The sequence below is a fragment of the Hetaerina americana genome, unplaced genomic scaffold (genome assembly GCF_022747635.1).
Source record: "Hetaerina americana unplaced genomic scaffold, ioHetAmer1.1.p SCAF_2, whole genome shotgun sequence".
NCBI classification, from domain to species: Eukaryota; Metazoa; Arthropoda; class Insecta; order Odonata; family Calopterygidae; genus Hetaerina; species Hetaerina americana.
This window is the reverse complement of record NW_027286763.1, coordinates 84,535,194-84,679,372: the sequence shown is the minus strand read 5'-3', so window position 1 is coordinate 84,679,372 and position 144,179 is coordinate 84,535,194. Positions and strand designations below refer to the sequence as shown.

General features: G+C 36.1%; 6 protein-coding genes and 1 long non-coding RNA gene across 8 annotated transcripts; 5 read left to right on the top strand and 2 right to left on the bottom strand.

The window, feature by feature from the left end:
• Nucleotides 1–31,847: 31,847 nt before the first annotated feature.
• On the top strand, nucleotides 31,848–36,839 carry LOC139688251 (golgin subfamily A member 7). The gene is made up of 5 exons (XM_071585710.1): nucleotides 31,848–32,021; nucleotides 32,189–32,332; nucleotides 32,763–32,915; nucleotides 32,995–33,096; nucleotides 35,826–36,839. The coding sequence occupies exons 1-5, from the start codon at nucleotides 32,013–32,015 to the stop codon at nucleotides 35,871–35,873; spliced, it is 456 nt and encodes a 151-aa protein (XP_071441811.1). The 5' UTR covers nucleotides 31,848–32,012; the 3' UTR covers nucleotides 35,874–36,839.
• Nucleotides 36,840–37,568: 729 nt separating this feature from the next.
• On the top strand, nucleotides 37,569–50,519 carry LOC139688162 (amine oxidase [flavin-containing]-like). Its single transcript, XM_071585588.1, has 8 exons — nucleotides 37,569–37,698; nucleotides 38,685–39,118; nucleotides 39,201–39,279; nucleotides 41,209–41,328; nucleotides 42,550–42,722; nucleotides 42,827–43,039; nucleotides 44,882–45,069; nucleotides 50,372–50,519. The coding sequence occupies exons 1-8, from the start codon at nucleotides 37,569–37,571 to the stop codon at nucleotides 50,517–50,519; spliced, it is 1,485 nt and encodes a 494-aa protein (XP_071441689.1).
• A 4,836-nt stretch (nucleotides 50,520–55,355) lies between these two features.
• On the bottom strand, nucleotides 55,356–72,972 carry Polr2B (RNA polymerase II subunit RpII140). The gene is made up of 18 exons (XM_071585708.1): nucleotides 72,755–72,972; nucleotides 72,404–72,627; nucleotides 72,059–72,263; nucleotides 71,112–71,239; nucleotides 70,183–70,341; nucleotides 69,580–69,744; nucleotides 68,581–68,777; nucleotides 68,307–68,426; nucleotides 67,736–67,922; nucleotides 64,806–65,356; nucleotides 63,354–63,576; nucleotides 59,842–60,086; nucleotides 58,765–58,981; nucleotides 58,455–58,673; nucleotides 58,023–58,130; nucleotides 57,548–57,822; nucleotides 55,695–55,890; nucleotides 55,356–55,520 (listed from the first exon to the last, which is right to left on the bottom strand). Exons 1-18 carry the CDS (start codon nucleotides 72,771–72,773, stop codon nucleotides 55,431–55,433), a joined length of 3,528 nt encoding a protein of 1,175 aa, XP_071441809.1. The 5' UTR covers nucleotides 72,774–72,972; the 3' UTR covers nucleotides 55,356–55,430.
• A 75-nt stretch (nucleotides 72,973–73,047) lies between these two features.
• On the top strand, nucleotides 73,048–74,895 carry LOC139687571 (uncharacterized). The gene is made up of 2 exons (XR_011700647.1): nucleotides 73,048–73,829; nucleotides 74,697–74,895. It is a non-coding gene; the product is annotated as an uncharacterized lncRNA (long non-coding RNA).
• Nucleotides 74,896–76,291: 1,396 nt separating this feature from the next.
• Nucleotides 76,292–98,615, top strand: NSD (Nuclear receptor binding SET domain protein). Of its 2 annotated transcripts, none has more exons than XM_071585707.1 (13): nucleotides 76,292–76,372; nucleotides 76,963–78,512; nucleotides 78,691–78,827; nucleotides 79,104–79,195; nucleotides 79,312–80,098; nucleotides 80,554–80,791; nucleotides 81,749–82,028; nucleotides 83,674–83,830; nucleotides 84,668–84,960; nucleotides 87,499–87,807; nucleotides 88,336–88,543; nucleotides 93,394–93,610; nucleotides 95,152–98,615. In XM_071585707.1, exons 2-13 carry the CDS (start codon nucleotides 77,018–77,020, stop codon nucleotides 95,475–95,477), a joined length of 4,539 nt encoding a protein of 1,512 aa, XP_071441808.1. In that variant the 5' UTR covers nucleotides 76,292–76,372; nucleotides 76,963–77,017; the 3' UTR covers nucleotides 95,478–98,615. The 2 variants fall into 2 exon arrangements, with proteins under 2 accessions (XP_071441808.1, XP_071441807.1); XM_071585706.1 differs by having other exon boundaries at nucleotides 76,963–78,518.
• Nucleotides 98,616–101,314: 2,699 nt separating this feature from the next.
• Nucleotides 101,315–133,068, bottom strand: Ddx1 (ATP-dependent RNA helicase Ddx1). Its single transcript, XM_071585705.1, has 15 exons — nucleotides 132,934–133,068; nucleotides 131,077–131,128; nucleotides 128,522–128,703; nucleotides 126,465–126,664; nucleotides 124,391–124,633; nucleotides 121,993–122,169; nucleotides 118,852–118,989; nucleotides 117,756–117,917; nucleotides 117,455–117,532; nucleotides 113,799–113,985; nucleotides 109,117–109,257; nucleotides 108,084–108,248; nucleotides 105,512–105,729; nucleotides 104,786–104,906; nucleotides 101,315–101,811 (listed from the first exon to the last, which is right to left on the bottom strand). Exons 1-15 carry the CDS (start codon nucleotides 132,947–132,949, stop codon nucleotides 101,693–101,695), a joined length of 2,199 nt encoding a protein of 732 aa, XP_071441806.1. The 5' UTR covers nucleotides 132,950–133,068; the 3' UTR covers nucleotides 101,315–101,692.
• A 431-nt stretch (nucleotides 133,069–133,499) lies between these two features.
• Nucleotides 133,500–141,161, top strand: LOC139687812 (translocator protein-like). The gene is made up of 4 exons (XM_071585124.1): nucleotides 133,500–133,770; nucleotides 140,166–140,286; nucleotides 140,369–140,463; nucleotides 140,708–141,161. Exons 1-4 carry the CDS (start codon nucleotides 133,678–133,680, stop codon nucleotides 140,888–140,890), a joined length of 492 nt encoding a protein of 163 aa, XP_071441225.1. The 5' UTR covers nucleotides 133,500–133,677; the 3' UTR covers nucleotides 140,891–141,161.
• Nucleotides 141,162–144,179: the final 3,018 nt, after the last annotated feature.

The window sequence follows — 144,179 nt, the reverse complement described above, 5'->3', positions numbered from 1 at the left end:
TGCAATGTTTAGACACATTTGTAAAAATCCTTTCCACCATTGATGGCTAGCTCCCACCCGCTCGATCGATGAATGCACGTTGGCCCCAATAGTGCTAATTATACGCAATAGCCTCCACCATTAGAACCTTAGAGGTCATTGGAACGCGCATACCCTTCTACCATGCTAGGATTTAGTCCGCGGAAGGAGACGTAATTCATTAGGTACCAATAGATAAAAACGAGCATAAGATCCGAATAAAGGGAGAGAGATAATAGAAAGGAAAATAGCAGGTGGTGGATTTTATAACGGTATAACTGTATGACTCACCTCGTGAACACAGCGGAGGGTATAACAAGAGCCCTTTTCGCCGAATGAGACGTTGAAATCCCTTCTCTCAAGAACGGCGTCACCTCCAACTGCACCTCCATTCTCTATTCCTCCACCCACCTCCATAATACCTACACTTCAAAACGATTAGTGAATATAATACAATGGGTAAGGATAAGGGCCTGAATGATCACGAACTTCCAACATCAACTGCCATGCCACAAATGTCACATCATGTCACAAATCACTTATTGTTTTACCTGCTGGGTCTTACATTTGATATTTATCCACCCGCAGGTACGATAGAGAAATGTGGCAACATCAAAGCGCCGGCATGAAAACTACACCATTTAAGTTGTTCCAACTATCGGCTCCGGATGCAAATACAACTTACCAAGACCAAAGGGAGCAACGATCCATAATTGGAACGTCAACGCTGAGAAAAAGGTAAGTGGCCAGGCCTCGTAAATCTAGAATTCAGATTGAAACATATAATAATCGACTTTTAGTTTAGAATACTGTATGTTGACGTTAAATCATAATTTCTAATCCTAAACAATACTGTGTTAGAAAAACTGATTCTAGATAGAAAAACCGATTCTAATATCCCTTTCTAGGAGCGAAACTTTCAATCTTAAACTTAAATGAACATTCGTTGTGTTGATCTAGCGTAGAGTTTACTCAATGGCAATTAAAGCAAAAGTATTCCCCAACTTGGATTTGTACATTTTTATATTTGTTTATTCCCAATATAATTTTGCTACAAGGTCCACTTAAACGTGTATTTTATTTAAGTTCTCCTCAATCTCAGCTGTTTTGGTAATTGTTGGCATTAAATACAGTATACTTGACATGTAACTGACAAATACTTAACCTGTTTATCCAAATTTACCCCTTTTATAATTTATTTTAAATTCCAGAGACCGGCTATTACTTAAAATTCTCATTTATTACTACCTTTGTAAACACGGCAAGCAATTCCGATTTTACTGTATTCAAATAGGCAATTTTATTCCAAAGTTCACACGTTTTCATTAAAATGTCTGAATAAGAAGTTACTAACAAAGTACAGGTAATTTTGCATCGACCATCTCTAACAAATACCACTATCCAATTCTATTATTAATCCTGCATTGGCTAGCCGACTGATTAAAAATGAGGCCCTGGCCAAAATTTAAAAGTCTTCTTCTTTATTTTATTCCATAGGCGTTGCGTGTGCAGGGTGTGACAAATTGATCGCCGTGCAATGATAGATTTTCATAAATACTGTAGCTTACCAAACTACAGATAGCATTCCTTGTATTTTCACGATTACTCGCACAAGCCCCTTTAGTTTACCTGATCTCCATCATAAGAGGACGATTCTTTTCTTCAGATAACATAGTTTTCTTCAACGGAATATCCCTCTTTTCCTTATTTTTCGGAAATCGCGAAATATACCATATTAATGAGAAATTTTTAAAAAATGGCCGCAATTCATTTACCAACAATTTTTGACAATTTGTGGGAATTAACCGTGGCCGTAGTCTAGCGATGAGTCTATTGTAAAGAATCGTCGCTAAGTAATACTTATGGTGCCTACCGTGGCGTGACATATAACGTCCAATTAGGTTTATACACAAAATAGCGTATCTTAGGTCAACTTCTTTTTATTAACTTGAAGTACGGTTAACAAAGGTAAAGGTGGACCCTGGATGCACCTTAGTTTTAGAAAAACTTATTGCACAAAATTCCTGATGTCGCAAAGTGTGCATAATTTTGGCGCCAAAAATAAAATTCATGACGGATATTTTTATATTACTAATGCACAAAATAACCTCACTTATTGAGGTGAAATGTCATCATTTTCAAAGGCAGCACTGATGCTTCAAGTTGAACCAACTTTAATCCAAGTTAGCAGTGGAATATCATCCAGTTAGGTAGCTGTTGCCTTTGTCTCAAAGTTTGTGTTTAACCACTATGTCTCAAGTTGGCTCGGAAACTATTTCAATCCAGAACTATTTGAAACTCATCGCCCATCACAATTTGCCGAAGAGAATAAACGGAGTGGTCAGCCTGCAAATAGTTTTGAGCGGTGATGTACGTATATAGCTTTCATGAATCTGCTAAAACGAGCAGGCAAAAGGCCGATGGACCCTCATGGTTAAAATCCCTCGACAGATTCTCTATTCGTAACGTAATAGTCTCATAGATCCATCACAAATGGTTCCAGATGTACTTGAAATTTTACGAACGAAACAAAAACATGATGAAAGGTACTTCCCCGACTTATGGATGAAATATTCCCGGAATTTTCACCAGGTGTGGAAATCTGTAACCGCCGACTTTTCCATGGAAGATATATAGCGCCTATTAACGTAGTAAGTATATACGAGGCGCCAGGTATTCCATAGTTTCGAATAGAACTTGGACGGAAGAATTTCATACATCTCCCGTCAGTCCCAAACGCGAGATTGGGTGTCAGTCCTAAACTTTAAGACGTTCAATTTCGCCGTAAACTCTCCATCACTGGATGAATAATTCCGTCAAAAAGTATCCGCAGAGTCAACATATCGTCAAATCAGCGAACATACTTAATAACGCATAGGATTTCACGCGAATAACTGTTGTCATGAAATTAGAGCAAGTTTTACGTATTTTTACCGCCAAATCTATATAATTTATTCTGGATCCAAACAGATAGATAATTCCTTTATTTGCGGCGAGATTGAAACTTTTTAGTCCTCCTCTTACGCTTAACCCCTTGTCTCAGCGAGGAACATATTACAATTAATTGCGATTAATGCGCAATAAAATTAAAACTTAAAATACTATAATAAGAATGAAATAAATGCATTGGATTCAAGAGTTAAGTGTTTTGTCCAGGCTATAAATACTTGGAAGACGAATAATGAAAGGGATGAGGTACAACACGTATTTGAAAGTACACTAATAATTACTTAATAGCCCAAGATACGGGGAAAAGATGAAGGATTCAAAGCTTCCTCGAAGCAAAGAAAAAATCTAAAATGGTTGTGAAGTGAAAAGAAGTTAACAATGGGCGAGATAAAGGTGCGACACATGGCTTAGAATAGTCTAGTTGGCAAAGCGTACAGCTGCTAATTTGAAGGCTAACGTTCGAATCCGGGGGAGTCCTTTGGACAACCCCAACTTCACCTGAGCTTTGCAATATTTCGTGAGCCAGATCTTTCTGAGAAACTACAGGCGGTACAACGAACGAAACTTACTGATGAGTGAATGCCATACGAAGCAGCGATTGGTAAGAAATGAGGTCAAAGCCCTCACCTTCTAAAACGACCTCCGGGTTGTTTACGGAGGCGCGGCTAGCGTCACGTAAAGTTAACTAATTTCGATCGCCGCTCTCCTCCACCCGCCCACGCACAATATGAAGCGACCCACGGGCAACCCAAGCCATGGACCAGCTCCATACCCGGAACCACCACGTTCGTACGGCGGCCAGGGCCCGCTCTGCCCAAGACAACGCAAGCGACTCTGAGGTCGTCGGACTGCGTCTGCGCACTCACCACCGTCGCCCGCGCTCTGCGGCATCCAAGGCGCAGGTTAAGGTGGGAGGAAAGCCGCGACGCATCAGGCGCTCGGCGTCCGCCACCACGACCTACTCCGACACCATGGAGCCCAGAATTCGGTTGACTGAGAAACAGGTGAGTAATCCCGATGACGATATGTTAATATATCGAAGCCTCGTACTTTGTTTCTTTCGTGCAATGACCAGTGTGTTGGCTCCTCACCCCGAGGGCCGAGTTCGGACCCGGCGGGAGCAGAATTTTTCAGTCGTGTCCCGATCCCTACTTGGGTGCTATGTGGATAAAACTTCAAGTGAAGTACGCCATCCTTAGGGTGGAACGTTAAATTGTGTATCTTTTGGCGGTTTTCGTTAAATGTAGGCTTATGTCGACGTTTCCCCCAATCCCAAAATGTTCTATCTCCACCACATTCCCCACCTCTTCAATTGTGCAAGTATATCAACTGCCAGTCGCATACATTAATAAGTACCACATCTACTACCCGTAGAGGTCTTGAGTCAGCCAGTCAGCCAAATACGTTGAAAATCATAAACTGCCTGAATAATGCCATCGAGCTCTTATTTATTAATTTAATATAGTGTACCTGCAAGTATATCCCTGGTATACAGTGAACCGATCAGTACAATCTATCCACAGTATATGCTATGTATATTCACCATGATATTCACAGAATGTACAGATTTGTCAATGTGTACCCAATACAGTGGCAGAGATGGGTTTTTTACCGGAGGGATCGATCGACATTTCTAAAGGGGGAAGTAAAGACTGTGTCAAACCAATATAAAAGTATTATAAATTCGGACCGGAAAGTATTTTTTATAAATTTGGATATCATTGGTTTCTTATCATCATGTATATAATAAGAATTAATGGCAGGTCCCAAATAAAGTTAGTCCATTTCACAGTAGACCAGGCTAAAAAACGCCCACTAATTGCGGTTTTCACTGCATTATAGGTTCAAATGACGCATTGGTTAAAATGAAACTGAGTGCAATGAGAATGAAATATATGAAAAACATTAAAATTGCGAACAAGAGGGTTCCATAATTAAAATAGTAGTCCGTTGTGTTTCTTAGCTAAATCATCAAGAACTCCGCTACGTTTACCAAGGATTTTTTTAATTAATCCTGAAGGTTGATGGTTGAGTCATTTTGAGAAATAACAATTAAAAATAATTAGTAGCATATTGAAAATTTGAGGGGGATCGAGATAGTGCGGGGGCTAACGTACTGGCTTCCCACCCCGAGGGCCTGGGTTCAAATCCCGGTGGTGTTGAATATTTTCAGAGGTATCTCGATCCCTACTTGAGGTGCTATGTGGAGGGCACTTTGAGTGAGTACGCCGTCCGTCGGATGGGACGTTAAGCTGCGGACCCCTTGGCGCCTTTCGTAAAGAGCAGGCTAATGCCGACGCCAGGTTTCTCTCCACCCTTCATCCTTTCCTATCCATCCCCTATGGCGCAAATGACCTCAGCTGTCGGTCGCCTCCCCTCAAAACTACTACTACTTGAAAATTTGAATTAAACACATGGAAAAACTCAAAGAAATTGATAAGTTTTTTTAACGAACATAAGTTGCTAATCGCACGTGAAATCTTATTTTCAAATAGGACTTCACTATTTTAATCCTATGAAAGTTTTCTCAAGCATTACAATAGAAACAGGTAAAGCACAAAGAATTCTCAGTAATGTATGAATAATGGGATAAAGTTCACTACCATACTCTTGCAAAGCATGGGGGACATTTTTTGCCGACTCGCTTGCTGGTGCCCGCTAATTTTCTTTACTCATTTTTAGTACCGACAATGTTATTCTTGATGATACCGACAATGTTATTCTTGACCCTCTAGTGTTATTACTCCAAAGCAATATTTCAGCAAACTGCTAAACGATTTGTTTCCATTCAAATTAACATAATCCGTTAGCAAGCACGTGGATTCCTCAAAAATATCCTTATGTTTGGCAAGCGGTTCCCTTAATTGATTTATAAAACAAATCAATGAAATGAATCCTCGTGGGAAATTACAAATGCGTGTTCTAACGATACGTTTGTGACCAGGAATCAGTAATGTGAGGCTAAATTATTTTTAACTGAGAGAGAATGTTTTTATATTAGATAGCGGGAGAATAATAACCGAGACGACGAAACAGCACAGTGTGTTGTTATAATATTGGGCACACAGGAGCAAAAACGGCTCGTGGCGTGGCGAAGATGGCATCGTCGTTAAGAATAATTGTCGCCTTTTAACTTTTCTATTTTATTGCCGAGGTAAACAGAAAGAAAACTAATTGTGAATTCCATTGCATAAGATATCAAAGAGTCTTCCTTTCCTCTATAAAATGAATAAATTCCACTTAAGTCACGAGTGAATTTCATTTATGTTGTAATGACTGGCCCAAAACGGGAAAACTTTCGGGAGTACGTTAAGACCATTCGATAGTGATCTCTTGTGCCCGTATCTCCCTTTGCGCACCCCGTGCCAAACACCCACAATCACTAGACACTTCGCCCCTACCACCTCTCCTCAAAATGAAACCTCATATGTCAAACCACCTCCTCCCCGAACCTCCATTCGGTTAAACAAAGCACTGCGCCGCAGCGACCTTGTAAGCACCATCAACAACATAGGTGGGGATCATACACTGATTCCATAGTCGACCGATTCGTAGCACTCGTCCAGTTATAAATAAATGGGGGAAATGCCTAAACAATCTGGGTTAAATCAAACGCATCAAACGGCGACGAAAATACAGCCAGTAAGTAAAAAGCTTTCATTATTTCTCTGTCCATATTTTCTCAGGTAAAACTCAGTGTCGCCGCGAAAGAGCTGTTGGAAAGGAGTTTTTATTCAGAGGTCGTCGCTCCAGTTATTGCTAGATGAGAGAACAATGAGAGAAGCGAAACCCAGGCGAGAATGTGTGTACACTGAAGGTCGGACTCACAACGCCTCTTAAGGCTCTCTAGGCGGAAATCGCCAAAGAGACTAGGAAAAGAACATAATTAAATATTTCCTCCTCCTTGGCAACGTAATGTTAAAAATTGCCACGAGAAGAGAGTGACAGGTATGCTGGATGAATTAGGTTGGAGTCTCTTGGTTCTCGAAGATAGCAGGCAAGACTTAGGCTCGGAGAAAGGCACAGGTTACCTGAGTCTTCTTTCTAAAGCGAAGGAATTATTTTGGCACCACATATTATGGGTAGATTAGATTCAACCACTTGGAGAAAAAATGAGAAATAGACACCGTCACAGACATATTCAAGCACTCGCTCTTCCCTCCCACGATACGCAATCATAGCAAAATCAAACCCAAGCGCCTGAATATATCACTTTATCGATTAAAATTTAACGATTGAGTCGAACATAACAATTATTGCATGATTTATATAAGCATTTATTTATTATGCGCACGAGTGTTTTTGTATCTGAGCTATCATATATTCAAGTGAATATATAGACTAATATTTATGCATGTATGGCTGGTGCTCCAACACCCCACCCTTACATTGGTTTGCTGGGTATTGTGTGGATTTAGAAGTAAATGAAAAACGTATATCATAGCCCGCATCGCGTTTCCCAATTAGAATTGCAAGACTACGTCGTACATCGCAGCAAAAAGTACTTGGAGACTCGCTTGGAGACACGAGATCCATTAGGGTTCGGGCTACTGAACGCCTTAGTTAACTTCACTTTCGACCACTCCAATAGCTGGTGATTCTTGTGCCCTCTAGTACCTAACAATGCATAACTGCGGTGTAAAGTAATGGTTTCCACCGAATTTTTTTCAATTTTTCCGCAATATACCATCTTATGCCTCTGTGAAAACCTTTTTAATATGCGTCTCTACTGAGTTACTGAAAGTGCTGTCGCGACGACATAACATTTTTGTGGTTGAGTAATCAACAAGTCACACCTCACACTGTGAATCACTCTCTTTCTCTGTTAACACACTAAGGCCTGGTTTTATAATGCTTCATTGAATTAAATATTTAGTTAATGTGAGTGCTAATGTTGAGATAACGACAAATCCAATTTAAAAAGAACTAAGATCGATCATTAGTGAATGTGAACATTGCAATCGTAGTAACATCATGTTATTTATTGAGCTTATTAATGGTCGGTTTTGAAGTTAACTAGCGGTCATTAAACTAAGTTTGAACCTTAACCGGTGGTTAAAGGTCACCTTTAGTTTAACGAGACGTTATAAAACCTGGTCCGATGGTAACAATCACGGACTTAAGACCATATGATCGCAGAATAGGTTCGTCTATTACAATTTACTGGCGTCTTTGAATAAAATGTTTCCCATATTTCAATTTGTTATTTGGTTTCTGAGTTACAGGCTAAAAAGGTTCGAAGCGCTTAAATATCCCACAGAAATAAGCAGACCGGTGCTTATTACGTCGTAAGCACCTTTCATCTCTATGGCACAGCGTCGTTTTTTGCAGCATGACCCCGAAAGACGAGATATCTTTCCTTTCACTTTCACCCAAAGTAACCTCTCGCCCATGCCCGCGACGCCAGCCAAGATAATCTCAGGGGATGTGGCACTCATTTTCAGATGGCATGATTTTTCGAGATGTTCTTACTTATTCCATGTATATTTTCCATATTTGCTTGTTAAATTACACGGTTAATTAAGTATTTAAAACGTCCATTGCCATAAATGAAAGTACTACTCTTCGTTGACACATTTATTTACGACTAGAGGAGTTTTCTCTATTTTCTTAAATTTGCAAATGGCAATAGCTCATCACTTTATATTCATTTATTACGGAATAGTATTATTTAAAATGTCATTAATAGATATAAACTGCCTGATATTTCTCGCCAGTCTGAAGCACCGAAGTCCAGCGCTCACTTAGATGTTTTGCATTATTACAAGGTCTTCAGATGATTTATTTATTTTATACGTTATCGAATGAAATAAATTGACTGACGAATAAAATTCTTCGAAATAATTATTTTGCGGACAAGTAGATAAGAGTACGCTGTGCCCGATGAGCTATTACAGCCTATTGAAAACCTGGATGCGTCACTGGTTAGTTTGATAAAAGGGGACCAAGAAAAACCGTGAGTGAATGTTTACGCAGCGCATGCAAAAAATCTTATGTTTACTCGCCAGTGGGGCAGCAGCCAGCTATCTCGCCTTCTTTTTCCATGTCTAGCCATAGTCATAAATTTCAACCTATTACTCCAATTTCCCCATTTCCACTACAAAATCGATCAATATTGTCCGTTACTGCTAGGGAGTAAAAATTTTCTTGGCTTCCTTCTCGGCATCATCGAATTCCTCATGTGCGCATACAAAACTAAATAAAATATTTGAAAACTAATACAAATACGTCCTCGAATTACAAGTATAAAAGTTAAGTTTCAAGGTCGAAGATAAAATTTCCGCTTATGGGTGATTACAACCTTCCGCTTGTTGGAGCATAAAGCTTCTGCTTTTAACCATAACCACGCCTGCCATAAACTCCAATGTCGATTTTCCAGTTGAGACGTAGAAAAATAATTCACAAAACTTTTCTGCATTCATAATTGGTTAATATATCATTTAGTTATTTGAATTACACATCTTTTAGAAATTAATCCTAAAGTTACATAATGAAATAAGCAGGCCTGAAATGTTTCTTCTGAGAATACGGCTCCTCCCATACTAGTAAGATGGAATCAATGAGTAACTACTCAGGTCATAGAGTTTGTGAACGAGTTTTGGTATCCTCGATTTTTTCGAGAGGTTAATTCACAACTTTTTCTCAAGTAGCGGAAAATATCCAAAGCCAACTGCTGCGGGATTATACAACGCGGCGTAAATTTTAGTTAGGCAAGGCTAGTTCCAAAATAATAGGCAACGAGCAATACTCCTGATAATCAAATTCTAAAAACGTTTTCGTCAAATTAATAAACACATATTAAAGAATTTAAATGAAATAACCAGTTTTTCAACATATTTAAAATATTTAAGGGTTTATATTTTTTTGGGGCAAAACACCGGAAAAAGTACTGCTCAAAATTTGAAAAATACACGCGAGTTTTCAAAAACATTTCACATTATGCTCGAGATAATACGGTCTAATTCATCGTGTCCTTTCTATGATGCTACCCACTTAGAAGGGAATGCCAAAAAGACGGCTTACAGCGATCTAACAGAAACGTAATACAACGTATACTTTCGTTTCAGAAAACCAGGAGGCGCGGAGGAGGACACGGCCGGATGAGGAAACCGGAAGCGACATCTGGTAGAATAGGAATAGGAGAGAGCGAATATGGATTGTGTTGGAGCGAAGGGACAGCGGAGGAGTCGGAGGGAGCCATGCCGACACCATCTTCCAGGGGTAGACCGTCCCGGAGGGAGCCGACGTTGAAGCCTAGCCGAGAAGACGAAAGAATCCCTGTGCGAGAGAGAGAATCCTCAGGTGGGATTGGCTCGAGATCGGCGGCGAATGGTGGGCCGCCGCCGCTATCCGGGAACCCCTCGGCGAGCAAAGACACGCCCGGACCTGCCGAGAATCTGAATGTGGAAAGAATGAAAGATGTGGCCGTCAGAGACGACGGACGCCGCGCGCAAGGACTCCCGGTCGCTTCCCCGACCCCAAAGGAGGAAAAGTACGCCCACTCCCGTTCCCCGCAAACTCACCACGGTGGCGTGGCGTTAATGGACACGTTGACTTTTTCTCATACTGAGATCAAAAGGCTTAATTGTAGCTGTTAAGAGTCTCGCAACTAAAATGGAAGCTAATATAGTAGTTCGAAGAATTAAAATAATTACACTGAAAAATAAATTAATTCCAATTGAGGGACGAAGGCCAAAGGGGTGGTCAGCAACTAAATTGTTTCAGATTCCAGGCGATTGGCTTGTTTTTAAAGACAAAAATTCACTTGCACTACCATTTTTACTACCTCGTTTCCCAAATGTAACCCAGCAGACGATGCTGATTTTCAATGCAAAAATATTTAAGAATTTTTTCATGTAGCATAGGCTTCCATTGGTGTATAATGAATCAATAAAAATAGTTTTAATGACTTGATGGCTAATTTAAATAAAAACCCCGCTTCCAGTTGAGAGATTACCACGGCTGTAACTTTGGGGTCCGACCTAGGCGTTTTTTTGTACTATTTTAGAGCATCGAGATTAATGATAATCGTTTCATGACACCTTTTTTGCATTTTAATTGCTAAGAGCATTCATAATGTTGCTCGTAACATTCAGGAAATACAAAAACCATCAACGAATATCGATTCAATCTCACTACGACAATGGATATTGAGACCATTATCCTACCAGGAATCTATTTTTCTTTTCAGCTGTTAAAAAAAGATACAAAAAATTCAAATGCTTTCAATAAATCGGGAAATATTCTATACCATTTGATAACGCAGAATTATATCAGCAGGCACCTCGAGTCAGCATAAAAAATCATTCCTCTCATGGATAATACATTTACCGTGGTATTTTCACTCAAATAAGTAAATATCAAACGATTACTACTCAATCGTAGTAGAGTAGCCAGTAGTAGGCAGGCGTATAGTAGTAGGTTTTGTAGGTGGACATAATGTTAGGCCGAATAACTGCACCAATTTTCCTTGAGAGTAAAACTGATGCAGAATTCTTGACCCTCTAGCAGAATGCGTAGTGCATTGAAAAGCGCTGATTGTAAAAAAATAGCTACACGACTTATCTATATGAAATTAGAGTAAATAAAATGTGTAAGTAATTTTTCTTTAAACTGTCCACCATGCCCTGCCGGTAAAAAAAAACGATTTCTCCAAAATCCCAGTTTTTACCATCAATTCCAGGATTTTGTTTAAGTTTTGCATGGTATTTCTTGTTCGAAGGTTTTCAAGAATGGCTGAACACCTAGTAACAGAATTTTCCGTCTTTATCTTTGAATCCAAATTCACCATTCTGCTGTTCTTATTTAGAAAATAGCAATAATACTCTTATATCACTAAATTACACAGCCATCATAGCACAAGTATGGTACGGTAAACTTACGACAGGAGGAGAGGAAAATTCAGATAGAGTGATAAGGAGTTCAAATAAGCTAAAGTCTTTCGTATTAATAGTGAGTATATTTACCTCTACAAATAAAGTGTAGTAAAACGAGGGGAAAATCAAGTCTTACGTATGACGGTTGATAACGTTTCTTAAAGTGAGTCATAAAAACGACTCATCCCATGCTTACGAAAATGGTGGTATTTAAGTCTTTAAACAATTCATAATGTTGACTAGTCTTATTATTAAAGTTTCACATGCTCAGTTCTCATGTGCAAAGGGAATTCATGTCCATTCGTTCCGCATTGGGGCGATCTTCAGCCTAAGTTATGTGGGTTGCATTAGTCACAGGATAATTAATATTACTCCTAATTTATATTTTGGCAATAATATATTTTAACGTTAACTCGTTTGAACATTTAAATAGGAGACATTTTAGTGGAATCATTTCAAAATAGCTAAGTGCATTAAAAATAATGCTTTTAAAATGTCCAATTTCAATCTAAAGTGTTATCACACACCAATTTCAATTTTTTTTGTTTCAAATTTTAACAATTAAAAGTAGCATTATTGATAGCCATAAAAATATAATGACTATGATGAAATATAATATAATAATGCTAATAATATAATGCAAGTTTCTTCTAATGTCCCTCGAAAAACTGACATCTCACTGTAATGGATAACACTTTTTAACATAAGTCAGTTCTGACAAAATTATCTAATATACAGGTAACCGGCTGCTACGTTAACCTTAAATTCAGGGAAGTTAGCTTATCTGAAATTCAAAAACTCCACAACATTGACTGGGTAATCAATTAAAAGGATTTATTATTAATTAAACACCATTATTAATTAATCTTGTCTGACTAATAATAGTTTTCCACCTCGTGTTCTGTTCTTAAATTTTTATCAACAGACATCTTCATGCGTTCCTAAAGCTACCCTGACTCCTCATTTTGATGCGATTCTCTGTATTTAATTTGAATCCAATATCATGCTTACTGTGTCCGGCATAAGAAACTCGGTCAGCATTAATTACATGACGCTAATGATAGCAAAATTAAACACTATGATATTAATTTAGAGGGCATATTTGGCAAAATATGGAAAATATCGCGTTAAACAAGCTCAATGGTTCGTATCAGAAAAATACTGCATTCTGCGAATACATTACAGTGAAATATATTTCCAACACCCAAAATGGTTACCTCCACTGATTGATTCCATTTATTTTCACCCTACTGTATAATTCCCTTGCCTTTTCCTTCTGTAACATCTTTGATTTTAGGACTCCTCAGCATCCGTCCCACTTAAATCGCTTTTCGTCCTCCCCTTAACACCAGGACTTCTCTCATTTTTTTCCTATTCCATTCAAAGTTTTCCCGCTCAGTGCATTCCGATTCTTGCATTATTTTTTTTATTCTTTACCAATGCCGTATATCTAACTGTGATTATTCCATTTATCATTGCTGTACACCATCAATGGGAAATTAACTCATATTTACTCACTCTATTCATCGATAATTTTATTTAATTCACTGATTAATAATGTAATTCACTATATTTGAAGTACATTAAACTTTGTATACCAAGAATATATCCTATGGAATACTTGGCCCCTTTATTTTCATATTAAAACCATTTTAACATATTGCATGTCTGTAAATAATGAATACAAGAGTCGGGGACAAAGAATGTAACGCCTGACACTACAGTACATGATATTACAAGCTATTCGAAACCACTCAATTTTAACCGGACTAATCATACAGATATACCTTAAAGTGACCGTCGGCTATCGTCTTAGTAATAGAAATAAAAACTGTATTTATTTTTTATTAATTCTTGGATGAAGTTTTTGGCTTTGTCTCCTTTATTATTTTTTCATCTAATCTGTTGATATATGGATCAAAAAATTTGTCACTCGCTAAGAGATTTAAAATAATTCACTCTTAAAGTTATAGTTTTTTTTCCTTTCTTTCATTTTTTTAGGTCTTTCCAGTCGCCTTTTCATTTTTTTTCAATCAATTGGTCAGTAGATTTCCTACGTGCCTGAGCTATTCGGATTCCCGTGATGGGAAATGATCAATATTTTTCATGCTTTCACAATCTAGGCCGAGGCGGTGCGAAGACGTCACCAATCTAGAGAAGCGTCCCGACCTCCGTCCCACCATCGAGGACTGCAGTGACAGTGAGGAGAGTACACGAGTCGCGATCAAAAAAGAGATATCCGTTTACAGCCTGGAGGAGAAGTTCCCGGAGTCGAGGGACGCCGATCCGTCCGAGGCCGAAGGCGAGACGTCTCGCGAGAACGATAAGCATCGCAGCCCGCCCCGAGCCGCAGCTGGGCCGACCGAGGGGGTAGGGAAGGCCGCCGTCCGCCAGACTGACCTCGACGGGGACGGAGACTACAACCTGGGTACACACAAGGGCCTGGATGCGATCCTCAAGCTGTCGTCCCGGGACCAGAAACACCGCGGGGACGACTTCTCGAGCGCCGAATCAAAAACCGCGGTTGGTCCCTTAGAAAGAGTCTTGATCCTCTCGAATAATCAGCGTTCGTTCCGCTGCTACACCCTGATGACCCCAGTTTCAAATCCGGGTGACATCCACCTCTTAAATCCCTCTACATCTGCATAATATCCCATAAGATGCAACAAGGGCGTGTGGCTTGCAAAATAGCGGATCTAGAAAACCTCTAATGAAGGGACGGAAGCGAGCGAAGAGTACGAGTAGCGTGGAGGTTGGCAGTGGGGGTGAGGATGTAGCGTGGGTACAGTAGCGTTCTTGATGGCGTGCGAATTGAATTATGAATCAACTCGAGGATTGAAATGAGTGTTCCAGGACAGAAACTGAGAATTCAAATTCTTGCCAAATTTAACAATACATTTTCACTATAAATATTTACCCTTCCACTACTCAACCAAAAACTTTAATAACACGCTAAAATAATTCTCATTACAACTTCAAATGTCGAGACTTTCATGATACATAGGATATGTAGGATAATATGTATTTTTCTATATTAATATATCATTAAACATCAGTGCAAGACCATACGACCGTCAAAAATATAAATAAAAGCGTCAAAAACAAAGATAACAAGTAAGCATCTTGCCTGCGCGAGCGCCTATATTAGACAATACTCCTTAGAATGAAATTAAATGATTTGTTTTTAAATGGGATATCCAGCAATTGCAGACCGAATACATTTTAAATCAAAGACTCAATTTTGTAAAGTTCTCCAAAATTAATTAGATATCTCCAATGATAGCAATGACGTATTGAACGTCACTCCTAGCAATATCCCGCAAGACTAATGATCCACTTTCACCCGTCCGTTCCGGTCTAGGAAAAGAACGGGATGGTGCAAGACGGAGACGAATCCTCTGGCATCTCCAAGAAGGTGGACCGGAGCAAGAAAAAGTTGGCAGCAGAGGTGACAGAGCAGTTGGTCCGAGCCCCCGATGCGGAGCCCCTCGCCACTCACACCCCCGATTTAACGCACGACCTCACGTCCGACTTGTCCCTCTCGACCGCGTCCTCTTCCGACGCCACCCTGTCGAGCACGGTCAACAGCTCTTCAAAGGGCGCTAAGGACTCTAGGGAGAAAAGGCGCGGTCGCAGCATATCCAAAGGTATTCCAAATGATTAGGAAAAGGCCTACAAATGTACGGGCTGCGTCATACCATTCTCGGGTTTCTATTCATTATATTTGCTGCGGTTACCTTTGACACACTGGTAATAAAAGACAGCTAGAACTTCTTATGACTCTCTTGAGAAGCCATATAAATTGCCAATAAATCGCGCAATCTCAAGGGGGGAAACAATTGACCCACTTTTCGGCATCAGAAAACCTGTTATCTACAATGAATATCAATTGAACCAATCAGGGATCAATCGTATATAAATCAATGGATTATATATCAACCAATCATTGGCACGATGGGTTTCAACTAGATTTAACCCTAAATCGTTTTCCCCTCTTTAGATACGTATAACTTACACACTACATTACTAGTGATTGAATATGGCAATGTTGACAATAAATATTATCAGTGAACTATGTATTGCCACTTCTTATGAATATCATTAAATGTTCAATTTCCTAAGTATAAAAAAGTGGTTATATTGGGTAGAATAACAAACTGCATTTAAAGTGGGTAAAGTGAGTGATTTCCTCTACCATAAAAATAAAATGACTTTCAGAAAAGGTAAAAAACAGAATCTATAAATCTATGTGACCAACACAAGGCAATCAATTAGCTCAAGATATGTGTTTAAGACCCATTAGCTTTGAAGCTTGTGCCCTTGATCCATTCACAAGCCCAAAAACATAAGGTTCTTAAAACTTATATACTACCTTGATCAAAAAGTTCCCGGAATAACCACCGTGTGGCGCTCCCATCGTTCCGATTTGAGTTCTGTTTTTTTTTTTGTTAAATTGGTACATCTATTGTTGATATTCCCTTTAAATCTTAGTGTCATAACTTGACATTTGCTAAAGTTACGTAGCCAAGAGTACATCTATCTCTGTGTGTGTTGGCGATTTTTTACAATTGCAGAAATGGATTTAAATTTGCAACAACGAACTTGTATTAAATTTTGCGTAAAAAACGGATTTAGTGGCGCACGGACGTTGGAAATGTTGGAAAAGTGTTTCGGCAACGATTCTCTAAAAAAAACGGTCGTTTACCAGTGGCACGAGCGGTTCAGAAGTGGTCGTGAGTCAATCGAAGATGATGAACGCAGTGGCAGACCATCGACATCGAAAGTCGGTGAAAAAATTGATAAAGTAAAAGAAATGTTGGTCAATAACCGCAAATTAACCATCAGAGAAATAGCGGAGGACTTGAACATTGCCTATGGATCCGCCCAAGACATTGTGGTTAATGATTTGGGTTTCCGTCGTGTAGCAGGAAAGTTGGTGCCAAAAGACCTCAATTTCATGCAAAAAAGAGACCGTGTTGACGTCGCAAAAGACATGATTTGCGAGGCTGAATCCGATCCCACATTCATCAAAAGGATCATTACTGGAGACGAGACGTGGGTTTATGAGTACGACACGCAATCCAGACATCAGGCAAGTGAATGGCGTTCACCAAATGAGCCGAGACCAAAAAAACCACGTCGTTTTCAGTCAAAAAAGAAGGCAATGCTGACGGTTTTCATGGATTACAACGGTGTAGTGCATCATGAATTTTTGCCAGAAGGCCAGACAGTAAACAAAGAGTATTATTTGGGCGTTATGAGACGTTTGCGTGAAGCAATTCGCCGAAAGAGACCAGAAATGTGGGCAGAAAACTCGTGGATTTTGCACCATGATAACGCACCGTCGCACAGTGCTATCATTATTCGTAATTTTTTGACGAAAAATGCAACAAATACCATCCAACAGCCACCGAATTCACCTGATTTGGCTCCCTGTGACTTCTTTCTGTTCAATCGAGTTAAAAAACCATTACGGGGAACGCGTTTTAGCAGCCGAGAGGAAGTAATGGAAAAATCGCAGGAAGCACTGATGGACATACCGAAAACCGACCGTAACTTTTGCAAATGTCAAGTTATGACACTAAGATTTAAAGGGAATATCAACAACAGATGTACCAATTTAACAAAAAAAACAGAACTCAAATCGGAACGATGGGAGCGCCACACGGTGGTTATTCCGGGAACTTTTTGATCAAGGTAGTATGTAATAAGTTGTAAGTGATTACCATTACTCAAAATGACCTCTGCCACTGTTCTTATTTGTGGTCTCAATAATTAAAAAGGGTTAAAATACAACAATGCCAAATTGTAGAAATTATTGGCCTAGACCAGGATCTGAACCCAGATCCCTTAATGCCTATCTTTAGCTAATGAAGATACAAAGGCATTTAGCTACAGTTTACAAGCCTTAGAATCAGGTTCATGCAACATTTTTTTCCAATGTCATTCATGGTTTCCTCGGGGAACTCTGGCAGGTCCATGACCAAAAAACTACGAGGGTCATCCGGAAAGTAGTACCCGTTCGTGCCGCATGAAGTGCTGACGACGCGAGTAGCCGCTGGACGAGGTCAGATAGCTTCAGTGGCTTGTCTGCCTTCTCTGAGCCAAGTTGCGTGACGCTAGCATTGCCTGTGTTGTTTCTGTGATTGTTTACAATGTTTAAAAAAATTGAGAACGCCGCCAGTTGTGAAGTGAGGGCAGTGATTAAATTCCTCAATGCAAGAAACGTTCGCCCATGTGATATTCATCGCCAATTAAAGGAGGTGTATGGAGACAATGTAATGGACGAGTCGTCTGTTCGGCGGTGGTGTCGCAACTTCAACATGGGGAGGGGGAACACACACGACGATGAGCGTTCGGAGAGACCGTCTGTCATTACAGACCAACTGGTGAGCTCAGTTGACGAATTCGTGAGGAACGATCGGCGCGTCACAATTGATGACATCTGTGAGCATTTTCCCAATGTTTCTCGAACAATTGTTCATGAAATTGTTAAACACCATCTGCATTATGCAAAAATTTGTGCAAGATGGGTCCCTCGCGTATCTCAATGAGCTGGCGGCGAAGGACTATGCAGCAGGAATACAGAAACTTGTCACACGTTATGACAAATGCCTTAATTTGCTTGGAGATTATGTTGAGAAGTAGTTTAAAGTATCCTCTTTCAAATAAAATTTTTTATGTTTGTTAATATTTACTTTTGTGTCTTTAGTTCACGAACGGGTACTACTTTCCGGATGACCCTCGTATCTTAATTTGGATAAAACTGAATTTTTCAAGAATCATCTTTTTTCTAGATGTTCTCATCTTACAATTTTATGCAAAGTTAAGCCGCCAATCAAATGAAACAACTATCCATAGTGACTCTTAAATCTATAACACCACAGAAATAGTGCAGTACCTAGGCATCCTTAGAGCACCAAAATCTGGGAGCCTCCCCATTTTGAAAGCCCATAGGACTCTTCTAGGATACCTAATGGGAGTCCAATAGACTCCTCCTCCCCTTTTATAACTAAATGAAATGAGTTAACATGGATTATATTTCCCCAGTGAAATTTTAATTCTAACATCAAAACTCTTCTGATATTTAAATCAATTGCTCTCATCTGATTTATTTTTCCATTTCTACTATTGGTTTTTTGATGAAGCCTAAGAATTAATTTTTAAAATGTTCTGATTTTTTCAAAACACCAGAATGCAAAATTTTGGTTCAAATGTAAATGAAAAATAGTTCTCTCGTGATAATTTTTCAAAAGGGAGCGTAACAATAGTGGCACAGTTATACTCAAAACAACCTATTAATGATTTCTTAGACATGGTCCATACAGGTGCCAATGTCTTTAAAAGTTAAACATATTATACATATGAGGCTGGTCAGTCTTGGAATCCCTTTTATTTTTTATTATGATCAATAACCTAATTCAGAGGACTGTGGTTGCCCAGTGGTGAGAGCATTGGACAACTGACTGGAGCACCTGGGTTCTATTACAGAGGATGCCTCTGGGCACCCTTAGTTTCACCCAAGCTGTGTGATTTTCCAGACACTAGATCTTCTTGGGAAACCATAGATAGCAAGGGAAAGAAACTGCCACCCTCCCCCATTACCCTGGTAATACAAGCTTATATGTGAATTTCACACACTTTAAGCTGCTAGGGGGCTTAGTATTAGGTTAGCTCTACCTTAGGCAATCATAACCAACCGTTTGGTTGATAACTTTGGTGGTTGTTTTGGACCTCACTACATCTCTTCCAAGTCCATCTTCCATGCACAAAGTCACTATTCTACCATCACAGCTAATTTTGCTGATAACTCTAACTTTGAAAAATTAATGGTTTAGTGTTAAACTTGAATAAAACCTTGTCTTTAATTTTACACTAAAATTGTCACCTAATGAAACTAGAAGGCTGCCAAAGTGTTCGGGGTTAAAATGGGCTCAAAACTTAACCCTCCCTTGAAATACATGAAACTCATGACCACCACAAAAGAAAAAATCTCTTATCTGCCAAACAAAGCAGATGAACAAAAATGATGATAATTTTAGACAATGTCAACTATAAATTATTTAATCATTTAAGAGTGGCAGCAAGATTGGCTCGCTACTAAATACTTAAGTGTTGGCTAGTACCTGTGGCATTGAATTTGGTGGATGAATACTTTCCTCATATTGCTCCTGATCTTGTTTTTTGATATTAAAAATGGAACATGGAAATCATTTAATATTTTAGGAAGAGACAACAGCTCAGCTTCCATACATTCACACCGAGAAATATCAAGTGTTGTAAATAAGCAACTGAAGCAGGTGCTCATGAATGTTGGTCAATTGAAGCAGCTCATACATATTGAAAGGTAAGTAAATACATAAATTAAATACTATTCAATAATTTACCATTTAACAGTATTTTAAAAACTGAAGCTCTTGAATAAATCTGTGCACTTCTCAAGCGAACTAGACAGATGAGCAATATTAGTTCTATTAGTCATGAATGAAAACATGCCAAATTTCATGATGATTTTGAGCAGAGGTTATTGTAAGTATAAGCTGGTGCATGCGGCCATCAAGTGCCTCTTTTAACAGTTAACACAACTAGAATTAGAAGCCATGGCTAACAGAAGAGATTATTAGTAGGATAGAAGATAAAATGGAATACCATAGCTACTGAAAAATTATTATGATCATAAGAGATAACACAAAAGTAAATGCTGGATCAAAAAAATCAGGAAAGGTGGAGAGAATATGTAAAACTAGTTGGTGAATAGATCAGACCACCTACTTGTATTTTAGATATAGAAAAGGAATGTGATGATAATGACTATAGCTTCAGTCCAGGAACTCTAGATAATGAGAGAGAAAAACTGCTTGGAACTAATGGCAGATAGACTATACAGAATTGCTGAGGAGATTGAGGAAAATTGAAGAAAGAGATTTTTTTATCTATAAATGGAAGTGATAATTCAAGTCAAATTTGAAAGGTTCACATACAATTATTATACTAGTAAAATTAGTGAGAACAACATAAATATTCCTTGGAGGAATAGTATGCATTGCATTGCAGAACATTCCGAACTCCTCCGTTGAATGCAGCAACAATGCCAACAAGACTTGAGCCATCAATACAAATTATTTTACAAGTGAAGACTCATGCTCAAGATAACTAGGGAAGTTGCTTTGCTTCTTCAAAATCCCATTTTGTGAATCATAATTCTGCCTTTCCATATACTGATAAAAATCAGAATTTTTACAATTGACTCAGTTTTTTACCTTAAAAACTGAAATAAGTAAATGCACACAGTGTACAGGCAAGATATTCTAACTCTGGAACAATCGGTGGCATGGAGGATCACGTTATGCACCATGCAATTTTTAAAATAGCAACATAACATGAGGGAAACCTTTAGAATTATTTACTGAACAAAAACTGAGCTTAAAATTCTCTTTAATACAATTACATCAAAACCTCAAATGACACAATTGAAGAATCAATAGAAGACAGCATCATAGGGTCCCAAAAAAGTATTAGGAAGGCAAGGAGAACATGTGATGTAATTGCAGTGATGATGATATTAGTAGAAAGAAATATACAGAATGGCCAGAATGACTGCAACTGCTTTGTAGATTTTTAAGTGTTCAACAAAGTAAGGCAAAGAAGGTTTAATTCAGAATATAGGAATAAACTAAAGGAATAAGTGACTTATCCCAACCCTCGAAATCAATCAGGTGGCACAGTTAAGGGTAGCAGAGTGATAATCAGAAAGGGGAATTTTCTGCAACGAGGAAGAGAGTTCTCTGTTAACATCAATGCTTTTTAACAAAAATACTAGTAAAATGTAAGGGTACATGGGAAATGTTCTACAACTTGTGTGGGCACTCTATACAGCTATTCCATGTATAAATGTAACAATTTCCAAGTGCACTTATAAAACATTCTTAAAAAATTAAATAAATGTATAAGAGTCCAATCAAGAATGTTGTCTCAAATAGAGTTGTGCCCATAACACAAGAAAAAACTTTTCCAATTAAGTAGAGAGACCATGTGAAATTACTTATAATTGCCTTATATATTAAAATGCAGTTTCCTGTAGTCACCATGCTTCAAGTAATAGAAAACCAAATTATGACTTCAACACAGCTATCAACTCAACATTAGGAATGTGTAGTTCTACATTCAATTCAGTCACAATTTAAAAATGCTAACAAACATTTTCTAATAATATTTAGTCACTTATATGAGTAGGCCAAATTTCATTCTTACATTTCAGCAACTAAAAAATCAAAAGGGTAAAAGGGGAATAAATCTGAAATTTGATTAATTTGATGGTTTGACGCTCTACCTTATGAAAATTTAGAAAAGGTTTCTTCTAATGGACAAGATTAATTGCCTGACTAAAGTGAATCCTAACCGGCTATGTGAACCAACGATTGTACCAACGCATGAGATTTTTCATCATAGAGGAGTCAATTCAACAGAAGTTATTAGGAACAGAGAGATAACAAATCTATTAGAAAAAGGCTTAAAATATGTTCCCAACATTCCTATTGGCCACAAAGGATTAGAAAATCTAACCGTAGACTGTGATGTTCCCTTAAAAACTAGCAAACTTCATGTTAAAACCATGTTCTCTTATAAGATATCCTCGATAAATAAACAGAAAAGTGGATTTACCGGAGTTGGAGCCTATCAAATTAGTAAAGGATCATTTGATAAACAATAACTTAATACTGTAATAGCCAGACAAGGGCAACTCAATTGCGATGATCAGCAATTCCCAATGCATTGAAAAGTGATTACAAGCTCCCAAATAGTTAATTAGGCTCCCAATTGACCCTAACCCAAATTTTCAAAGAGCGACAAAAAAAGCTCTGATGTCCACCCCTGCCATTTTTAAGCGCAGAGAAGTGCACAAAGTGACAAAGATGAACCCCAGAGCTCCCATATTTTTTGGCCTTCCAAATGTTCATAAAACAAATTGTACCCATCAGGCCCATGATTTCTAGCATAGCTGAACCAACAAGGAAATGTGCACGCATATCATACCAGAATACCTTCTTCAGGGAATTCACTGGTTTACAGCCCATGTACGGAGCAAAAAATTCCAAAGATTTCTGTGACTAACTCTCCAGTAACAACTCCCTTCTTCCCTCAAAACAGCATCTTAGTGCCTTTTGATGTCACAAACCTCTTCACCAGTGTTTGCATTTCTGAGACAGTGATTGTGGCTGAGGAAGTGAAAGACAGGTTCTCAACCCCCATTTCTAATAGATTTTGGGTCCCCATAGAAGTTGTGCTCACCTTTATTGCCTCTCCTGGCAGACCTATTTATGGAAGATCCAGGAAAAAAAACTTTCAAAGAGTGGTGACATTTCAAAATACATTTTTTGCTGGTACAGGTATGTTAATGATGTTTTTGTAGGGTGGACTGGTACGATGAGACAGCTGGACATTTTTTTAGCACTTTAAACACCCAGTGTAAATAGATAAATTTCACTTGGGAGAAAGAAATCAAAGGAAAGCTCAATTTCCTTGATATCACAGTCTCAAAAACCAGCAAAGGCTATAAATTTTTCAATTTACTGGAAGACAACCCCTACAGACCATGTTAAAACTCCCACCACCATATTTCCCAAAAACTGTCTGGCTTTCATTTTATGTTGAATAGATTGCTAGATATTCCACTTTCAAAATGTAATTTTTCCAGAAAACTTAATATAATTACAATTATTGCAGTGTAAAACAGATACAGACAAGACTTAATTATAAGGATGCTTAATAAGAAACACTTCATCAGAGCAAGAAATCTAATATACTCCTCACAAGGTAATGAAGAAGAAAAATTTCGCTGGTGTAAACTTCCATTTTATGGACACATCTAAAAAAATAATTAATCTATTCACGAAAGACAAATTTAGGATTACATTGATGATTATGCAACAGAAGCAACCTGTGAAGGTTTTAAATAGGACCAAGGACAAAGTAGAAAACATGGAAAATAAGAGGCATTTACAAAATGTAAAGATCGCAACACAGTGTACATAGGACAAATGGTATGATCATTCAAGCTATGCTCTGAGGAACACAAGTTGAATCTATGGAATGAGAATGTCACCCAATCCCATTTTACCAAGCACTTATGGGAGATGGACCATAGGAGTGGCTTTGCTCCAGACATACTTAATCTCGAGGAAAAGGAACAAAAAATGGACTTGCTGGAACAGTTAGCAACAAAAATTACCAGACATTTTGATTAAGAAAACATCTTTGTAAGATACTCACCTCTTGTGGAGATTATATTGCCCATCAACAAACTCTATTCGTAAACTCTATGTCTTCCATCTCCAACCTGTTCATCATCCTTTCCTTCCCTCATATTGCCTCTTACCATCCCCCATCAGTCACCTCATTGTACGGACCCACACCCCTCCTCCATCCTCCCCCAACCGGCCACATCCTAATACATCCCTCTCCCCCTAGCCAATTCCCACCTCCCCACCCAACAATAATATATAAATTTCCTGGCCATGTATGATTTTATTATACCTGATGATGTCACCTATGCATCAAAACCGGAATTATCATAAAGGTTTTGTATGAAAAAATACCAAGTTTATTTAACCACTGAAATTTGATATTTGTGATAAAAATGATTGAAGATAATTTATTTTGTAGTTTGTAAATAAAGAATGGGTTTTTTCACAGATTATTGGAGAAAGATCTCAGAAAAATCAAACGTCAAGATGAACTTGAATGATGATCTCAAATTCGGATACTATCAACAAAATAATTTGGAAAATCATTGTGCTTCTGAAAAATAATACATTTCGGCTGAATTATATGTCCCAGAATACTTGTTAATCTAAATATATGAGTAGAAGTGCATCAACATATCATAAATATTCAACATTTATTAATATGTAATGTGGTGCCATGATTGTGGTTTTGTATTGTGATTTTTTTTTAAATAAATGGATGAATTCTTATGATAATAATACACTACTCCATGGTAATACCAGGGGGTTCGAGGTATGGTGTTGATACCTGTGATATAAGACAGCTGTGCTCTCACTAATGCCTATAATTTTTCTATAAATCATAGAATTTCTGGAAGTCTATGGAGCTTTTTATGTATCACTACTGAACATACAAATTGTACCGCTGTATACAGTCTGAGCATAACTAAAAAAATATGCGCATTTGCAAGAAATTTACAAATAAACCATTAATTATCCTTTGTACTATATGTATGTTTATGTGTACAAGTGAAATTTTTCCTTGAAGTGGAAGTGCAACAGATATGAAAGTGTAACTATAGTAAATGTGTACGGTGATCTTTTCAGTAATTCTTTTTTAATTATATGCGGATGAAATATATTAATTGAGTAAGAATTAAGACCAATATAACCAGGCAGCATTTCTTATGGAATTTCTCATGATGAGAGGGAAAGTAAATGAGGTCCACAGGTGACCTGAAAACATGGTACACACAATGGCCTTATTCATACATAAGGAGTTATGTAATAAGTGTATTTTACAATCTGTAAAAAACCTCTCAGAGCAAGGAAAAGGTGCATAATGTGATACGGTTAAAGGTAGCTTAGAGGTCAGTCATGAGAGGAACAATTTACATTTACAATCTCTTGCCCAAAAAACATGGCACAGCTTTAGGAGAAAAACCACGGTTGTCAACCCAAAGATTGATTTGATAGCTAAGGATAGAGCTCACCTAGCTACCAAATTGGACATGCTTTCAGAAATGGAATAGTTCCTAAATGGTAAATACAACCTATGACTGAATTGGTAAACAATAAAATTCCTCATTACCAACAGAAATAGAGAGGCTGCTGCCAGAAATACAGTATTCTTCTAATAATTCGAAAGAGTTTTGATACTCAGGAGGCAAAATATATTCTGACGGAGGAAGTCCAAGAGAAATAATGAGTGGGATACTACAAAAAAAGATTGCTTTTAACAATAAAAAGAGACTTCACTTCTAACTCCAATAATATGCCACTTATGAAAAAACCCAATTGTGTACAGTTTGCTATATGCTAGTGAGACTCAAGCATAAGGGCAAGTAGAGAGAGAATGGCTGCAGTAGCTTGAGATGTTGCATTTGCAAAAGGATGTCCATCATGAGCTGGAGCAGGTGAATCAAGAAGGGTTGAGGAAATTAGACAACGAGCGCACCCTGTGAAAGACACTACAAGGAAGATGGGTCATGTGGAAAAGCCTTCTACTGCACCATGAAAGGCTGATGAATGCAGAACTGGAGTATTTAGTAAAAAGAAGGAAAAAACCATATTGGAGTAAGCAAAGCAGATAATGGGAGATATATGATGTAGTTGATTTACAGAACTCAAGAGGGTGGCAGCAGATAGAATGATGCGTTCTGCATCATGAGCCCCCTTTAGGCACCACTGCTATATGGATAAAGACAATATTCAATTGTTTCCGGCTCAACTTTGTGGAAATTCATTTTAATTAAATGAAGGATACAATGTATCTTTCATTTAATTATGGATAAAGACGTTCATCTCACCAGAGGCTAAAGATGAATTATAGACATGAGTTTAGCATTTGCAGTTTATCATTACATAATTGGACAAGTCACTAAATTCCAATGAACAGTAATCAAAAGAGGAAAATTAATGCCCTGATTGAGTTCCCTAGTTAGTTTTGGTAAAATATATTATTGATTTTCAAACTTGCTCAGCTTGATAAGAATGAAACCAGTTTAAAGCAGTAGCAGGGATAATGAGGTATTTCATGAGCTATCTGAGTAGTAAAGCAAGACATTTAAAGTAAAAGCTACTATAATTTTATGGAGTGGCATGATCAATCATAGAAATAGTACTAGGAGAATTGGCTCCAGTCACAACATTTATGATGATTGAACCAGCTCAAAGAGGAAACACACATGACCAATTTTGCCCTCTCTCATATTAATTCAAGCCACCAAGCTGTCAGCAAACACGATTTCAACTGGAATATTGAGAAAAACCACTTAAGCAATGAATATACTTTTTATTGGTGATGAGTAGATTTCCTTAACTTTTCAGGAACTAATGTATTCTGTTGGTCACCAGCAGTTTGAAATGAAGACTAAGCATATCCGAGTTTATCCATAATAGCAGAAGGGATAATATACCTTTATCCACATAATAACAATGCAGCAAATGGTGAAATTCTGTGAAAAAGTTTGTTATTCCTTATCATTTTGAATGTATGCAACTTTCATGAAGTGAGGGCTGAATTCATTACGTTTCTCTCTTTAATGAGTCTCTGTATGAACTCAACAAGCCAACGGAACAGCAGCAGTTTAAATGAATAAGCATGTTTTGGTGAGCATTGATGCAGGTCAGGAGGTTAAAGTTAATTGGATCAAATTTAGTGGCTAGGATTTGAATTGAAAATTTTTATTTCATTCTTCATAAAGAAAATCTGATACTCTAAGACAAAAAAGCCTATCAGATTACAGTAAACATGTAGCATTAAAGGATGACATGATGAAATTAATTTATAAATGCGATGTATAAGAGATCATGGGTGAATAAAAAGGGGCAGGATAATGACCAGTCATTAATTATCTACAAAATTCCCAATATCATCAAAAATACATATGTGAATGAGGGTATGACTACTGGTAGCAATATGATGAGTACGTTTAATCAGTAATATATGAGATTATTATGAAAAGTAAGATTATTTAAATATGCATTTCATAGTAACTGCGATATATGTCCACATAAATGTCATACATAAAGACAAGGATTTTGAAAGTTTATGCAGAAATAATGGCAAAGCACATTCAAAATCCGTTAATGAGACATATAGGTGAATAACATTTAATTGGTATTTTTGGATGCATTGGATACATATTTTTTTGGATAAGTATGTTTGGATACATTTTCGGGTATATTTTGGATACCATTTGGATATATATATGGGTACATTTAGAATACCATTTGGATACATATTAGGTACATTCATTGGTAGTTAATATTCAATCAACATCATAACTAAGTTCAATCTAAAGCATACAAATCGCTTGGATTTATCTTCCAATACTGTGAAAACTTTAAATATATAGAGACATTTAAATTACTGTTAATCTCATTTGCTAGATCAGTCCGTGAATACTGCTCTACTATTCAGTCACCTTACTACAACTCCATATTTATGCAATCAAATGTGTTTAAAGAAAATTCGTGTGCAAAATTCCATTCAAATTCAATCTTCACAAAGATCTTTATAGTTATCATGAAATGTTACCCCTTCTAAATCTTCCCTCCTTGCATTAATGTGGAAAAATTAATAATATAAATCTTCTTTATAAATTACTGCATAACAAGATTGATTCCTTAGAACTCCTAAGGGCAATATCTTTCCGAATACCTTCACATGACACAAGGTATGAAGTAGTTTTTGAAATTGGACATCATGCACAAATTTACACTTACTACTCGCCTATAAGCCAGATTATGAGAGATAACAACAGTGGTGATTATATTGATCTACTTTCTATCTCACCAAGATCCCTTGAAAAAATGTCATTAAAAATATCTGAAGAATTTTAGAATGCTAATTATTGCAGTGTGGATATCTGTACATGTCAATAAGTTGTTCCTAAAGCACACTGGGAAAATGTTTTTAATCAATGCCACAAGATCTAGTTAATAACTACTACTAACATTTATCAATTTATACCATCATCTGGCCTGTAACAAATACTATATTTATAATATTCTGTTTCCATCTTTTAATTTGGAATATTATTTAATATTGATATTTTGTCTACAGTAATTAACCTAAATAGGTATGTATACCATCTGAAAATGTCTTAATGCAATGAAAATCAAAATTCTTCTTTGTTTCTAAATTATATTTTAATTCTCAATAAGTATGAAACTGTATGTAATCTGTACCATTTGTAAAATGTTTTTTTTTATAATTGCGGAATTAATACATGATTTTGCCTTTCTTTGTGTGAAAGGGTTATTCTCATAAATAAATAAAAATGAAATTACATATGATATGCACAGCAAGAGCTTAGATGTGGTGACTCCCTACACTTGCATGAATATAAATTCATATTTTGCGAGTAAAGCAGAGCTAAGAAATATGCAAAATTTTCTCTTAGCATTTCATTCAATAAACACGAATTCATTTATAAATTTGAAAAAAAATATTAATTTCAGAACAAATTTTTTGTACAATGGATATAGAGCCTGGATGACAAGAAGTAGTTGACCTGGATATACAATGAATACAATATGCTTGTATAATGAAAATACATTGTATATCCATATGTAAATAGCCATTTAGGATATTGGAGGATAATTGGATATCCAATTTATATAACCTTTATATCCTATGATAATATGTGTTTATGGGTACCAGGATTTTTAAAAAGTCCATCAAACATATACAGGTATACGTTTCATTATATAGTTAAAACATACGGACAGGTATTCAGGTTTCATGCAGATTTATGAAAGGCACAAGAAATTTTATTTACTTTTATTTATCTATCATTATTTAATCTCATTGTAGAATGGTAAAATATAAGATATGTCATATTAAAACCAAAAAATGTATGCATATATTTTGAGAAATGGTAACAATTAAAATATATGGTTACAAGATGATGAAAAATGCTCATATAGGTCATAAAAACAACTCTCGATTGAAACAGATTTTAACCTAGATTTAAGCATCTGGTATTAGTTGCTATCTTTTGGGCCTGCTGGTAAATTATTACAAATTGTAATGCCAGCATTAAGGGGTTCTGTTTCAAACGAAGAGGTGGAATGCTGTATTGCATGCACCTTCTTTCTTCATCTTGAGGCATAATAATGGATACTCTCATTTTTTAAATAGACATGTGTTTTCACAAAGAAACACACATGCATGATATAAGTACAAGCATGTTACAGGTAAGATTTTAGGATCTATAAAATTAAATCTACATGAGTCTCTTCTCGGAAATTTGGCCATTTATCTTACAACTCCTTTATGTACGATGATTACATGGTTAAGCAGAGCAGAGCTCCAAAAGATAATTCTATGACACACATGAGATTGGAAATGACCAAAGCAGGCTGTTTTTAACATTGCTTTAATCTTTGATAGGTTTCTAAAGGAATAGGAAATTCTGAGAGTATGAATGCATACGTGCCTAATATGTTCATTCCAGTTTAAGCTTTCATCAATTTTAAGTCTAAATAGTTGTTACTGCTAACTTTCTACAAAATATTATCTTTGATGTAAAGATCCATTCCAGGGGTTTCTTTTTTTAATTGTATATAGTTTGTTTTTTTCAAAATTTATTGTAAGCTCATTTTTTGTGCACCGGCCTCAGAGTGCTAGCAAATTATTAACATTATACTCCAGTAATGTGTTCTTCTCGTTACTCAGTATTACATCAAACAAAAAAGGCAAGAAATTATAAATAAATTCAAAATGGCTATACAATTACGACTAACATGGCATGTATTAACAAAATTAATTCGTACATTCCAAGGAATTGTACCGTCATATCCTATGCCAGTTTTTTGGATATATTATCACTCTGAATAGCAATAAAATCGCTAGCATCAGTTTTTCTAGAGTAAATTTTGTTATTCCAGACACACAAATATTTTGTTTCGTGTTCCTTTTTAAGACTTTTCACATTTTCAAAGCATTGCTGATTTGATGAACATGTGAATGGGACACATTTGAACATTATAAGTGTGACTTGGGGCATCACTCAATTTGCAGAGTGGGAAGAATATGTTTGGTCCAGATGTCAGGCGACTAAATGCATGTCTGGGATCAAAAAATAGGAAAATAATGGGAGCGGGTCTAAATTTCCCATGGATGGGTATGATAACGCCAGGTGTAAGGCTGAGCTTACAGACAATTCTGTTCTCATTCCAAAAGCTAAATGTTCTACACTCAGATTTAATACTATTCCAAGTCAGCTAGAATTGCTTTAGCAGTGCTATCTAACTTGGTTTGGTTGAAAAGTGCATTTACCTTCTGGAGGAGTTCTGCATGACCTCTTTTATGCTGCTTGGACTCCTCACAATGGACTTCTTCAGGGCACCATGATTTCTGGGAGATGTTTTAGAGCTAGAAGATCAACAAAATATAACTTCTGAGCTTCAAGGATACTCGGTACGGATAGGTTGGTGGCAGAACCTAATTCGGCGTGGTATTACACGCAAAGCCCAGTATTGTTGAGGCAGGTGACAAAAGTCGATGCCTTCTGGAGTTTTATTGTCAGATGGTTTTGAGATAGAGATGCACATGAGGGTAGTACACTCGTAATTAACTTTTAGAAGTAGGACACTATGACATCAGAGAACTACAGTTTGTACAACCAAGAGAAGTAAACTCCGCATGGATAAGATCTATTCCCGCATTTAGTTATAAATAAAATCGGAAAAAATAAAACTTAATAATGAAGTCAAAAAGGATTTACTACAAACATAAATTGAATCTAAGACTTCTTGTTTTAATCACAATATCCTTATCATAGTAGAGTTTACACGCCGTGATAACGGTTAAATTTATTGATAAAAACAAATCATTAACTTTTCTAAAAGTTAATCAGATAAATTACATGTTTCCAAACACGATCGAAGAACTTTATGACGTATTTCTGAAGCAGTCGGAACACCCTGTCTAAGCGACCACACGTTATCTAGCGATTGAAAAATACCGCGCATCTACCCCATTCAACAGAGGGCAACACGGTCGTTTTTCCAGCTTTTTACTGATCTTGAATTATCATAAAAATATCTTCGCTTTTAATGCTGTACAATGGATTTGATGTAAAAAATCTCAACTTATGAAGAATATATTGCAAATAAATGGTGAAAAGTCCTCGAGTTCATTAAAGACATCTAATTACAAAAGAAAAGCAATTGGATGATACTATTCTCATACCCATAGTTGTACTTGTTTGAATTTTTCGCCATATTCGCGATCTCGAAGAACAATTGAGTTCAGATAAGCGTGTGCTATTATCTGGCGTAATAGTAATTTGGTCGCTAGATGTAAAACAAGTCCTGTTGAGCTATGTTTTGCCCTGGCAAAATACATCCTTTCAGTACTTAATATATATTTTTCATTCACCGTAGAAGTTTCGGTGAAAAAGAAGTTTTCTTCTCCTCGTACACAAAGGAAATGCCCATGGTAATAGACCTTGTCTTGTTTGCCGTTGGTAATACGTTATCATTGTGCTTATCTAATGTGGTGCATCGTTAATAGTTATCCTGATTTAATGATTTTGAATATTTCGTTGTCATTTAATGTTTGTATAGTGAAATTCAATAAGTAAATTGGTTAAATATGTTCAACAGAACCACACATCCACCCCTCTCGATGACCTGGCGGCGAGGGGAGGAAATCAACAAGGCTGTTTAAAAGTATTTGTTCAACGAGACTACAGTGAAGGAACCTTAGTTCGATTTCAAACTCGGTTTCCTCCAGAGTTAGAAGATAAGGTTAGCCATACGCCTCAAATAATGGAAGAGTGCTTACGATATTGGATGAGAATTGAGTAACAAGTTGATATTCCATAACTTTTATCCAATTTTTTATTTGACACCTTATCCTGATTTCATGTTTGGGCATTCTGCTATTGAATTCTTATTATTTTAAGTTTTCGATAGTATTTACTCCAGAATATTTTTATTTTGGCTATATTGTTATAAAAATAGTCCACTTTCAAGGAAGGCATAGAAATATTGCTAAAATTAGCCATTGAATATTTGTGCCTTGTGCTACTGCGAGTAAAACCTCAATTACGCTGTGTTTTTTCTTTAATTAATCTCTTGAAATTGAATTCGGAATATCGACAAAACGTAAAAGCAAAATATTGTTGGAACCTCATTCAAAGGGTTTGGCCCTCATATTTATCTTCTCATTTTTTAGATTGAACCACAACTTTTTGAGCAAACAATCAATACTATGAATTCAATTTATGCTGAGGCGGAGAAAGCTGGATGTAGCACATACTGTGAAGGATGTATGGCGTGCCTGACTGCATATCTTATATACATATGTACTGAAACACATTATGAGAAAGTAAGTATCTTGTGCTGATGATCTTCGTTTTGGTGATAAAAAGTGGAATAATCTGACGTCTTGCCAATTATTGTTGCAGTGCTTGAGGAAAGTGGCCAAGTATGTGGTTGAACAAAACGAACGGGTTTATGTGCCAAGAGGCCTTCTGATTACAGATCCATCAGAAAGAGGATTAAGAGTAGTATCCTTTTGCATAAGAGTAATATTTTTTGAAATGGTGATTCTCACGAATTTCAGTTGCCTGTAAGTTCGACATTTAAGAGTTTAAATTGATTTCCCAATGAAAATCTATGAAAGGTAATTATTTACTGATTGGTTTAATGTAATAGCTAGCTTTTCCCAATTTGAAGAGGTGAAAGTTTTATTTCCTATTCATATCATGAAAGAAAATTAGTGGGGTATTCCATCAACTGTATTACATTAAAAATATCATACCTCTTATTTCTTCCCACACTTTCTCCTTATCTTTCCAATAATTTTGGCATGTTGCATGCTTAATTTCGTTCCCAGGAATAAAAGCTACTATTCCTGCCTTTCATATAATATGAGTTGATTGTTGATAAAATCTTTAATCCATTTTTGCATTATGTAAACCTCTTCCCCTGGGCTGGTGTGTAGCCTGTTTGGAGACTATGCTTCTTTATTTCTTGTACCTGGATCCTACTTGAGATAGTTATGTCTCTGTAATGTTTATAAAAATGTGCATATATTTCCTACCTCAAATGGTCATGACAATTTACAGTGCAAGTGATAATCGGGGATCGAGATGGTGCAGTGGCTACCGTACTGGCTTCCCACCCAGAAGGCCTGGGTTCAAATCCCGGCAGTGTTGAATATTCTTCAGTGATATCTCGATTTCCTACCCGAGGTGCTTTGTGTAGGGCACTTTGAGTGAGTACGCCATCTGTCGGATGGGACGTTAAGTTGCGGACCCCTTGGCGCCTTTCGTTAAGAGTAGGCTAATGCTGATGCTGGGTTCCTCTCCACCCTTCATCCTTTCCTGTCCATCCCCTATGGAGCAAATGACCTCAGCTGTTGGTCGCCTCCCCTGAATACTACTACTACCCAAATGATATCCAGTTGACAGTGGGGATGGGGTTGATTTCTTGGTGTTGCAAGGTACTTTTCCTTTGATCATGAAGCACTGTGAGTTCAGTTTCATTCAAGGTTTTCTAATTGATTTTGTACAATTTTAATGGTCCCCAAAGACTATGCATATCATGAGAACTTCAAGTTTGCCCTACATTATTTCCTTCTTCATTTGTTCCTAACTTCCATCATAATGCTACCCAAAGAGGCAATTCTCTTCCTTCATCTTACCCCTTGCTTGCCTAACAATCTCTCTTCTGTTATGGCCTTCAACATCCTGCTATCTTTCAATTTTTCTTCCATCCACTTTCTCAGCCTTTTTTCAGTTTCCTTCCTGTAATTTCCTGTATTTGCCCCCAATATGCCGTTTAAAATTGTTTCTTTTGCTCCCATGCCACCTTTATTGTGAGTTCATGGGTGCAATAGTCTTCTCCTTAAATATAGTTTAATTGCTTATGGTCAGTTACTGTTGCAGTGTCACAGTGTGAATCGTAAGAAAGTCAGTCTTTCTTATCAGGGTAAGATTGAATAGCACAAAGTCACTTGCTATTCAGCCCAGGATATTGCCCTATTACTGCTGCATATTAATACAAAGTTCATCATAACATTCATACCCAGCTCATTTTGGAGTTACTTTTTCATTGCTCGGATAATTTACATTTGTTTTAATTTCATTTATATGAGTCCAATAAATGAGTTACGCCATTAATGTGTTACTTTAGTGGATCTTATTTATTGCATCATCGTTTGATTTTACATATTGGGGTGTATTATGCAGGTGTGGGTATTAATTTAAGAAGATAGTAAGTTGGGCAGTTTATATTTTGGGTGCATGTAACCCTAAAACATAAAAATAAAATATTTCTATTAAATTAAAATTTCGCATTACCAAAGTATTTGCATGCCTCATTCCATTGACTATTTTTGTAGTTCTTAATTTGGAAGAAATGACGTTCAGTGTTCAATGTGTAGATCCAGACACCACTGCTGACGGAACAAACTTGTCATCAACAGGGTTCTGATTTTTCATGTTGATACTGCCTCTCTATTTACTTTTCTCCTTCCCTCCAATAATAGTTTCTTCAACTGCACCATCTTAAGTTTTACGTAGAGGTAGCCATTCCAGTAAAAATGGAAAGCACTCATTGTTAGTATTGATTGAATTGAATTCATGATTAGAACAATATGCTTATATATCTCTCTCTGTTGTCAATATTTAAGAATATGGACAAAATTTCTTCTTAAAGATGCACACAAATTAGTTCTAATTTATAGGGACACACAAATGAAGCCCGAGATGCTGTCATCATGCATCATTGGTGAATGGAAGCCTCAGTTGATGTAGTTCAAGTGGATATGTGTTTATGATGTATCAGGGTTAGCACAAGACTGGAAAACGTAGATGTAAAGTCTGGGAAATCATGATTATCTATCTGAGTATCATAAGCAAAAGAGAGGTGATTCTTGGCAAAGTGAACTTATGATGCGCTGAAATAATTTCTCCATGGTAGTTATAATGTAATGCTATGGTGATACATTCTATTGCTACAGTGATAGTGCGTCGTCAGATTCCCATGCTCAAATCGCTATTCTCTATCAAAATTTGGTTTCAAAATGTCTGTAATATTGATGGTGGCATGGGAAACTCCTACCATATATTTTGGTTGCCAAGGAACAAGCAGTCATCCCTTTGCTCCGTTGAACCTCATCCCCTGGCCAGCCACAATTATCCAACAGTCGTATTAAGTGCAAGATTTAAAAAGGGTTACCCTTTCAAACACCTCTTGGTATGTGCGTTGTGCATCCTTAATCAATTTCCAGATTGAGATCTCCGTCCTGACAGAGCCAGCTGCAGCAACCCGCTCATGACTCTCCCTCTCCCTGTCCACTGAGGAATTTTTCATGTGATGCATGTTTTGAAAAAGTTTGTGTGTGTGTGTGTTTCCGGAGCGAGAATGTTTAAAAAAAAAAATAAAAAGAGGCCAGTAACCATCCCCAGAGCACCTTACACCATTTGGTTGCCGCATAGGTGTGGTGGGCGGGGAGGATAGGAGTGGGCCATAATGCAGTGGTTGTCCTGGATGCAATGCCCAACCAGTTGTGGTGGAGCTTTGATGAGAGGAGAGATTGTATTTTTCTGTAGCCCACAGAGGAACTTGTTATTTATGCCTCATTAACTTTCTCCTTGGATGAGTTGTTGATTTATGACTAGATGAAATTTATTTGTCAATTTATAATTTGATTTATTGTTTTTATATATATATGTTATTTTGATGATAATGTGTAATCCCGAAAGCCTCACAATGAGCCCTTACCCACCAGTGGCCATATCTATACTTAAAGAGAGTTACAAGCATCCTCGATGCTGTGACAAAGAAATATATAGATTTAAAAAAGAATGCTGTATGGTAACATCTTTGACAGCTATGGTTACTTGTTGTAAAATTTTATTTTGCATTATTCAGTTGTCAGTGCTGAAAAATATTTTAAACTTAGCTAATCAGTAACAGAAGATGAATCATGAAGACTGTGTGGTACATTTGTTAAGATGGAGCTTGAATAATGGTATAATGGAGTGAATAATGGAATAAAATGTGTGGTTAAATACTGTGTGGGTATGTTCCCAGTTTTGAAATGATGTTTTAAGTAAATTGTTCTTGCATTAAAGAATAGGCGAGATCATGGTAGGGATATAAGTTGTTGCATTTATGTAGGACTTCAATTTCTCCCGGCGGATGATGGCAGTGAATTCTTCTCGGGATTTCATCCGGGTAATCTCCTCCATCTCCATCGCTGCCGACGTTTCGATGAAATCCTTTTCCATCGTCATCAGGGCCGATGACCCGGAACCTCGGCCCTGATGACGATGGAAAAGGATTTCATCGAAACGTCGGCAGCGATGGAGATGGAGGAGATTACCCGGATGAAATCCCGAGAAGAATTCATTGTTGCATTTATATTATAAAAAAGTTTTCCAACCTATTCATGAAACAAGCCTGTACTAATTTCATTTCTCTTGTAACTGGAAGTATTATGTATGCAGGTTCATGTCATTAATGCTGTTTGAAACATTAGCATGGTAAAATTTTATTGGGATACGTCTTTGATAACTTTTATGTAAAAAAAAAACTCTTAATTGGATTCACTTTTAACCTGCTGCTTAAAATAATATGTTAATTGAAACTTATACTTGTTCTCATGCTAATAGTAACTTACCCTGTAACTAAATATTGTTTTGCCGACTTAGCTGAAATATAAAACAAATTATAGCACTGGCTTACTTCATTAAGTATGATTCATAGAACATGTTATTCAATAAATCACATTTTCAATGCCATATTCCTAAATAAATTATTTTCATCCATTTGGATTTTTGTTATTATGCATCTCTCCTGAACACAATCCGTAATTGGCAGTAAAGGGCCATATCAGTTTCAATGACTAGTAGAGTGTATTGCCAATACTTGATTGGTGTCCACTACCTACATTTCAGGTTCAAAATATGTTTGTTTGTTTATTGTGTGTTGCTAGGAGATGAAGTAATATGAGTAATATTTTGGTGGAATGGATCATGTAAATAAGTGTGCAATATATGAAACAGAAGTGATAATAGTTGGTGCGGGTTTGTCTGGTCTAACTGCAGCTAGTGAATTGCAATCTAGAGGATTTGACATTTTATTGTTAGAAGCAAAAGGTACATATTTATCCAAATGTAGTTATTTACCTAGGGAAATTCACAATGAACAAATTGGGAGGAACCCCAAATGAAGTGGATCACAACTTTATTGTAGTAGGTCCTCGTATAAATTGTTTCTTTTGGAGCACATAATTTTCTCTTTGTTTCTGCATAACTGGCAATCAATTCTAATAATTCATTTAGAATATTTCCATCAACAAAGCTTTCTAACACATTTCTTAAAAGCTGCAAAATTTAATATTTTTCTTGTGTCTTTTCGGAAATGTCATGATGAGTTTTCTATGAACAAAACAACCAATCATAAAACAGCAAAGTGATTGCATTTCTACTGAAAGGTAGGAAGGAAAGTGCACGTCCTCTAAGTTAAGGAAATCTCTGATACGAAAAATGCATTTGTGTCATTGGGAAAACAAAACATAAGGGACACAAAAATCCATGAAGTTAGAGAGACTACTGCAGAGTAAAGGCATAGATACAAAAATTGTTAATCTACGTCTTTCTCTAAAAAATTTGAATTCTCTTCCATTAAATGTGGCTTGTAACGATACTACCTACATTTTACCATTGTTTTAGGACTTGAATGAAAAAAAATCAAAGGGAAATGGAATAGAAGACGATTGATAATCAAGGATTCAAAACTAATTTTACCAGTATAAAACTGAAGCATTTTTAGGTTGCGCTGTTTTCAATTCTAAACCAGGTACCCTAGTCTTTCAATGGCAAACATTTAAGATTCAAGAGAACTAGGGACATTCGTTTTTATACAACAGCATCTATAGTTTCTCTACTTTATACTTAAGATATCAACAAATTGAGTATCAAATTTTAAATGCAAGCTGCTGTTGTTACAATTTGGCATGGCTTATCCAAGTTCCATCAGAGCCAGTGAATGAATCTGGTCTAGGTACCTACTTGAGAAAATTTTACTCAACATCCCACCTGCATGAATAAGAAGTGTCTTAAGTAATTTTATATTTTCAAAGATCGTGTTGGAGGACGAACACTTACTGTGCACCTAAAAACAAGACCTTTGGAAAGAAAATTCGAAAGAAACCTGGAAAAGAATGGCTCCAAAGCAAGCAGTAAACAACTGTCATTTGAGGAATATGAAGATAGTACAGCAACTGCATCATCTGTTGAAGACACTCTCAAGCCTTTTGACTTGGGTGGCCAATGGATATATCCTTCACAGGCTCATATTATGGCATTATTAGAAAAAATTGAAATCCGCACTACTACTAGCCATGCTGAAGAAATGAGAATAGGCATTGACTTGGATGTTTTTGACCCAAATGAATCTGATGCAGACGGTATTAGCAATCAAATTGGAATTCAAGGATTACAGCCATATAAAGGCCCCATACCAAAGTTAACTGGAGTTTTTGACTCGATGGAAATGTCCAGATTCATACGGAAGGTAAGTTCATGCAATTTTAATTACAGGAAAAGATGTAATTATAATTTTTCCTCCTTCATTCACTACAGTTCTCTTTAACCAGGTGGAGAGACTGTGTAAGCTAGTGACAATGGGTAAAAAATATGACGACAGTATGAAGGCATTGGAAGGTTTATCAGCTGGTGATTTAATCAGAAATAATCTAAAAGGCAAACAACCTAGAAAAGTACTCTACGCTGTCATTGAAAATATATATGGTAATTAATTTGCTCATCATTAAGTAACTTGAGATATGAAAATCACCATAGAACTCATCATTAGGTTATGCAGTTTGATGATGTTGCTAATCATTTATAGAAGCTATAAATTAATATTATAAATCGAAAAAAAGGTATTTCTTAACCTTTCTATGATTCTGGTGTGAGGGTAGTCGGAAACAATATAAAGTATATTTTGAAAACATTTGGCTGCAGAAGAATAAGAACTAGGAAGTATTCTGGAGTGCAATGCTTACAATGTAATTCATTGCTGAAACCTCGCTATTCCTGCATGGTCCAATTTTTCCCTAGTTATCCCTTTTTGAGTTTCTCCTTTGTATTTCCTTCAATTTTACACCTTACGAATTCACTTTATCTTGATGTTTTATCTTTCATAGATTGCTCCACATTTTTTTGGAAGATAAGTTATAATATACATATTTATATTTTGCAGTACCTAAAGGTGTCCATGAAGGTGCATATGGCTTTGTGGCCTTAGTGAATGGAAATAAATTACTAATACTATCCAACAATTTTGTTTCCCTTCTGTCCTATAAATAGATACCACCGCATTTAAATCACAAGTTTTTTTCCTGGATGCACATTAAAAACATCCTTGATTTACTCACTTACGCTTCACCCACATATTCTTCTTTGATTTCTTCTTTTAAGAGGTTGAACATTTGATCTGTGGATTTTTATCATGCTTATCTTAGTGTTCATTCTGGTATGTACAATCTCCAACACTGATTCTACTGAAAATACTCCTTTACCTTTCTTTGCCTTATTTCTTAAGATTGTTTCAAATTCTAGATATATTTTCATCATCTCTTTAATGTATTGACCTTTTCTCATCACTTTTAAATGCCATTGATTCCTACCATGTTATTCTTCAAGTCTCAAAGTATTATTCCTGACGTCATTGTCTTTATTTTTTACATTATCTACTTGCCTCTATGCTAAGAAAGACTAATCATTTTCAGAGCATTATCAATCACTTAAAAGTTTCGAACACAATTCTATGGTGAACTAATGCTATTGTGACCTATTTTTCAATAAATAAAAAGTTGAGAGGCATAGGTAAAGACTTTCAAAAATAATCTCATAAAATACTTATTCCCAATACAGAGAACTGGTTTCAAGTATATGCTATGTAACTATGAAATTATTAAATATTGAGAGCAGGAATTATAATGTTAATTGTTTTGCCTGATTAATCTTCCTTAGGGATAGTTGAATATAGCAAGAAAAATTTCTGCCTGGGAGATATAAATGCAAAAACTTTGGAAAACCATTCATGAAAAAAGTCGGCTACCTTCCTTCAGGGCAGGCTATGCATTATTTTCTCCTTGACTTTAATCAATGGGTGCTTAAGTTTCAAAAATTTATATTGGCTATGATCAAATATATGTAAAAAAAAAAGTACTCATTTCTCTGTCAAGAAAAGCTCTGTCTATAAACTTTTACAGTAGTATTATTCCTATTTGAAATGTGCAGGAGTAAAATAGGGGATCGAGATGGTGCGGGGGCTAACGTACTGGCTTCCCACCCAGAGGGCCCGGGTTCAAATCCCGGCGGTGTTGAATATTTTTCAGATGTATCTCGATCCCTACTTGAGGTGCTTTGTGGAGGGCACTTTGAGTGAGTACGCCGTCCGTCGGATGGGACGCTAAGCTGTGGACCCCTTGGCGCCTTTCGTAAAGAGTAGGCTAATGCCGACGCCGGGTTTCTCTCCACCCTTCATCCTTTCCTATCCATCCCCTATGGCGCAAATGAGCTCGGCTGTCGGTCGCCTCCCCTAAATACTACTACTAGGAGTAAAATAATTGAATCCAGAAAAAATAATTTCAACAGGTGCTAACCCTGATGATATATCTGCTCTCTTTCTTCTGGGCCATGCTAATGCAGGAGAAGGATTTCTTGCTCAATGCAGAACTGCACTACATGGATTAGGTGGCAGATGTGTGGAGGCAAGTAAAGTGTCCTTGAAAAGATAAGGGCAATGGTACAAGAAGATAAAAGATATCTAAAATTCAGCATATATGTTAGGAGTTTAGTGTGTGAATTACATAGCAAATACCTATGTAATTTGACACAACTACCAAATAAATATTTTGTTTCTCCTAACAAGACACAACCTAATATCCTACTCCACAACAAGTCCCTCTTACATCTCTGTGTACTTCCTTCCTCCCTTCATCCCATCCAATATCCCTATCCTATTCCTGTCCTTCACTCATTTGTCTAACATTCTCCCCTCGTTTACATTCTTCAACATCCCACAGCCAATCAATATGCCCTTCATCCATTTATCAAGCAATATATGACGACTATTTTTCATAAAAAACAGAAGACTAACTTCAAGTGAATAATTATAATGAGGGAAGAATTTGGCCAGATAATTTTGTATATCAGAGCTAGTTTCTATCCCAAAAAGTGAAAGATAGCCATTTGTGAGGACTGCATAATAGTAAGTTTGATTTTGCTTGCAGTTACAGTGGTACTCAGGATTAACAACACGAGGATGGAGAGCAGGGCCTTAGGGGATGATCGGTTTGGGTTCAGAAAACAGTTCGAACATATTCGAACTTTGTTTTATTCATTGAATATATTCAAACTTGCAGTTCAGTTCTTTATTCATATCTCTCTCCATCTTCAAATAATCTCAAAAGGTATTTGTACAACTGGAGAAATCTTTGCCAACTAAAATTTTAATATTCATTTATATTAAAGAAATTAAATTATTATGTTACAAACTTCAATGGAGTAATTATAATGCTTACTGTTCAGATCTACCAGAACCTTGGCAATATGCATAATATTTGGGTGAAATCCTGAGATTCTGGAATGGGTGGAATCCGTACTGAACTAAATTTCAGAGCCACAGAAGTAAAGGCAGGATAAACACTTTCCAGTTCCAATTGAGTCATAAAACTGCCAACAATTTCCATAGTTATATTTTGAATCTCTCATCAGATAAATGAGTTTCTCTTTTAAGAATGCAGGGAGGTGCACAGAGAGTTTCTGAAATTCTATTGTCTACACTGGGGCCAGGCAGAGTTATTTTTGACGAGGCAGTAATCTCTGTAACAGAGCTGGATAAGAAAGTTGTTGTTCAAACATTAAAACTACAGAGATACAGGTTTCATAATTTTCTATCATTTATTATGAATCAATAATGCTTTCAATTGTCAGCTACACTAATGCAAGATATGTTCCTTTGCAGTGCAAAATCTGTTATTTTGGCAATACCCCCAGCAGAATTGCTAAAGATAACATTCTTACCTCCTCTCTCAGAAAAACGGAAGAGTGTTTTAGAGCACCTGCTGCCAGGAAATGTGTTAAAGTTTGCTGTAACTTATAGAGAGGTATGTTTCAAATGGAGGACATGCACATAATTATGTTTAACCACAGAGAGATTGTTTCTAAAAAAATTTCATCTCACTGATTGCAGCCTAAAACTATCTTATAGGCATTCTGGAAAGAGCTTGGCTATTCTGGAGATATTTTAACTTATGGCTCTGGGATTGAAGAAGCTTATATGTTGCAAATAAAAGGGAATGGAAAACCCCACCCTCACCTTGCCGTAGCTTTCCATGTGACTGACTCAACCACTAAAAACCTTGGAGCAGCCCTAACTGGAATCTTACCCTCAAATGTCTGCTATTATTGGTCAAAGAAAGAGGTATTAGGACTATGTTATTAATTACGTAGAATGCCAACCAACATTGAAGTGAACTTTATTTTATGAAGTAGGGATGAGGATTCATGGCTAAACTTTGGGTGGGGAGTAGTCGAGAGAGTACATCAGTTAACTGTGTCAATTAATTTAGGATCAATATGAAGGTGATCCATAGAATGCGATTAGATACCTTATGTGTTAGAGACATGAAATGGCCCAAGAAAGAGACTTCTAGAGTGTTAATTACATGATCATTCACACAGGCTTCATGAATGAATGATAGAGTAGACATAATATCATGAAACATAGTTGAAATGAGAGTGAAGAGATACCTACAATAAAACAAAGTATCATTATGGTGAAGATAGCAACGAAATTCACAGATACCTAACTAGTACTAGCTTACTTGGCAACAACAGGAAGAGGTGGAGGTGTATGATTATATCTTCAAAGTAATGAAATATATAAAGGAAGAAATCTAATTTTACTTGGAGACCAGAATACAATGAATGAAGAAGGCCAGGAAGGGGAGTATCAGCAAGCTATGGTCCAGGGAAGCAAAATAAAAGCAATTTTTGGAATTCTGGGGATAATACAAATTGGTAGGAAACATTATCTTAGAACCACCCATGGAGATGGGGTGTGGGCAATGCCAGGAGATGTAGGAAGATACCAAATTAACTATATGTTCATGAACATATGAACATGATGAACAAATGAACAGATGATAATGATGATGCGTGGCATCAAAACCATGGTCGTGAAATATTAAATCTTTATTTTGGAAGTGTAAAATTTCTATTTTTACCCTCATTTTTAGGAATTCCACAAAGCCAAACCTGAAACTGTTATGTTTATTGAATACTGACTGAAAACTACCAATACCTTTGTAGTTTTACTTATCAAACAATACCAAAACATAATTTGTACAGATTACCTCCCATGAGAAATCAAGACTGGAAAAACTATTGGCAGATTAAAGTGAGACTCAATAACAGAGAGTCTTCCGTAGATATTAGTGGCATACATGTAGTAAGTTTAGCTCATAATTGTGTGAGCATGTGGGAATTACAAGAACCTTTTTCATGATATGATTATTGGAGCATGGAAAAAATCAATTGAAAAATAGAAAATCTAGATAACATTCACTCTTGGAAGGTATGACTTCATGTTAATGGGATATTTCACACAGCTAAAAGAGTATATACAGGGTGCAGAAACATAACTTCCTTTTTTCAAATGCAAAACACTTACAAAAAAGGAAGTTATGTTGCCCCTCCCTCTGGTATAGAAGGCATGATAATTGATTAAATTAAAGCAAAATACATATTTCATAATCAATTGTGTATTATTTACAGAGTATTCCTTTAACTGTGAGTAAAATAGACTTAAAAAAATCATAATATACAAATTTTTTGAAAAATTTTATGAAATCTTCAAAAAAAACTCCTGAACGATTAATAGAGATTGGCAATAATGTGTGACACTCAGGAGAGATAAAACAGATGTAACAAAAATGGGCACCTACGATTAGAGGCTAAAAGTTGATTAACACAGCTCCAGGTCGACAGAAATATTCCAAAGGACAAATCAAGAAAAGAAGACAACCACGGACCCTTTGCAGAGCCAGAACATCTGCATTTATGTTTCTTTACATATTTTCTGGTCACAAAGCATTCTATAATTCTGACTTATTTGTACATGGCATCAACAAGGAGAAGATGCCTCACTGTTTTTTAAATACCCTAATCTTGATGTCTTGGTGAATTTTATTCATGAGTTTGAATTTCTCAAACTACTTTTTGAAATGTATCTAAAAGGCACATACTGATGGACCTTCAACAGGCTTCTGAAAGGAAAACAGCAATATTAATGGGGCTTTCACAATTATTTGGTCCTCAAGCCCTCTACCCACTGGACTTTGCTGAAAAATTATGGATGGGAGAGCCATTCATTGGAAGTTGCTCAACACACCTTGCTACTGTTGGTACAATGGAGGATTACCCTATTCTGGCAGAATGCCATGGGAGAAGGTATGTTTTTTGAAATGCCCTACTCTTATAATTAGGTCAAATTTTCAGCTTTAGATTCAGTAAGAGAGAACTATGTACGTAAAATAATATTTCTGTAGAGTTGCATGTAAATTATTACATTTACATGTAACTAATAAAAAATTCCACATATGGAATGTTAGGAGCCAAATAAAAGGCAGTCCACCCAGAGTTTGTTCCCCAGTGAGGCAGCTGCAAAGGCACTTGACCCCAGTGGGGTGGACATTGAGTGATGGTGCCACATTAAAAACACTATTGAAGAAGGAAACAGAAAACTACCTCAATTCTTAATTCTATGATTTTTATGATAAACAGATAGCATAGAGAAAATGAGTCCAGGCAACTATCGACTCGACCCAATCAGCCATGTGGCATGCCTGGAAGCTGGAGAGGCAAGGCTTATGTGTTCATCATCTCATGAAAACTTTGTAAATAAAAACCAACAGCAGCAGCACAGAAGACCAAATAAGTTAGAACAGAAACTAGGAATGCTAGGACAATATTGAGGACAGCCAAATTAGAGAATATTAAGCAAGAGATGGAAAGAGGAAATATAGATATTTTAGGTGTATGCAAGGTGAGATGGAAGGATAACAGGGATTACTGGAGTGATAGTTATAGAGTAACATACAGCGGAGGGAATAAGAGCCAGGCGAGGGGTTGCCATTACGTTGATTAGAGAGGTAGGAAGAAGTGTAGTCAACATAGAACAAGCAATGGATAGAATACTACTGGTAGAGATAAAAGCAGAACTGATGAACTTGGTCATTGTTCAGGTATACATGTCCCCAAGCAATCATAAGGAGGAAGAAGTCAATAGGATATATGAGCGGTTAGAGGACATAATCGCACGTGTCCCAGCTGGGAAACATTTGATAATGATGGGGGATTGGAATGTGACAGTGGGTGAAGGAAGAGATGGTGATAAGGTCGACGCCTATGGCTTAGGTACAAGGAATAACCGTGGGAAGAAAGCAATTGAATTCTGCAGGAGACCAGTTAGTCATCACCAACACTTGGTTTAGACACAACAATATGCATAGGTATACATGGGAAGGCCCAGAATTACACAGCCTGACCTAGAGATTGCAGTAGTTGTTTTAAAAATATTACTGTATTAGAAAGTATGCAATCTGTAAAGCATATGTTTCTAGTTTGAAGACCAATTAGACATATTTGTTTGGCAGCCGTCAATAGTTATCGTTTTCAGTGAATTTGTGAAAATGGAGAAAATTGGTCATCGTTATGTGATATAATATTTTTATTTGGAAGGCCTCAGATCAACCAATATAAAAGCTGAACTAGATTCTACTCGGCGTGAGTCTGCTCCTTCGTTTACAACAGTAAAATATTGGATAGCAGAGTTAAAACGAGGCCGTGCGAGCTGTCAAGACGAGCATCCCATTGGTTGACTAAATGAGGTGACGACTCCAGAAACAATGAAGAAAATCCACAATGTGATACTGGGTGATCGTAGACCGAAAGTGCGTGAGCTAGCAGACATACTAGGCACTTCAAAAAGTGCGGTACATCGCATATTTACTGAAAATTTGGACATGAGAAAGCTGTGTGCAAGATGGGTGCTCATACTTGAGCAAACCATTGTTGTGAAGATGTTTCAATTGAGTGTTTAGCAAAGTTTCACAGCAACAAAGCAGAATTTTTGCGCCGTTTCATAACCATGGATGAAACATTAGTCCATCACTTTACACCTGAGACCAAATAACAATCAAAACAATGGATTCAAAAGGGAGAACTGCCTCCAAAGAAGGCGAAGACCGTTTAATCTGCAGGCAAGGCCATGGCATGGGTTTTTTGGGATACGCAGGGGGTAATTTTCATTAACTATCTTGAAAAAGGAAAAATCATCAGCAGCGAGTATTATGCGAACTTATTGCAACGTTTGAGAGAAGAAATCAAGCAAAAGCGGCCACATTTTGCAAAGAAGAAATTGTAGTTTCATCAAGACAATGCGCCAGCCCACAAACCCGTTATTCCAATGACCAAAATTCATGAATTAAAATTTGAATTGCTACCTCATTCACTCTATTTGCCAGATTTAGCCCGCTCGGATTATTTTCTGGCCCAAACTTGAAAAAATGACTGGTTGGTCAAAGATTTTCCAACCGTGAAGAAGTGATGTCGGCAGTTAATGGCTATTTTGAGGAGCAAGACAGTTCTTATTTTGAAAAGGTTATCAAACTTATTGAATATAGCTGGGAAAAGTGTATAGAGCTTAAAGGATATTATGTTGAAAAATAAATACATTTTTTTCCAAAATTTTTGTTTTCTTTGTTGGGTTGGGTACTTCTGGGAAAACCCTTGTACATGGAAAATGCCGCGTGATCCAGAAAGGTATCAGTTAGGTCATATTAAGGTTAGTCACAGATTTAGGAACAGTATGATAGATTCGCATAGTTTCCTGGGAGCGGATGTGGATTCTGATCACAATATAGCAGTCCTGAATTGTAGCATTCGATTCAAAAAGATAAGGTAGGTTAGGAAATTGAATGCAGGAGCATTAGCTGGAATGACATAGGAGGATTATCAGTAGGCTGTAGAGAAATTCATGAGCAAGGGAAAAGTGCAGAGTACTTTCAAGGAAATATGGAAATCAAAAGCTGCAAAAGAGAACTGTTAATAAGAAAAGAACAAGGAAACCATTAATCAAGGATGAGATGATTAGTATAATATATGAGAGAAGGAAACGAACAATGTAAACGCAGAGTAGGGCAGAGTTAAATAATAAATTGATATGGGCAAAAAATAGAGCAAAAGAAGTGTGATGGAAGACATAGGGCGAGGGCATAGAAAGTTTGCAGAGGCAAGATGAAATTGGTGCTCTATACAAGTAGGATAAAACACTATCAGGAAGTATAAAAGAAAGATATGGGTTAACAGTAAGGAGATAAGTTGGGTAAGATAATAGTTATTAGATAATAGTAGAAACAGAAGAGATCCAAGAGAGATGGAAGGAATATATAGGGGAGCTGTATGGTAAAGAACTTAGGCCAACAAGCTTAGACGTAGAAAGAGAACATGACTAAGAACAAGTACCATTGGGGTGACCAACATAAGAAAGCCATTGGTGGTTAGGTTTAAAAATTACATATTCAGAATTGGAAAAGATAAAATAGTAACTTTGTGATCCCACGGAAAATTTATTTCGATTCAACCTGGACTTTGCTGTTCAAAGTCATCTTCAGGTAACATTCCTAACAGATATCCATCTATATACTGCACTCAGGTAGGGGCGGGGAGGTGGGGAAGCCCAGGAGAGTGGGTTTGGGAGGAAAGTGAGCAATGATTGTTGGAGGGAAGGGTAGAAAGCAGGAGGCCACCTATGGGGAGCACTCCTCCTGAAGACAGAGGAAAATGGGTGGGTTTTAAGCTGTTCATATACATTAATACAAAGTCCTTTACATATCTCTGAGGTGGAGGGAGAGTGTGGGGGAAGTAGAGGGGTTTTTTCCATCATTAGCACAGGTCAATGCAACAATTTCAGAGTGTAAAAATCATTCGCCTTGACTGGGATTCGAACGCAGATCCCTCAATATCCGGTCGAGTGCTTTAGCCACTTAAGCTACCGAGGCGTCCTCTTAAACTCTGAAATTTTGGGCTTTTAAAGGAACAAGATGTTGTGACGAAATACCGTACATACAATGTCACAGGCATTCGTAGTCGTGCGCAAGGCGCCACAGTCCACGAGGTTAAAGCCAACTTTAAACACTTATAGTGTTTTCACTTTGACAAAATTCCAAAGAAACTGCGGGAGATGCCGCAACAGTAACTTTTAACGGAGTCATCCGCTAATGTGCATTTCAATGCAACAATTTCAGAGTGTAAAAATCGTTCGCCTTGACTGGGATTCGAACGCAGATCCCTCAATATCCGGTCGAGTGCTTTAGCCACTTAAGCTACCGAGGCGCCCTCTTAAACTCTGAAATTTTGGGGCTTTTAAAGGAACAAGATGTTGTGACGAAATACCGTACATACAATGTCACAGGCATTCGTAGTCGTGCGCGAGGTGCCACAGTCCACGAGGTTAAAGCCAACTTTGTCGAGTAGTGATAGGTTTAGGAGGGGGGAGTGGGAGGTGTACAAAAGGCCATTGACAATATTCTCTTTGGAGCGTACACTTTTTAAAATTTCAAGCTGCTTCAAAGCATCTAATCAAAGTTCTTTCTTTTCCATGCGTAAAATTTCAAATTCAAAGTCGTATCAAAATAAAATTTCTGTGGAACCGCACAGCTACTATTTTTTCATTAAAGTGAGTGTAACTCTTCTTACATCAATGAATAATTAAGATTCAGATATTGAAATCAATATACAAGGTACTCATAAGGAACATTACTCAGACATGGCAACAATAAGGTTATTGCCGATACAAAATTTGCAATATATTTATAAAGGTCATTCTACAGCAATAAAGCCCATGTGCCAAATTTAGGGGAATTCATGCATTAGCTATAGAAGTGGAGTGGAAATAGAATTTAATCAAAAACTAAAGCATTTTAGTATTAAGCAAAACAATACATCCAAGCAGACTATCATGTAATAAGAAAGCTGGGAAACATTATGGCTATCTGAGAAATGAAGATGTCCTTTCTAGACTTGTCTTCTTAATGACACGTCTAAATGACATCTTTTCAGCAGTTTCACCATCAGCCCATTTCTAAAAGCTACAAGTGATTGTACGGGTCCTTTGAAAATAGGTAGTCTTACATGTAATATAAAACTTTCCAATCCACATTTTGAGTAATGCAGGACATTACCAAACTATGCTATATGTTATCAGTAGCAGATGCCATTTTTACAAATTACAGAAACTTGTCAACCAACTTGTAACTTCCAGAAGTAGCCTCCAGGCCAAGCCTTCTGTTTTAGGCTGAAATGATGACCTGACCCAATGGAGATCCTGAAAAGATTGATTGCATTATAGCTATTCCATTGCAGTCAATTATCTTTTGGTTAGCCAAATACTTTGATCCCGTATATTAAAACCAGTCAACAGTGATCCTTAAGGTTAGAGACATGCATATATTGCACACATTTTTCTACAAGCTGACATTTTGTACTAAGATAAGTAAATAAAACTAAACCACTCTCAATTCTGAGTCTACCTGCAATTAAAATGATGGCACTACAAAGCAGTCATTGATCACAAATAGCACCCAACTATGAAAAACCAATTTATGTTTGTGTTTAAGCTTACTTTTAATATTATTTAGCAGTTGATTCCAATGTAATATTATTAACCATTTTTGATACATTTTTTTCATAGGGTTTATTTCGCTGGATCAGAAACAGCCAATTCATGGCCTGGATACATGAATGGAGCAGTTCAAGCAGGTCAAAGGGCAGCATGGGAAATAATGTATGCTCTCTCACCGAACTCTATTACACCTTATGAAGTACATGAATCTCTGTAAGTTCATAAACAATTGTATATATGTATATCAATAACTCCAAAGTAAAACTACATCTCATTTCATCAGTACTGTTCACCTGATCATGTCTCCTACTGCAGATGAGTATTATAGAAAAACAATGGAAATTTGGAGCACATTACATATAGAACTTTAAAATGAAACTGATAACATCAGATTTTCATATACAGGGTGCACCAACATAACTTCCTTTTTTCAAAATGCAATAAAACCCATTTTATGAAATAAAATCTATTTATTATTTTTTTAAATGTAGTTACATATTTAAAGTTTATTTTTACAGTCTTGAAAATCAAATCAGGTAGGTGATGCCCCCCATTGTCTGAACACTGAATAAGCCAATTTATGATATTTGTCATGACCCTTACCAGCATAGCAGTAGGTATGTTCACAATTTCTACCAGGATGTTGTCCTTCAGGTCTTGTAGGGTCCTTGGACGGTCAACATAAACACTAGATATCAAAAAACCCCACAAAAAAATCACAATGGGCCAAATCGGGGGGAGTGGGCTGGCCACTCCATATCACCCCTTATTGAGATGAGGTCCTATGGGAGGTGTTCCCTCAATACAGTCATCAATGCACTTGAAGGGTAAGCCGTTCCTCCATCCTGTTGGAACCAAACATCCCCTAGTCCAGTTCATCAAGTCATGGAAAAATTCCTCCAACATGCTTACATAACGGTCAGAATTCACTGTCACTGTGACCTCATTTTCTTCAAAAAACCAGGGACCAACAATCCTTACTGAGGAAATCACAACCATAATGTGACTTCAGGTGAATGCAAAAGCATTTGGTGCAATTCCCCTGAGATTGGTGTCGGCTCCATTGCGCATGTTCTGTTTGTTGACAAATCCAATTGCATGAAAATGGGCTTCATCAGTGAAAAACACAATTGCATCCTTGGGAATGTTTTTGAGAAGACCCTCACTTGCATTCCTCTGAAAATTAATGTCACGTTTGGAGAGTTCCTGAACATTTTCAAACTTGCAAGGATGATAATGAAGGTCATCATGAAGAATTCACCTCACTGAACGATTAGAAAGACCAAGGGCTGACTCATGTTTGCGTGCAGAATATCATAGGGATTGCAGGAAGAATCTCTCACAGCCTCCATGTTCTAAGGTGATCTAATGGGCTGAGAAACTCCAGTTCTTTGTCTTGTCACACTTGTGGTTTGTCTGAAAGTAGTGACCCATGTAACAATTGATTTCTGGCACGGGACAGGGCCCAACGGGGCTACATTTAAGTGTTTTCAGAAGGCCTGCTGGTTTGCAATCACGGAACATCTGTTTGAAAAGTAGGTCTCGATGGCAAATACCACACTCTTCCAATGCATGTTGGCAAATGACCAGGGTGGGAGAAAAACTTTAGAACCCTAGCTGTCAAAAGACATCACTCCTACCTAGCTACAACCTCTTCAGCCTGATTGGCGGGGATATCAAAAAAGGAAGTTATGCTCCCGCACCCTATATTATAAAATAGCACATTTCTCCTTCAACTCTTCTCCTAAAACTGGTATTGCCAGGCCACACATCCAACCATCAACCCTAAAGGCGTTTTTCAACAACTTCTGAAGATTCATTTAGTTTTTCCCATTCCAGCAAAGTTACATTTTTGCTGGGACACTACACCAGATCCTCACAATAGGAAGACCCCAGCCAAAAATGGATGCATGAAAAATCAATTATTTAATGAAATGGTCTGAAGAGAATTAAATAAATGCTTTCCGATAAATTTCATCTTAATTGGGTGAATAGTTTCAGTAAAATTTTATAATCTACTTATCTCATGACCAAAATTCACTAAATATAGTTAGGTACCTACCTCTATTTAATTACTCCGTGACTAATTCCAAAGAAACTGCGAGAGATGCTGCAACAGTTACTTTTAACAGAGTTATCCACTAATATGCATTTCAATGCAACAATTTCAGGGGGTAAAAATCATTTGCCTAATGATTTTTACTCTCTGAAATTGTAACATTGGCATTCAGTGACTATTAATGCAAGAGAAACGTTCACCTTCAAATTGAATACCCAAACCCAACACCCATTAAAATTTCACGGGCAAAGCATGAATTTAAATTAGCTACTACAATTTACTCTTATTATTGTCAGACTTCAATGCTAGTACCAACATTACCAATTAGTCAGTGATAACTACATTGCTATCAGTGCCAATTATTTCAGTGATGATCTCCTAACACAAAGCTAACATAAAATACAATTCATTGATCCAGTAGGAAAAAGCTACCAGGATAATAAGCTAATCACCTTTGATACACTGCAGATCACTTTTCACAAATTTTAACATTAATAGTACATGTGTACACATATTTTGAATATTCCCTTTCATTAAAAAAATACCTCTCGTGTACTCCTTAGATGTGAAACTCATGATCACAACACACACGAAAGACATTCAATGGATAAATCAATGTAGGTTAAATAAATCTCAACAATTCCCTTCAAATTTGGGAATTAAATCATTTAATTAAACACCAGTAACTGCCAGAATAGCAGGCTGGACCAAATTCAGATCAGTAGTATGGTAAGCATATAAAGCATTATATTCGGTAGATATTTCTTTCATTATGTTTCTGATCATATCTTTTCATGCACCTATTGCATACTTATGCTGTTTGTATTGTGTTTAAATGGTCCACTGTATTTTATATAGTATGCACTTAGCCACCGATGAATATTATTTGTTCCAGCCTGAAACATAGAGCAGCTAAATTTGACTGGACTGATGATTCAATGTCCTGGTTATCCATGGAGACAAGTTCAGAAAGCATAATGAACCCAAGAAGAGCTAACGTTAATGATAGCATTCTAGTAACTGCTGATGAGCCTGACATTCCAATAACGTGGCAATTACTATCTCATCTACAACCAGCATATTTACCACTGATTGCAGGAGTTAGTTATTTAATTGTGTGCTTCCTCATGCGAAGAAGGTAATAAGATTACAGACAATAAAGAAATAAAACTTGAAACAATACATTCATCTTTGTGTCTTTTTATATAATATATTCATGAAAACAGGTAGACATGGTACAATAAAATATGTAGGAACTAAAAACTTGTTTAAAATCCTGGGAAATGACCTCCCATTTTGCATATCAAAATCCATTGAATAACCTAAAGTATCTCACACTAAACAGAATTTTAGTTAAAAAATATCCTATAAAATACCTATGTGGCACAAATGAAACACACATATGACCACTTAACATTAAAAACTAATCATGGAAACACACTTCAAAGTACAGCTCATTCAATGTTTTTATTTTTAAAATCAGTCATAATGAGGCTTTTAAGATGAGGGTGTGGTAAAGAATGTGAAAAATAAAGTGAACAGAAAGGCAAGCAAGTAAAGAAGAGTTAGGCAAGGAAGGGTAGGAGAGATGGCAATTGGACAAAATCCAAAGAAGACAGGTTAAGTAGATCCAGGAAAAAATTAAAGGAAATATGATGCTAAAGACTATCAGAGGGGAGAATGATAGTTAAGTAGAGGAAGGAAGAGAATAGAAATCTTGGATGGAATGAAGGAAATTAGAAGTGAGAGTAGACAACATAATTTATTGTACTATGGAGTTTATGAGTACTTAGTGGAGTGTTAGGAAGGGTTTAGAATGACACAGGGGCCTCTGGGGTGCATCAAAAACCACACACAACATGGCAGACTACTGCTAATAATTATCAAAATGAGTGAAGTATATTGGATAAAACTTACTCTTTCGAAATTTGGTGATAATACATTACAGCTTCTTAGAAAACTTACAGAACCAGTCAAAATATTTCACATTTGATTACAACCAACACGGACTTAATATTCTTGAAGATCTTAGAACTTTAAAATGAATTCAAGACCCCAAAGTGACCATTTTCAGTGTTTACTTGTATTCTGTCTTTTGCCTCATCTCTGCAACAGTTACATAGTATAGTCCCTCCTTTCTGCTTATTTTCCTTCCCTCTTTCCTGAGTCTTAATGGAGTTGCTATTTATTTTGCTTCACCTGATAACAAAGCTAAAGCACTGAATCGTGTGACTTGTCAAGTGATCCTGTTAAAGTTCTTCAACAAATAGTACATGGCACGATAAAAAAAATTAACCCGTCTTAATGCCTGATGAGTTTTTCAAGGAAATCATTGAAGGAGTGGCAATAATGAATGTGATGCATTAAAATTAAAAGGGTTCAGTCATAAGCATTGTCAGCTGAAGCTAACCACATAGCTATTCCACCTGAATTCTATGCAAAATCACTTTTAGATAGGATGAGATAGACCCTAAAGCAGATTGGAACTTAAAATTTCCCTAACACAAATGAATAATTTGCTTCCATCATTGTCAAGCCTTAAATGACAGCTTTTGTTTTCTAGCCATTAGATAAATTAATTTTAAGCACAACTGGGTTAGTCTTTATGCTCTTTTACCCAGGATATCAACTTTCACCATCAAAAATAATTTGAATAGCATAATAAAATTAAATGTATCATAAAACATACACTTTACATTTTCTCTTGAACTCCTTCCTTCCAATAACACCGAAACAAAATATCCTACTTAAAATACCAAAAAAGCACAGGATCCAACTTTTATTATGCAAAATTAAGAGGGATGAAACAGTAGGCTTTCTCAAACAAATACCTATACGTCTATATCTAAAATTTTTTTATCTTGATGCAAAAATTTTCCACCATAGATATGTCTTAAGAAAAGCAACCATCCACTTTAATATCTGAAAGCTTGATAATGACAAGGAAATATATATAGGATATATAACAAGAATAAAAATGAAAACACTATCCTCTATTTTATATTACAAATACTTTATTTCAACATATACAAACACATAACTTAAAAATAAAATAATGGCAAATGACTTTCAAACCACCATTAACCTTGGGGCAATGTTCATAGACATTAATTCTTGGAAAAGAAGCTTTGCAGCATATGGAAGTCGAACCTGGGATATCTATAATAAAAAACTTTCAATGAAAACATGGCATTTTTAAAGATGCTAGATAATTATAGGTAAAAATTAAAGAGTGCAGACTAAAGAAAATATAAATCCTACCTTAATACAAACTAAAGCTCACATAGCAAGAAAAATACATAATATTCTACTCATGCTATAGTCTAGACTTACCTGTGTTTTATTCTTGCAACCCTTGCATTCAAATGTGTTATTCCTCAAATTTGCAATAGCTATAAGGCCACAGAAGTTGCAAACATGTATTCTGTAGGGATCAGAAACTTCAAAGAGACGTTCTCGAAGAAACTGAGCAGCTCCATGAGCTATCTGGCAATCTCGTTCCATTTCTCCAAAACGAAGGCCACCATCCCTAAGTTTAGGCATTTTCAAAGAAAAAATCTTAAGGATACAGTTAAAATAAATGATTCCTTCACAACAAAATTGAATTAAAAACTAAAATAGATTAATATGCCAATTGTCATTTTCAAGAGACATACTTAACGATATATAGTATATAATAAATGTCCAGATGAGTAGTGTTTTTAAGCAGCACCGTAGCCAACAATAAAAATACCATATGTAGTCAATTAGACTGGTAGATAATTGAAAATGAGAGATAATCAGATATATAAGTTCCAGAATACCACTGCGTTTGTGAACATTTAGTGTATGTTATATATTATAATGAAGTCTTACAATTTTGCAAATTTTGTACTTAAGTTTTTTTGCATTATTTAATTGATCTAATCTTTTGTTCCATTAATTCTTAAAATTAATTTCACATCGTTAATATTTCTATTCGTCATTAATTATAGTTCCATCCATCATGGAGATTCCATTTCCTATCAGTTGGATCAGTCTAACATTTTAGGTTTTACATAATTTTCCATAAATCATTGTGCTCATAGACAAAACCTTAAGATATATTAATCAGAACAAGCCCCACTCTTATCAGCACAATAAAAAATCAAGATGATAGGTATGGGATGAGACTCATTGTAAGGAAAACAAAGGTTATGTGGTTTTCAAGAAAGATGATAGCTAAGTGAAACATTAAAATATCAAGGCAAAAACTAGACCTAGTGTAAGAGTTAATGTATTTTGAAAGGGTCTTAGACTGAAGATGGTCACAGTAGCAAGGAATTGATAACAGATATGATAGGTAAGGTGGTTATGAAAAGATTATTGAAAACTGGTTATGAGCATGGTTTTGCACAGCTTGGAAATTTAGTTGTTGAAGCAAGATGATAGGAGGCTTTTGAAATGTGGATGTTGAGAAGGAAAGAAAAGGTCAAATGAACAAATAGGAAATCAAATGAAAAATGTCTTAAACTTGACATTAGGACTTTTTTAGAGGATTCTCTTCAGTGATTCAATTTGATTTGAGTACTCTGCTAGAGAAAATAAGTTTCCTCTGATTGTATGACTGATGCAAATAGAGATACATAACATTGCAGCATGCCTTAAGTGGAATGATATATTATTTAATTTCAATCACTCTTTATGCTCACAAAATTATTGATGCAACATATCATTAATTCTTCTTGTAAATAGCTGATTTAATTACTCATGCTATGCCTTTTGATCAATGATGTAAACAATAAATTGAAAAGCTAACAAGGTCACAAACGGTAATTACACCTCCTTCCATATCATGTTCAATGAAGATCTTTGTGCATTGCAGGCTATTCTCTGGCTGAAGAATGTTTATTTTAAAAATTATTCTTTTCCGAGAAAACATCTACCAACAGGTTAATTTACTAATTTACTCGGTTATTTCGCATGCATGATCACAAGCCCAAAATTTTTCCTTGATATATATAAAAAACCATCATCAGTATTAAAGCCAACATCCAATTCTACAATAGCAATGAAAATTATCATACTTATAATACCAAAACCTTAACAAAGGAAAATATTACTCTCGATATAATGAACTTTAAAGGGAATGTAAATATTTTATGGAAACTTATCTTGCAATAAAACATGCAGAATTCTCTACAGCAAGTGACATTCTGATACTTTACCTTGCTCTTCCTTCCATGGGTTGTCGGACTAAAATTTGTACGGGTCCTCTGGCTCTACTGTGAATTTTATCATCCACCATATGCTTAAGACGTTGGTAGTATGTAGGTCCCAGAAATATTTGAGCACTAATTTTGCGACCCGTGTGACCATTGTACATTACTTCATTACCACGAAGCTGGTAGCCATACTCTTGTAGAAGAGAAGAAATTTTCTGCACATTAACAGCATCATTAAATGGTGTTGCATCACCTATTTCACCCTTGTTCGAAGAAACCTACATGAACAAGCATCATAAAAATTAATAAATGCATAGATTATAAAAACAATTTCACACATGAAACAATGATGTCTTATTTTTTTAATTAATTCAAAATTAAAAGGATGTAATATTCTTTAAAAAATTTCCATCAGAAACCTGCACATAAATTCAGTTAGCAGCAGTTCTTTTAAAAAAACCATACGAATGGTACCTACCTTTCCTTGTAGACATTCAATTAAATGGCCAATGGTCATACGAGATGGGATAGCATGAGGATTAATAATGATATCTGGTGTCAAGCCTTCACATGTAAATGGCATATCCTGAAAATAATTTAAAATATAAGTCACAAGATCATCACCCAAGTCATAAAAATTATTGATTAATCAAATTAATTAGAATGCACCAGCAACAAAGTGACACCCAGGGCATACATTTACCAAAGTTATGTTTGTATTCATTGCAGTGAAAACATATCACCTAATGAAACTATTACTACAAGCATAGTATCAGATTCCATACATTCTGGTGCACCAGCTTGTACAGAATGAATGTGGAGTAGTTACAGCATAAGCCTGCACTAGTCAAAAATGATCATAATTTGAACTGTACCTTGTATTTGAAAGTAAAACACATATATCACTTACTTCCTGCCTGTACTGGATACCACAGGTTCCCTTCTGTCCATGCCGGGAAGCAAATTTGTCACCAATTTGAGGTATTCTCACAGATCTCACACGGATCTTACAAAATTTGTACCCCTCTGAATTCAGAGTGATCATAACCTTATCCACAATACCAGTTTCACTGTTCCTCAGGAATGTACTTGCATCTCTTTTGGTAAACCTCTTGGTTGTGCCTTCGAGCTAAAATCAGCAAAGTTGACACAACTTTAGCATATGTATACATTGTTTATCCATGCTATGACAAACGCTATAGATTATTTCGTTTCCTAACCTCATCATCATTCTCAGGAAGGGTAATAGTCTTTCCAATAACCACATCATCACCAGAGACTCTCACACCGGGAGCAATGATTCCATCATCATCCAGTTTATCATAAATAGCATTTCTCATGCCTTGGCATGTAGCCCTGGTTGGCTTTTCAAACTGCTCTTCTTGGTCACCCACACGTTTAGATTCTTGATCTTTGTATGAACGGTAGAAAACAGACCTGCCAGGGAAGAGAGAAAATAAACTTTGAAATGCTTTGCCCTAGCATCAGGTGCAACAATAAACTGCAAAGTAAAATTATCAAATTTTTCATTGCTATCACCTTCTAATTGATCAGAAGCAAAATCATGGGAGCATGCTTATATTCTTGGTGGGACAAATGAGCATAACATCTAACATATTAGTTCAGGTTCAAATTCAAAAAGTTCAAAAAACAAAGGTTCAGACTATTAATGATTCAGTGTTTTCAGCAAGTATCGCTTGTCGACTGACATCGCATGTGTTTGTAGAAATTATTTACAGTAATCTTTCTAACTTTCAGGGAAATATATTGAAAAATTCTTTGATGAGACTTGAATAGACCTCTAAAAATCATTTGAGATGCCAATTGATGGCCATGTTTCTCGAATAAATTTAACAAACCATAAGAATGTACACACGCCAGATTACCCTCCCAAAATTGAAACACTCATTATAGACTGCATCAAACATTCTGAACCCACAGTGTTATACGATTGGTAGGTTTTGTTTGATTACTAAGCTTTGCTAATTGAATTTACCACAACATTCTGATCATGACTAATGATGACCCGACACGAAAACTAACATTTGATGTTAGTCAGTTTTATTTTGCAGTTGACCTTAGATATCTGAAATATCTCTGTAGGCCACCATTTCCCAGTTGTGGTTCTACATCATGATAAGATATTTGTCATAGGATTCTACTCAGAACAAAAAAATGTTATGGAAACAACGGATGAAGAGGTTGGGGAAAAATATGTGCCCATTTATTCATCACCACATTTTTCAAACCACTTCTAAATTAAGTCATTAGATAACATACAATATTTTTCAAAATACCTGAAAAATCCACGCTCCACCGCTGAAGCATTCATAATAACACTGTCTTCTTGATTGTAACCAGTATAACAAGCGATGGCAACCACTGAATTAATACCAGCAGGCAATTCTCGGAAACGAAGGTATTCCATCGATCTTGTGGTCACAAGGGGTTTGTGCGGATAGTAAAGTACATGAGCAAGGGTATCCATTCTCACGTGGAAATTTGTAATATAAATACCCATGGCTTGTTTACCCATAGCACTCTGAAAAACAAAAAGAGGTACATCAGAAATTAAAAGAAAACTGTCATAATGTTCAATCCATTATAATATTTTCATGTCATGCCATTTCCCTCTGGGGTACCACCGAAAAGCCACCGTGACACTATGCACTATTTTTTCATGGCATTCTTATTGGTAACCAATCACTCTGTTCACTCTTTCATAAGTCGATTTCATACAATTCATGAACTGGTCATTTTCTCAAAACTTCACAACTTTTCTCAAGTTATCCCATTCTATTCCTTCTCCAAACTGACAAATGCAAAATAAACTTTCTTCATCAAGTCCATACATTTCTCCAGTACTAGCTGAAGTTTTAACAGATGATCCATGCCTCCTCTCCCAGATACAGAGTGACATTGCAGTCTCCATATTTTGTCAAAAGTTTCCTTTAGTAGTTCTAATCAAAACTTTCCCTGACAACCACCTTAATGGAACTTAAGGTTGGATTGATAAAAGGTAAGGGTGGAGTTCACCTCCTATTAAGCCCAATGAAGAGCAAAATTCACAAATCATGGTAGGAGGAGGGAGTTCCTTCCCGTGTCACCTGTGGTATTCCAGAAATATCTGATTCCTGTAAAATCACACAGAATGGGTGAAACTGAGGGTGTCTGAAGGCATCTCCTAGAATCATGATATTTGTGCAGTAACACCATACTCTACCCAAAGGACAACCACATCCTTTACTTTCCCTACTATGTGCATGAGGGTCATTCAACCAGTTCTTGGCCTGACAAAGAAAACACAAGATTTAAAAACAAATGGTTTTTAGTTCGCAAACAGTCACCTTAAAATTCAACAAATTTAGACTAATGACTTTCCAACTTTTTGAAACCCTCAGTATGATGCCACTTGTGTATCTGCACAAAATAAGCAGTTATCTCACATCTGACCTCATTATTTGAAGAGAATATCTGCCCATCAAGTCATTTCTTCAGGTTTTGGAAGAGCATGTACAGTGGAAAATACAGTGCATGGTGAGCAAAATCCTATAAATTGAGCGCATGAGGAAGGACTCCCAAAGTGAAGGTCATGGAGTTTTGCAACAAAACCTTAAGTGTGTATGCTGGTGAATTATTTTAAAAGAGCGATTTCTTTTTGGGCAGATGTGGCCGTTTAACCTGAATAGCACCCTTACATTGGTCCAGGAGTGAAATGCAATATTCCCTGGAGATAGTCCTGCCTCATCCCAGGTAATCTATGAGCACCACCCCACCAGAATCCTATAAAACCAAACTTTCTCTACAGATGGCACCAATTTCACTTTATTCGGCACATATTCATCGGCTCACACCAACTATTTGAAAGATAAAGCAGCAAACCGACTGTCTGTACTGATTTATCTCTGACATATAATGGTGAATCCTTTTTTCATCTAACATTATAAAATGTTCTGAAATTGAGCATCGTCAGCTGGCTTCATGACACGGTGGGAGGAAGGTACGATGCCCGTATTAAAAAGCTGGTTACAAGGTTGCAAAAAGTGATTAATTGTCAAGGCGACTATGTAGAAAAATAGCTAACTGCTCAGCCTTTCCTGATATGTACACAAAGTTAAGAATAAATTTGATTTTTCATGATAAAAAAATAGGACACCTTAATTTTCGAATCGCCTTCATACTATTTATTATAGAAGTTTTTTAGGAAGTAAAACTCTGTTGCTTACTACTACAGACTGAATAGATATTTTTGAAATTTAGAGGGATCGAGATAGTGCGGTGGCTAACATACAAGCTTCCCTCCGTGGGGGCCAAGGTTTGAATCCCGGAGGCAGCAGATTTCTTTCAGGGGTATCCCAATCCCTACTTGAGATGCTTTGCGTAGAGCACTTTGACCGAGTACAACGTCCATCAGATGGGACATTAAACTGCGGATTCCTTGGCACCTTACAACATGAGTATGCTAATGCCGATGCCGGGTTTCTCTCCCCCCCTTCCTTTCCCATCCATTCTTAATGGTGCAAATGGCCTCAGCTGGCGGTTGCCTTGCCTAAAACTACTGCCACTATTGCAATTTGTAAATAAGGCAACCGTTTTCTATGCCTGATGCAGGAAAATATTCTTAAGAATTATTTTGGAAAATCGCCTTGCGCAAATAGGCAAAAGTTATACCTGTGTACCTCCAAATCATAAGATGAAGGCTAATTTTAGAGCAACTTTTGGGGTTAGAAAAGTATCATATGGGATGGAAATATGGTAAATCAAACTATATTATGAGGCCAAAAAAAGATTATAAAACATGAAAATTTGAATCAATCATCATTTATATTTATAGCCGCTGAAAAAGAGGCACTTGGGGTGATGTTGGCACTCAAAGGGTAAGTGTAAAGCTTTTCCAGACCAATATTATCATTTGAAATTTAGTAGACATGGTCTAATAAGATATTTAAAATGTCAGCAAGCTCGCTTCTGAATTCTCCACTCCATTGCCTTCTCTCAATCTTTTGGCAAAGTAGGATTTCCCCAATTTCAAACACTCTTACATGCAATAGATCATCAATGTGATAATTAGATTTCAGAATGATGCCGCCAATTTTCTTCATTGCGAAGAAACTTGTTTCCACATTATGGTTGATTAGCAGTTTCCTTATTTCCTCTGCTGATTCTGTAACAGACAGGTGTATGAAGGTGGCTCTTCTTTAACATTCTCCTAGGTCATTTCAATGGCCAGGTCTGGGTTCTTTATCAATTCATTTTAGTTCGATTTGGTCCTTTTCGGGGAAAACTGCTAAGGGTATCCATTCTTTTCTAATGCTGACATTGGGCCTTGCTTTCCTGAGGTGATTCAACATCTGAGAAGCTGTAAGCATACTAATGCATTTATTAGTAGGGCCTTCTAGGCAGGGTAGTTATGTGATCAAATTCCCAGCTACTGGTTTTTCTGCACCTCTTTTGTTACAACATGGCTAATACTTCCATCCCGTCTCTTGCTCACTAAAACATCCAATAACTGTTGCTACCCAAGTAACCGGAAGAAGAATGAACCCTTCACCAACTACATGTTGTGAAAGCCTTCAGAATAATAACCAGTACTCATTTGATGAATATCAAACACTTTTAAAAGGGTGAAAAGGCATGCGGTGAAGTAACAATCAATTTACTCCTTTGAAAACCAAGCAACATTGGTTAATACTTAACTTTTTAACTTAACACAAAACAATAATGTCAATAAAAATTCAACTGTGACCTCATTACTGAAAAGGAGACAAGTTGGCAAATTATAACACTTACTTTCAGCATGAATATTTACCTGGTAGGTATTCCTAGGGCTCTGGTTATGATCAGGAAATGGAATGATGGAAGCACAGACCCCTAATATCATGGCTGGATGGATTTCACAGTGTGTAAATGTTGTACAGTATGCATACTCCTTCTCATGACGCAAGTCTTCAGGTGACATTGAAATCATCACAGTTTCTTCTTCAAGAGTGTCGATATACTCCACTACACCACTCGAAACTAGCACATGCCACCTTGAAAAGAGAGAAAATATCTAATTTTTTTGTTGCTTGAATAATTACGCCACAGGATGCAAAAATGAATACTGGCATCCACACTGAAGTGAACTGGTCTGTGGCCGTTTCACTTCACTGTTTTAAATGTCAAAACCAATCCACTAACATACAGATTTATTCACTGACCATCCATCAAGACGTATGATATTGAGTGATATTTAAGGTAATCAGATGATGTATCACTCAGGGTGGCTTAAGGATGGAAAAGATATCAAATCAATGAAACCCTTATTTGAAGAAACTTTCAATGATTACAACATTTCAGTCAGTTATAAAAATGCAATAAATTTCAACCATTGCACTATTTTTCTTTCATACCCTCAATACATTATATGTACTACAAGTTTGGCAATGGAATGATGTAGTTTTCAGTGACATTTAGATCTATCATGGGAAATCAAAACTCTCCAGCTAAGTGTCAACAACACCAAGTCGATCAACAGATATGAGGTTGACAAAAGATAGTGCATGTAGTGTATTGATGTAGTTGAAGTTACACAGCCATTTTACTAGTAATGCAGCCAAGTGATGGTGTCATGCCAATTACATAAGAAGAAAGCAAAAGGAAACCGTTACAATTAACCCTGACTCATTTTATATTACAGCTGAGCACTTATTATCCGACATCCACTTGCCCAATAGGCAGATTATCCATTGGTTCCAGTGAGACGCATTAACTTATCTCCCATTTATTCCAATCACTTCATCTCATATCTATACGTAAACAGTAAAAGACATTTAATCAGCTGAAAAACTATTTCCCTGTTAATTACCTTCTTAAGTTATAAACATAAATTTGTGCTATAATGAGTCTTCTAAAGCATTGCTCCATGTTGGTATGATGAGAAAGGGACTGAATATGCTGCTTTAACTGACATTAAAGTTATCTCATTTAATTAAATAAATAGCAGCAAGCTTTGTTGAATTGTTGGAAGTAGGGGTACACTGGTAACCTTTCTTATTTGATTTCTTAGCTATCTCAGAACAGTTAGATATATAATTGTGTTTTTATTTTGGGGCGAGATTGAGACTATGGAGTCTCCTTTACCACCTAACCCCTGTAGGGAAGTAAGTAGAGGGATAAGGATGAGAAGAGGGATCAGCAGACCTACTATATGATGACTTCTATGCCGTAACAACAATTGATATTCCTTAATCAAAAAGCATGCTCAATGGTGATGGCTTACCCATAATTGTTGTAATCCCTGTCCTTCAACATTTCAATATGTCTCTTCTTTAGTGAGAGCATCCCATTTTCAACAATCAGCAAGGGGCGACAAATACGACCTGCATCTGTGTAAATACGAATTTCTCGGTCTCGAATGTCTCTTATCGTTGACACTTCTGACACAATAACGTCCATTTGACGACGCAATTTCCTTAGCGTTGCCATGAGCTGTTCGGGGTCACGATGAATCCCAACCCAGCAACCATTAACAAAGATCTTGGTAGCATCAGCAATTGCTGATGGTGCTATTTCCTCCAGGTTTTCCATACTCCACTCCTCCAAGAACTCAAGTATGGGTGAGGGTTGGGATCCTACAGATATGTAAGCCATGAGGGCAAGGTTTTTGACAAGACCCACAGCAGCTCCTTCTGGGGTCTCTGCAGGGCATATCATACCCCAAAGTGTGTTGTGAAGCTGTCGAGGTTTGGCCAGTTTACCATCTCGACCAATTGGAGAGTTGACACGCCTCAAATGTGACAATGTAGAAGCAAATGTCAACCTATTCAGCACCTAAAATAAATGGATAAACCAATAGAAAAATGAAACTTAAAATTCACTCTCACTCAAGAGCACATAGGATATAAGTAATAGACTTATTCTGCAGTTACATCTCATTAGGGTTTGTGATATGGATGGATAACAATTTCTAAATTGAATGTCTTTTTAAATTCATAAAAGTTATTCAAATTAGATTTGAATAACACATATACTTCAACACCTAAGCAAACACAAGAAGAAAATTATCTGCCATCCTGAGTAGGAGCGCATTACGGTTAACCCTCACTAAACTGGATGCAAAGAATCTGGACTCTCACATGATTTGCACCAGTTATTTTATATACAGTTAACTCTTGATTATCTGAGTCATTGGATGCATGATGAAGCATGGATAATGTATCCAAAATACAAGGATAATATGATCATGATATAAACCCATACATATACAGAAACTCTCCTTTTTCATTCCATGTCATTAATTCCAGTTTTTTAGCAACTGAAATTACATTTATTTCATTTTTCAGCCATTTTTAAAGGTGAATTCATAGATTTACAAGAACACAGTCACGGTATTTTCCTCAGAAAGCTAAACCAATCAGGTATACAGGAAAAGACAAACGACTAGCAAAGGACAAATGTTAAATAAGGATCACTGATGCGGATTCATATTTTTCAAATGATACCGAATAAAATAATACATTTTACACAGCTAATGACTACATTTTTTACATAGTAAAAGCATGTATTTGCTCACCTCAAAAGAGAATATGGAATTCTCAAGGCTAATGAATGTGATAGAAACTACTATGGGAAAGTCCAGAGAGTACAGCAATGTTTAAATTAATACATTAAATAAAAGTGAAAACTTTTGATTTTGTAAAAATAAAACATTAAGAAAGCAGAGGTATTTCAAACTTGTATTTTTCATAAAGCATACAAAGTTTCAAAGCATTTAATTATCTTTACAATTGTAACTTTCTTAAAATTTTGAAGTACTAGAAAGTTAGACATGGATTATCGAGAGTTTACCGTTTTTATTAAATCAATACAGCAATCGATTACACTTTATTTTTCTCAAAATTGCTATTGGTGACAGCTATTTCAATTATTCATTTCCATTGGTTGACACACTATATTTAAATTTTTCACCTTTTTAAAACCTTAAAGACTTGAAAAGCTGAATCAGTTTGTTGGAATGAATTATGCTATAATCATCTATGAACTCTTACCACTTTTTAAATTTTGACATTGAATTTTCCAATCCTGAATATGCACAGTAGAATAAAATACAGCATAATCTAGTCCAGTATCAGGAGGCATCTTAATTGGGAGCATGAAGGGTGTGACTGCAACCCATTAGCAGGCTCTCGAAAAATGGTTCATATTGCTTTGAGTCAATACCCTAATTTAAGATCTTAACATTCTAAGGGACCTTTGGCCTTGCTACAACACCAATCATAAATTTAAACAATAATGAATAATCATTAGTTTAAACTATTAGTTATGATTTATTCCTACATTTATCACCTCAAAATGTTTCCACAAAAGGCTCAATTCCACACTTAAATACAATATTTAACCAAAGACCTGTATCAGTTATTATGTAAAGCTGAGGTAGGCAAAAAATATTATTAGCTCTGATTGAGTACCCTCATTTTTTAATTTGTGTGCGGTGTTTTTTTATCTTTTTTTTCATTTTGCATTTGTTTGGTAGAAATCCATCATTCATTGCAAATCTATTACACATTTCCATCCATGTACCATCATTGGACATTTAACTCCAGGTTTTAATTTATTGAAGTTTCATATACACATGTCAACCACAGTTATCAACCTGAGGGTTAGTTTGATAGGTGAGAATAGAGCTCAACCAGTACTAAGCCCAATGGCATGCGAAATGTACACATCTAGGTACAGGACAAATTCCTTTCCCTGCACTTCCCAGGAAGATCTGGTCCCCGTAAAATCACACAGCTTGGGTAAGAGCGAGTGATCCCAGAGGCACAACCCAGAATTGGACCAAGGTCCTCTAGTCAATAGCCCAGCACTCTACCCACTGGACTATGTCCAGTGGGTAGAGTGCTGGGCTATTGACCATAGGTGGCTAGAGGAAAAAACTGACAACCCCAACCTGATTTGTGAATTTCACATGCTAAAAACTCAACAAGGTGAGCTCAAACCTCAATCATCAAAACTTCTGCAAGACTTTTGAACACACACATATCTAATTACTTAAATTTGAATCATAATTGAGTATTTTAGTTTTCAAATGTTTTACTTCATCCCTTTCCCAACATGGCTTACACAGAAAGAAGAAGGCCAGACACGTGGAAATTTTTTATTGATTATCTGTACTGTGATTTAATTGGAACAAATGAAACCACTAAATACCTGGGATACACCAGCTCTTGCTTGATGAGCCTTCTTCTGATCTCCCCAATTTCCAGTAGCTAGTGAATATCTAAGTCCATCAGTGATGATCTTCGTTTTGATGGCCAACTCCAGGTTGAAATCTTTACCTCGGTCAATGAATTTCTGGGCATACATTCTTACTTCTTTCATGAGGTTTTTGAAGAGACTGGGCAAGGTAAAAATGAAAAGCATGATTAAGATTTGATCAATTCGATTACTGTTAATTGGACAATACTATCATCAAAATTTAAATTCTTCATTATGTGTATAAAGCACATAATTGCCAATAAAATAAGGAATAGACAACCAGTTATATGTACTTCATGAGTAAAACAATGCACATAACTGTTTTAAAAATGAGCACACAAGAATATTAAATAGTGCAGGTCTCTAAGCATACCTTAATTTTCAGATGAAATGAAACTTCAAAACAGCCCATGATTTTAATAATTTACACATTAAAAGTTACACAAACTATAGTGTTATGGTAATGGCAGTGGATCAGATCATCATTAATCTCCGATTGGGCCAATAGCAATGGATAACTCACCCTCTAAACAGAAAGGCTAGCAATGGACCAGCTAAATCCAGACGTTTATTTCCATAGTGATCTCTGTCATCCAATTCTCTTCGGCCAAGAGCAGCAAGAAGAAGACGATGCACCATGTACCTTTTGTTATAAAAATAATATTTTTATAAGAACTGATGAAGAAGGTTAAACTTTCACCTGACTACTGAGAAATGTCAGCATGATAGACTTCCATTAATAGCATAAATATGAATTCCCAAATTTCTTAATAGTATCAATGGAACTCAATTCATACCCCAAAAAGTATGCCTTTTTCGTTTCGCAGAAATCGGACACTCCAACATGAGGTAACATTTCCTTCTGCAAAATTTCCCTAGCATATTTAACTCTCTTCTCTTTCGTAACACCAGGTCGGGCACCTCTGGCACCAATGAAATTAAGAGCCACATTTTGTTCTTGAATGACAAAGGCTTCATCCAAAGAAGGTTTAACCTGTGGATAAGACAAGAAGATTGAGGTAGAATGTGAGGTAACAATTTCAACAACTCAACATATCTATGATAAATAAAAATATATAAATTATCCAGTAGCGTAAAATTGGGCAACATATCTACGTAATAGGCTTGAGCCAACAACAACAGGAACATCAGTTATTGGACTTCATTTACTTCAACATTTGGATAATTTTGACATCAAAATACCTTTACTTGAAAAAGTCTATTTTATCGATCAACTTGACTGTCAATAGTCCACCATCATAGTAATAAGCATAATGCACACTTGAATTTGATACCTTGGTTTCCATCTTGCTTCATAATTCATCACAGCTATGCAATTTCAAAGCTTTCAGTTTGTGCTCACGTTTTGAGTCACATACATATTTTTTACAGTACAGACTAAATAAATGGAAGTGGAAATGTGAGTACTTTATAAATCCTTTGGACAATACAGCAATATATATGTTTCGTAAGCATAATATGTCTTACAAAGAGTTGGTTTGGGTTCATTCCACATTTTTATTTTATTTGGTCTAGAAGCATTAATGATTATACAGGTAAAAATCTGATATAATACCTGTAAAAATCTTGAATACACAACTACCAGAGTTACAATATAATTTTAATTATCGAGTCTTTTTAACATGGGGCAGCCCTGAGGTACTTCGGCTGCTGATCGAAAGGGCCAAATATAATCAAATCAAGGTCATTATTCTAAAAACTCACATTTAAACTCAGGTTATGTTAATTTTTGGGGATATGAAATAAAACAATCATAGTTAGATAAAGTTCACTACCATTTCCATCATCTCTGGATCGTCAAAGTCATAGATAATATGCTCCAAAATATCTCTGTCAGCAACAAACCCCAGGGCTCGAAACACAATCATAATGGGAATTTCCTGTTTAATATATGGCAAGATCGCCATTATTCTCTGTCCAATCGCTGACTTCTTGATGCTCTAAAAATAAATATAATCATTAATGACACTGCAAAAAAAATTCATAATTTTTTAAATATCACAAACAAAATTCAAACTAAAAAAAGATGCTAATCAACGCCTTAAAAAATTGAACACTGTTCGTTCCCAAGTATGAAATTAATGAGTCTAGATTTTCATTTGTAGTGAGACATTTATGCATGCCAATTAATTTTATCACCTTAAATGGTAATCAAACAAAGGCCATTTAGGCAAATTTCTTATGTATATGAAAGAGTTAGCAGGCAAAAGTGATATAATTTCCACTTGCTCCAAATACACAGCTACAACAAGGTCCCCAAAAATCATTGAATTGGCATACATTATGTGATGTGTTCTCATGGAGTTTTCGACAAAAACCTTGTTTTTCTACACACAATTCACAGACATGCATAAGGAATAATATTGAGCACCACCCACCTGACCACCTCTGGCCATCATGTTTACCCATAACGTTGACGTTGGTCGCGAAGAGTGTGCCAAGCATGACCTAATCTCGGCCTTGTAGGCAAACTTGCCATCTTTCATACTAAAAACATACACTGTGTTGGTGGCCATTTTTTCTTGGGCAATCAGCACCTAAAATTACAAACAAAAAATTGAGACTTGGATGCATCTTAAAGATATGCACTAAGTTGAACTAGTGCCAACACGCACTGATGCCATCTCTCTGATTTCTAACTACCCTTATAAGTTTCCTAATTTCAGTGGAATTGGTACTTTTTTAGCATAAAAGAAAATATTTTTTCTTCTCTCTTTTTTCTCCATTTTTTAATTTCTTAGTAATGTTTTGCATACTTCATATAAACCCTAATTTTGTTGAAAATGTTTCATTAAACTTTTCAAAGCAAGATCCGCATTGCATTATGCCCCACCAGAATCGACTATATCATCAATGATGGCACAATTTTATTTTTTCCACTTCTCCTATTACATTCGCTTGTAGTAAATATATTTCCTTTCTCACTAAATTAATGTCAAGAAATACCAGCATTAGATTTACATGGAAGGAACAGATAAATTTAAGTCTAGGGTATACCAGATGTATTAAGTTCAAATAGTAGTAATAATATGTAATTGGCGTTTTTGATGCTTGGGTGATAAAGTTGTATCTTGAATATTTAGCTCACCTTAACTATAAACCTAGGATTGAAACTAAATACCACTATTATAACTTAACTATTTACAGAGATATGCATATTACAAAAGCAAGAGCATAAACTATGGCAAAAATAGAGCTCATAATAGCTTTCCTGATTCAAACAAGGCATTAAAATATTAAAATCAAAATACATTAGGAGATGATTAAGTCATAATTTCAATACAACAATACAGCACTGTAAGACTACCTTTTCTGATCCATTAATGATGAAGTATCCTCCAGGATCAAGGGGACACTCGTTCAACTCTGTGAGATCACGATCAGTCATGCCACTCAGAAAGCAATACAGTGACCTCAGCATAATTGGTATTTTTCCTGTAGAATAGAATGTCATCAATGACTAACATGCCATACGAAATAACTATTATATCATTCATATTCTCCATTTTTATTCAGAACACCATTTCATAAATGCCAAGGATGAATGCACTCTATTATTCAATTTTCACGACTCTATTGAATTACCTGACATTAAAACCACCCCCAAGGTGAATGCCTTCAGTCTGTTAATCTTAAAATGAAAAATTAATATGCATGGCATGGTTTACCACTCACTGCCAACTGTATGTGATCAGTAGCTAGGTTAGAAGTCTTCACTAAGAAGTATAGAAATAGATCCGATTACTCTGTTGAAACTTTCCCAGATTATAGCAATCACTTTTGCTAAATGCACTAATCAGATATCGTAAGTATAGGCACATAATTAAAGTTAACTACAAACAATATCTTTTTAAAAACAGGAAATCTCAGCGGAAACCACTCTCTCTACAGAAGAATGAACTAGCAACCATATCTTTTTGGAAAATGGAAAGTCCCCGTGGAAACAGTGATCTCATGTGCCTATAGTAGTAACTCAATTGAAATCAATGTCACTCTCTTCCAAATTTTGGTAGTTTAACTGTCATGAATGAGAACCAAGAATTTAGTCGATTTTTTGCCTGAAAGGTTATTATGAAGCAGGGGCGGTGGGAAAATGAGGGTATAATACAGGAGTAAATGCAGGTTTGTACTCATTCTAAAAATTTAAAAGTTAAACATACAAAAACTTGTGGTCACATAAATATTCTCTCACCCGCTGTTCAAACATCAATAACAAACCACACGGCAGGTTTATAATTTTTATGTTCCACGCACCTATGAACGTTTTTTGATATAGCGTCTCAATCGGCTCTTCTCCTTCCTTAGCCTCTGTTTTTGTTACATCAACATACAAAGGCGCTGAATAAGTAAGATTCCTAAGTCTGGCTTCGTTTGGCATCATGGCAGAAGGTGCACCGTCTTTCTCCCAATGCGTGGGTTTGGATAAATAGATTTGTTCAAACTTGAGTAAATACCGCGGCTGAAATTAAATGAGAAATAAATTGTACACGTCTTGTCACCCGTTCGCCATGTTACACTCTAAGTAAAAATAGCGTAATCCATATTCATCGTCACGATCATAAAATGAGCATTTAGGCACAATGATATAGAGGAACTTACAGGATTTTCAATTTCTCCAGAGGTATGTTGGGCTTCCGCTTGAAGGTCAATCTGTGGAGAATCTTCGACAATCCGCTGCACTGACATTTCAACAAATTCATCAAATGAATCCAGCTGCTGTCTGACTAAACCTTTTTCATCAAAATATGCGTTAATGACAATCCAACAAGCTTCTTGCCACAATTCGGATGAAATTTCTTCGCCATCATCTTCCTCGAATTGCTCTAGAAATGGTTAAGTAGGTAATTAGAGGAAACGAAGAATTAATTTGTTTAGTAGATTAACTCTGACATCTTGCACATTATACAGAAGTGAATGTCTTCCTCATAGTAGTAACTTATGAAAACTTACCTTCGTCTAGCTCGTACATTTTTGAAGTATTGGGTTGACTTAATAATAAAACTCTTTGAATTTGAAATAATTCTTCGGTGATTAAGATTTAGGCGAAGGATTTCAATCATGCACCGAATGTACTCAGTTGCATGTAATTATCTTCGCTAGGTCGGCTAAAACTAACGATACTGACATACTGTTCTACCATACACAGAAGAAACAAGACGCCATTTGCCCTTACGATGTAATGCAGAGCAGAGAGAGATGAAAAAGTAGAAGATCGTAATGCGTACTTTCGGGGAAGTGAATTCCACGCAGCGAAGCATGCGGCTATGTTTGTTGTTTCGGTATTTGCGTTAGGTCTCACATTAATTGTCTTGTGCTCGGATTTTAGTTTCAGCCAGATTGTTATCACACTGTGTTTAGCGTTCGTGTCAGTAGGATATGTCGAGTGAATTCCAAAAAAAAAATGAAAGAGAATTTGTGTGTTGCTCGAACATTATTTTATTAAAGGCAGATCGCCTTCAAAGAGAAATTTGATAAACATTGTAAATCTGCGCCTTTGATTAGAATGACATATGTGTGACTGCAAAAATTTCGAATTTGTCCGAAAGTGAACTTGAGGTCAAGTGACGCTGAGCGTTCTGGGCGCCCCATTGAGGCCAATAGTCCATTAAAAAAATTGTGAAAATCCAGTTGGTGGTAGAAAATAGAATGCCAGTACGATAATGCTGTAGGAATGTCAGTAAGGTACATAATATTTTGCATCATTTTGACTGAGAAATCCGATCACAAGGTATGTGCCAAGATTGCTCCCAAGTAACCAAAGACGAAATTGTGTGACATGTTTCGAGGCTGGCTTGCAGCTGTTTCAGCAGTGTCTTGGAATTAAGCCATCGTTTCGGCACTCGGGGCGAAACATAAATTCACAACTACATGCCTGAAACTAAGGATCTCGTTGATAGTGGGAAGTGTTTACTAAAGAAGACGAAGACCGATTTATCAGCTGGGAAGATTATGGCTATAGATTTTTGGGATTCTTAAGCAATAATTTATGGACCATTCTGGTCAATGAATGGTCAATTTATTACAGGTACATCGTTATCAGAACTTTTGAATACCGAATTAACATTGAAGTGTCCACGATTGGGCCTCAGAAGTCATTTGCCATCTCCAAAGTGCACTAGCTCACTCATCTACAGTTGGGAGAGCAAATTTGACTTAAATTTTCAACTCATTTCCCATCCTCTCTTTTCTCCAGTTTGACTCCCACCGACAACTGCTTGTTCTCCAATGTGAATAAATAGATCGCAGAAAGCCTAATAGGAGATAATTTTGGAAACAAATGCCTATTTATTATTTTAATTTGGCTAGGTTGACACCACATTATTTCATTGGGTCCAATGAACTTGAGTTCGTACCATGAAAAGTATATTCCTAAAGGAGACTAGGTTGAAAAATAATAATGGTGTCTATTTGGATTTTGTACTTACACATCCCCATGCTCTTACATACCATTAAAGATCATCAAATTCAAATACTGTTGGTTAAAAAGGTTGATAGGAAAGGGGTTTGCGATAGAATATGGCCCAAGTGTGGTGAATCACTCTGTTATAGCTAAATGCGTAACGGGGCTGTAACATTGGCTTGTAGATATGGAGAAAGGTAATTTTTACTTTTGTCGTAGAAATACAGCGTATGATTTTTACTTCGTACTCCTTTAATTAGATTGTGAAGATATTAAATCCCCATTTATGTATTCATCAAGAGACATCAATTTCAATCCACTTTGGAATGTAACATCATGAAAATTGCAGTATTAATCTGATGTTCAGGATTGGTGTTTGTAAATTTTGCCTGAAAACAAACATTATTTCATGTTTCTTCTCCATCTGCTCGTTTTAATAGTTTGAATAATTTTATATTTCCATGGTTTATTCTGCTGGATCGAGGTTTCCAGTCCTGGGTATCCCAGTTGCCCATATATGGCACATCATCTGAACCAACGGTCACCCACACCTGAGGTGGGACAGAAACCTGTGATCATGGGGGTTGTGAGGAGTGTGCTAATTACTGGTCAAGCTAATGAGGCATTCACAGTGTTGTAATTTTTGTCGGATTTGTATTTGGCTTAATAGGCAATAAAAATATATATAGGTGATCTGTGTATCATTATATAAATATCATGTTCATGTGCTAATCCTTGTCCGTTATCACATTCTGATTCTTTATAGTCTATAATTGTTTCATCAAAGTAATTCGTATAACATATGTACTTAGGCTAATGTTGCTGTCATAAAATGTTCTTTTCCTTTAATTACCTATCCAATGCAATGCTTGTGTTTTGTGAATCCCCTTTTTATCATGAGTGTTATAAATTCTTGTAGTTTACAGAAATCCTGAACATTGTCAATTACTTTTGATCTAACAATATGTGGAAAACATTTTTTCCAAGTTTCATCACCGACTTCTTTACCATTTCTTGCAAGTATAGGTTTTCTAACCATTCAGAAACGGAATCATGAATCCAAATAGGTACCATAATCAACTTTTAGTGTAAAAGACTGTCATTGGAAATAAACTACTTGACTTAATTAGTCCCTGAAGCAATTTCATTTCACCTACCTGCCTTGGAATTAGATCAGAGAAACTGCTGCTTACCGAGATATAATGTGTTGTCTCCAATTTCAAGAGATCAATTTAAGATAAATATTACTGATCAACTACTTTGTGAATTTTAAAGAAAGCAACAGTAATATTTATTTTACTGGGAAAGGCGGTTTCACTCCAAATATGTAGGTAGGGTTTATTTCCAAAGCGCCAGTAGCCACTCTTAAAGTGACACCTAAGCTTTGTATAAAAGCGTTCAGATTGTTGGTAGTACTTCTTTAATATGAATTCTATCAATTTCATTTTTCTTGCTTAAAGCGAAATTCTGGAATTATCTTCAGGAAGCCTCGCCGCTTGAGCCCATTGTTCACTTCATTACCAGCAAATTAAAAATCAAATATGACACCCCTGAGAGGTAATTCCTTTAGTCCAGAAACGTCAATAAAAACATGGAAAGAAAATCTGTGTTCGAGTAGAATGTTGGTGAAAGATTTTCAAAATACTTTGACTAAATCAATTTAATATTACTAACTTTTGGGAACGAGGAGAGAGCTAATGGGAAGGCTTGCATGTGAAAAAGATGCAATTCATCACTCTAGCTAAAATTGGTATTGGCGATGAAAGAGAAACTGATTTTTCTTAGAAAATATATAGCTGACGAAATTGGTAGAATTAAAAGGCCCCATGCAGATGTCAAATATTCATGATATTTGTTGTTATTCTTGCCACTTCATCACCTCCCTAGAATTAAAAAAAAAATAGCTAGCTTCACCAAAGATTTATAAAAGAACGAAAATATACTGGCATGTTAAAAAAAATAAAATTCTATTATCATATGTACTATCTTCATTGTGAATGCAATCTTTAAAGTTTGAACCGGCCAATAAAAGTTCAGTAAAATAACGCGGGAAGACGATGGGTCGTGGCTTTGGGCGCTGTATATCTTGGTCGTAGCCGAACCACCGAAGCTGAGATTAATGGAGTCAACGTTTTGAGCGTGGGAATTCCATTTTTATCCTGCAAACTGTAAGTATTTCTCATCCATCCATCTATAATAATGTTGTAAAAGCATTATGAATTAAATATGCTAAGAATGTGAGTATAATATTGACTACAGTGAACGTTTATTAAAACGCCAATTAGCAGCATTGGTACTCCCATGAATAAGGATGAATATATGTTATCTATGTCGCAATATTAGAAGTTAAGGGTTGAATTAGATGCGTACTTATTCGTAGTAATTAAATATTGAGTTCTAAATGATGTATTTATGAATTTTTATATCAGCCTGAAGGCTGGATTTGTGCTGGCATTATAATATTCTTTAGGTTATATTCTCATGGTTTTTTTGCCTCGTTCATGGCGTTGATTCATTCATTGGCAGTGATAGAGTGAATGTTGGCTCACGAAATTAAATTAATTTTTAACAAATATTCATCATGGAAATTAATGCGTTGCACAAAGTTGAGAAAGCCAGGCATAATTCCTTTGATAACGTTAATGCCCTATAAGGAAATCATACTTTTCGTAACTTTAGTGTTGGAATAATTTTAAAACATTTGATATTTGTTCATTTATGTGAGTAGTTGACTGAGTGTCCATCTTCTTTGTTTCAGCGTCATTAACGTTTATCTGTTAGGTTACATACGTTAGTTAGACTACAAACAATTGATGGATATGTTAAAATCTCCAATCAATTCTGGATATGAAGAAACAGAAAAGGTGATATCGAATTCATCGAAGGTAGAAAGTGAAAATGATGATGAATTGGTTTCAGAATCGACTTCAAATACTGAGGGCGATACGGTTGACAAAGACTTTATGAATTCTAAATCTAAAGTTCTAAATCCTTGTGAAAACAACATTCCTGAAGACTCAAATATTGATAATTCAGAGATTAATTCCAAAGACGAAGCTACCAATATCCTCCCTAACAACTCTGAGAATGAATCAAATGTACTCACCAAAGATACGGAAATTAGTGACACCGGTGATGAAGTAGCAGATGATTTAGTGGTGGGCTCTTCGCCGAAAAGTGAAATTTCTAAAGAGGCATTTTCCAAACATTTACCACCTGAAATTGATAAAGATATAGTATCAAGTGCGCCAACAACACCTGTGGTTCCAGAAGTGTCAGAACTACCATCAAGTAGGATTACTAGGTTATCAGTGAGCCCTCTTGAATGTAATGGAAATAGCAGTGAAGTTAATGAAGACATATCAATTCGAAGCCGTTATGGCAGAACTCATAAACCAAAGCCTTTAACTGAAGGATTTCTAACAACAGATAAGAAAGTAGGTGCACTGTTGGGACACAGTCCACAAAGCAGCCCAAGGAAGAAAGACGAATCATTGAGGCTTTCATTGAAGAGTTTTAAAAAAGTAAGCCCTGTGAAAATAAGCCCTGGAGAAAAACTGAAGGCAGCCCTAGAAAGCATTAAAAAGAGTATAGTTAGTGGTTCGAAAACCGCTACCCCTAGAAGAGTATTGACCAAAAGCTATGTTGAAAATGGAGGAAGTCCTTTTAGAACTCCAAAGTCAATGGATGCAGTTCCTATTGAAAGTGAGAAATCGTCTACAATACCCCAAAAAGTGGGCAGAACCCGTGGTAGACCTAGGATTTCCACTGATACAGTTAAAAAAGGATGCACTTATAATTTGCCATCTAAGAGGCTTAGTAGATCATCAAATGTTGTAGCTACCTCTGATAAGACGACGTCCAATGCAAATGATGACTTGCCTGCAAGGAAACAGATTTGTCACAAGAATGTTGATGATAGTACAGTATTAAAGACAACTGATGCAGAAAATTGCAATGCTGTGGACTCTGAAGTAGTTAACATAAAAGAGGAAACATCTCAAAGCGACACACCTGTGTCGAATGGTGAAGAAATGCCAATGGCTATTAAACAGGAATTCATGGAAGAAGATGAAGAGGCCATGGCTGAGAAAGAAAGTGATTCTGGGGTTGAATCAAGTGCCACTGCTCCTCCATCAGAACCTGAGGATGGACTCCATGAAGGTTCCAAAGAAGTAGATCCAGCAGTACCTCCTCTGTCTTCTAGTGAATGGCTGGTAGGAGATTTGGTTTGGAGTCACATCAGAGGTCACCCATTTTGGCCTAGTATTGTTGTTCATGAACCAGAACAGGGCATTTATATAAAAAGTCAGTGTGAGTACACATTGAAAGTAACTTACATCTGCATGATAATAATTAACTTGCATTACTCTGTTACAAGGAATGCTTTGTTCATTTAGTCTGTGTTGCCAGTATAAATGGTTAAATTTAGTTAATGTGACTTGATAATGTAGCTAACAAAATTTTTGTGTTTACAATTTTTTAGATGTTGGTAAAATGAAGATGAGCCACTTTCATGTCCGCTTCTTTGGTGATAATGCTAGAAGAAGCTGGATAAGGAGCAAGCAGATGATCAGCTTTAATGGCTCAAAAGACTACTTGCAGTTAATTGAAGAGCATCCTGTAAGTTATTTGTTCATATGTGTGTTCTGGTTATCTTGTTTGTATCATTTAATATTGGGAATACCCAAGTTTTGTGTAGCATAAAGGCCTTTTTGAGTCGAAGGAACTAGATTCTCGAACCTTTAATTTGAAAACTTCCTCAAAATAATGTTGTTAGAGAATTAATGTAAAATGATGTACTATTTATATGTATTAGGTTGGAATTGATAGTCTGTATTATTTTTAGAATTAATATTATGTCTTGGATTTATAGCAATCCTCTCTATTGTTTTATAGAATAGAAAAAAAGACTTTGAAGTCTCAACTAGAAATATTCCCAAGTGGAAATTAGCTGTTCTAGAAGCAGAAGAACTATTGGATTTAAGGCGGTAAGCAAAAGTTCAGAGCTGTTACTTGTCGATAATGCAAGAGTAACTGATTATTTTCATTTTTCATGAATTCTAGGGCTCCTGTGTTTTAAAACTATGAAATTTGGCTATTTCAGTGCCGAGCGATTGGAAATATTTTCAAGCAAGTACTCTGATGCCCTCAAGGAGGAAAACAAGGCAGAAGATAAATTTGAGCGATCCAAAAGCTCCACTCCTAGAGTAGCAGTTAAAAAGAACAGGAAGAGGCCAAGGCCATTGAGCATGTCATTGAGCTCCTCTGAGAATGAAAGTCCCCAAAAAGATGGCGAAAAGGCCGATCAGCAAGAGAAAAGTAGCAGATACAGGAAAAAGAGCAGGAAAATTAAGCCAATGATGACCCCTTTTGATGCTTTTAGTGAAAAGTATCGTGACCGTGTTGTGGATGAATTCCCAGATCTGGAGAATGATGGCATTGAGTCCGTTCTGCAGCAGCGTTGGGATATGCTGGATGAGAGCATCAAATCCCGATATGAGAGCCAAGGCAATGAGGCCATCCAAAATGGGGATAAAGTCAGCGATGATGATGAAGCTGCATCGTTGGAAGCTGAAACAGTGGACAGTGTGACCAGCAAGGATGAGAACTTGACAAAGAGCGAAGTAAAAGTAAAGAACCGAAAGTTGATGAGCCGAGTTGACATTGCATCCAAGCGTAAGGGACTGTTTAGAGGGCTAAAACCCGATAAGGTTTGTGTCCAGTGTGAGGAACCTGGAGGTGAGGTGTTGAAGTGTCGGGGGCCTTGCTTTCGCTTCTTCCACCTCAAATGTGCTCCTGAGGACAGCAAAGGCACAGATGGGAGTGATGAGTTCAGGTGTGGGAACTGTGTCAGTGGAGAAATGGCACCATGCAACTCTTGCTGGAAAAAGGTGAGCTGAAAATGTTACATAATTTTTTTCATATTTCTCCTTTTCAGAATAGCAGCGATCAAGTAGGAGTGCGATACTTCTATAATGAATCAACCTGTCAGTATTCCCAATTATTTTGTTCACATGCTACTATTTGACTCAATTTGAATACATTTTTATTGAATTTACCAAGACACCCTTAAATAACCAGTGATACAAAGAGATATTGTGTGATGTCTTGGTAGCTTTGAAATTTAATTTTAAGGAGAGAAAAGTGTGTTTTAATAAACTATTATTATTTCATTTGAAAGTATTTCCAGAACTCAGGTGCCATCATGTTGTAATACTACTTGTTATTTAGGAATTATTATTAATATAAGTTGCCCCACAATCAGTTAAATTGTCAAATGTGTTGTATGAAAATTCAAAGATATTGTCAGTGCAATGGATTCTGTTAGTGACTCATTCTCCTTTAGGACCAAGAGAAGAAGGAGGGAGAGAGAAAAAGATGTAATCAACACGGATGTGGCCGTTGCTATCATGAAGAATGTCTTCCTGAATGGCCACAGGCATGGTGGTCTAGACAAACTTTCACGTGTCCTTCACATTGTTGCCACACATGTGCTTCTGATGACCCAAGGGATGCTCGTATGCATACATCTCAAGCTGAAAAGCTTGTCCGATGCATCCGCTGCCCTGCAACTTATCACTCTGGTAAGCAAGCATGAAAGAAAGGCAGGAGATTACAATATATATGGCTTTGATGAAAGTAAAATTCTCATTGGCCCTCATTCTGGTTCAGCCCGGCTAGTCAGTCCAGTATTTGCACGGTCACGGAGGAAAAAAATAGCATTATTGTGCTCTTTTTTGTTCCATTATGAATTGCCATTTTTGCAAAATTTCAGACAAGCGATTTTGTGTTTTTCTTGTCTTTACCTTGTTCTTTAGTTAGTGAGTGTCAATTGCTTAACATCTTTAAAAAAAGTCTTGAATTGCCTTACTATGTAGATTTATCAACTTTGACATGATGAGGATTGCCCTATGGGAAACCCATTTGCTCTTCATTTTGTCAATCAAAAACAAAAGTAGGTGAAAGTAGACTTTTAAAATTAATATCATTGATCATGTGATCCTTGATTGTGCAAAGCATAGTATCATAACATAGTAGAATTTTAAATATTCATTGCAGAACCTATTACTAAAATTCGTTTATGCATTTTGATCCATTCTTGGTTACCCAGTGATGCAGCTGTTTACAATGTCGATTTCATATGCTTAATGACACTTAATGTTATGTAAAAAAATATTGTTTATCTCTACTTGGGTGACAGCAATTCGGTTTGGCCGTAGTGTCTGCATTTGCATTTTCTGGAAGAGCAGGCAATAAATTTAGCGAATTGTCCTTGGTAGTGATCACATTTTTCAATTTTATCCTCTGACTCCCTTTCACTAATTTATATTTTGTGGTCATATTTTAGCTTATTTATATATTTTTCTTTTTGGAAATCCAATGTAGGCTCTCAGTCAAGCAATACTCGTCAAGTGTAGCATTATTTTAATCACATCAGCTTAGCAACATCAAGTTATCAGTTGCTGTCATGTTTGCCTCTTTCAGCTTTAAATTTGACATTGATGTATTTTAAAGAGTAATTATCTTTTTTTTCATTGCAGGAGACTTTTGCCTTCCAGCAGGGTGCCAAATTTTAACAGGATCCCAAATAATCTGCCAAAGGCACTATAAAGTTCCCAAAAAGGGAGCTTTCCATATGAATACTTCATGGTGTTTCATTTGTTCCATGGGGGGATCCCTGATTTGTTGTGATCGATGCCCCTCCTCTTTTCATCCACAATGTCTTAACATCACCGCTCCAGAGGGCTCATACATCTGTGAAGACTGTGACTCAGCCCGATACCCATTGTATGGAGAGGTTGTATGGGTTAAGCTTGGCAGGTAAGGAAAATGTCTTAGGTATCCATGACTTCAAAATAATATTTAATGATCTTTAAGCTAAATTTTGGTGGAATTGATCCCTCCAGGTGCAACTGTGGTTTTGGATTTGTAAAAGAAAATTTGCCACTCAAAAGTATTGATCAAGACATGTTAGCATGCCCATGATCAAATGGATAAAAACATTTGAGTACAAGTTGGCAATTCATTTTGTAGTCCTTGTCAGATTCTTTTTGGTGTCTTTCAGGTATTTAATTTGCTAGCATCTATTGAGAACCATACCAGCTATTTGTCAAATTTTGAGTTTTATCAGAGTGGTAATGAGATACTCAAATATTGTTAAATTTGAAAAATATGTCATCGAATTTGACCATTAGGTTTACTTGTATTTAGGTCATAGTGAGTGTGGAGAAAGCTTCACCATAATCTGTGCTGCTGGGCTAACTGGAGTTATGGGTTCTGTCTCATGTCAATCAGCTTCCATTACAAATGCAAAGGTTAAATGGTGATTCCTTTAAACATCAGTATTTTTGGTACAGCATCATTTTAAAAAGAGTGCTGGAAAAGTCGTATTAGCATCAATGTCATAGGAATTGAGGCCATCGGGGGATCATCATCTTTAGACAGTTCCAATAAATAATAATAATGCATTTATTTTCCGAAGATTTGGTGCTTATTCACCCATACACAAGTGTAGGACATGTCAGATATAAACTTCACAATTTTAGAAAGAATACTATATGTGTATTCATACCAATATACCTCTATTTTTACATATTATTTGGTTTAGTCAGAATAAATGTGGCAATTCCAGAAATCCATTACAGAGTAGAGTATTATATTTTAATGGGTTGAACAGCTTTTTCTTGAAAACAGGTACTTTCGTATTATATTGGATTTCATGGTGAGTTTATGAATTGATTTTGCTAATTTGCTGTGTATATTGTAGCTCCTTGGGATGTAATGCTTTTATCTGTTAGGCTATTCTCTCAGGAAAATTTGGAAATCACTCAATTTCTCCCACAATTCAGGAAAATTTTCTTGTAATTCAGAAACTTTAAGAATGTGTTTAACGATATGGAATTTCTTGGTGAGAACAATGATGAGACCATTTTCTATCCTTGTTTGGTTTTAGGCCATCTAAAATGTGTGCACGCCCTGGAAAAAACCAAAGCTATATTAGGCCATACACCAGTGATAAAAGTGGTTTGGAGAGTGATGAGAGATTTTGCAAAATGTAAATGTTCAAATTCTTTACACTTATGAGAAAAATAAGGTGACAAAGGTCATGTTGAGGGTGAATGATGATTCACAGCATTGAAACCATGGTCGTAGGACATTAAAAGTGTGTGGAAGTGTTAAGTTTCTGTGATTTTTTACCCTCATCATGAAGGAATTCACTAAGTTAAGCCTGAAACTGTTATGTTTATAAAGGTCATTTTTGTTGGGACAACATCAAGAACTGGAATCTAGAAAATAAGCAGTCACACTGCTTAATAACTTTGAATCTCAAAGGCCCTTGAGTCATTTTGTCAACAATGATGAATTTGTGTTCAACATTTCACTTAAGGGCTCCAATGATGCTCATGTTTTTTAATGATATATTCAGCATTTATTGACCTCTTGCCTTTTTTATTACTCGGAACAGATATCGCTGGTGGCCGGCTAAAATTCTGTATCCTAGTGAGATTCCGAAAAATGTGGAAAATCTTTCTCATTCTTTGGGTGAATTTGCAGTGCGATTCTTTGGGTCTCATGATCACTACTGGGTCAATAACGGACGAGCATTTCTGTATCAAGATGGTGTAAGTATTAAACTTTCCTATTTTTTCTCTAATGAGCCTATTTTTTTTGTAATTTTTAAAGCTAGGCAATCCTAGTTCACAGCTCCTCTTTTTTTTGTTCTCCCAACTTGTGGTTTCCAATATCTTTGTTGCCTGGTTATGGTTTGTATTTTAGCCCAAAAATATTCTTAAATGTTTCCCCTGCAGCTAGGCCTGTTTAATATTTTTAATTCTTATGATGGACTTTGGAGCCACTCAAATAATAATTATTACCTTACTTAATTAAATATTTATGTTTATTCATTTTAAGCCATAGCAAATTCTCTACGCCATCTGCTTAAACTGGTTGGTTTGAAAACTTAATTACTTGTCGTTGTATGGTTTGTTGTGTGTGGTGAGAATTAAATACAAAGGCTAAAATCTAAACATGTTTTGAATAACAAATTTGTCATAACTGTTCCAATTCTTGGCATGTGCTGTTTCATATAATACATATTTCTTGCGTATTATCTGTTAAATGTGAGTCACAATAGTCCAGGGGGTAGAGCGTTGGACTACTGACTTTTGAGGGCCCGGGTTCGATTCCCAGGCAAGCCTCTCTGGGCACCTACAGTTCCACCCAAGCTATGTGATTTTTTGGGTACCAGATCTTCCTGGGAAACCAAAACCTGCATGAAAAGGCACTGGCCCCTATCCTGATTTGTGAATTTCACACACCGTTGGGCTTAGTACTGGGTAAACTCTTATCATCACCTGCCAAACCAACCTTCGGGTTGTATTGTGTTAATGGTTTATATGTTAAAAATTCCATTCAAAACTTGCTCTTGGTGTTAATCTTAATTATTTCTTAAATTTTAGGATTCTGCCAAGATAGCTGCACCAAAATCTGGAACTGATGCACTCTTTGCCAGAGCATTGGCTGAAGCATCAATTTCTTATAAAGAGCATGCGAAGAGGAAGGCTGATTGGGAAACAGCTAATATAGCTGGACGAAATAATAGTTCTAAACCTCCCCGATTCGTTAGGATTAAAATGAATAAGCCAGTTGGAGATGTGAAGCCATTTGAAAGTGTTCATGCTAGCTACACCCCGTGTGATTGTGATCCCAAGACTGAAAAACCATGCAGCCAGGAACCCAATTGTCTCAACAGGTTAGGGTTGTTTTCTCATAGAACTAAAGTCATTTAGCATAGTAGTTCATTGAATTTACATAATATGTTGAACCAAAATTTAATTTTTTGTTATATTGTTAGCTTAACATGTTACGCATATTTGTTACAAGTTTCATTCATTTGACTCTAGTATTGCCTCAGTGGCAGCTATTGAAAGTTGAAATATTATCAGTTTTCATTTGCCTGCTTCTGGCAATTGAAAATGCTGTCCATAAAGGTGTTCCATCACATTGTTGAGCATATAAGAGTCGCATTGGACTAAGTCTGAACTAAAAGGAGTGCAAGAAACAGACTTCACATTCATTTTTGCTAGATATTTAGCAAGACCATTGTGATGTCCAGCTGTGGTGTGATTGTTGTAGTGCAGCATCCAGCCTCTTGCTCTGAAACATCGATTTATACAATTTATATGACCTTTGAAAATTTTCAGTCAATCCCCTGAGTATGCTCAATTGATAGTTGTTTTTGGTGGTACAATATGCCAATGCAGCATTACCTGAATATTGAAAAATGAATGATTGGGCTTTTATGACCTAAATATTACGGTGGAGGACAATCATCTCAACCATTGATTCCACACCTATAGTAAAGTTCTACATTTTCTATGAAAAATTGATATGCCAATATCGTTCCCAGCTGAAGGCACCACTTAAGCTCTCTTTTTTTTTGTTGGTGATGACGTAGATCCAACACCAGAGTTTTGCTGTTTGCTCTCAGAATAAAAATGATGTAGCCTAAGTTCATCTGTTGTGATATCAATAGAAAGAAACTCCTATTCTTGTAACTTCAACTTTAAACAAGCCTGCATGAAAACATCCAGTTGTTCGGATATGAGGTCTCAAAACCCTCTTAGTACAAACACAACTCCTTTAAATGTTTGTCACCAATGTGTTATTAGCTCCCAGTGAAATTTCACTGCTGATTTCACTCTTAATGCCATTGGATGATCTTATCTCACAATAGTCACAGTGGTGTTAATGTTTATTTCTGTTAGGAGTGACTGTGACATTCTTTAAATTGATTATTTCCCCTTTTTAAGCATTTATCACCATATTCTAGTCATGATATTAGGAAGAGCATACACTTCATAAGCCTTGCTGGCAATTTGTCCTGGATTCAGCATCACTTGTTATCTCCATGGTAGGCATGAGCAAACCTAACGTTTCAACCAACAGTAGATGCCGCTGATGTATTTATTATTGGTTATCTTCAGTTTAAGGTATATCTAGGATGGACAGAAACTGAACACTGCTATCTTTCTTAGCCACGCCAATGAAAATAAACCAGACATCGCTCACTGCATTAAACTTGTTCAATGTTGCATACATGCTACCTCCCTTCATTCTGTGCAGCATGCCTATTCCTCTTCTCGCCATACTCACCTTATGTTCTCCCCTCGACTAGTCTTAAAAAGTCTATCGCCTATTAAAATGCTCTGCATCCACTTATCCTGCGCCCTTTGGATCCCTGACAACAATGCTTTACAAACTATGCATAGCTCTTCTTCCTTTCTGCCCAATTCACCTTCTCCATGCTTATTCACATCTCAAAAGTGTCCCGTCTATGCCTATCATCTTTCTTAAATGACCATATTTATATATAATAACATTCCATATCAAAGTTATCACTAGTCTTTTGGTTGGTATCTCTACTCAACGTCCCTGTCATTAAGTCCCTTTTGAAAAGTGCAAATGCAATACTGGAGTTAAATTGGTGAATCTTGTACCACGTATACATTACACATTAAACTAAGAATGTGACAAAATTTAATATCTCCAGAATTAATTTTTCAGTTAAAAAAATGCATGATCATTTGATTGAACAGCCCTCGTAGTTTTTGTTGAGGAACCTTCGATATTAGAACAATGTTAAAACACAAAATATCTAAAAGACTTAATTTGGTGTACTTTGATTTTGCTATAGTGATAGCCCTCATTCAAGTAATTTACATTATTATGATTACATTTTTAAGGAAAACAGAGAGAAATATTTGATCGCATCTCATACTATCAATTAATACAGGATCTGTTCTTGTAGTCTAATCTTTTTGATTAGATATGAGAAAGAAAAAGTCGGTGCCAAGAAAAAGGCTTGCAATTAACTTTATTGACTGCAACAAAACCACCAATTCTTCAATCCTTGTTGTTTTTGGTCTGGGACTTACTATCAAACTGACAATCATGCAAACGACTGAATGCTGAGATGTTAATATTTTAGTGCTTAATGGTAGTTGGTAAATGTCATGTTCTTAATTCTATCAAAATTCCTTTACTTTTCTAATTTTGTTTATCTTGTCAGAAATTTTAATGGCTCATCGTGAGTATTAGTGTAAGCATTTCATTGGGCTGGAATTCATTGATAAAGCTTAATCTTTTGATTATCAAAACTTAATAATAAAAACAATGTCCTGATTATCATGGAAACAATGATTAATTTTTTTTCCCAAAGAATTGGGTGAATGCAATATCTATAGTTACTTGAAGATTTGAATGCCGTGAGCCCCTTCTTTTATTGCAGGATGTTGATGGTGGAATGTATGCCTGGTCTTTGTCGTGCCGGAGATCGTTGTGGTAATCAGCGCTTCCAAAAGCGACAGTATCCACCACTCAACACATGCCGTACTGAAGGTCGTGGTTGGGGTTTGCAGACTTTGGCAGACATTGCACAGGGTGATTTCGTGGTTGAATATGTTGGAGAAATGATCAATGAAGCCGAATGCCACAGGCGTATCGAGCGTATGCATCGTCTCAAGGATGAAAACTATTACTTTTTAACCATTGACAAGGATCACATCTTGGACGCTGGACCGAAAGGAAACTTGTCCAGGTCAGTACTGAAATCCTGTTTTCCATTCTTTTTAAGGAGGTATGTTCTTATAAAAATCTGTAAATTATTGTATTGGGATAAATAATGACTTCACTTATAATAAAACTTGATGTTTTAATTCATTATTTGCAGTGTTAGTTAGTAAGATATGTTTTCATAATATTTCCATATTGACTACTAATGCGAATCATGAATTTTTAAAACATTCATTATTCCACCAGATAGGCTATAAATGGAATAGGATGGAGAGTTTAAATTCATCAGGAAAAGCTATTGGATGGTAGCTCTGTTTGCCATAAATATTTCTGTCTTGGAGATTGAAATTTTATAGGTTTTGCATTATTTGAAACTCGATAAGAAAAAAGATCTTAGTGTGACTACATATTTTCCTTTTGTGCTGAGGTCAAATATTGAATTCTCAGGATGAATCAGTGTGGACGTTCATCTATTTACTTGTCTTAACTTTGAATTACATGGAATTGAATGGATGAAGCTTTATATGTAATTTATGAATTTTCTCATTTTCAGATTTATGAATCACTCCTGCAATCCAAACTGTGAAACTCAGAAGTGGACAGTAGGTGGAGAAACACGTGTGGGATTATTTGCACTGCGTGACATTCCAGCAGGGACTGAATTGACTTTCAATTACAACCTCCAAGTTATAGGAACTGACCGCAGACCTTGCCTTTGTGGAGCATCTAATTGTGTTCGATTTATTGGTGCAAAAGTCAAGGTTAGTCTACCTTGGAATAATGCTATTGCTATTAAACTGTGTGCTCATTATCTTAATGAAATGTTGAACCATCTAATTGGTACTAGAGAAAAGACCACTTTACCAGTTTGGCATGAATCTCCCATATGGAATTACTTTCAATAAGTATGGAAGTTCTTCATATCCTATAATGGTATAAGAATCACATGCTTTAGAAATATTTGCTTAGCATTTTTTCATAAAAAAATGAAAGCAAAAGCCTCTTGTATCTATTTGTGACATCTTGCTTTTTTTTAAAGATTTTGAGGAGTTAATTGTCCCACCAGCATCTGAATAATTGTCAAGCAAATCAGCTCCCATTCCCGAGCCCACATAATTCAGATCCAATCCAACTGGTATAATGGCTCTGGCCTTAATTAATCAAATACATCTTATATTAAATGGGGTAATGATATATAAGGGATCACATTAGCATATTCATGTTACATGAAGGTTTAATGTGGTTTTTATAACTTGGAGAATTTTAAAATATGTTACGATATTGGTGGAAAACAAAGAAAGTCCTGGAAAAGTCAGGAATTTTTTGTCAGGCCCTTTTTTATAAAGAATTTGGTTATTGGTGGAGGGTAAGACAATTTTTTTCAATCAATCATATTTATTATGGTTTCGTGATCATTGTAAGTTGTAAGTAAGGAAGAAAATGAGAAAAATTTTTGCATTTTGGTCTGGAAAATCTAGAAACACCCAGGCAATTTGTCCTTGTATTCTTGTGGTCTCACAGCAAATGATGAGATGACTGCAGAAACACCTGCACCCTATCCTGAATCTATGAAATTTTGCATGCATTTACGGCTTACTTCATTGTGAGATCTACAGGGTACGGCAGTTGTATCCGGACAAATGAAACTTTTGTTTTAAAACAAATGTATTAAAAAAAATACAAATGAAAATGAAAATTCTTTTACACGTAGGTAGTGGTATCTGTCAAGTGTAACATTACTCAATGTAACCCCCTACAGCTGCAATGATCGCCTCCAATCTTATCCTGAATCGCATGCACTCTTTAAAAACAGCACTGTCCATATTCGCGAAAGCTTCTACGATAGCAGTGCATAGAGATGTGACATTAGGGTGCCTCGTCTTATTGGCAATTCTTTCGACTGCGCTGCAAACACAATAGTGATGGGGGTTCAAATCCGGGCTATTCGGGGGCCAGAACTCCTTTGACCAGAACATGTCAATGTTATCTGAGAGCCAGTTTTGGACTAAATGACTTGTATGAGCTGGTGCACCGCCCTGTTGAAAGGCATAGTAGTCTCCCAGAGGCCACCATTACTATTTATGGTTCCACGAAATTCCTCAAAATTTTCAAATTTGCAAAATTCCTCTGAAATTGGCACCTGAGCATTTCCTTCAATGAGGTTTCCTCGCCGGGTAAGCGAAACCTTCCCCAGACTTCTCCGAAGCATAATGCATAGCCGCAATATTGTAAGCAGTTGATCTGGGGTACCCAAAGAATTGAACTATTTCACTGAGCAAATGCCCAGCGGGAACACATTCGATAATAGCAGCTCTTCGATTGTACTCTGCACTTTTGCATAACATCTTGGCCATTTGAAGTTATGACTGTTTACTAGATGCCTATAGCTTTCAAGAATACCAATCGCAACCTCCAGTGGAAAAACATTATGGCAGGAAATTCAAATTGTAATTTATCCTGAGATGAGCGCCACACCTTGTAATCTTGCTTATTAATATTAGCCATAGGGTTAGTTGGTTGAATCCTCTGTAGAGCAGTAGTCAGCCAAAGGCTAATATGTTGGAAATTACTAATGAATGAGCTATTAAAATCTAAAGTACTGACTAGGGTAAAGACAAGCTGCATGTTTTTAAGATTCATCTACCAGGAAAAAAACTACAATTCTCCATATTATTATTAGGTAATCTACCTGTCAATGTAGGTTTTACATGTGCACAACAACCAATTAAATATTTTTTTTCGCCAAAGAAAACATAACCCAACATCCTACTCTGCATCAGGCCCCTCTTCATCTCTCTATACTTCCTTCATCCAACATCCCTGTTTTATTCCTGCCCTCTCCTCATTTGCCTAGCATTCTCCCCTCTATTACAATCCCTCAACATCCCATTGTCATTCAATATGCTTTTCATCCATTTTTCCTGCCTCCATGTGATTTCTCCCAATATTCCTTCTCCTTGCCCACCATACCTAGCGCTTCCTCATTTGTTTTCCTTTCTGTCCACATCACCTTCTCAATCCTTCTCCACATCCACATTTCAAAAGCCTCCAATCTAAATCTATCATCCTGCCTCAGCGACCATGTTTCTGCACTGTACATAACTATGCTCCATATCAAAGTTTCAACAAACGTTTTCTTAACATGCTTACTCAACATCCTTGTCATCAATTCCCTCCTTCTTATGAAAGCCTCTTTGCCTAGTGCAGTTTTTCTCCTTATGTCCATACTACTTTGACCATTTTGGTCCGAAACAAATTAGAGATACCTACACTCTTCAACCTGCTCTAGTTTTTGCCTTCCTATTTTAATTTTAAGCTTAGCATTTCTCATTCTGGACAACCCCATAACCTTTGTTTTATGTTTATTCTCATTCCATATCAATTGCAATAAATTTCCAATTCACTCAGCAAAGCTGGCAACCCCTTGGCTGCTCACATGATGTAGCCTTAACCTTTTCAGAATATGAGCTAACACTGATTTCACAAAGTCTTCTGGTCAAATTTTTTCCTCATTGATGCTACGGATCAGTCCATACAGGCTCTTCCCCCCACATATTCTTAAACCTTTTAGTAGTTCCCCAGGAATATTGTCTACCCCCAACAGCTTTATTTGATTTCATCTCCCTTAATGCCTTTTCTATCTCATCGTCTTCATATATGTTATATTCTCTTTCTCTGTCTAAGCTTGTTGGCCTAAGTTCTTTACCATACAGATCTTCTATATATTCTGGCCATCTCCCTGTGATCTTTTCTGTTTCAACTAATATTGTACCTGACTTTTCTCTTACTGTTAACAGAGGCAGGTCTTCCCTTCTTACTTTCCGATCGTGTTTTGACCTTAGCGTATATGGCACCAATTTCTCCCTTCCCCTGCAAACTATCCATATCCTTGCGCTGCGTCTTTCACCTAACTTTATTTGCTCTATTTTTTACCTGTCTAAATTTATTATTTTACTAATTGTACTTCCTTCTGCCTAACTCTGTGTTTACATTTTTCCCTTTCCTTCTCTCGTCTATCTTTCTCATCATCTCTCATCTCTTTCATCATAATCCATGGCTTCCCTGTTCTTTTCCTATATTGGCAGTTCCCCTAGTTTCTTCTGCAGCTTTTGTTGTCCCTTTTTTTTATGTATTTCCATTTTTCCTCGATAGTACTCGGCCCTTTTCTCTCACCCAAGATTTTCTCTAACCTGCTGATACTCCTTTCTTGTCATTCCTACTGATACTCCTGTCTTGTCATTCCAGTTAATACTTCTGAATTCCATTTCCTAACCTGCCATTCCTGCCTTATCTTTTTGAATTGGGCACTACACTTCATGACTACTAAAGTGCGATCAGAGTCTGCATCCGCTCCCAGGAAACTGCAAATTGATCACACTGTTCCTAAATCTCTGCCTAACCTTAATATAATGTAACTGATATCTTTCTGAGTCACCTGACATTTGCCATGTACACCTATGCCAATTGTGGTGTCTAAACCAAGTGTTGGTGATGACTAACCTCTTGTCTTTTGCAGAACTCATTTGCTATTCTTCCCACGGTCATTTCTCAAGCCTAAACCATAGTTCCCCACCGTATCAGCATTTCTTCCTTTGCATGCCATTGCATTCCAATCCTACATCACTATCAAATGTTTCCCTTTAAGAACAAACTCAATTATGTTCTCTGAATGGTCGTATACCCTATTGACTTCTTCCTCCATATGATTGCTTGGTAACATGTATACCTGAACAATGACCAAGTTCGTCGGTTCTGCTTTTACCTTTACTAGTAATACAGGTATACTATCCATTGCTTGCTCTATGTTGTCTATGCTTATTCCTATCTTTTTCTGCAATATTATGGCTACCCCTTGCTGGCTCTCACCCCTCTGCTGTTGATCCTTCCATCTCTCGCTTAATATTCTCTAATTTTTCTGTCCTCAACATTGTCCTAACATTCCAAGGTCCTATTCTTACTAATTTGGTGTTCTTCTTCTGCGTCTTCTGTCCTGCTGCTGTCGGTTATCCTTTGCTAGGGTTTGGTGGGATGGCGACCACGGAAGCCTTCCCTCTCCCACTGCTGGGCACGACACGGCTGATTGGGCCGAGTCTCATAGTTGCCAGGACTCATATTCTCAAAAGTATCCATCATTATGTTCTTGGGAATGATAATTGAGGTGGTTTTCCATTGCCTTCCTCAATAGTGTTTTTAACATGACACCATCACACAATGGCCTCCCCACTGTGATCAGATGCCTTTGCAGCTGCCTCAATGAGAAACAGATGCTGTGTGGACCACCTTTCATCTGGCTCCTAACTTTTAACCTATCTGACATGGGTGGCCCTAGGAGGAGCAATTATCATTGCTACTGCCAACACACCTCTAGGGGGAATCAGAGTGCAAAAGCCCTTACACCAAGTTAAGCTTGTTGTCCATGGGAGGGAAAGTCCCATATATGGTCGCGGATTTAAATGTATTTCATGATGCGTATTATCTTTGAAAACGTTGTGTAACACTGTTAAAGCATGAAATTATTTTATTTTACATGATTTAATGTTTAGACATTGCTAAATGTCAGTTGCATAAATATAATAATGTTGATTCAATTATTATTTTGTTCCTTGAATAGAGTGAACAAGAGGAATCAAACTCTGAAACGACTCTTGCATTATCCTCAAAAAAGACGAAGGCAAATGGCAAAGTCAAGAAATTGGAAAAATCTTCCAAAATTCTTGCAAATGTTTGCGTAACATGCGGACATGGAGGTGAACTGGTGTATTGTTCCCTAAAGACCTGTGGCAAGGGATATCATTCTTCATGTATGGAACCAGTTGAAGAACCTAAAGGTATGTTTCAGTTAAGACTGTCCTGAAAGGTGAAATCAAATGTTCATCTACCATGAATGTGTCAAGGGTGTGAATTGATGAACTGCAATATTTTTCGTACGTTGTTACTCGTTAAAGGAGAGTGATTTTACTAAGACTAAAATCAATATCATCAAAAATGTATACCAGTTTGATTTATTTCAATCCATTTAATATTTGAACTTATAAGGATGATATATACCCAATGATATTTGGGTTAGTTTGCTGATATTTAGGTATTTCTCAACATCATGATGTGACAATGGAAATGTAACATTATGGGTATCTTCTACATAGCATCAGCTCTGGTACCATGTGATTCAATTTAAGATGGCTCATTTCATTTCGTGGGTTATGTTCATCCAAGTCCTCAGTCGCTTCATGAGTTCATGGTATTATCATGAGGTTACCATGGAAATTCTTCTTTTATTATGCCTTTTTTTTACTGATTTAGTGGCTAACCTTCATGTAAGATGGGGAAGGAAATTTTAAATGTGCATTTTTATTCAGCTGTATGTTATCTTAGCAAGTATGTATGCTATCCGTAGGAATGTTTCCCCAAGAAATAATGCAGCATATGGAATTCTCTCCTGAGTATTCATTAAAATACACCACAATAGGCTGACAACATTGTCATCTCATAAGATCCCTTTTCCTTTAGAAGTCATCAGTGTATTTCTGACAGAATTTTCTTGAACTTTCTGCTGAGTTATAGTTAAAAAAAAAACATTCCAAGCATTTACCATGTATGCATCGTGCTGGTTTTATTGATGAGTTTTCAGAATTAAATAGCACGATTTGGTTAAAATTAGTGACATGGAATGTCATTAAAACTTTCATTGAGATGGAAAAAGTCATTGTTCATTTTGATTAATCTTAAGTATTTGCATTCTAAACAGCATATGAATTTAGTCAATGTTAATTAAACTCCTTGAAATTTTGTACACCGATATGTACTCCTAGTTGGAGGGCTACAAATTGCTCAACAGGGTTGTTCATTTGGTTGAAGCACCCATTCGCCATCCCCATCTCTAGGAGGGAGATAGTTGCTCTCAGTGAGAGATATTGTAACCCCAGAACAAGTGAAAGCATGCTTATTCCTTCCAAAATGCCCTCATTTTCTCAGCATTCTCCCCTCCATACCGAAGTCTTCAGCATCCTAATGCTTCTCAGTATCTTCTGCCCATTATATTTTTTCCATTCTTTTCCTGGCCCACTTATCAAAAGGCTTCAGTCTATGCCTGTCCTCATGCCTTAATAACCAAATGTCCAAGTCATGCAAAAATTTTGCTCAATATAGAGGTTTTCATTATTTTTTCTTTAAGTCTTTACTTGATATGCCCATCATCAACCCCTTCTTAGTAAAAGCTTGCTTCCTGAACGTAATGCTTGTAAATTTTTTATAGAAGTAAGATATGACAGTTTTAGTTCTATGTTTTTTCTAAATATGTGCCTTGAAAAATATACACTAAGGTCATTAAAGTCTGATGAAATTGATACTGATCATGCATTTCTCTTTATAGGTAAATTTTTGTGCCCCCTACATCTCTGCTTTATATGTGGCTTAAAGGCAACCTCTTACTGTGGGGAATGTTCCAATTTATTTTGCCGGGAGCATTTGAATGAAAAACTTTCCTCAAAGCGTGGTATTGTGTGTTCAAATCATATGAAAAAAGAAATTGTCTCTGAAGAAGTTTCGCTTAGTGAGAAGAACTTAGATGAAGCAAACAAAGGGAGCCTGGAAGATGCTGTTGCTGAAGAGAGTAAAGAAGGAAAAGCAGAGAACGTAAGGATCTCTAGACGTCGATCCTCAGCAAAGGGCAGACTATCAATGCATAATGAAAGATGACTTTTTTCTAAAATGTCTCAGCAAAAGTAAACCATTTTTCATCGTGTGTATGCCATATCTATTTTTGGAAGGCAAAGAGAAGATATATGTGCAAGTTTGTGTTCAACTAGTGAGTAATTGATAATCTGGGAATTTGCTTAACTTTTTAATTAAGCCTAAAACGCTAAATAAAATGTATAGGTTTTTGAAGGTTGCTTGCAATTAGGAATGAAGCCAAACTGCTAAATTTGACAAGATGATTGTATTTTGGACAGGGCACTTTTCATTAATTGCTGTGCACTTTTAAAATTGAACTAGTCCATTTAGGACGATTTTTTGGACATCTAACATGTTCCACCCAAAAATAATTACTCATTACTTTTTGATTGAACTCGAGATAAATTGATATGATTGTTTCTATGCTAGTGATAACTATTGTGACAATCATTCTTGTTTTTTTTTAATACCTCTGCCTAATTGGAAATTTTAAATGTTTCATGTTTGGTTTTTGTCAGTTTTCTTAATTTTTTGCACAACAAATTGTTTTAAAAGCAACTTATTCACAATTTGTAAATATTAAGGCCAATATTAGGTTTCAAGTCAAATAATGTGTTAAAAAACACATCGAAAATGGTGAAATAATTGTGTGTTGATCAAATTGAAAGAATTGCATATGTACGTATTTTGATTTCTACCTAACTATTCCTTGATTGTACCTTATGCCATGTGTATAATTTTTTAAAAATCATGAAATTGGTTAGAATAAATTACTTAATTAAATGACGACTGTAATTTAGAAGTGCTAGTTAGTTACTTTTGTCAATGAACATGCCATAGTAATAGGTAGAAATATGTGGACAAGGGTAATTTTACTGATTAAAATTATTCCTGAAGTTAAAAAATCAATGTAGATTCTGATTAATGTTGTTTTCAGTTATTGTGATGAATATAATTGTGTTCCATTAACTTTATTAAGATGGCATATGCCAAAAGCTGAAATAGTCTACTGAACTATTTTGTTTTGATGCTCCAAATGTGACTTTATTATAAATTAGTGACCAACCATGTAGGTGTATATAAATATATACCTATTTCTTTTTATTGAAACGCATTGTGTAATTCCTATTCCAAACAACACAAATATGTATAATATTAGGTATTAAATGTGGGTGTTATGATCCTAATCTGGAATAATCACCAATATATTTACCAACATGTTTGGCTCTAATATTAATTATTCAAATCATGATTATTCAGACCATTTACCTTAATAACTAAAATACAATTGTTATATTAATTAATACCTTCTGCCTTCACTGGGTGAAATGGGTTCCCAGTCGGTGTGTATTTGCAGTTTGGAATCATGTCTAAGACAATATATTGAAACAAATTTTAGGTATGCTGATATCACTTTATTAACAAATCACAAGTTGACCAGCATATGAAATGAAAATTCAAGGAATTTGAAGAGATGCAACTAAGGGGCCATTGTACATGAAAAATTTCTGCTTCTAAGGGTTCAGGTTGTCGACCAATGCCTGGCAATCAGAAATGATTCATGTCATGGAATGACGGAGAGGAGAAAGCCACAGGAATGGGAACTTTTAGGATATAAGTTGGGATAAAGTAGCAACCTGATCAAGGGACCTGTTGGACCATTAAAAGCTGTTGGTTAAAAGTTGATTTCTGTGATTCGAAATTAGATTCCATAACCATCCCCTTATTTAGGTAACCACCTTTAAAATTGTGCCCCAGTAAATATTTTTCTAAAAATATTCTCTTATATTAAAAGTACATGCATACATACACATTTTCTTAATAAAAATTGTGAAAAAATGGTCATATTCAGTAGCAGGTACAATATAAACATGAGCTGGGCCAGAAATATTTTCTTTGAAAATTGCTGGAACTTGGATATACTGCCCCATCTACTGCATTAGCAGAGGGATTGATGTTTTCACCATTATATTCATTCTTGTAGACAGGAATTCAATTCCCCTAAAATACTTGATGGAATCTTTCACTATGCCTAAGGCAAGAAGTATAATTTTAATTTCCTTCATGATGGTGTTAAGTCTTTAAAAAAAAAACATTTTAAAGCTTGCTTTCAACAAATACTTGAGTGATATGTGATAAAATCATTTGGAAAAATAAGTAACCTCCCAATATTTTGCCCATAATCCATTCATACATTTCAATCAGAATTGCTATATTTAGGATTCAACCAGGAAAGGGATTTTTTTCATAAAATTTATCTTTACTAGGAAATTAGCTAATCAAAATTTTATTACATTGTAGTCATAAAATTCTTTCTTGAAAGTTAGAGAAAATCCATTTTTGTGGTTTTTAAATCTGTAGTCATGCCATCAGTGCTCAGCATGAGAAAGAAAACATGGTTATGGAAACCATGAAAATACCTCACAATTGTCATAGGTTGGTCTCATGATATTTGTCAATCTTTGGATTGATTTGAAAGAAATCTCTTACAGTTAAGCTCTTTGCTCATCTCCTGGTGAGGGAAGATACATATCATTATTCACAGTTAGAAAAGAGAGGTAATGGCATTTAATTTATGAAAATATTCATTTTAATGACCTTGTCAACTTTGTACCTTCAGGAGAGGAGGTTAGTCACCGTCACTTGAAATGTCTGGAAGAATTGGTTGGTGACTTTGAGTTATTTCATGTAACAAATCCATGTACTGAGGAAATGAATGAAATATTTTCACCTGGATGATAAGGTATAATATTGGGTCTGCTTGTAAACTCTTCTACGCCCCGAAGGGAGGATCCCTGGATGTAATTAGCTACTGACAGCATTGTGCACCAAAAACAAATATCTGTGCAAGGCTGCCATTCAAGGTTAAGATGCTGTATTAATTTGCATTATATAAAATATTATTTCATATTCACTGTTTATCCTAGAAAAAAGGTTTGTTTTGGGGATTTAGCAAGTGTTTTGCAAGAAATAATTAACTGATACATGTCTTTATACTACATAAAATGAATGTTGTTACTTTTCAATGTGCAAACATTGAGAGGGAGTGCATTTTCTCAAGGAAAATTTTTGAATAAATAAGAGTATATCATGATTTGGAATTACATTGTGTATGTATTTTAAGGTATCCATTCTAAAAAGCAATCAACGTCCTCCGCTTTAGGTTGGTGCTAAACTTAGCTTTGAATTAAGCATACTCAAAAGTTTTTATAGTATATCATAATCTCTCTCAGCAATGTTAATAATTCAGTAATAATTATTGAATCCATTCTGCACACGGTAAATGCAGTTATTCTTCAGCTATTAAATAAAATCTTCCCTCTCATGTTAGTTGATTTTTACTTCTGTTAAGGTGCTCTCAATTGAATCTCAGGCTTCAGTATGAGAGCCATTCTCAAATTTTCCATTAATATCACACCAATACCAATGTGAATAGAAAGTCTTCGCTTTCTCCAATTTTCATGCAGTGATTGATACTCAGTCTAACAAAAATTGTTTCAATGTATGAATTAATTGTTTTCAGTGGCAATTGGTTCAGTGTTTTACTTTCAGTTCTTTCTCCATCTCCATAGAGCCAGCCATACTTTCCCTCACCTACACATTACCAGCTACCTAATTATCGTTAGCCAATTTTCTGGTCTAACTTTAAACCCTTCCCTCAATTTATTCATCGCACTACATAAACTCAATGTTTTGTAATATTGTGTACCTGATATCTTGATGAGAAAACCCTGGTCGTGCCAAATAAAAGCCATGTGGAAAACAAAACATTTAAATTCCTGTGGTAATTGTGGTCACATACTCTTTGCATTAATGGTCTTCCATTACTGATTTAATTAAAAAATATTAATCTTCATATCATGTATAAAATATAAAGTTATGGTAAACCATATTCTACTATTCCTTTCTTGTTGATAAGAATTTAAATTAGAAATTATGATGACATACATTCTAGACAAACTTAAATGTATTTCTCCGACTTCGAAAATCTCTTTCTTCTTTAGAAAATTACCGATGAGCAGTAGGTAAAAATATATTTACATCAGGTAGGTTCATCTTAAAACATTGCAGGCACTATTTCAAAATTGAATTTTTATGATATTTTGAAATTCTCATGATTTTTTGACGATATTTGGATAAAATTACTACTTTCAGTGATATCATTTTATGACCTCTTAAATTTAAATGTATTTAATTACAAGTCATATTAAAAGCCTACCTTATGAGATTTTCAAATAAGATCTTGAACAGCTTTCAAATTTAATACTGGAAAATCAGATTTGTGGATGATCATACAATTGATTGATTAATTCCAAAGAAACTGCGGGAGATGCCGCAACAGTAACTTTTAACGGAGTCATCCGCTAATGTGCATTTTAATGCAACAATTTCAGAGCGTAAAAATCATTCGCCTTGACTGGGACTCGAACCCAGATCCCTCAATATCAGGCACTCGACCGGATATTGAGGGATCTGGGTTCGAGTCCCAGTCAAGGCGAATGATTTTTACGCTCTGAAATTGTTGCATTCAATTGATTGATGTTTTTGGTTCCTAAATGACATCAATGGAATACCTCACATTGCTCGCAAATATTCCAGACAGACAAATGCAATTGGAGTTTGAATACAAAATGATAGTTATAAATAACAAAGAAAACAGGAGTAATAACCGTGTACATAGAGTAAAAATTATTTACCAACAGAGAGAGACATTAATTCATTGACAGTATAGAATTTGATGTTCTCAGAGGAACTTAATTCAACACAGAAAAGAAACTTCAATAGCCAGGCTTTATGGTCAGAGAAGTACATATCAAAATTCAGACTCAATTGGCACCATACAGGAGAAGAAGTCAGTAATAGAGAGGTGACCTGTACACGCACACAATAGTGACAGTTAAATCACCAAACAATAAATGCACTCAAAATCTAGCTCCGTGCTTGGGTTTCCACAGTGAATATTTCACATTTTGAGGTGTTTTTCACAAAAATCTGAGCGTCACCATTTTAGTGCTCTGATCTACAAAAATATGAGATCAAGTTAAAACCATCAATGCTGGCAATTTCATTTGGGTTCAGCCAGTGTTCTGAAATACAGACATCAAGCTGGTGATCGATTGGGAAAAGTTCAAACACATTTATTTCAGATTGGATGCAGTGAATGTTTAGACATATCATTTTTTTCTATGGCTGCAAAGATCAGATTTACAACTTTTATTTTTTAAATTACTATAACCATATACCCTAAGGGTTCGAATTATTGCTGAACATATAAGAATGCTAGCATGGGATTAGAATCAATGTAAACAAAACAAACAATGTGGTTCTCAAGAGAGAGAAAGGCTAAGTTAAACAGACCACAGAGTAGACACTATAACAGTTAACCTCTATAGGAACAGTTTTGTATCAAGATGGTCCAAGTATTAGTGGCATAAAAAGAACTGAATTTGGCAAAGAAACTTTCATAAAGAGAAGAGAGTTTAAAACAAGGATATTGTGTAAGGATGTAAAGACAAATAGTGAAAATTCAGAAGAAAAAAAAGGCATGTTGGACTAGATAAATAGAGGTAAAAAGTAATTGTGATTGAAGAAGGGTGATTGCTAAATATGAGTTTCATGCCGAGTGAAGCTTAATAATGTATCAGTGATTAGTCAGTGCATCCAATAAAACCTATCTTGGCTAGTAGACTAACATAAATAATAAGAATTCAGTGAAAACTTTGAATTTATTTTTGAGGAGAAAAGTGAAGATATTTGTGAAATTGAGATTGGTAGGGTAAAAATATTTTTGAGTATATTTACACATTTAATAAATTAAATCACTCACAGGATTGTAGTAACATAAAGAGTATAAACAATTTGCTAATGCAAACAGGTGCTATATATTTAAATTAAAAAATCACGGCATCAATACAGGTGAAATATTTGCTCAATGAGACATTCAAAGTAACCCTTGCTTTTCCGACATAAATTAAACAATACCAAAATCAATATAAAAAAGTGCTATCAGAAATCATTCTGATCTGAGTACTTCCATTATATTCATGCCTTTTCACTATCAGGTTAAATACGTCATAATAAGCGAATGAAAAAATGGAAAACTTTGTTTCATTTATTTATTTTTACATTTATTAATGAGCAAAATAATGTTAGTTAATCACATTCATGTGAACCGCAAGATCATTTACTGATTAAATATACTCCATGCAAATGTCATCTTATTGAAGCACAGTCTATATTCAGCGGCACTTTTTCCCATAATGTCTCTTTAGGAAGAGTAGCTGAGCTTTGCTTTCCAGTTTTGAAAGCTCAACAACAGTTGGTGCCATTTGTGCAACATGATTCTGGTAATTGGAACCTAAAAGAAGAATTTGACTCATGAACACCATCCAGTAAAGTAAAAGATTAATTATGAAAAGTTCTCGGAATCACCACCAGATGTCAGTAATAGTGCAACAAGTTTCCCATGTAGTAACAGGTAATCCTTTAAGAGTGAACACATAACACATCAGTGCTCAGGGAAGAGATCTGTGGTGCAGACATCTTTCTATTGTTGTTCCCATAGCAATTTGCGAAGATAGAAAAAATTTAGATTTGAGCAGTGATTAAATACTAGGTAAAGAAAGGTATGAAAGCAAAGGAAATTCATGCAGACTTTCAGAACACTGGGGGGCTCTGCTCCTTGATATTCAACTGTGGTCAGGAGGTCAAATGAGTTTAAGTTTGGTTGGGACAGCTTAGATGATGATCCATGTAATGGCCAGCTAAAATGTGCCACTATCCCAAAAATTATCGCAGGAGTGTATAAAATGGTCATGGAGGATCACCGACTGCAGGAATCGCCGAATCTGCAGGGATGTCATCTGAACAATCATATCACATTTCAACAGTGGAATTAGATATGATAAAATTATCAGCAAGATGGTTGCCACAACTCTTGATGTAGGATCAGAATTGAAATTTGCAAACAATATTTGACCCAGTTTAAGAGCAACCATTAAAATTTTTTTTGGTTTGTGACCGCAGATGAAACATGGGTCCACAACTATACCTCAGAGACAAAACAGCATTGGAAAAATGTTGGTTCAACAACACCAAAGAAAGCAAAGGCAAATCGATCGAAAGGAAAGGTCATTGCTTCAGTTTTCTGGGATATGAAAGGGATTTTGCAGATAGATTACCTTCCCACTGGTGAAGCAATCACTGACCAATGCTACGTTAACCTCCTGGGCCAACTAAATCAAAAGATAGAAAAAAAAGGCCAGGTTTGGCAAGGCAGAAAGTCATCTTCAATCAAGACAATGCATATGTGAACTAAAATACAAATTGTTGCCACACCCGCCTTATTCACCTCCATCAGTATCCATCTCCTCCCCAATCTCAAAATTTTCCTTGGTTGACAGAGATTCTCTTCAAACAAAGAACAAACAGCCTAAATAGACACGTATTTTCCAGGCCTGAAGGAATCTAATTTTTGAGATGGGATCAAGACATTAGAATATTACTGTACCAAATGCATTAGTGTACATGGAGACTACATTGAAAAATTAAAAAGTTCCACTGAGGTAAGTTGTTTATTTCTATTCCATTCCGAGAACTTTTCAAATTACCATCGTATGTCCTATCAATATACATAAACACTGCACATTTTTATTTATAATTATATCTGCTGGAATTTATATACATACTTTACTAGAAAAGATTTTAATAGTATCCAAAAAAATCTCTGAAATTGGAACAGAGTACTATGTGATCAGCAGGATAGAATATAAGCTTGAAAATAATCATTATATAGTGACAAAGTCAGTCCCTCTGTTTAGAAGCTATGTGGCAATAAAAACCTTTCTGACAAACTTATGAAAAATTTGAAAGAAAATTATGAGAAAAAACTAGCTATTTTTTAGTCATTCTCGCACAGTAAACAGAACAAGAACAATTTTTGACCCTTTTCCTACATTTTTCCTGGAATTTCAAAGTAAGAAATAGAGAATTCCTACCAGCCAAATTTCTCTGAATGAGTGGCTGCCCTGAATTGAGGGCTTGAACTTGGTACAATTTCACAGAAGGGTTTTTATTGACACCATCATTCTGTGAAATTGTTCTCTCTGTTATCAAGTTCAAGATAGAATTCCACACAGTAAAGCTTGAAACTATCTTTTTTGAGGACTTTTCAAATGAGTAGACATTTGACAGGAGAAAATAAGAATGTTTTCAAGTATCTTTAACTACCAAAAATGTGATATTACACTTCACAATGTCTAATATCCCTTAGAAATTTGTAAAATAAGTTTGCAAAAAAAAAACAAGTATTCAGTCAGTATCAGAGCTCCTCTTCTGCTGGTTCCCTTTGTTCAAAGCAGAGTCCATTTCTTAGACCAAAGTAAAACCGAGACAGAATGGCTAAATTTTGATTTTCAGTAGTGCTTTCAATGGATTCACTATATCAGATGTTAAAGTTGTAATATCTCAATAGGTTTTATGACTAAATTGCTATAGATATTTTATTACAACCATCAGACATCTTAACAACACAATGGTCAAATTCAAAGATATTTTGGGGATTGTTGCAACAGTCAGAGAGTCCAGAGTACCAGAGTCATCCACTCATGTACTGTTCATACAAAAGTCAGTTTGAATCTAGTATCATTACTTCATTATAAGAGACTAAGAAGAATAGTTTTATCTGATATATGGACAATACTAAAATAATGTACTCATCAAACTTATGGTTTTATTTCTAATATTTGCAATATCATTGAAAATAATTCATTATGATATTCCAGTTATGAGCAACTTTACGGTAGAGTAAATTCTCCAAGTATGAATATCGTGAAAGAGTGAAAGGATGGTTTCTGGTTCCAATTAAGGAATATTAAAACAGATATCGAGCATATAATTTCATACTTTAATGATTGTAAACAAAGTGACTAAAGAAATGCCTGTAAATCCAATAACTAATGCCCATCAAATTGAGTCAATCATCTACCAACACAAAAATCAACCCTAAGGGTTTTTTTTATATGAAAGGGTAGAGCCCACCCATTTGCATAAGGTGTATGGAACTTATGCAAATGAGGGTAAGGTGGCAGGTTCCTTTCCCATAAGTTCTAGTATCCAGAAAATTAAATACAGCTTGGTTTTAAAATTGGGACTTTCCTAATACATCACCCAGTGTTAGAACTGGGGACCCTCAGGTCAGTTACCCACTACTCCACTCATTTGGCTACTTTTTTCCCAAATAAAAGCACGAGAAACCTATGACTAAAAACTTCACAATTACAAGAAATATGAATTTAAATTACAAGCATTAAAAATTATTTAAAGGCCCTTACCAGTATTTAATCTCTTCTGGCCATATACTACCTTGCCATCAAATGAATCCACAGGAACTTTAATGTCAGGGTCAACTTGTTGAATTGTAATATTGAGGTGGTCTTCTATGTCAGCCAAATACTAAAAAATCAACAAATAAACATAAATTTGTGGTCAACGCCTTTCAATTTTTTATCTTATTCTCAGAGTATATATTTAGCAGCAAATGGAAACTTTGCCTTGGTTTTAAACGTTTACGTACAAGTAACTACAAGATTAAAATAATGTTTTTTCACTTTTAAATAAATTCAGGTATATCACTGAATATTGAACAATATGGTTACAATGAATATTAAAAGCCGATGCACAACAAAAACATTAAGAAATACGGAAACACTCGGAAGATTCAGAATCAACTACATTTTCAAAATACTTGTAAAAGCTTTAAATATATAATATCTATGTACCTTAAATCAATGCTATCTGCAGAATAATATTACAAGGATATTAAGGAACACTTTCAGAAAAGATTTAATGTAGTTTAAGGGTAAATTTAAAAAAATTAGCAATGAACTCAGAGGGACAATAATATCAGTGGCTCTTCATACAACGGTAAAATGTAAACTGAAAATAACTTGAGTGTAGTGTATCATCAATAATCCATGAAAATATAACCCAAGCCAGAAAAGTTAACAATTACTATGTATATACTCAGTCTACCAAAATAGTATTGGCTTGAGACTTACACGTGGTTCATCATACCAAATACAGCATCCATTCTCAGTGGTGAGTCTGGTGTTGTGGCAATTTCGTCCACGAGTTGGGCACCACTCTCCATGATACCAAACCTTCTCAGGCACAGCTGACACCAAGGAGATGGCTAAACCCATTCTTTCAGCACGACCCACACGGCCAATTCGATGTACATAATTTGATTTCTCATCAGGAAGGGTAACATTTATCACTGGAAATTGATAACAAAACGGCAAACAAAATTAATTTTTCATCTTAATACTATATACTTGTTCAGTGAATCTAGACTAATCATTTAATTTTCAAGGGAGAAAAGAGTTTTGAACCATAAAAGCAACAAAATGTTAAGGGACTAAGGAAAGTAAAAAGTCTATACATGATGTCCAGAGATTAATGGGGCCTGCCCTTTCTAAAAGTAAGAGGTTTTCAATAATATTTGTATAAAAAATAAATGTTCCCTGATCTTAAATTTAATTCCTTAATTAAAATTTGCTCTGATGAGTTCACAATACTTGTCTCAGATTTAAATTCACATAACTACTGTAATATAACATATGCATCACCTTATTCTCTTAATATGCTTATTACTATATAGAAATTTCCAAATTGATTTGAAATAAGTAATTTTTGAAGATATAATGCTGAAACCTTCCAAGTATGCATATACCTATATCAATAACTTAGTACCTATACATTATACTTCACATTTCAGAGATAAAAATTATAATGTGGTATAAGCAAATGAGTACCTTCTTGTAACATCATTAACTTTCCACATTGTTAATTTCATCACTCAAAATCTGTAGGAGTTCACAGAGACAGTCAACTGATATTTTATTGTTAATACTTATTGGGTTGTATCACCAATGCCCAACACTAAAGTCGACCTACAAAACTCCTGTTCGCAGAAAGATTCTTTCAAGGAAGTATATCAGAAAGAATTTAGGTCTGAGGAATGTTGTAGTGGTTGTTCCAGGGTTTCCAACTGGCACCTTGATTTTAATCCACCTCTCCTATTCAGCTTCATAGTCTGATGATCCTCTTGCAGGAACAAAATTATGAATGCCATTGATTCACTAGCTCACTCTCGCTCTTTCAAAAAACAATTTATCACTTTTCAAACATTTTACCAGAAAACTTTCATGGAGTACTTTCCTTTTTTTATCACAGCGCAGATAATATCACAACAATAACAGAAACTCAACATTGCATAAAAAGTCAAAATTATAATAACCTCATGGGATCTTAAAAGAGAGGATTGGCAGACACTATTGCATTTAAACTTGAATTTGTGAATTATGCTTCAGAACACTGAAACAAGATGGCTTAACGGCATTTTATCCCAATGGCGACAAATTTTCTGGATTTAACAATGAATTAGTGTCGATATACATGGAGCCACTAATTTTAATTGTAACAATTCAATTTTCTTTGTATTAAGTGTTAACGTCAGATTCCTTTGATCTCTTCAGTCTAATCAAAGAGTTTTTCATTAATTCTGACCTGAAAAAGTCAGGGTACATCTTATGTGCCAGTGTGCCCTATGGGCCGGGCAGTGCAATAATTAATGAGCTTACCAAACATCTGTAGGGCATCACTAAGCATAAAAATGTTATAAATAAACCATTAACACAGTAATCAACCCAAAGGTTGGTTTGCTAGGTGATGTTAGAGCTCACCCAGTACTGAGCCTGACAGAATGTGAAATTCATACATCAGGGAATTGGGGCCAGCTCCTTTCCCTGTGCCAGTTATAGTTTCCCAGGAAGACCTGGTATCCTAAAAATCACACATGTTGGGTGGAGCTAAGGCTTCCAAGAGAGGCCTGCCCAGGAATCAAACCCGGGCCCTCCAGTCAGTAGTCCAATGCTCTACCTCTGGACTACCATGACCCATTAAAATACTAAATCAATATTAAATCTTATATAATATAAATCATAAGTAATGACTTTGTATTGAATAAATATTTTTCCTTATTACAAAAATACAACATTAAACCAAGTGTACCCTGGAATAACATAAAAAGTCAGAGATAGGATTAAAAGAAACTTCAGGTTTTAAGAGCTGCCTACATGACCAAAAGCTTTAATTATGCTACATCATGATGGCTCACATTATAATGAGCTTCTCAAGGTTTCACTGACCATGAAATATTTTAAAATTGTTACATTAAGCACCAATTTATTTATATCAGCAAGAGATATGAGTTACAATTTTGCAACAAAAATTATATAGTAAAGGATAAATACTGTTAGGACCACCAACAGATAAATTATTCAATGATTTAAGAACACATTTAAGTTTACCACATAACCTTAAAAAATATCATGAATAGCATTATTTTTTATTTAAATAATGAAAGAAACAAAGCGCATATTTTAGAAAAGCTATGATGGAAAAACATGAAGTTATTTTCTATAAGTTTATAATGACCAAAATGAAAAAAAAACCACTTACTAATGGAAAAATTCCTCTTCAGTAACATTTTTATACACTATGTTTCGGATGAAATAGGTTTAAAAAAGTGTTTAACAATTTAGAGAATTATATCATGCCAATACTTACTGAATGGCAAGCCAGAGATATCAAGCCCACGGGCTGCAACATCTGTGCAAATAAGAAACTTTACTTCTTTATTTTTAAAACGTTCCAGATTGGCTTTTCTCTCTGGTGGCTTACGGTCCCCATGTAAGCATACACATGAATAGGCACTTGATCTGGAGCCACCACCTGAAACAAATACAAATATACCATATTTAAAAAAATAAAACTTGAATTATTTAGAGTTTATGTATAAAATGAAAGTCCATCTTCATAAATGACTACCATGAATAACTTGAGATTCTACTCCCTCTGCAGGTGATTTACTCGTAATGCACAAAAATACCATATTTGATGGCATACAAGATGCTTCATCAATTCAGTAGGAAACACACAAGATAAACAGTTTTAACAGTCCATGTGAAAGCGTGACATCCAACCAAATTAGTTCCTTTTAGTTCTTTAGTTTAAAATATTTCAAATAGATGGCACAATCATTGAAGTATTTATGTACCAACAAAATTTAATTTGTTTTGAAAAAATTAATAAACAGCAAGTTATGACTTTCTTCGTTTAAATTGAACTGTATATTTTAATCTCTTGACTCCAGCTATAATGTTTATTTGGGTAATTATTTTAAAGCAAATAATTCCACTCAGTAAGAATAACACAAGCTGTTTTGCCTTGATCAGTTGTGATAAAATACGATCAAGTTCATTCAATATCTCACACACACCTCTTCCAACAATGCAGTAGCAAGCAACATCATATTCACCTCACATAATATTGATGAGCCAAATAATAATAATCCCGACTACAACATTTTTCAACTGAATAATAAATATTATACATTAGTAAATATAATAGAATCAAAATAGGTAGTACTGGACATCTGGGATAAAAATAACATTCAGAATTGAATGCTACCGTATAGAGTTCTCGAACCTTAAGGTATAAGATGCAGGTGATTTTTTGAAAGATAATTCTGGAAATAAAGAAGCTTCTTATATGCCATCAAGTATAGAAGTTATAAACACTTAGTAACATACACACTCACCAATTTGATTAAGGTAGTACTCTAGATTGTCACAGTCAAGCTTGGTACGACAAAAAATCAGGGCACGGTCCATTTTGTGCTCATTGATGGCTCGAACACAATATTCTCCTTTGAGCATTTTGACACCTTCAGAAAGCGTTTCTGTAACATTAAATCAATATAATAATTGAGTAATTATGAGAGCATATTAATTTATTTGGAAACTGACCTATTTAAACCCTGAAAATGAAAATTAATAACCACATAAACAATATGGACATGAAATGGCAAGTTTAACAATTAAATGATACATTAATCAATTCTTTATAAAACAGGTAGTGATTGACATATAACATGAGATTTAAGTCATTTGCGGGTAGTTCATTATCTTACTATTGCATTATAACTGCAGAAGAATAATAACAAATAACAAGTGATATGATGCACATAAATTCCTGACTGCCAATTTAAGTGAATGCATTATGTATTCATAAAAGGCATTTCTGGTACTCCTGTGTTTATTAGAGTTACATAAACTTTACATGTCTATTACTCACTCATCCTCTTTGAGGAGTTCCATACCCATGTACCCCTCAATGAAGGTGAGAGGATGACATGGAATAGGTATCCCTTAAGACAATATGTGTAATGGAAATGAAAATGGAGATCCCATGAGGTAAACCAAAGAAAACACACAGGAGCTAAGAACAATGAATTTTTAAGGTATTAAAGAAATATGCATTCTTTATGGAAAAATTGAGAGTGGCAATCGGACAATTTTTACAAGGAAGAAATTGAATTGGAATGAATACTAGACATTGTACAGGCTAAGAGAGGAAAAACTTGAAGAAAACAAGAGGATTGTCGACGGCTGAAACAAATGGGTTGTTCAGTAAGTCTTGACAAAAAAAAGCAAAACATTATTTCGGGAAGTTTTTTTATTTTCAACAATCTCCTTTCATCTTGACACACTTTTCCCAGGGTTACAAAGACCTTTTTAAAGCCATCCAAAATGTAGTATTTTGGTAGATAATAAGCATCTGTGTTGACAAATGTCCTCTGCATTTGATGAGAATTGTTTTCTGCTGAGCAACTTTTCAAGTTTGGAAATTAAGAAAAATTCCAAGAATTTTTTTTTGCCAAATAAGGATGTTTTATCTGGATTTCTTCCCTCAACCTGAGCAATAACGATGCAACATATTTTCCATTTAATGTTTGTCCTTTTTGCAAGTAATCAATGTGGATGATTCCACGTGTATCCTAAAAACTTTGTGACCATCACCTCGCTAATTGCACCATCTTTGCCTTTTTTATAGCTGGATCGCCTTTAGAAACTCATTGCTTCGACTGTTCCTTTGTTTCTGGAGTGCCTTAATTTATCCATTTTTTGTCCACAGTTATGAATCGATGCAGAAACTCATCAGGATTGCAATGGAAAAGCACTGAACCAGCCTCAGAATCAATCACACTAATGTGTTTATTCTCCACTGAGAGCAAACATGGCACCCATTTTCCAGAGATTTTTTTCACATCCAATTTTCATGCAAATTAAAAATGCTGCACCTTCTGACATGCCTGTGGCCTTAACTATTTCATGAACTTCAGATTCGTTGATTACTCAAAACCATATTGTGGATTTTGTCAATCCTTTTGGAGTAAGTCACTTCGACTGTACATTTGGAAAGATGTTCATCATTTGTGGATGTACAGCAACCTTTTAACTCATTAACCAAACTGTAAACAAATACAAAAACAGGAGCAGATGTGCCATGAGCATTATCCAACTTGGCTTTGATCTCTTTCATTATTAAGCCTCTAAAAGATAAGTGTTTCATCATGCATGAAACTCATTTTTTTTAATTTTTCTAAGTGAACAAAAGTTTGTGGTTTCAATCAAATATGGAAATGAAACTACTTCATGGACATAGCTGAAACTTCAACAGCAGTTTAGTGAGAGGTGAGGCCTACTAGAAGCAATCCTTTACTAATACTATGAGAGCAATCTCTTGGAGTTACTGAATAGCCCATATAGAAGGGCGATTGTTATTAAAGTGTGACAGAAAAGGGAAAAGAAAAAGAACTTTAGATAATATAAAGAAGATTACACACACAAACCATTTGCTAAAAGCCACAACTCTACTTTCAAATCTTCTCATGAGGTCTTTATGAAAATACCTATAACTCTGATGTTTCCGCTCTGTTGTTCCAATTTAAATTTCAAACATGTTCAAGCCAAAATACAAGGATGACATGGAATTGGACAGGATTCAAGGCCTAAGGTAAATATTCATTTTGGACATATGCAATTTTACATAAGATGTTTTTTCTCTATTTCTAGTACTTTTTCCTTTTTCTATGTAAATACAAAGGGGGACCCAAAAATAACCGGAATGCTGTTATAGATTCTTTAGTTCTCAATACATTTACATTATATTATGTTCACCTTCAAAGTATTCCCCATTGACCATAATGCACTTCTCCAAACGATGCTGCCATTGTTCGAAACATTTCTGGAATTCATTTATCGGGATATCCTTTAGGCCTTCTAGCGATTTTTGTTTTATCTCTTCCACAGGGTCAAACACTCTCTTTTCATGTCCCTTTTGAGCCTGGGGAACAAAAAGAAGTCACAGGGAGCTAAATCCACTGAGTATGGGGCGGTGACAATCGATGTCATGCCGTTTTTTGTCAAAAATTGCATCATGGAGAGGGCGGTATGAGCCAGCGAGTGTGATGGCAAGGGACAAATTTGGCTGCAACCCGTTTCATATGCAAATCTTCATATAGAATCCTCTGAATTGAACTCCATGACACTCCAGACATCTCACAGAGTTGATCAATGGTTCTGCAATGGTCTTCACGAATGAGGGCATTGATTTTGTCGACGTTTTTGCCAGTTCTTGATGTTGAAGGGTGGCCTGAACGGGGTTGGTCTACAATTGATATTCCACCATTTTTAAAACATGTAAATCACTCTTAGACTCTGGCTTTGCTTAGGGCAGCTTCCCCATAAACAGTCTTGAGCAGTACAATAGTTTCCACGGCCGTTTTCCCCTACAGAAAAACAAAATTTCACTACAGCGCGTTGCTCTTGATAATCTGCCACCACGTTTTTTGCCAAAATTGAAAAAGTCATTTCACTGAAACAGCTCTCACAGATGGACAAATCTAGTCACAGCGACAACACTGCACAAACTGACACAGGTGGCATGAGCCTGACGTACGACCGGCCAAACAAAGGCTTCCCCAACTCTTGCTCACCACTGCAGCCCAATTTCCAATACTTTTGGGTCCCCCCTTGTAATCCAATACTGATTAGTTCTGTCTTTTAACATTTTGAACAAACATAAAACTAATAATAAACATATATGCTCACGGACTGGCATGCCGACTTTATATTACTGCCGACATAAATTTATTTTGAGTTTTATATTATTTTTTAAAATTATAAGTTCATAATCTAGAGTATGCATAATGCTGCATGAATAAAATAAACACAATAATGTGTACATTTCAGTGAGAAGCATTATGACTACTCTTCACTGAATTACATGATATTGAAAGTATCACTCATTGCTAATGTCACCACCATTTTGTGGCTTGAAGCATTTTGATATTTACTTGCAGTGATCATGTGGCTAATGCAACCATCACATTTTTGCCATTACCCTTTGGATAATTCTTGACAATCTTGTGTTCCACTTCTGACATTCATTTCTATTTTATCATGCCAATCCTTTACCATTCTTTATAATACAATATTAAATGGATGAATGAAGTTCAGATATGTGGATGCATTTGTGACATTCAAATTTAATAAAAAAAAATTATATAAGAATAACATTTTCATTGTCCACTGACTATACATATCATGTAGATATGCCATCTTTATAGAGGATATTAAGAATTCTTCGTCATTCATTGTCTCAATAATTGAACCTAATGTCCCACATCTCACCCCAAAAACAAGGCTTAACACAAAATTAATTCAAATATTCCAGGTAAGAGGGCCAGCTCCTTTTCCTATGAGATCTATCAGGTTACAATGAAGTCCTGGTAACCTGCTAATTGCACAGTTTTGTTATTTGATGGGGTTGCCCAAATGCAATCTGCAGGATTAAACCCCGGGACCACCTTGTCAGCAGCCAAATTCTCTACCCACTGGACAACCAAGCTGAAAACTCTTAATCAATGGAATTTTTACAGACTACCACCCAACTTCCACAAGATTATACACATGTACTTGTATGCTGAAACCAAAAGCATGGAAATAATATTCTGTCTCTCTGGTTTGACTAAGTGTGTTCTTTACTGTCCCTCCTCTAGGAAACAAAGCTTCTCATGAATTCCAATGAACTTGTTTTACCTGTATAACTCAACCCGGACTTTTATGTAATGTATGCAATTGTTAAAAAGTTAGTTTTTGAGCAAATAATTTCAGGAGCATTGACCAGGTCAACAAATGGTGAGTGATTATTATTTATTTGACTACGGACACTTTCATAATATAATGAAATACATTCAGAAGGTGCATGAGCAGTGAGCTATGATTTTTGAGGACTAACATGAATGATTTCTTTATGCAACAGCACAGTATATGCATCAAGGCATAACAACACAAGCTATTTCCCAGCTAAATTAATTTTTTTAAATCAAAATTAATCAGCAGAACATTAATACTACTGACTAATATGGGTGCTAACCTGCCGAAGGATTGTTGGGTCGTAGGTTATCTGCAGAGTGCACACCATCTGTAGGGATGTGCTTACGTAATGAAGTCCAGGACTTATCTTTCTGGGGATCAATCATTACAACTACATGATGAACAGTTTCTGGTACAGCATCTTCTCCTTTCAGGTCTACCCAGGTAGGGAAATGCATCAGCCTCTCCTGTAGGGCATAAAAATTGCAGTTATTCATTCAATTCCCATTTGCTGCAAATATTTATTTCATAAATCATTTTCATCTTTATCAGAGGAGAGCTTTTTAAGCTCAGAGGAGTGTGTGGTGGGAGCTGAAGAGCTCTAATTGAAATAAATTTTCATGAAGATTTATAATTCATTCCTCAATGTAGATTTATCCCTTCACCTTGCAATGCAAACATGTCCCTGGCATAATCTTAATTTAAGTAAATAATCAACTTTTCTGCCTGGTTATCTCTCCCTGCCTGACAAATGCATAACTACACTTGAATAGTCAGGTTTCTACCATCAGGAGACATCTTCTTCATGAAAGTTCCTATCAGTCACCAACATGGAAATAAATGTCATTTACAGCTGTAGTGATCATTGGTTTAAGATATTCTTTACCTGATGTGAAGGCTCATACGTTACTTTTGGTGATCACACTTCACCACAAACTTAATTTAATTTGATAAAGTCGATGACTGTGCCACATTTGTGCTGCAACTTAGAGATGGTTTATAGCAGTAGTAGTATTTAGGGCAGGTGACCAACAGCTAAGGTCATTTGCGCCATTACTGATGGACACGAAAGGATGAAGGGTGGACAGAAACCCGGCATTGGCATTAGCCTACTCTTAATGAAAGGCACCAAGGGGTCTGCAGCTTAACGTCCCATCTGACGGATGGCGTACTCACTCAAAGTGCCCTCCACAAAGCACCTCAAGTAGGGATCGGGATAACACTGAAAAATATCTGCCGCCAGGATTTGAACCTGGTCCCTCAGGGTTGAAAGCCAGTTTGTTAGCTACCACACCATCCTGATACCGAGATGGTTATCTGTATTTTTCCACAAAAGAAACAAAGAATAATCGCATCTATTTTAATATTAGCTAATTGCAGGAGTATTTGAAACAGGACTAACTAATCATCTTAAAACCTTGGAATAATTTCTTGTCTCCGGCGTAACTCTATGGAAAAGTGTGTGAAATTACAAGTTCAATGATTTCATTTCAATAAAATAAAACCTATATCTAACTAAAAGTCTCATAACAAACCAATAAAATTTGCATTGAAATAATCATTAGTTTTCAGTAAGAATAGACCTTAATGCTCAAACACACAGGGTGTAGTGAGTGAGGGACAATACTTTAACAATACTAGCACATTCATTATTATAACTTATTTTCTCCAGTCTGATTATTTGAAAAAATCATGTAGCTGAAAACGATGGATGCAGTTTCCTTTTAGAATATCACTCGAATTCTGCACCAGTTTTCACTCATTAGAGATGCCACATTTGAAACACTAATTTATTTGAAATCCTAGTAATGACACACAGGGGTATTAAATCACAAAGCAAATAACTGCTTGCAATTTGATTGTATTCATCTAGAGTTGAGACTGTATCTTTTAACCAGTATGGCTTGAGAAAAAAATAGTTCATGAGAGATTAACACAGACCTCACAAAGTCTGCTCAAAGTTCTACTTCTTCATAAAATGCAGTCCAACTTCACATGTGAGCAATACCAACAATTAGTACTGCCTAGCTCCTTAACTAACCTCCAGTCGGTTGCACCATTATACTCAGCTAGTCATTGTGGTACAACTGTTTGTTCACTTGCATGTTTAGCATGTTCAGCAAAATTCTAGCTAGCTTATTTAAATGAGCAGCAAATTAATATTTCTCAAAACTTTGGAATAGTTTATGGAAATACATGAACTGTCGAAACAAGTTAATGGTGATCACTGCATGGGTCGTGCATACTGTTATGAGCGAATCAAACAATTCAAAGATGGTCAACAGTCACAGACAAAGCGCCATGTTTCTAATAGTCTTCAACATTACCTGATGACATTCATGTTGCACTGGTACAATATAACATCATGGACTCCCAAAAATTATTTGACTTCAAGGGATTTTGTAAAAGAGTGCAAAATATTGACAAAATCATGGTATGACATAATTCACAAGAAAATTGTAAATGTATCTGATAGCTGTGAAGTCTGACCCACAAATGAGTCTGATGCGGATCAGATACAAAAATTGTTTGCCATCAGCAAGAAACATTTGAATCAGGCTATGTAGGGTAAAAATTTAACGAAAAGAATTATAACAGGCAATTCCAAATAAACTGCAGGAGATGCCGCAACAGTAACTTTTAATGGAGTTATCCGCTAATGTGCATTTCAATGCAACAATTTCAGAGTGTAAATATCATTCGCCTTGACTGGGATTCGAACCCAGATCCCTCAATATCTGGTCAAGTGCTTTAGCCAGTTAAGCTATCGAGGCATCCTCTTAAACTCTGAAATTTCGGGGCTTTTAAAGGAACAAGATGTTGTGACAAAATACCGTACATGCAATGTCACAGGCATTTGTAGTCGTGCCACAATCCACGAGGTTAAAGCCAACTTTTAATATCACCAACTGCCAATATCACCTCTTTCATCTAACTCATGTGCCAGCAAGTGACCTCAAATTTCATGAGACTGTACACCATTGCTATGTTTCAGAGCTGCTTTGAGGTCACCAATTAGACAAAACTGAGACTTTTAGATGGATTATCACAACATATTTAATTTCTTAAGGACCAGCAATAGAGTATGGAGGGAGTTTCTATGAGGACCATGAACTCTGCTTGAAAGAGACTTCAGGCCATATTGTATCTCAGCCTGAGACCTCAAAAACTTTGAAGCGGCATCTGTGGTAAATGAAAGGTGTCTCAGAAATTCTTGGCTACTTCTGTAAACCTATATGGTTTACAAAGTGAACCTTATTTTTTTTAGTCATGAGCCACAACTAACACACACCCTAATTTTCTGCCCAATTTGGCAAAAAAATGTGCTTTAAATACAGAATATAATAGTATTTGGCAAAGAGAAACTTACACTCAAAATTCGCTGAAGTCTGCTTCTCATTGTAATCATTAGTTTTAGGTTGGTAATGCTTTGGACTTCCAAGTTAGTAATAATTCGAGATTACATCTAAGATTTCCCTGCATTTTTATGGTGTTATTTTCAGATGGTAGGATTAACAGGTAGATACTGGCTACTGTCAAACTGCTAATCTACTTTAAGATGACTCACCATATGAATGGCATGCCAATGAATGTAAAAGGTTACGGAAGTTTTGCCTAGCTTGCTGTGCTTGTAGTCATTAGAAGTTGAGATGCATCTTCTATTTCATTATATTATGTTGAAAATTAAGCATTAGATGTTGTCTAATTTGTCACCAAGATTATTATTTTCCTTGTAATTTGTGATCGAATAACAACATAAAATTCACCATGGTATGGGCAAAACCACTTATGACCAAATAGATCACCCCAAGCACATTATCATATGTATAATTCGGTTCACTTAATGATATTTTCATACTACAATTGGATTCATGAAACGTTAATATTGTTAAGTGGGACTCAATATGTAATGCATAAATACAAGTGATTACTTACAGCCATTTTCTTCACGTCAAAGTCATGAAGAGTAGCAGAGCAGACAATCATCTGAAGACGCCGCCCATCAGCTGTAATCTATTTAAAATAAGAAGCACCACATTTATTACTATAGTCATTAATCCATGGAAAACATGTTCATATATTGGATACAAGGAGAGTCCAGATGTATCATTCTATCGCCAAATCTCTCAATTTCACGGCATTACTCCTTTAAATGCTCTTAGTATATAAAATGACAAAATCTCACAGATTTATTTTGAGTATTTAAATGATATTTTCAATATATACAAAAATTTACCTTTGGTATTTGTTTGTGAAGGCGGTCTATCATCTGCGTATAGCCCTGTTTCAGCAGACCATCAGCTTCATCCAAAATAAAGAAACGACACTGAGTCAAGGACAACTGCCCAGAAGAAATCAAATCTTCCAAACGTCCGGGTGTACCCACAACAATATCCACCTGACAACAGAGCAATGGTGTTTGTTAGACAAAATTTACATTTCCACATGCCTAATAGCATAGTATCACCCAAATGCAAATACACATTACTGAACGAAATGGTACTTCTCATGGAAAAATTACTTGTAAGCCCTCAAATACCTAATTTGACATTATTTCTCCTTAAATGGGTAAAAGCAAAAGTTACCACTAATTCTTGAGGAAATCAAGTGGCATTAATTATCAAAAAATGCAAACTCACAAATCCAAAAACAACCCCTAGAGGAGTACTGAGCAGCTTAGTTGAATTTTTCACATGGTAAATGTGTATGATTTACTTGGTTTTCAGGATTCTAAATAATAAAGTCTGCTGTTAAGTCATTCTGCTAAAAAAATCAATAAAAGCCACTACATTATAGCATTCAATGGAACTCCAAGGACTAACAGGACCAAGTCACACAGTACTCAACCCGAAGGTCAATAGGTGATGATAGAGTCCACCCAGTACTAAGCCCAACGGTAAGTGAAATTCGCACATCAGGGTAAGGGGCCAGTTCCTTTCCCTGTGCTGGTTATAGTTTCCCAGGAAGATCAGACACCCAAAAAATCATACAGCTAGGGTGGAGCTGTGAGTACCCAGAGAGGCTTGCCCAGGAATCGAACCCAGGCCCTCCAGTTAGTAGTCCAACGCTCAACTAGACTGCCGTGACCCACGAATTCCATAGACATTTCTGTTCTACACTTATGAAAATACTCCAGATTTTCTTTGATTATGCTTCCAAGAGATGTAATAGAACAATTGACACCGGCAAGGAACATTATAGTCAAAGAATTTGATGTTTTCTTAAGCATAAATATATCAAAATAAGGAGTTCTAATCATACTGATAGCACTCTGATTAACAACGACAGAAAGCAAAAAATTAGCATTTACAGATGCAGTGAATAATACTCACCCCAGCATTAAGAGCAGCAATTTGGTCTTTCACTTGAACCCCTCCGATAACCAAGAGTTCTCTTACATCAGGGTCAGACAAGTGCTTCTTAAATTTTAAGATTTGATTGTAGGTCTGCTCTGCCAGTTCACGAGATGGCTGAAAAATAATTTCATATTAATTGAGTCCATGGAAAAACATCTTTGTAATTATTTGGGTCTAGTTGTTGAAAGGAAAACAGGAAGTGAATTCACTTTCTGGAGAATGATAATTTACCAGAAAATGATTTTCCCATAAAAGTTCAGACCTGGAAATTACAAACATCTGATCTTTGGCTATAAACCTTTTTCCAACAAATTCTAAGTTAATGTGGGTTTTACTGATAGAGAGGCATACTCAACAGGAAATTTAGTTAATCCTTAAACTTCTCCCTTCTGCCTATAGAAATTTTCCACTTTTAACATGATCAACCCAATGCACAATTTCCTATGAATGCCCTTAGGTGCCACAACATATTCCATATCCGATGGAATTTTAACAATGGAAAAATATTCATTTTTACTCTATTTTTTCCGTGCTATTCCATTTCATTTCGTTTACATTCAGATTTAAATTTTATACATCATGTACTCATGGAATACTAACGAAGCCCAGAAGCCAAAATTTCCCTGTCGGGTGGTGTGACCCACCCGTGGGCATGTCGAGTAATGTCATTTTTTCTCAGTCAACACTATATTGAGGGGGATCAAGTGAAACCGAAACATAAATTCTCAACTCAAACTGTCTGAAAATGATAGATTTTGCGATGTTTAGCTTTCAGGTGAATACTACAGGGTCTGTACAATAAGTATCAGGACTCGTTCCAAAAATCAAATTTTTCCTTTTCAGACCTTTTCAACAATGTAGTAACCCCTCCCAGCCTGCTATTTAATCACCTGACTAATTACCCAGTGCCGTTCTCCCCGTTCACATTACCCATTCCCTCACTCCTCTGCCAACTAACCTGGCGCCAAGCAAACCTTTTTCAACATTGTATTAATCCCTCCTCCCTACTAATTTATCAATATTACCAATCCTCCTCCTCCAACCATTAACTTTTAGCCCCCTCTTCCTACCTCAACCAATCCTTTCCTTCCTCACTCCTCCCCCTCTCCTTCCAGAGATATATATACTGTGTTTGACCTATATTTTCACCTGACGATGTTACACCATAATGAAACCTAGGTCGTAAATAAAAAAATTTCTATCCGGAAAAGCCAAGTTGTTTATTTTCAATTTCAACTTTTAGTATTCATCATAAAATAAAAGAGAATTTCCAAAAACCTGGGACAGAAGTGGAAATTGATGAAAGCATGGTTCCATGGGATAGTTGCTTGATATTTCACCATTATATACCACGTAAACAACATAAATATGGAGTCAAACTTTATAAGTTTTGCCTACCCGAAAGGGTACACCTATAATGTCATTTTACACTATGGTAAAAGAGAGGATTCATCAGAAAAAGGACATGCACATGACATAGTGATGAGGCTAATAAATGGATTCTTATATGAAGGCTGCATATTATACACTGACAATTTCTACACAGGTGTTCCTCTAGCTAAAGAGTTATTAGAGAAAAACACATACCTGTGTGGTACAGTACACGTCAACAGGAAATTTTTACCTGATGCCACAAAAATCAAACAAAAAAAGGGTGACATATCAGGCTAACAAAATTCAGACAGAATAAAATTTATGATATTAATAGGCAAGAAGCCAGTACTTATGTTGACAATGTGCAAAACACACAATTGTATTTTGGTTGACATCAATACAACCATTAGAAAACCAGATACCATTATCAGTTACAATGCTGCCAAGAAAGGAGTTGGCTTATCTGATCATATGTCTTAATTTCATACAAATTCGAGGAAGACGATTAAGTGGTAAAAAAGAAACTAGTTAAGCTAATTTGCCGCACCATGTCGGTGAATGCTTGGTGTATTCAGAAAAAGTTCAGGAGTCTGAAAAACCTGAGCATTTTGCAATTTTGTGAAAGCACTATTTCTGCTTTACTTTATCAACATACAATAGCTGCTACACCACAAGCACCAAAGAAAAAGCAATATCACCTAAAGAAACATGAAGGTGGGACCAGGGTAACGTGAAAAAGATGTAAAAAGTGCAACAACACAATTATCAAAATAGACGGAAGACAAGAGATGCTGAAAAAAACTAACAAGGTTATAACTTATTGCCCCTACGGAATGATAAACCAGCATTATAACTGGAATATTTGAATAAAATGCATAACTATTGTACTTAGTTTATTTTTTGGAAGAAAAATAAAAAACTTTAAAGGATTTTCCTCTTTTATTAGTGCCTAGCATATAAAATACATAATTATCCTCCGGGAAATTAATGAATCCCAACACAGCACTAATTCAACTTCTTTGTTTTGTAGTATTGATGTTTTTAGGTGAAAATCCAAAATCTAACAAATGAATATGAAACATAACTATTTACCAGGCAGGGGACACTTCAATATGCCTTACCATCTAACAGCTGCCCTCAAATATCTAATATAGATCTTACGATAGCTTGTCCCGTCGGTGGGTCATGCCACCAGGAAGGCTAATACTGGTGTGACCCACTGGTGGGTCATGCTGGGGTGACCCTGTTAAAAGCCATTATGGAGAAGACTTCATGCAATTACAATAAGACGTCAGGTTTACTGATATCTAATTCCAGTGCTATCTCACCATATCTATTGTTAACTAGTCTTCCAAAAATGACCATGTCAGTTTCTTGTTAGAAGAGAGCTACTAAGTATCAAGTAGTCATTCAAAGCAACAAAAACCCCAATAATGCTTGCAAAGATCTAATTGAAACAATATTTATTGAAACATCTTTTTTAAACCAACTTAACATGAAAAATAATTTTTTACTCATCCAGGATTCATGAAATATTTAAGGATATGAGAATTCTACAAATAAAACCTATAAATATTCAGTTTATAGGTTTATAGGCCAAGCAGGAATAAGTAAAGATAATGTGTAATTGCACACAAAGGAACTTCTCATGAAAAGCACCTCCAGTAGGGATTTGGATACCACTGAAAACTGATACCTTTGGGTATCTGATGAACACTAATTAATCACTTTAATTAAGCATACCTCTATAATGATAGCCTGTGGAGCATTCTTTGCAAGACTTTTCTCTGCTGAGGGTCCAACTCCGGTGATCTCAGATGATTTCACACAGTCTTTCTCAGCCTCGCAAACAGCCACAAACCCTGACTCTGGTTGATGTTTAAAGGGCTGGGCTCCAAAATTGAAAGACATTTCAGCATTCTATAAAAACAGACGTTCAATGATGAAGCAATTAAAGTTCAATGGAAACTCATTCAAATATTTTGATATGGGAATCTACAACATTTTGCATACTGACCATACAGAAACTATTGAGGTTGAAATTAGTATTTGTGAAATAATAGAAACTTAACAAAATGTAAAACCCATCCTTCTGTTTCTTCATGAGGAATGTGAAGTTAAAAATCAATGTAAAACATTACCATATTAAAGTATACATATTAATCTGGAAAATGATGATAAGAGTTTAGGCAATATGACTAACAGCAACTTTATTCCACACTTTTTTAACATATAATGATTACACCTTTATTATTTGACCCCATGGATAATAGAAGTAGCTAAGTTCCTACAACATCTGAACACACAAAATGAATTCATAAGCTAGATCATGAAGAACATGCATTTTTTGTAATACCATCCCCAACAGAAGATATCTACCATTAGAACAAATCCCTTGTAAGCAAGTACTAGCTAAACAAAGAGGGTGTAAACTATTGGTTGTGAATTTGCAAGGTGTCAATCTAATAGCCAGTATTGATTTTTCAGAACTCTCTATTGTTATTTTTGTCAACTAGGTTATCAATGGGAGTTAGAAATTGGCAATGGGGAAGAAAACAGTATCGAACAACTGCCTGTGGTCAAGTGAATATGCTCAAGTAGGAGGGGGATGTAGCAGAGGACTAGTTTCTTGGACAGAAGGCAGGCAAGACTAGGAATTGGGAGTGGAAGTTTTTGTAATTGTACCACATAGCCTGTGTATTTTTAAACTAAGTAACCAAGTTAAATAAGGGACTGTTGTTGTTCATAATTTTGTCTCTGTGCTAGAGCATGTGCATCTCAATGGCATCAAGTTTGAAATTTTTGGTTGGGCCTAAGTTTGGATAATTATTTGAGTGTAATAGGGTGGGAAATTTCGTAACTGTGTCTTGCAAAGGTCGATTTTTCAAAATGGCCATTTTAAAAGTGTGCTAAGTGTTCCTTGAATCTTGTACTGGTATTGCGTATCATACAATGGACAGACAACACACAGTTTCAGTCCTCTTCAGAGTCTTCCCTTTCACTCATGTTATCTCATTTGTGCAAGGATTTCAAATGAAGATGAACACAGAGGCTTTGACTCTCATTCTGTCAGGCACATGATCTGGCCGAGTGAGCTAAGTCCTGGACTAATTTGCACACTTGCATTGATCATAATTTTGTGAGATAATAACTGAGGTGGTTTCACATTGCCTTCCCCCAATCGTGCATTTAATATGACACCATATCTCAAACGGCTATTTTGCTGGGGTCAGATGCCTTTGTAGCCACCTCGCTGAGGAACAGATGCTGCACAGACTACTTTTCATCTGGTTCTTACCCTTTAATCTAATTGGTATGGGTGATCCTACCAGGAGCAATTATCATTGCTCAACTCCTACCAGCACAACTCTGGGGGTTGTCTGAAAATCAAGCCCATCACCACCGCAAGATTTTCATAAATAGAGAGGGACAGTTCACATTACCCAACAATATTATCAAAATTGAGTTTCACAGCAATCGACTTTGGCAATTTAAATGATTTTTCTCCTAAGTAGCATAAACAATACCATAGAGATAAAGACAGGTAATATCATATGTCTGAATGGTATTTACATGATTTTAAGAAGTCATACAAAATGAAAGGGTGAACAACTGACTTCTTTCTAGTAGAGTTCTATGACACACTGCATGCTCAGTTCCTATAAATTTCTGAGATAATGAACAATGGCTGCAGATAGCGTAATGTCTCAGGAGAGATAAAATGGGCATCATCTACTAAAAGCTGAGGTGCATTTAGATGTATAACTAATCCATCACTGCATATCTGTCATACCTGGAAATGATCGCAAGGCAACTTGCAAATCAGTTGAATGGCATGTTTACATCAGCCAATTAAAAATGTAAAGCCTAGTAAAATAGTAGAAAATGGCCAGTTCAAGCTAAAGAAAAATGTGAAATTATGAATGCATCACCTGAGAAATACAGCTGATTTGATGTGAGTAGAGATGTTCAGTTAGAATGAATACTGGATAAAATAGATGAAAATATGGTTACCTAAGCAAACTTTCAAATGTCTCGTTTAAACCATGTCATATAAGGAAGAGAGCTGAACGCACGTGCTAAAAGTTTCAACCTAAGTCCAGTAACCATGAATTAAAACACTCAGCATAGGAATACATACCTTGAGTACCACAGCTGGAAACAAAGTTGCAGTTTTGAGATGGGGAGGAATCGTATAAGCTTTTCCAAGATCAACTCCATTCTTGGAAAACTTAATTTCCTGGCCATCCAGATCAAGATAGCATCCAATCACATCATGCATGCCAAATGCTTCACCATAATTATCAAATTGCTTCTGGTGAGATTTTTTCCCAGTTCCACCAAAGCCAAAGCCAAATCGATCTGTGCCCAAATCTAAGTTGGCCTGAAATTTGGAAAACAGCAGGTAAGCACATACAAAATGGTGGTTTAATCTTCACCCTCTTCCAAGGGAAGTATTGCCTTTCTGTTGAGACCAGTAAACATTTCAAGTGAGAGGGCCTATATTCTTCAATAATTATTCCACTGAAAGCATATTATCATAAAATGGAAGATAAATTTTTTAAGATCTTTTTAACATAGCTTTATTGATTAAGGCTATTTATTTCACATAGGCCAATTCACAGCCAAGTGCAACATTATTATGTTTTACCAGTTATTACTGCTATATGTGACATTTTACCATGAATTCAATAAAAGAATAATGAAACATAGATTATGAGATGGTTAATACATGAAGCCAGTTTAAATAGTACATAGGCCTCAAAATATGTCAACATGGACTGAAAAATTCCCTTTTCAAACCACACCAAAATCAAGTCTATGTCACTAAGAACAAGGTATTCCAGTATATATGACACTCATGAGGACATGATACCCATGCCAAACACCAGACTAAAGAAAGGGTAACAGTTGTCTTAAAAAATTTGATATATTTGACCTAAAGTCAAGCCAAAAATTGTCAACTTCCAAGTATGATAATAGGAGAAATAAAAGTTTTGCAATCAAAAGCAAAATAAGAACGTGAGATAAAACAAAAAGCACAGGATACGAGTCCTATGCAATTGAAGAAGAAATAACCATGTCATCAGAAGGACATTCTGCAACAGTGGATTAACTTGCACAGAGAGAATTATTCACAGCTGACAAATCCAGGATATTTTAATAACAATAGTTCCATTGGCCTCAAGTTGATATGAACACACATATGCTTAAAGAGTCCATCAAAAATAGTCAACATACAAGATATGAAGCAGATTCTTAAAACGATTAACAATAATGAAAACACTATTGAATCATAATAATCAAAATACAAGGCTGATGTTGTTGATTACTTGCTCAAATTAATATTGGTTCAACTTTGTTAAAAAACTACAGGCAAACTTCATATAGACATTCATGTAACAATGACATATGGAAGGGGAACATTTTTTTCAAGATATGGAGAATGTTTCTTTACAACAGAAACAATATTTCACTTCACTCCAACACTATCCTACTTTGTGCCTAAGAGCAAGAATTAGAAATTGGCTAAAAAATATATACACCCCACTTTCTTAAATTTGTATTGGGTAATTGACATAAATAAGTTTCAGAAACATTGAAATTTCATCGATGTGATCAAGCTCCCTATGAAATCAGCTTAATGACATGAGAAGATTCATACATTTGAATTAGGGCATCAGGCTTCCTCCAAATCAACCATCATTACATTTTCTGGGTTTTGCTGATGGCCTCAGAGAGGGATTACTCAATTTGAACCTGGACCCACTCAGTTGGTAGACTTGTAAGTCACCCATTTCATGACATAAATAAGGAATGGTACTAAAATTGAGTTGAAAACCACAGTAATCACCAAATATAAATAAAGGTTTTGATATGTGAGGGTAGAGGTTATCTCAATATAAGCCCAGAGATATGTTTTCAATTTATATGGGCTATTTCCTTTCTCTATGCTATCTACAGGTTTCTGAGAAGTTCCAATAACCAGGGAATCACATTACTTTGACCTTAGGAAGGGGTTTTCTGGAGACAGTAGCCCGGATTTAAATCTAATATTGACTAGGCTACCATAAAAAATGATCATACCTTGTAAAATGATCTTATATTCAAGGACTCAAAATTCATAGAATATTTCTGGCAGAATATCACAAAATTATGATACTCCAAATCATTAAGTAACGACTCTGAAAGTGTCCCAAAATTAAAATACTAACTTGAGTGGTTGACCAGCCAACTCGACACAGTCCCTCATCTGTAACTGTAGCCTCATAATAGTACTTTCCACTGGTGTGGACTCCTTTAGTAGCTCGAACACCATGCCACTCCTTCTGTTCCCTGGACTGACACCTGAGTCCATCTGGGGTGACAGCAAGGGCGGCTCCACGGTCAAAGAAACTCATTGTCCAGTGAGGTGCTGGGCAATTGAAAAAATTGGATATCCAAATTGATTGCAATCTCCATTGTAAATGTTTTCAACAATATTATAACTAATGGCATTATGATGAAATGAAACCAAGTGAGCTCCAAACTAATATACGAGGGTAAGATGAACATTTCTCGGCCTGACACAGACATGGCATTCAATCAGCAAAAATGTATGATTCCTGCCTGGGTGCTCATGCCATTAGTTGTAACACAAGTTTCAACTTGTTCTCCCAAGTAGTTTGTTTACACATATTGTTGCAGTAGACATCTTTCGTGTTTTTCATTAAAATGGCACCACTTGAATTCTGCGTGGTCATAAAATTATTTTCAATAGATTAACCCTAAGGAAATTCATCCGAAGTCGACAAAATTGTAAGGGGACTCTGATCCCTTGAAAATGACCCCTCGTGAAGAACAGCCAAAAACTGCAACCACACCGGAAACCATTGATATTGTGTTGGACGATTAGCGAGTGAAGGTGAATGAGATAGCTAAGGTCATGGGGATATCAGAAGAAAGGGTGCAAAACATCATGCACATAGAATTAAGGATGCGAAAGCTCTGTGCAGAGTGGGTACCATGTTTGCTGAATGTCGATCAAAATCAAATGTGCAAATGATTTTCACAGCAATGTTTGGACCGATTCAAGAGGGAACTGACTGATTTTGTGCAGCAATTTGTCACCATGGATGAGACATGGGTTCACCTCTACATGCCAGAAATGATACAGCAGTCAAAGCAGTGGGTGGAAGCCAGTGGTTCAGCGCCAAAAAAATGAAGTCGATCACATCTAGCGGAAAGGTCATGGCCAGCGTGCTTCAGAATGCAGAAGGGATCATGTCAATTGATTAACTTGAAAAAGGCAGACCATTTACTGACAAATATTATTCCAACCTTCTTGATGAGCTGGATGCCAAAATTCACGAGAGGAAATCTGGCCTGAAGAAGAAAAAACAATCATCTTTCACCAAGACAAAGCACCTGCTCACAAAGTTTTGTTGGCAATGGGAGTTGAGGTACGATATGCTTGGCCATCCCCCTATTCTCCTGATTTAGCACCCTCAGACTTCCATCTGTTCCCCAAACTTAAATAAATTTGTTTCTGGGATGCTTCACGTCCAATGAAGAAGTTGAGAGGGCCATAGATGGATATTTTCACAGCCTTCCAGACTCTCACTTCCGGTAAGGAATACTGATGTTGGAGAAATGCTGGACCAAGTGTTGAAGTCAAGGGAAATTATGTAGAAAAAAAAATAATTTTTCAACTGAAAATCGCAGTTGAATTGTCAGGCCGAGAACTTTTCACCTTACCCTCATATATGCTTAGCCAATGCAATTTCATAATTTTTCATGGCGAAATAGTTAGGTATAATTAATCAATTGATCACATCTCAGAACTCAATATGATTGAAAATGTAAAATGATTTACGAAAATGAGTGTCCATGTCATTTGAACATTAATGGCTACAGCACCATATATATGCAACAGTTTCTCATTTCTTTTTTTTCTTAATTGAACTTGCACCTAACCCAGTTAAGGTGCAAGTGAACTCAGCTGTAGAGGAAAATAAAAATTGAATTACAACTACAAAGGATAGATGAAAAGTCAGTCAGTTCTAAATGAATACATACATTTCACAAAATTTCTAGCAAAAACAATTTGACCTTCATATTGCAAAATAAACCACTTCATTGCACACAAAATTAAAATATCTTGACTGGTCTCAATTTAATGATCATGCCATTCTCAAGAAGTTTTGATAACTTTTTAAATGGCTTATGCCTTACATTAATCAGCAGGATAGTTATGCCAGGTCTATATTTCATCCATTCATTGTCTACTTACATGTCTGAGCCACAATTTTGGAGCCTTTACCCTCTTTTAGATCTTGAAGAGTTTCCCACACAATTTGAAGCACAGGCAGGCAAAAAGCTCCAGTTTTTCCACTGCCAGTTTCAGCTGCCATCAGAACATCACCACCTCCGAGAATCAATGGAATGGCTTCTGCCTGTACATCAGTTGGCAGCCTAGAAATACACGAGCATTTATTACAAGGCAGGAATGATTCTTATCACCAAGACATGCGACCCAAACAGCAGCAATTTTATTAGATCCACACAGCATTGTAAATATAAATGAGCTTAAATTATTTTCATTTTCTATTACTTTCATCAAATTATTCATTCCTGAGGGAATGACAGTCAATGGTTTCCGGAAATATAATAATGCAGCAGTCAAACATTTCCAGCCAAAATCTAGACCCATGCTAAAAATTACCCTAAAAGCTACCAAAGGAGGAATCAGCAGGGACAAAGTGATATTTTTGGAATGCACAGGTTTCCCATTTTAAATAGATTGAACCAACTTAAACAAAAGTTGTTGTGAAAGTTAAAGGCATAAAATATTTAACTTAATATTTTGAATAATATACCTTTAAAAACTAAACCGCCTAGAAGAAATACTAAAAAAAGTGCAGCAATCAAAGTTCTAATTAATGCTGAACAACTCAAGCTCAAGAGAGGCTATCTGAAAAAGTTTTAGCTTAAAATTTAATTCTTGCCTTTATCAAATTCAAATGCAATTGATTCTTCATCATTTTCCACTGGTGTCAGGATAGATATAAATTGCTAAAAGTACCATCAAAGAAATTTTTGGTAATTTAAATGGAATATATTTAAATAATTTTGTTGAAATGGCAGCAAAAATAGCAGTATATGAAAGTAAACATCTCCCCACGTCATACTGTAAAAGTGAAACTTGAGCACACCAAGATAAGCATGCATGTCCACTGAATGCAGTTCCTATGAGATATTTGAAAAGTGTTTGTGGTAAAAACAGAACAGAGAGGGTGAGAATAGGGTGGTGTGGGCCATGAAAGAATGTAGTTTGCAGTCACTGATAAAAGTTGAGCATAAAAGAAGTTTGTTCCATTGGTATGGTCTTATGGAAAGAATGGACAAAATCTGAATCACTAAACAGACACGCAAAAGAGAGAAGAGTAAATGAATGTGTAGGAGGTAATAGACAAAGGACTCACGGTTTAATTTGATCATAGAGACCCACATGGTAGGAATATTAGAATCCTCATGAATAGAATCACATGTATAAATGAGGCATAATGTTACAATGTTTTCCAACAGACAAATTCCTGCACCTTCACTTGAATGAGGATCTTGATTGGACTGCTCACGTCAATCATCTTTCAAACAAACTCTGCATAGGTAATGTAACAATGTCAGAGTGTAAAAATCATTCGCATTGACTGGGATTCGAACCCAGATCCCTCAATGTCCAGCTGAGTGCTTTCACCAGTTAAGCCACAGAGGCATCCTCTTACAATCTGAAATTTAGCACATCCAACTATCTGCATTGTAATGCAAATTTAGCAGATGACTCTGTTAAAAGTTACTGTGTCTCGCAGCTCCTTGGAATCTGTACTGGTATTTATTTCCTAAGAAAATCAGTTCAAACGACCTCTATTAACACCTTAAAATGGTTTACTATGCTATTATTCGATTGCATCTTTCATATGCTAGTCTTCTGGGGTTATTCAAGGGCAACCTCAAGATGATTCTCATTACAAAAGAAATTTATTAAATCCATTTTTGTGGTATCCACTACAACTTCAGGTAGGCATTTATTTGAATATCTTAAAATCCTTCCTCTCCCTTGTATATATATATCCTTCCCTGCTCTGTTTTTATTGAAAAACCCTAATCTGTGTCAGATAAACACTACATACCATAATTAAATTACCTACATCAGAGAGAATATTTACCTAAATGATCAAAGCCTAACCTGTTCCACTAAAAGTCCTCATCATTCTGCTTCCCAAATTTATGATGAACTTCCTCAATCAATTAAATCTCTTATTTCCACCACCACTTTTAAAATGAAAGTGTGTAAACTGTTACTCAGCAAGTTACATTCAAGTGTGGATGAGTTCTTTGATGACAAACTCAAAATGTTATATTATTTATTATCTCCTTGTATCTGCATTTCTTTTCTTCCTATTTTATGTATTTATCTTTTGTGTCTATGTAAATAGTCCAATACTGGAAAATTTCTTATGGCCATAATGCACAATCAAGCATTATTATTATTACATAAGCAAAATAATTATGCTAGGAAAAGACATTAAAGATATTATAAAAGGGATTACGTTTACTGAAATAACTAAAAACTGGGGTTGATTTACTTGGCCCACCTTGAAGAGGTAACTATGGTATGTACATATAAATATGGCCACACTAAATAATTGGCAACATACAACTTTTATCAATAATAACAGGAAATGACAAATTAAAACTAAAAGGATATAATGCTTCACTTAGCCTTTATGAAAACTTATAAACATATGCTATGATTAAAAAAAATTGAATATTTGATGTCTCACTTACATCCAGTCCATTTCCTCCACAGCTTTCCCAATTGCGGGTAAAACCCCCATTTCTGTAAAACATAATTACTGTTAGTTTCCCATTACACACACACAAAATACGCATAACATTATCCTTAAATAGGTAATGTATAGGTAAAAAATTAAAAACAAAAATAATACATAAATTTGTCACTGGAAAAAATTATTATTATTCTACCGGCTCGGGGCAATCTAGCTGGCACTACACACTAATGTACTCCTAATCCCCGACTTAAATGCCAAAGAATATCCATAAACCCCAAACTACATCCTAAAATAACTCATTCCTCCGCAATGTAAACTTTCTACCTCTCTTAATTTCATTCAGAAAACCAAATATCTTCGTCACTCTACCTCATTTGTTCTACCCTGTAATAACATCTTCCAATCCTATTGCCTCCATGTATCTCCTATGTCCTTCGTTCCTCAAATTTCTCCCAACAGCTATATCTTTTCCTCTAGCATGCCAGGAACTTCATTGTTGGTTTTCTTTTTCTTCCGATTTATTTTTTCCATTCTTCTCCACACCCGTATCTCCTAGGCCCCCAATCTACACCTATCTTCTGCCTCAGAACCACATATAACCATGCTCCACACAACAGTTGTCACTGGACCTTTCTTAACGAGATGTTCTTTTCTTATGTTGCCTTTCATCAACTTCACCATCTGCGTAAACACTTTAAACCTAACGCAATTGTTCTTTTTCGGAACCAATCTGCTCACCCTTATCAATACTTCCCAAATAGATGAACTGCCTCACCAATTCGTTTCAGTAAGTTTGTGATTTAGTAACTTTTTAACTTAAACATATATCTTAGGCCCTCTCCCTTTAACAAGGCATTTCGACGGCCAGAAGCTATCGTACGCTCTAGTTTTACACACCTTAACATCATGAACTTCTTCAAATTGTTACGTAGTAGTATTTAGGGGAGGCGACAGACAGCTAAGGTCATTTACGCCATTAGGGATTGACAGGAAAGGATGAAGTTTGAAGAGAAACCCGGCGTCGCCATTAGACTACTCATAACTAAAGGCGCCAAGGGGTCCGCAGCTTAACGTCTCATCCAACGGACGGCGTACTCACTCTAGATGCCCACCAAAAAGCACCTCAAGTGGGGATCGGGATACCACTGAAAAATATCCGGGATTGGAAACCGGTCCCTCTCGGTGTAACGCCAGTAGGTTAGCCACCGCACCATCACGATCTGCTCAAAGTTACGCCCCTATCAACTGTGGACTCATTAATTCTTCATTTATTTTGGCAAAATGAGTGTAGAATACATTATTTCCACTGGTTGATACCATAAATATTCACTATTACTTTTTTACACATTTAAGAATTACCAAACACCTCTATAAATTGATCATAAAATTGAAAAAAAGAGGAGGATGGGAACAGGAAAATTCTATTTACCTCCTAAATACTGGGGGAGGACCACGATATTTATCTTGTTTAAGGTTTATTGCTTTGTGAAGAACAAAAACGTAATTTCCCAACGGCTTCATTTCGGATTTTATTGAAATCCATCGCTTGTAACATTAATGAATAGTCTCCAATATATAATAAGGTATACTCAAGTAATTAACCACGCAGGTTTTAATGAAAAGGCTCATATAAATATAAAATGAAATCGTCTGCCGTACATATTCAAACCGAATTCTGAAACTTTTCTCCATTATTCTTTATCATTTCACAGAAGGCATATAAACGGATAGCTGAGGATATTAACAAGTTATAATATTTTTCAGCCGCTACGAGAATCCCTAATAAGTAATTGACAGTATACAGATTTCGAGAAGGAATACGAACAAAGGTCCATAAATTTATACTACTTGCCTTCAAATGCAGCCATAATAATTTTGAGAATTTATATGGATTTCTCTAGACAAAAATTTGATCTAAACAATACTTCCTCCAGCTAAATTCCAAAGAAGAAAACATCTATGATATATCACGACAGCAACGGCCGGTGCCTATCATCGCTATCGGGTGTTGTTTTGTTCTTTCTTTAGTGCAAAAAATATCCTTCTGCTCTCACCGGAGCGCTGATAGAAAAATATGACAAATCAATTACGAATTAAATTTGCGCATGTAACTACGCAATGAAGTATTAATGAAAACATTAAAATGTGTTAAATATAAAATCTATGTTTAATAATCGCTTGTTCAAATAATGCATACCAAATAAATAACTGTAGCGAGGCTAGTGAGAAAAATGTCTACGGTAAAACCTCTGAAGAAAAGATATGATAGTAACAATTTAAATCGTTGCCACAGCGTGAATATAAGAAAATAAAGAGTATATAATGCAATTCAGAAGTAACATTTTTCACTCCGATCATTTGACAAACTGCAGTTATTTTTGGGCTCCTCATTTACTGATAAAGACTTGGTAATGGAATTATCTGAAATACGTCATGGTTTTTTCTAATAAGTGCGAATTGATATGAAACGCACGATTTTTCTGATAAGGAATTAAAGTAGAAGTGTTCGAAAGTCATTTAAATATCGAAATCTTGGGCATCGACTTTGGGATAAAGTTGGCTACGCTTAAACGTGTACAGATATTAACTTATCGCAATGTGGAAAGCAATAGGGGCTATACTTCTTCCTCACGTTGGTGGAGGTCTAAACGGTGCACTTATTAAACCGGAGACAGATACATGGTATCAGGTAATCCTGAAATCATTTTGTGGAAAACCACACCGTTAATTAGAATTTTATTTTGTAGAATAATTCTTGGTTAATACAATCTTGAATATATGTTTTCTTTGATCCACGAGAATATTTTGTGTTTTCATTGCATTTTTAGGTCATGAAACGTGAATAGGAATTTAAGAATCCCCCACTCATGATCTAGTTGACTAGCCGTATACGCTGTACATATTTTTCAAATACTCTACCTTGGGCAAATGAAAATTTAATATTGTTATGTAATTATTCACTCTCTCAACAAAGAATAATTTGGCGTACAGTCAACCCGAACGCCAATGCAATACATTTGTGTTCTTCAAAATTCTATTGAGCAAAAATGTGATGTTATGATCAGAAAATTCATCTTGACATAATCCATATGTTGTGCCCATTTCTGGTTGGTAGTTAACGACTAGTGTTTAATATAACATCTTTACAACGAAATGGAAAACTACCGTGAAAATCAATCATTTCCACCTGCAAAATGAGAAATAGAAAAATTTCAGTAAAGATTTAATTTTATATTTGATAAATACCTGAAATGGGACCTGCATATGACACATCTAAGTAAAAAATTGAAATCAGTGTACTATCTACTTTCAATTCTGAAGGATGCTGTTAGTACGGATGTTTTAAAAACACTACTATGGTCTCTTTTATTCACTTGTATCATATGGTATCATAATCTGGGGAAGTGGGTCCTCAACTAAGTTAACTAAAATTTTTATTATCCCAAAGAAATTGCTTAGATCCATGTTCAATAAACCCTATAGAGCCCACTGCAGATCACGCTTTCAAAGCCTTGCCCTAAAAACAGTCCCTTGGGTGTTTATTTATTATTCAGTGATTTTTGTAAAAAAAACATGGCTCTATTTCCATCAAGTAATGACACACACACCTATGAGACTAGGACAAGAAATCATCTGTGTGTAGTGTCTGCTAGCATGAAAATGACGACTAAGCGACTTCGTTCTCTGGGCATCAAAATGTTCAGCAGGCTTCCCATTAGTTTAAAAAGTCAGAAATCACTCTATTTTTAAAAAGAAATTGTTTATGTACTCAAAGGCAAAATGTTTTTTGCATTTGAGTACATAATTACTCTCTTGGTGTCGTAATAATTTCCTAGATTTGAATATAGAGAAGTCTCACCTAATATATTTTGCAAATAAAAATAAAGCAAGCAAAGTACTTTCTATTGAAGTTGATGTGAAGGTGATCCCACAGGTACAAATTACCAAATTTTTGGGTTTCCAAATCAATTCTCAAATTTCTTGGGATGAACACATAAGTACTTTAACCAGTAAGTTAAGCTCGGCCTGCTTTTTAATAAGGTCCATTAGATCCACAGTTTCAGTGGCTGTTCTCTGTGCACTATACTATGGTGAATTTTATTCTCACATAGCCTATAGTATCCTCTACTGGGGTTCATCATCTAAGGCCTTGGCTATTTTCAGGGTCCAAAAAAGAGCCATTCGGCTAATGAGTTTTGCAAAACACAATGCCCCTTGCCGTCCCCTGTTTAAAAAATTGGATGTATTGCCAGTGCCATGTATTTATATTTTTCACGTAGTAGTACATACGAAAAGAAATCTATCTGATTATGTGAAAAATTGTGATATCCACAAATATTCTACTAGGCAGAATGAGCAGCTGCACGTTTTATATGTGCATACAAAAAATGCAGGTGCTGGCCCAAATTTTATGGGCCTTCAACTTTATAATAAACTCCCAGCTGAGATTAAGGCCCATAAAAGTGTGGCTGCATTTAAAGTTAATCTACTTAGGTTCTTGAAATTGAAAATGTTTTATTCAATTGCTGAATTTCTTGATAATGCCTGATATGTCTTGTATCCACAAATGAATTTTGTCACTTTCCCCTGGCGTGTCTTATATCAAGTGTAACATTTGTAGCTACTTGGTCTCAGGACAAATAAAATGTATTATTATTATTTTACAGTGTGAATGACTACGTCAATTCTGGGAAATATTGAATTTTATATTGCACACATAATTATGCACATAGGCGTAATTTTATTTTTTCTGGCTAGTAACTATTAAGTTACTGTACTTCTTGATGTACCCTATAAGAGTACATAATGTGTGATATTCTGTACCTTACTATGTACTTGTCAATTGGGGAAATAAATTATTATTATACCAAACATTTGAGAAGCCATGCCACTGCTTTCTTCATCGGTACCCACAGGGAGGGCTTTGGTCACCTCAAGATGCCTGTCATCACATCTACTCTGACTTTTCTCCGTTCATAAAAAAATGACAGCCCAAAAGATCCCTGTTTTCATCTCTTACTTGGTCTACCCCATCTTCTTTTTTCAATGCAGCCACTTCTTTGATGTCACTTTTCCTCCCCATATGACCTGGTCAAATCATCTTTTCTACAGTAATAAACTAACTGAAACACTGAAATTTTGTTATAGTTTTATTGCCATAAGCTTTAGTTTGTTTGCATCTTCTGTTTTCAGATGCTGAGGTTTTTGTTTTTCCTTGAACATTGATTCTAAGCCCCATGATTTGGTTTTCCTCCTCTCATTTGTTCATATCTTGAAACATTTCCTTGTAGAACTAGATTAAATGATGTCAGAAAGAAAATCATCTTGTTGCATTCTCAAAGTTATTACCTCAAAGGTTTAATTCGTCCTTCCTTCAATAAATGCCTTGAACTGAGGTCTTTTCACAAAATTTGATTAGTTTTTTGATTCTTTAAATCCCTCTATGAATTCAGCATCTTTCTCCAAACAATCTCATATAATGGTTTATGGAATCCAATGAATATCATATTTATTACATTTGTAATATTTCTCCTTGGTCTGTCTCATTGTGAAGACCTGATCAACTGTACCACATCTTGGTTGAAAGCCACATTGGTGCTTATCAAGGAGTGCTTCCATTGAGTATGAGAGAAGGCTTTGCAAGTGACATTTAATAATGTGACCCCCTTATATGTAGTATTCTGACTGCAGTTGCAATCATCCTTCTAGGAATTAGCACAAATAAAACCATTTACTGTTCCTCTGGCATTTCCTGTCTCATTTTTCACGTAGCAGTCTGTATAGCTTCCTAATTGCAGTCTTTTCATCCATACTTGAGAAGCTCTAAGAGTGGATCTTCTCCTGGGGATTTCTGATTTTGCTAACTTTTCACTGCTACCTCTACTTTCTCTGTGGGTGATTTTGAAACCTTGGGTTCTACATTCACATTGATTGGTCTCTTGCTCTCTTCTTACACTTTGTTTATATTCAACAATTCCATGAAGTACTCAGCCTATCTTTCCAAAACTTCTTCCTCCATTCCAATCAACTTGACCTTATTATCCATGCATGTTTTAGTGTTCAAAATGATCAAAAGACATTACTCGACAGTATTGGAGTATTTACTTAGACACGAATGAAAAAATTTGCACATAGAATAGGAAGAAAAGAAATGTAGATACTAGGAAATAATACACAAAATTACAGATACTAATAGCTGAGGGTTCGCATTTTGAGTTCGTCATCAAAGAACTAATCCACTCTCGAATCAACTTGCTTGGTAACAGTTTGCACACTTTCATTTGAGAAGTGGTGGGGGAAATAATAGATTTAATTGATTAAGGAAGTTCATCATGAATTTGAGAAGCAGAATGGTGAGGACTTCAGTGGGACAGGTTAGGTTTTGTCCATTAGATAAATATTCTCTCTGATATAGGTCATTTAACTGTGGTAAGTAGTGTTCATCAGAAACAGATAAGGGTATTTTTAATAAGAACAGAGAAGTGTAGGATTTATATATGCATGTACAAAGGAGAGGAAAGATTTTAAGATGCTCGAATAAATGCCTACCTGAAGATCTAATGGATACCTCAAAAATGGTTTTAATTGATTTCTGAGTTCCTTCTGGGCTAAATTTATTTTGTCATCAAATTAGTTATGTGGTATATCTACCTACATTGTGGGTGTTCAGTATTTCAACCTTTTTCATATACCTCTTGAAATATTCTTCTTTCTGAATGTTATTTGCTTGTTTTTTACTTTCTTTGTATCTTACACAATGTTGTCTTGTCCTCTTCTGAATCACCATAAATCCATCTATATCCTTCCTTTCCATGTTTTGCCTCCTTTCATCATCAAATCATTCATTGTCCCTCTTTCTTTGTACATAGTCTCTTTTGCATCTTTCCCAAGGTCTTCTTAATTTCAGACCATTTTCACTCTACTGATTAATTTTCAGTCAAATTTTGTGATCCCTCTTATTGTAACCAAAGTCTCCTGATACTGGGCAACATACTCAGGTTGTTATAGCATTTCTACATCTATCTGGAACACAGAAAAATGAGGTAAGGCTTGTGTACCTTATAAGATCCTATATTCATGAGTCTTTTCCAAAACCAAGCCTTTACCTAACATTTATCTGAATTGCATATGTGTCGACCTTGCATCAGTAATCAAAGAGACACCTTCTGGGCATCAACTTGTATTAATGTGATTGGCAACTCCTGTATCTTGTATTTTACAGGTCCCTTTATGTATGTCTTTTTGTATAAAACAGGTGCTTTTAATTATCAGCTCATTACCTTCTGCCAGCTGGCTTAGTGTATTTCCTTTTATTTCAGCATGTAAAGAGTGTTTTCCAGCTACATGCTGCAAGAACTCTTCTCTACCTATTTTTCGTGTTGAAATCTCTAAGGAGATACAACACATCACATTAAGTAGGTATCTTGCAGCATTTTTCCATTAATAGTCTATCATGGCATACATTAATCTTTTCATTGTTAGAATTATGCAGAAGTGCATAAGAAAAGATACAAGATAGTGAATAACCTTCATAAATCATCATTTGAGCCTAAATTTATGCATTTTATTTCTCATGGGGGTGAACCCAAGATAGCCTTATTATTGTTTCCGTGCTGATAATACCTGTTCCACCCCGTCCAGCTCTTGTTCCAAGCCCATGGGGATAATTTGGGGTAGCTCTTTTCATCTGCTCAGCCATGTTTCCTGCCTGCAGCATAGTTCTTACATTCCTCAGAGCCAGGGTTAATGTTGTATTAATTTTTTACATTCAAGAACATTTGTCAGAATCATTATTAGGAAATCCATCCATGCTCTGAGGCTTCTTTAAGTATTTCATAGCAGAGGTTTTACTGTTTTAGGCTGTTAGACCAAACTACCCCACAGGTAAGGAATCGGTGCGTTGACTTTAGACTTGCTCGTTAAGTAAATGTAAGAAATATGGCTACAGTAATTAAAATCAGTTATCTATAGCAGTTTAGGTCCTGTACCTAAACTCTAATTAGACCATGGCAATGAATTGACTCTATGCGTTAGCTTTAACGAGTGGGTATTCAAATACTTATTTTTAAGATCCTTAATGCCTAGAAAATAATCTGGCAAAATTCACAGGATTTATTGTGATAATGCAAGATTCTATATAAGTTTGAATGAGATGTTACTGATAGCTACAATGGTTCATGAAGGGATGATGTGATATCACAATGGATCTGTGAGTGTATTTTCTCTCATGCAGCTCTTCATTAAATGTACCATCAACTGGTAAAGTGAACCACTGATCTTCAGCATTTGATTTTTGAATGTAGAAACCATAACCTTTTCGCCAACCAACAAACAATGTTTCATGATGCTGCCACTGCTCCTATCCAGCTACTATTCTAAGGAAAAAGCACCAGTTGAAATGAGAGATATGTAGCACATTAGTAGCTGTGAATCCAGGAAGCAATTGTTGGGGTGGTACATTCAGTGGGGTATCAAATAATGTCTGTCAGGGGTGAATGCATGTGTCTGGGTGAACATGTAAAACGTTTTTTTTTCAAAACTCACAGTAATCAACCTAAATATCACATTTATTAAAAACTTCAAAAATTATATGGTGGTATTTTTTATTTAACCGAACTGTGTTTTTGAGTGTTGTAAACCATTCAACAACTCTGTTGACCATCTCTAAGTAAGGATTGGGGAGTTCCTCCACCATCCCCTCATGGATCTATCAGTGGAAATTGGAAGATTCTTAAACTTCAAAAAATACTCCCGAAGTAAAAGTGTACTTTGGAAATCTATGCCTTTGGGCATCCTTTACATGTTAACAACAAATAAAGTTATGGACATAGCCAGGATTTATGTGAGGGGGGCAAGACACAACCCTGTCATTATCTTGCCTGGCACTGTCTAGCAGATTCAGAATGAAATGTCAGAACAACAGTTGTTTTAAATTACTTTCTTTTCACTTCTGAGTCAAATCATAATGAAACTGTATGAAATGTTATTGCATTAAGTACCATTCACTCTTATTAGTTTATCAATTATAAAAAAATGTAAGTCAAATGCTTGCAATAGTTGGTTTAAGTCCATATATTATTTCAGGCACTTAAGAAACCTTCATGGCGTCCACCCAGTAAAGCTTTTGCAATAGTTTGGTCATCCCTGTACACTGGCATGGGCTATGCATCATATGTGGTCTGGAGAGACGGTGGAGGCATCAATGGTTGATATAGTATATGCTTATGATTATCCTTTGCCTCTTATTCCATTTTGAAGTCAAATAATATTTAATTAAACAATTACAGGTCCTGCTCGCTTGCCTCTAACACTCTATGCCACCCAAATGATGCTAAACTGGAGCTGGTCACCAATCTTTTTTTGTTTTCATAGCCTGAAGTGGGTAAGTGTTTAAGTTCATAAATAAATTAATGACTGCTTTATTTTTGTGCAGCCCACATTGAATTGGAATTTTAATTGTATTTCTTCATCACTCAAATAAAGCTTCTTTCAGGGGAGTCGTTCGAAGCCCAGGCATATGCAGTGCATATAACTCTATGCAGTTAGCATTAGGCCTACTTCAATTAGGCAATGCTTATGGAGTTTATTATTGTATCATAAATATTTGAATGACTCTTCTATTTCAGAGCATGGTTGACATAGTCTTTCTATGGTGCAACGTTGCAGCATGTGCTTATGAATTTTGGAAAATCAACCAAACTGCTGGAATCCTAATGGCACCTTACTTATGTTGGCTCACCTTGGCCCTTTCACTTAACTATTGCATATGGAGAGACAACAAAGAAATTCAGGAGCCCAAGAAGCAGTGATTGATGCAGACAAAATATTGCCATTCATAAGAGCAAAGAGTGAGAATTAGCTCTTCAATAAGTGAGCAGTGAATGACAACTTCATTGTAAGCTTCCTAATACTACCACCCTTTTCACTAGTCCTGTAAGCCAGATAGAATCTGCCCATCCTGGAATCATGTACTAAGTGATTCTCATTGTATGCTGACATTTATCACCTTTATCTATAAGTTATTGTATTCCAGCAAAAAGTGCAATAATGAAAACTATTTTAAAATATATTAAATAAAATTAATGTAACTATTGCTCCTAGGAATTCTGTGATTTTTTAATATTACATTTTTATCATGTTTCTCATGTCATTAATTTTTTCACAGTATGTTTGTATCAGATCCCCAATAGCTCATGTGTGTGCATTCTAAAGGTAAGCACAATGAACGGGCAAAGGGAGAGAAAACCATAAAACCACAAGATGATTAGAAAGATAGATGAGAGAAGGAAATGAAAGAACGTAAACACAGAATTAAGTTGAAGGTAGTATAAAGAACTGTATAAAAAACAGTGGCTGGAATCTAATCGGGCAAAAGAAGCATAGTAATAGACAATGGATATGGAATTTTTACGAAGGAAGGATTAAATAGATAATCAAGAAAGAAAGGTGAAAGTACTTTCAAGAAATAAGAAGGGAAAAAACATGATGACACCCAAAGATAAGTCAGGAAAATTAGTCATTGCACCAGGAAAGATTTAAGAGATATGAAAGGAATATACGTATAGAAGGTGACTGGTACCACAATGATCCATTACTAGCTGGATGGGAATACTTTTATCAAAATCTGCCATATATAATGCAAGTAATACTTTTACATGGAAAAGATATTATGCCCATAGTCTTACACATAGAAAGAGAATATGATGTAGATGAGGATAGCTTAGGTCCAAACATACTTGATAGCAAGATAGGAAGGGCATCAATGGAATTGAAATCAAATAAGGCCATGGGGTTAGATTACATTCCCAGAAAAACTACTAAAGGGTTTAGGAAAACATAGGAGGAGGAGTTTTTATGGACTGATTCTTAGCATTTACAAGGGGAGGAACTTGGCCAGAAGATTTCAACAGATCAGTTACCATCCCAAAAAAGAGAAAGACAGCCATGCATGTGAGGACTGCAGAGCAATAAGTTTAATTTTGCATGTAGTTGAAGTGGTTCTCTGGATCATCAATAAATGAATGGAGAGCAGAGCAAATGAATCTGTGGGATGATTAGTTTGGGTTCAGAATGGAAAGAGGCATGCACGATACCATAGCACTAATGAGTCCACTAATATAGATAAACATACCCTTAAAATACAATCAGGATGTATTTGTTTGTTCTGTAAATATCAAGAAATCATTCAATGGAGTGGATTGGTAGGAATAATCAATATATATTGCGGAAAACAGGAGTAGAATGGAGGATAGGAGAATTATCCACTAGCACGTGGAACAGTTGGTAGATGATCAAGTTTTTGCTAACCAGTCATACTAGGGGTTATGGTCACTGCTGAGCTCATTAGAAAAGAGAAAGACTGAGTCAATTTTAAAATAGAAGGGCAAATACAAGAGCATGAGGAGCAGTTTATCAATATCATAAGTGTTTTGGACCACATTGGTCAAAGTAGTTGGGACATAAGAAAGAGAATGGTGTTCGGCAAAGAAGCTTTCCCAAGGAGGAGGTAATTGATGCTTGGGACATGAAGTATGTTAAGAAAATGCTTGAAATGATATGGAGCATGGTTTTGCGCAGTGGGGAAACATAGTTGTTGAAGCAAGATAATGGATTGGGTGCTTTGAAATTTGGGTGTGGAGAATAATGGAATGGGTGAAATGGATAGAAAGGAAAACCAATGAGGAAGTACTAGCCATGGCAGGGGAAGAGAGATGATTGTTGGGAGAAAGCAAGAAAGATGGATCCAGGGCATTTTGATTGGAAATGGGATGTTGAAGACTTTGATAGAGGGGAGAATTTTAGGCAAGTGAGGAAGGGGTTGAAATAGGATGAGCATTTTGAATGGTGTGAAGGGAGGAAGTAAGTATGTGGAGTTGAAGATGGGCTTATTCCATCTTTCTCATCGGAAGGAAGAAAACTGAGGAAACATATGACAGAAAGGTTGGGTAGGGCATAGGAGGAACGGTTGCAGTAGAGGGGGAAAGGAAAGGTTGGTTTTTGGGGGAGGTCAGCCGGTGTGGGGGTCAATGGAAAGAAGGGTATACACACTGGTGGGCAAGGTTCAGGCTCCCAGGAGCCAGATGCATGCCAACTTGAGGGTTTTGAGTTTTGGCGGTGAGTCTGAAGGGGGAAGGGAGGAAATAATTGCCACATGAAAACAATCGCTAAAGGAAGTATTTTGGAGGGAGGTATATTTTGGCTCTGGTAGAGAGGTTAATATGAAAGAAGGTTTTTATGAGGGGCAGTGATTGTTGATGAGGATCAAAATGAAATACACTATGTTATCCCACAGAAGAGCTTTATTGTACGACCCGGGTTTCGTCGAAGATCGACATCATCAGGTACAGAATATTCCCAGTCTAGGTTTAAATACATTTTTCAAACTGTGAGAAGGGGGGGGCTGGAGGGGGAGAGGGAGGTTTGCAAAAATCGTTAGGAGGTGATTGGGATGAGAGGGAGAAAGGGTTAGGGTGTGGAGATGAGTGTCCAACTTGGGAAGGTACGGCGGTTGACGGTGAGGGGAGGGGAGGCACCACAGGTGGTAAAGCACCTAGGTACTTACCTAAGTTAAGGAGGGGGGAATGGGAAGAGTCTATAACATCGTTAAGGAGAATATTTGACCCGGACACATTTCTTAATATTTCGAATTTCTCTAAACAGTCGAGCTTGAGTCCCTTATTTTCCAAGTGTAAAATTTTAGGTCTAAAATCACTCTGATGTTCCTCTTCAAGGAGGTGTTTCGCGAACAAGGAGGCGGGGTTATTTTTGCGTAAACACGCTTCATGTTCCTTGATCCTTTCCTTGAATTTACGCCCTGTTTGGCCAATGTATATGGCAGAGCACTCGTCACAGTGTAACCTGTAGACCCCACTTTTTTCCATGATATCCACCCTATCTTTGGTATGGCAAATCATGTTTTTCAGATTGGACCGGTTGTAGAAGGCGAATTTATATCCGGGCATGAGTTTCATTACTTGGTGGCTAATGTCTCCTTTTGGTCTATTGTAGGGCACTGGTGTTGATTTGTGCATGGCAGAGGATTTTGATAGGGGCTCAATAGAGTTCACTGCATCAGATAAATTGGCACATCATTTTAAA

Excerpts from the sequence above, each read along its gene's own strand:
- LOC139688251 (XM_071585710.1), top strand. Across the intron at positions 32,333-32,762 it reads CTCCAGAGTTAGAAGATAAG|ATTGAACCACAACTTTTTGA; the intron begins GTTAGCCATACG and ends CTCATTTTTTAG. Across the intron at positions 32,916-32,994 it reads CTGAAACACATTATGAGAAA|TGCTTGAGGAAAGTGGCCAA; the intron begins GTAAGTATCTTG and ends TTATTGTTGCAG.
- LOC139688162 (XM_071585588.1), top strand. The coding sequence starts at position 37,569 with ATGGATCATGTAAATAAGTGTGCAATATATGAAACAGAAGTGATAATA. Across the intron at positions 42,723-42,826 it reads TTGCTGTAACTTATAGAGAG|GCATTCTGGAAAGAGCTTGG; the intron begins GTATGTTTCAAA and ends ACTATCTTATAG. Across the intron at positions 45,070-50,371 it reads GCAGAATGCCATGGGAGAAG|GGTTTATTTCGCTGGATCAG; the intron begins GTATGTTTTTTG and ends TTTTTTTCATAG.
- Polr2B (XM_071585708.1), bottom strand. Across the intron at positions 72,264-72,403 it reads CTGGAGAAATTGAAAATCCT|CCGCGGTATTTACTCAAGTT; the intron begins GTAAGTTCCTCT and ends ATTTAATTTCAG. Across the intron at positions 55,521-55,694 it reads GTTGCAAGAATAAAACACAG|ATATCCCAGGTTCGACTTCC; the intron begins GTAAGTCTAGAC and ends TTTTTATTATAG.
- NSD (XM_071585706.1), top strand. The coding sequence starts at position 77,018 with ATGGATATGTTAAAATCTCCAATCAATTCTGGATATGAAGAAACAGAA. Across the intron at positions 78,828-79,103 it reads AGTTAATTGAAGAGCATCCT|AATAGAAAAAAAGACTTTGA; the intron begins GTAAGTTATTTG and ends ATTGTTTTATAG. Across the intron at positions 80,792-81,748 it reads CCCTGCAACTTATCACTCTG|GAGACTTTTGCCTTCCAGCA; the intron begins GTAAGCAAGCAT and ends TTTTCATTGCAG.
- Ddx1 (XM_071585705.1), bottom strand. Across the intron at positions 118,990-121,992 it reads CACAGGCTATCATTATAGAG|CCATCTCGTGAACTGGCAGA; the intron begins GTATGCTTAATT and ends ATTATTTTTCAG. Across the intron at positions 117,918-118,851 it reads TTGCTGCTCTTAATGCTGGG|GTGGATATTGTTGTGGGTAC; the intron begins GTGAGTATTATT and ends CTCTGTTGTCAG.
- LOC139687812 (XM_071585124.1), top strand. The coding sequence starts at position 133,678 with ATGTGGAAAGCAATAGGGGCTATACTTCTTCCTCACGTTGGTGGAGGT. Across the intron at positions 133,771-140,165 it reads AGACAGATACATGGTATCAG|GCACTTAAGAAACCTTCATG; the intron begins GTAATCCTGAAA and ends ATATTATTTCAG. Across the intron at positions 140,464-140,707 it reads GTTTTCATAGCCTGAAGTGG|AGCATGGTTGACATAGTCTT; the intron begins GTAAGTGTTTAA and ends CTTCTATTTCAG.